The sequence below is a fragment of the Mesoplodon bidens genome (genome assembly GCF_964165515.1).
Source record: "Mesoplodon bidens genome assembly, contig: HAP1_SCAFFOLD_339, whole genome shotgun sequence".
Lineage (NCBI taxonomy): Eukaryota > Metazoa > Chordata > Mammalia > Artiodactyla > Ziphiidae > Mesoplodon > Mesoplodon bidens.
Window position 1 is genome coordinate 265,257 of NW_027671724.1, and position 144,179 is coordinate 409,435.

General features: G+C 41.4%; 1 protein-coding gene and 1 pseudogene across 2 annotated transcripts; both read left to right on the forward strand.

Moving 5' to 3' along the window:
• Positions 1 to 40,998: 40,998 nt before the first annotated feature.
• Positions 40,999 to 92,307, forward strand: LOC308611111 (protein WWC3-like; the record flags this gene model as incomplete). The annotated part of the gene is given in 23 exon segments (XM_081260023.1): positions 40,999 to 41,094; positions 42,463 to 42,640; positions 42,874 to 43,012; positions 46,975 to 47,064; positions 47,860 to 47,974; positions 47,977 to 48,258; positions 48,260 to 48,407; positions 53,175 to 53,295; positions 54,164 to 54,238; positions 54,942 to 55,028; positions 56,091 to 56,283; positions 56,817 to 56,984; positions 57,381 to 57,532; positions 67,916 to 68,084; positions 68,214 to 68,314; positions 68,523 to 68,595; positions 68,737 to 68,991; positions 85,024 to 85,188; positions 87,258 to 87,350; positions 89,130 to 89,357; positions 91,108 to 91,232; positions 91,234 to 91,235; positions 92,243 to 92,307. Coding segments are annotated over 23 exon segments (3,120 nt in total).
• LOC308611112 (pre-mRNA-splicing factor SPF27-like) lies at positions 90,091 to 91,063 on the forward strand (annotated as a pseudogene). Its single transcript has one exon. The product of its transcript is annotated as a pre-mRNA-splicing factor SPF27-like (transcript).
• Positions 92,308 to 144,179: the final 51,872 nt, after the last annotated feature.

Consider the following 144,179-nt stretch of genomic DNA (forward strand, 5'->3'; position numbering starts at 1 on the left):
GATTCAGAGCACCGCCTAAACGAGCTTCAGAGACGGGCGCGAGATGCAGCTGTCGGTGAGGACAGAGACGGGCATGAGACGCTAGGGCTGCTGCTGCCGCCGCCAAGAGGCCTGTGTGCGAGCACAGGTCACTATCCACACCCCGCTTCCGGGAGCCTGTGCAGCCCGCCACTGGCAGGGTCCCGTGATCCAGGGACAACTTCCCCGGGAGAATGCATGGCGCGCCTCAGGCTGCTGCAACGTCACGCCGGCCTCTGCCGCCGCAGGCTCGGCCCGCATCCGTACCCCTCCCTCCCCGCACTGGCCTGAGGGAGCCAGAGCCCCCGAATCAGCTGCTCCTTTAACCCCGTCCTGTCTGAGCGAAGAACAGACGCCAGAGGGCGACCTACGTGCAGATGCAGGGCCAAAGCCGAACCCCAGGAGCTGTGCAAACAAAGAAGAGGAAGGGAAATCTCTCCCCGCAGCCTCAGGAGCAGAGGATTAAATCTCCAGTCAACTTGACGTACCTGCATCTGTGGAATAACTGAATAGACAATGAATCATCCCAAATTGAGGCGGTGGACTTGGAGAGCAACCGTAGACTTGGGGTGTGCCGTATGCGACTACTAGTTTATGATTTTTATGTGTGTCCTAGTACAGTTTTAGCCCTTGGTATCATTCGTGGATTTGTTTATTGGTTTGGTTGCTCTCTTCTTTTCTTCCGTGTATTACTCTTTTATTATTTTTAATTTTTTAATTTTAGTATTATTTTTATTTTTTTATTTTAATAACTCTATTATATTTTATTTATATTTTCTTTCTTCTTCTTTTTGTCCCTTTTCTTTCGAGCCGTGTGGCTGGCCGGGTCTTGGTGCCCCAGCCGGGTGTCAGGCCTGAGCCTCTGAGTTGGGAGGGACGAGTTCAAGACATTGGACCTCCAGCGACCACCCGGCCCCAAGTAATATCCATCAGCGAGAGCTCTCCCAGAGATCTCTGACTCCATGCTAAGACCCAGCTCCACTCAACGAGCAGCAAGCTCCAGTGCTGGACGCCCCATGCCAAACAACTAGCAAGATAGGACCACAACCCCACCCATTAGCAGAGAGGCTGCCTACCATCATAAGTTCACAGACACCTCAAAACACACCACCAGTTGCGGCCCTGCCCACCAGAAAGACAAGATCCAGCCGCGTCCACCAGAACACAGGCCCCAGTCCCCTCCACCGCAAAGCCTACACAACCCACTGAACCAACTTTACCCACTGGGGGCAGACACCAAAAACAACGGGAACTATAAACCTGCAGCCTGAGAAAAGGAGACCCCAGATACAGTCAGTTAAGCAAAATGAGAAGACAGAGACATACACAGCAGATGAAGGAGCAAAGTAAAACCCCACCAGACCAAACAAATGAAGAGGGAATAGGCAGTCTACCTGACAAAGAATTATGAGTAATGACAGTAAAGATGATCCAAGATCTTGGAAATAGAATGGAGAAAATAAAAGAAACCTTTAACAAGGACCTAGTAGAACTAATGTGCAAGCAAATAATGATGAACAACACAATAAATGAAATTGAAAATTCTCTAGAAGGAATCAATAGCAGAATAACTGAAGCAGAAGAACGGAGAAGTGACCTGGAAGATAAAATAGTGGAAATAACTGCCACAGAGCAGAATAAAGAAAAATGAATGAAAAGAATTGAAGACAGTCTCAGAGACCTCTGGGACAACATTAAACGCACCAACATTCGAATTATATGGGTCCCAAAACAAGAAGAGTAAAAGAAAGGGACTGAGAAAATATTTGAAGAGATTATAGTTGAAAACTCCCCTAATACGGGAAAGGAAATAGTCAAGTCCAGGGAGCACAGAGAGTCCCAAACAGGATAAATCCAAGGAGAAAAACGCCAAGACACATATTAATCAAACTATCAAAAAATAAATACAAAGAAAAAATATTAAAAGTAGCAAGAGAAAAGCAGCAAATAACATACAAGGGAATCCCTGTAAGGTTAACAGCTGATCTTTCAGCAGAAACTCTGCAAGGCAGAAGGGAGTGGCGGGACATACTTAAAGTGATGAAAGGGAAAAAAACTACAATCGAGATTACTCTACCCAGCGAGGATCTCGTTCAGATTCGATGAAATTAAAACCTTTACAGACAAGCAAAAGCTAAGAGAATTCAGCACCACCAAACCAGCTTTACAGCAAATGATAAAGGAACTTCTCTAGGCAGGAAACACAAGAGAAGGAAAATACCTACAATTACAAACCCAAAACAATTAAGAAATTGGTAATAGGAACACATATATCGATAACTACCTTAAATGTAAATGGATTAAATGCTCTAATCAAAAGACACAGACTGGCTGAATGGATACGAAAATAAGACCCGTATATATGCTGTCTTTACAAGAGACCCGCTTCAGACCTAGGGACACAGACAGACTGAAAGTGAGGGGATGGAAACAGATATTCCATGAAAATGGAAAGCACAAGAAAGCTGGAGTAGGAACTCTCATGTCACACAAAATAGACTTTAAAATAAACACTATTTTTTTCAGTAAATTTTACATGTACCTTTATTATATTAATATATACACTACCAAATGTAAAATAAAGACGATTACCAGAGACAAAGAAGAACACTACCTAGTGATCAAGGGATCAGTCCAAGTGGAAGATATAACAGTTGTAAATATTTACGCACCCAACATAGGAGCACCTCAAAACCTAAGGCAAACGTTAACAGCCATAAAATGGGAAATTGACAGTAACAGAGGACAGGCATCTGTGTTCCTCCCAATCCCCCTAGTCTGTTCTAATGGCAGGTAACTAAGATCACTGGGGACAAGACCATCTGATTTAGAACATTTAGGAGGCTCCTTTTGTCTCTATTAGGGACCTTTACCAGCATGCACCTCTGAAAAAGGAATTTTTTTAGGCAGAAAACACTCATTGGAAATACAGTTCACCCAGTTGGCCTACTATATGCTATAGTATTTTCTTACAGGGAAACAGGCAAAGAGTACCTAAAATCACCTGAAATGCTCAACAAGCAATAAAATAAGACTTCCACTATCTTTCTGATTGAAACTTTGTATTTTCATAAAATTGTACAGCCCAGGAGACCTGTGAGGACAAATACAAACTATGAATAACGGGCTTAATTCTCCTCCATTAAATAATGAGAGAGGTTTCCACCTCTGCCCTTTGCTCAGAGCAATTATTTTAGAAAACTTGTCGTTAAGTACTCTCTCCTCTTTTTGAGATGTGTATAAATCTTTATGATAGGACTTTTCTCAGCTTTGTGACCCAGAAGTGTCCTTCTGAAGGACCTGGGGACTATCTCTTTGAAACAAAACCAGGAAGGGAGAGGGAGTCCAACTCCCAGCCTCTGTGGGAGGTGAGGAACTGAGCTTCTGTGGGCTCCTGGGCCCAACTTGCAAACCTACCTCTCATCACACAGACAGGAGCGGTTCGTCTTTCCTCTGAACGAAGCTGATTAGCTACCACAGACGGTCCCCACAATTCACAGGTGAACTTAGGATGGCTGTGTATATGTGTAGTACATGCTGCTGCCAGGTCTTGCTGAGGCCTAGTCAGTGCTCATCTTGAGAACATTCACAGAAGGGGTTCTAGCTGCCTGACCACATAAAAGGGTGAGATTTTCTTCTGTCTTTGCCTCTCTTGGAGAATTCCCTGGGGTGTGTACCACATTCTGATTTAACGCTTATCTGATGATAAAACTGCTTTCTTTCTCTTCTTCCTTTGTGGAGAGGTTTGCTGGGGGTTGGGAGGAGATGTGCGTTTTAAGTATATTTCCCAAATGAACCTCAAATCCTTTGTGGAATAGGTGAAATACAGAAACATAAGCTACTATATACATGAGCACTGACTATATCTACGTACACTCAGATATTCTTTGTAAGAGTCAAAATCATATTTATTGCTAATTTCATTTTTATCTACTGCAATGAAAACTACGTTACATTTTTATAGCGTATGCTATTCATTAAATTTCCACTGGCTATGTCATCTATTCTCTATGCTACAAAAAAATTCTATGGTAATTTATTGACAAATAAAAGTGTGGAGCAAATGTATTATGGATTTGACACTAATGGAACTATTATTTCCTTTTCATCACACAAATGCATCCCAGGAACTCCACCATCTGAATTCTAGGGTTTCCAGGAGCTTATCCTGGTTAATTACGTTCACAAATTGTGCCTCCATCTGTGCCTTTAATATAGATTTGGAAAAAAATAGCTCTATTATAAATCTTCAGGGGCTTCCCTGGTGGCGCAGTGGTTGGGAGTCCGCCTGCCGATGCACAGGACGCGGGTTCGTGCCCCAGTCTGGCAGGATCCCACGTGCCACGGAGCGGCTGGGCCCATGAGCCATGGCCGTTGTGCCTGCGCATCCGGGGCCTGTGTTCCGCAACAGGAGAGGCCACAACAGTGAGAAGTCCGTGTACCGCAAAAACAAAAACAAACAAACAAAATCTTCAAAACATGGCTTCTTATTTTCTTTGTGTAAAATGCTACGAGCAAAGGAGAAATACCTTCAAAATGATGGAGTTAATTCATCCATTTGTTCCCTTATTTTAAAATATGTATAAAGGTTACTAGGCATTAGGAATAACAAGAGGAAATGTCTCCTGTCCTCAGAGTGAGCACAGTTCCCTGGGGGCTAAGGCAACCTCTAAAGTGTCAACGAAAATTGATGTGATCTATGGGAAGTAGAGGAAGAAACCAGCCTGGTTCAGTGAGGGAAGCCTGTGCAATTTCAGATGGAATAATTGTGAAGTGACCCTAATAGTATGAAGTGGTTTTACTTGAATAAAACAGAGGGACGACCCTCTCTATTAAAATTCTATTTTTACAATACCAACAGAAAGGTAAACTAGGTTACTTCTAGTACTGCTCTGAAGGACAGTCTTATTCTGAGGGTTCCATATTGACTTACGCTTCACCCCTGTTTTCAAGGCTCTCTGGGGAGGGGGCGGTGCTCACCGTGCCCGGGGGATGCCCCCAGATCCGGGACCACCCGGCTTCTCCATCTTCCTTGGGAAAGCCTGGCCTTCACCTCAGAACCCCACATTGTTCAGAGACTTTGTGCTCATTAACTTCTTAATCTGGTCCATCCTAATAATGCAAAGCAGTTTTACTTGTTGTTCTGCAAGTCCAGTTAAGAATTTAATCATTTCTAATCAGATCACTTAAATAGTAGTGGGACCAACCATGGTGCAGCACTTACGAATTGCTTGGTCTCTCTCTGTAGGAATATTATTTAGTCAGAATTGGACATCTCCTTTCTCTCAGCCAGCCCTCCTCTTAGATGACAATGGTTTTAAAATTCCAATTTTATGAGGTAGTTTACCACTCTGCACTGGCATTGTAAGAGTCATTTTCTAAATTAAGTGTGTGAGGTCTTTTCCATGCCTCTCAACTCGGAGACTCAGAGTTAGAGCTTATGGGTAGATGTAAGATTGCATACTGGATATTTCGGAGAGACAGTCCTCCAAGATTTCTATTAAAGTGCACCTGTTTCTTCTGAAAACTGGAATTGCCCTCCTCTACTTCTGACAAGTACTACACCCTATTAATTTTATATATATAAACATTTTTTTTCCTCCTATACTGAGTGTTAGCTGGAAGGTAGGAAACTTGCTCCTGATTTAGGAAAAGGAGACATTCTCGTCCTATTCAATGCTCTATAATAACATTTCCTAAGATTTCCATCTCTGTATCTATCTGCCTTTCTAACTACCTACCTATTTATTTTTTTCCTTTTCCTCCTTCTTCTCCTCTTCCTCCTTCTTGTCTCTTTCTCTGTCTCTGTCTCTCTCTCCCTCACACACACACACAGACTCCTCATGTATATCTGGGGAAGATGCTGATGAGATTGCTATTCTTTACAATCCCAAAGTCTGTAGAGATGTCAATCTTTAAAACACAGTGTGTGATCTCTCCTTTGAGAACCTGTTAACCTTCTGGGAAAACAGGATACTTGATGCTTAGCAGTGATGAGCTGTCCCAGGAGCTACTAAAACCTAACTACTGTGTTTTTTCTTGAGAAATTTAATCATCAACACAATTGCTGATTCAAAGTTGAAGTTTGCCTTCATTTTATGTTACAAGAAGTTTCAAAGCCAATAAATTGAAGTCGCAGGTGCTCCACTCTGAGTTATTAAACATAAAAACTCTTTTATGTCCCCGAAGAGTCTGCTGAATTCATTGTACTAAGTACTTGCTTGCATTCCTGGAAATGAAGGGCAAAATTGTATGAATTGGTGGGTGTGGATTTATGTGTCCAAGTCCATTTATCTGGTAGAAAACTGATCCTGTCTTTATTTAAAAATCTTAATATCTTGTTCATCATGTATTCTGCATCACTTCTGAGTTTTTAAAATAGTGCATTAAATATTATTCACCACCTAGGGCTTCCCTGGTGGCGCAGTGGTTGAGAGTCCGCCTGCCAATGCAGGGGACACGGGTTCGTGCCCCGGTCCGGGAAGATCCCACATGCCGCGGAGCGGCTTGGCCCGTGAGCCATGGCCGCTGAGCCCGCGCGTCTGGAGCCTGTGCTCCGCAACGGGAGAGGCCACAGCAGTGAGAGGCCCGCCTACCGCAAAAAAAAAAAAAAAAAAAAAATATTATTCACCTCGATTACTGAATTTTTTTGGTGCACCCCTACATTTTGTATCCAATGTAACAGCCTCACTTGCCACCCTGTCCCAGTCCGGCAAGACAACCTGACATTAGTTTAAGTTCTGAAGTGATTGAGGACTTCACTCTTGCTTTTCTTTTGCTTTGTTTTTTTACATAGTAAGTAGTGTTAAGGGTAAGAACAAGATAAATCGCCACTAACAGAGAAATATCAACAGAGACATAAAATGTGTCCTTCCTTTTTTGTGCAAAATATCCAAACCCTGGATGGGTATATTCTGGGCCATCTCAGTTTTTTGGTGTACATTTAAGTTTAACCACGTTAAAAATACTGATAAAAAGTAGCAAGTTGTGGGACTTCCCTGGTGCCGCAGTGGTTAAGAATCCACCTGCCAATGCAGGGGACACAGGTTTGATGCCTGGTCTGGGAAGATCTCACATGCCACGGAGCAAGTAAGCCCGTGTGCCACAACAATTGAGCCTGCACTCTAGAGCCCGCAAGCCACAACTACTGAGCCCATTCACCTAGAGCCCGTGCTCTGCAACAAGAGAAGCCACCACAATGAGAAGCTTGCACACTGCAGTGAAGAGTAGCCCCTGCTCGCTGCAACTAGAGAAAGCCCACATGCAGCAACGAAGACCCAACACAGACAAAAATAAATAAATAAAAATAAAAGTAGCAAGTTGTGATAAAATACAAATGAAGTGAGTCAATGCATTAAGGGCATATTCCAGCTTTAACGTACACTATCCACATGATCCCAACGCCTTTAAACCTCAGCCATGCCGTCCCCTTGTGGGGACAATACATATCAATTTTGTGAAGAAGCTTTTCATTCACGATAAAATAAAAGCAAGCGTAATGAGATAGAAAGTGTGGACTAGGTTATATTTAAGAAGAGAATATGAGTACGTTACAATCTGTGATGTACAAAGTTCTATAGGTATTAGTCATTAGTTTTTCAGTTTTCACACCAGAGGTAAAACCTGGAGGCGGCGGCTGTGCCCCTGTCAGGAGTGTGGGGTGTGGACTCTACTCTCTGAATTGCTCCAAGCCCACTCGGCCTGGTCACCCAAGGATCCCCGCATGAGACCAACTGCTTGCTTTTTGTTTCTTGTCTCCATGGCTCAGTGCTTTACTGCCAGAGAGACATGTGATTCCTCCTTTTCTTTTTCTGCTTCACGGAGACAATTGCCAGTGACAGAAGCCCAGGAAAACTTAGCACAAAGTAGAAAACCGAGTCTAAAACTCCCAGAGGGGAACTTTCTAAAAGGCCATTAAGTTTCCTAAATGATGACATAAGTGTGAAGAATCTCATGGGTTGGTGCTTTCCGTTTTCTGACATGTAATAATAGCAATAATCATCACAGCCAGTGAACTACAACGACAAATGACACTCCTATAGTCTCTCTTAGTTCTAAGCTCATTCACATGTATCGTTTCATCTTTGTCCTCACAAAGAATTTGTCAGATTTCCATCTCAACGTCCTCATGCGAGTAAGGATAATGTCAAAAAACTTACAGAGAGACTGTGACTTACTCGAGATCACCAGAAAGAAATCTGAATTTAAGTTTCCTGTATCTTAGTCCTTTTCTAGTCCAACCACGCTCGCTGTTTTACTTAAAAATACGTTCATTTAAGTAACTGCTTCAGTAAAATGAAATGTTACAATGCTAGGAACCTTTGTAGGCCAGGTTAGACAGTGCTCTAAACACTTAACCTACGTTATGGTTTGGTCTGACCATCACAAATTCCATACACAGCGGGCATCGTTCCGGAGGTGTAACTTACACACACCTTACATTAGCGTCAGGGGTACACGGTAATAATGACTCGACGTCTGTATACACTGTGAAGTCACCACCAGAATAAGCCTAGTTAAAGTCTGTCACGACATACAGGTGCACTTTTCTTCCTGCGGTGAGATCGTTTTTCATTCGGTGTTAATGAGAAGTAACTGACGTCCACCACTGCGTAAGTCTACGGTGTGTGCAGCACCATGGTTTGATTTAATGGTGAGAACCTCTCCGCAGAGTTCAAATACTACGCAGCATAGTACTGCTACCCGTGGTCACTGTGCGGGACATCACATCCCAGGGCTTATTTCTGTCACAGCTAGAAGTTTGCACCTTCTGACCCCTTTTCCCCTATTTCCTCCACGCCCCGCCCCCGCCTCTGGCGACCACCCCTCCGTTTTCTGCATCTAGGAGCTGGTTTTCTGTCTGTCTGTGGCCTGGATCCCACGGAGAAGAGAGGCCGTGTGCTGTTTGACTTCGTCTGGCTACTTTCACTCACCCTACGGCCCTCCAGGTCCATCCGCCGTCACAGATGGCGGCACGCCTCCTTCTTCACGGCCGAGTGGCACCCATCGTGCGCGCATGAGCGCCCCTCCTCTGTATCCGCTCCGCTCACGGCCACGCAGGGGTCCCCGCCGCGGCTACTGCGAAGCGTGCTGCGGTGAACGCGCAGCTGCAGACACCTGGCTGAGTCGGTGCTGACCCTGAGGGTTTGCCCAGCCCCATCAGTGGCCCCAGGGGCGTGGTCTCGTGGGCACCAGACTCCGGCTGACCCTCAGGCGGCAGCTCTTCACGGAGGCAAATGTAGGCAGTCCTGTGGGACCTCAAGCCTCAGCCCCTTCGGCCACCAGGGCCCGGCCGTGTCCCCCGGCGGCAGTTAAAACTGGGGCCACAGCCCCTGACGTAAATCCGGGGTCACTGCCGTAAACCCGGGAGTCAGCGACGTAAATCCGGGTTCACCGACGTAAATCCGCGTTCAGCGATGTAAATCCGCGGTCAGCCACATAAATCCGGGGCCTCAGACGTAAAACCGGGGTCAGTGGCGTAAATCCGGGGGTCACTGACATAAAACTGAGGTCACTGACGTAAAGCCGGGCCCTCAGAGGTAAAGCCGGGGCCTCAGCCGTAAAGCCGGCGCCACAGACGTAAAACTGGGGTCACTGACGTAAAACCGGGGCCTCAGACGTAAAGCCACGGGCTCGGACGTGAAACCGGGGTACAGACGCCTGTCGAGCCCAGGCCGAGTCCCTGGCGCGCTGGGCGGCGCGGGCGGCGCGGGCGGCGCAAGTGGCGCAAGTGGCCCAGCTCTGACCCCGAGAACACCAGGCCGCCCTGTGCGCCTCAGGCCACAGCCCTGCCCCTCCGGCGGCTCCGGGTCCCCATCGCTGCGCAGCAGCCAGGCCAGGCGGTGAGTCCCCAGGCCTCTGGCCCTGGCGGTTCTCACAGCCAGGGGTTGTGGGGCTGAACGCGGGAGGAGGTCTTAGAAGTCGGGGTGGCGCGTGTGGGGTTCAAACCCTGCTCTTCAGGGAGCAGCCCAGGGTTACGGCGAGCCCGCGTCCCAGAGTAGGCATCGCTCAGCTGGGTTTTGGGGGTTTTCAGAGGAAGTGGTTCCAAGTGTAGCTGTAGATCCCGTATTTCCGGGTCGCAGGGGAGCGAGTTCAGCATCCTCCTTGGTCCCCATCCTGAACGTGAACCCCGTGGTTCTCATTTACCCGACTTTACAGATCAGGAAACCGAAGCCCAGAGAAATTCCGATTTTTGCTCGTAGTCACTCACGGTGAACAGGGACTCGTGGACTCAAGAGTCAGGCAGCCCAGGAACCCCATGCCATCCTGCCTCCCAGGAAGCTGCGCACTCACTGACTGCTCCGATGCAGTGCGACTGTTTTCCTGCTCATGCACCGGTCTGCACAGGGGCCCGCGCAAAAGCCACAGACTGGGTCGGTGGCTTCCACGCTAGAGGCGTGTTTCCTCGTAGTTCTGGGAGCTGGAAAGCTACAGTGGAGAGGGGTTGGCCAGTGTGGCTCGTGGTGAGGGGCCCCTTCCTGGCTTGTGGGTGGGTGGCTGCCTGCTCACTGCTCACGCGGCCTTTTCCAGGCGCAGAGGAACGGAGAGAGAGGTGTCTCTCCTCCCCCTCTTACCGTCTTAGGGCCCCACCCTTATGAGTTCATTTAATCATAATCGCCTCCTAAGAGCCCTGTCTTCAGACACTGTTGGCTTGAGTGTTAGGGCTGCAACGTAAGAGTTTTGGGGGGACACAGTTCCGTCCAGGGCATATTAGCAAGCACATAAATAAGTGATTACTAGATATTTGGAAGCCTTTGCAATTCTGTGCTTTATGTTTCTGAGGGGCTGCCCTGTCTTCCTTTCTGTATTCCAGATTAATTTCTCATTGCTTCTGTAACAAACTACCACAAATTCGGTGGCTTAAAACAACGTAAATTTATTATCCTGCAGTTTTAGGGATCAGAGGTCTGGAGTCAAGGTGTTGGCAGGACTTTGTTCCCTCGGGAAGCTTCAGAGAGACTGCGCTTCCTTGCCTTTTCCGGCTTCTGGGGCCGCCCTGCATTCCTTATCTCGTGGCCCTTGCCCCACGCAGTGTCTTCCCCACACTGCGTCTCTCTTGACAGTCCTCTTCTGTAGTCGGATCTCCCTTTGCCCTGAAGGACAGTTGCCATTCTGCTGGGTCTGCCTGGCTAATCCAGGGCTCTGCCATCTCAATATCCTTAACTTAATCACATCTTCACTTTTACCACATAACATAATGTATTCACTGGTTCCAGGGATTTGGATGTCCGTGTCTTTGGGGGACCATTACTTCGCCTGCCGCATGGTGAGTACTACATTTAAGCAAACTGCTTTCTAATATCATTATGCTATACTAATAAATAAATTACTAACTTAATATTCTAAAGTCAGAGTCACATACGCTTCAGCTTACTAAAGTGGCAAGTGGTAGGCACACCTTGGAAGACACACTTACAAAGAGATATTTTAGTTTCTCATGTAATTAGACTATTTTCCTTGGAAATTAAATCAGGACTTGCCAGTTGTTGAAATGGGCTATCACCAGAATCATTTAATTTCTCAATAATTTAAAATTATGTGGCGAACTAACATGTGCTTAAAGATCCTGAGTCTGAGTAAACAATTTGTTAAGATCCCTTTTTTAAAATTTTTATTTATTCATTTTTATTTTTTAAATATTTATTTATTTATTTATTTATTTATTTATTTTTGTGGTATGCGGGCCTCTCACTGCTGTGGCCTCTCCCGTTGTGGAGCACAGGCTCCAGACGTGCAGGCTCAGCGGACATGGCTCACGGGCCCAGCCGCTCCGCGGCATGTGGGATCTTCCCGGACCGGGGCACGAACCCGTGTCCCCTGCATCGGCAGGCGGACTCTCAACCACTGCGCCACCAGGGAGGCCCAAGATCCCTTTTAAAATTCTTCTCATGCTTTCCTGAGGATACAGATAGATGGTCAGTTATTTTCTGCAGCATTTCCTCTGATATGGGATATATTTGGGAAGCATCTCTTAGGGTTAATGTTGAAAGTGTTGCTATTTATTCTAAGTATTCTGCAGCTATTTCTAACAAAACACTTTCCTTTGAATTCTGTGTCAGTTTTATCTTCTTCAGTGTACTTGAAAATTGCCAGGTAAGTCCAGCAACTTCATCAGCCTTCATCCTCCTCCTTAAGAGTAACAAAAGGAAGGATTCTTACTTAATCTGGGGAGTACCCTTCGGGGAATTTCCTTGACTAAGATATTATATAAGTGGATGAAAGATATTACATGAAGATTGGCCATTGCCCAACTGGAGAAAATAAGAGTTCATTGTAAGACTGCCTTAAGGCCTTCACAAGAAAACTACTAGGTACCTATAACCATGGAGTGTGAGTCATGTCAGAGAATCTCATAGCTGAGATTGGTTTGTTTGTTTGTTTTCCTTGAAATCTGCACTCCCTGCCTGCAGAGTGAAGTCTGTACTTGTCGGTGAGGCATCCAGGGTCGTTCTCAGTAGGTTTTCAAAATATATTGGATTTAGGGACCGAATCACTTGCCTCCTCCGCATCCCCCCAGAACCCCTCACCCCTGCTCCAGGGTCTTCTCGGTGCCTTCCTGATGTTTAGCACTTAGCCCCTCTCTTGGTATTTAGGAAAACTCTAGGTTAGTTCTTAACCCCAAATGTTTAAAGCAAGCCTTCTCTGTCTAGCTCACCCCCAAATATCCTACAGATGGTTTTGTTTTGCTTTTTGTCCCAAGTCTGTGGTCCTTGGACACGTGTTCTTGGTGACCAGTTATCTGGTCTTTCATGTTTCAAGCTCCACTAATATCTCATTTCCAGAAAGCGGTATTCATAACTAGGTGTCATAAATGATTAACTCCAACAGATAGTCATGGCTATCTGATACATACATAATTTTTTTTTAACATCCTGCATCTCATTCTGATGAAGTACAGTAAATAATTCAGGTCACATGGTCGAACGTTGAGTGTGAGCTCAGTTAGATGAATGAAGCTTGAAGATAAATACAATTCCATTAACATAATTTTATCATAATTATTTATCTAAAGGTCTCTTTGAAACGAAACAAAAAGCTCTTGGGTTGGTGTCAGCAGGAAGTGCATATAGAATCGCAAAGTCAGTTCTGGGCCCCTCATCTCTTAACCACGTGCAGCCCATCGACAGCAGTAGGAATGTAGAGATAGCCACGTTTCTTTCTCGATCCTACTCTGAAGTCAGCAGGGTGGGACGCATGGCTGAAATTTTGAGGATGCTTTAAATGTTGAGTAATCTCCATACATCTCATGTCTTCTTGGTCTTTGTCATTTATTCTCAGAATGACAAAATTTGTTCTCATTTGCAACAAAATACATAATTCTGGTAAATTGTGATGTACAGTTGATGCTCGTTAAGCACCATAGGATTGATTGTAGGGTTACAAATCAGTTTTGGCTTAGGCAAATTCCTATACAGGGATTTGGCAGGTAGTGAGCATCAGCTGTGATTGGTGAATCTTTATGACCACGTTTTCTATTTGCTCTTGCGTGTACTTGTATGCTTATTTATATGAGGGTTTATCATTGACTATCAGGGAATAATAACCGTGCTGAAAAACATGGATGTGGAACGTGGAAGGCATCCACATGACACTAGAAGTCATTCAGACCAACTATTAGAAAGGGTGAGTGGGCTCTCAGCAGAATGGTGAGAAATAAAATGAAAAATTGCACTTTCTGCAAAGTATAACTACCAGTCATTTATCAGACACTACGAGTGTGATGTGACAGTGTCACGAGTAACCTGGGTTAAAGAGACGATGAGCGACTTGGGTAGCTAGTGCATCTCAGATAAGCAAACTTCGGAGATTAAACAACAACCATGTTTTGGTTATAGCTCATGATTTCGCGGGTTAGGCATTTGGAGAGAACTCAGCTGGGCCCTTGTGCTCCACTTGGCACTGAGGGAGGTCTCTCAGTGGTGTCCAGATGGCAGATGGGGTCTGGAGGGTCCAGGGGGCTTCCACTCACAAGTCGGTTGCCCTCGTAAACGGATGGAAGTCTGGGTTCAGCTGGTAATGCCCACCCGAGAAGATTCCAAGAGGCCCCAAGGATTCCAAGATTCCAGATGCTGTCAGATTTCTGTGATGCAGACTTGGAGACCCAGAATGTCCCTTCAGTTGGTCAGGCAGCTCAGAGCAGAGAACAATGTAGCACTCTCTGTCTCAGTTGCAGAAACGGCAAAAAGTGCACCCCGTGAAGTTATCCTTTCTACCCTTCAAAGTACCTGTAGTGAACATGTTGTACTTCTGTTGACTTCTACACCCCAAACCAGTTAGTGGGCAATACATTTATTTTAATGTATTTAAAAAATATCTTCTTAAATCAGGCTTGTTTGCTCATTAATATTTATTTTCTTAATCTAATCACCTAAGGTGAAAATAGAAACTATAAAAAGAAAGGAAATGTAGCTTGGGATGTGCAAATATAGTATCATTTCCTTAGAAAAGTCCAGAAAGAACAAATAAAAGTTAGCCTCAGTATTAATTAGAGAAGAAAGAATTTTAATTCACGCATGTCAATTGTTTATCACCATTGTAATTGGTAAAGTTAGTTGAATTTCAACATTTTATTTATTGATATAAACATGAAAGTCAGAAGATAGAAACATTTGGAACAGGGTTTTTTCATTTTTCATTTTTTTAACTCCTACTAGTGACTGAGGCTATTAAGGGCTTAAAAAAAAAACTAAGCTTATAAATGGAATGGATTATTCTGTGTACTAACTTTTAAAAAATATTTGGTGTCATACAATTTTTATAAACTACATTTATAGTACTAACAAGTCAATATCTGGAGTCTTTAGTAATTAGATCCCATATATTCTGTTGAATTCAAAGTTGTCAGTGTAAGAAAGTTATGTGTTGTAGTGACAGTGAATTAACTGTGGGGATTCTCAGATCTCTTAGGAGGTTTTCAGGCATGGAGACACAAATAATATATTAAGTAAATGAAAAAACAAGAGATTAAGTTAAATGACAGAGAACTAAGCCAGTAAAATCAAGTTTCTCTGCAGAAGAGTGTGCTCAGCAGCCAGCCAGGAGAATCTGTGAATAGGAAACACATGCACAAGCTTTTCCGTCACCATCGAGCCCCCTCCACTTGGTAGATGTCAGTTATATGGGGTCCTTCAGTTTTAAACTGAGGAATAAGCAGTAATAAAACATTAATGAAAACCAGTTTGATAAAACAATAGAGAATAATTATTTGGTTTCTATCATGACAACTTCTCTTACCACAGCAGCGTTTCATGTTTTTTGTCTTTATAAAGTTTTGCATGTGTGTAAAAGTAACCCATGCTTATTATAAAATGTAAATGTTGCAAACATCTGTAACACAGCAAGTGGAAGCACCATGTGACACTACAAACAGAGGAGTCCATCGTCGGTAGTTTCTACCAGGCTCACCTTCAGTTCCTTTTGTCACGACAGTCATCCCCAGAGTCAGCCAGGGGTCCAGGGTAGAGAAAGGAGGGAGAGCTGCCCTGGAGGAAGGGGACCTGAGTTCCACTTGACTCTCTGTCCTATACCTACTGTAAGTATGTGGTGATTTCCTATAAAATGTACTTAGCAGGACCTGAGTGATGATTCTCGAGTCCTGATCAAGGTCCTTTACCCTCTGAAGAGTCAAAGAGGCCCAGTGAATGGTCTCACCGCCCAATACTTTCTCCAGATAGCAGAGAGGGACCTCTGAGGACCACTTCAGCTGCCAGCAGACACGATGAAGAAGACTTTTAACAGACTGACTGAGACACCACCATTGTCCAGTGGTAGCAGCAAGATTTCTGTGTAGAGGGGTTAGGGTTGGTATTCTAGCTGGAGCGTCTGGGCCAAGGGATGTGAATCAAGCCGCTTCTTCTCAGCAGATCCATTGTATTTCATGTAACTGATGTGTTCATTGCACATAACTTTTAAGGAGTTGATGGAATTACAGGAGGAAGGACCCCATACCCACCCAAACCCGTCTACAGCTGTAGAATCTAAAGACCGAAAGTAGAGATATATATTTTAAATTTGAGATGAGGCATAATTAGTGTATACACAGGATATTCAGTACAGATTGAACATTGTTTTGGTGTGAGTAATGCTATCCACATGGGGCTCTGGGAAGTTTTGAGCACAGGGGTGTTTGAAGTGAACGAGACCGTGCTACCAGAGCAGAGAAACCCATTACATTTCTCACTGTGTCCTTTCTACTGTGTAAATCACCTTTCTTTTCTTTCTTAGAAAAAAAAAGGCAAGGTTGTTAAATTTTATTTTCATCATCAAAGACACGTTAGTTACATTGGCCTAGAGTAAGTGACATCTCATAGGTAGGGAGAAGTTATTAGTTCAACCACTATGCTTAAAATGTAAAGTCCTGTGTTTCTATAGGAAAAAGAATTAAGTCAGGCTCCAGAATTGGGACTTAATTTCTCACCGATCAGTAGGAAACCGCATAGGTGGGATCATACTTCACCTCGTGAACACTTAGAATGAAACATCATTTCAGAGCTGGGCCTTTTTTTTTTTTTTTCCATATACTGTCAAGGGCATAGGTGTGTAAAAACTTGGGGAGTATTGGTAGCTGCATGCATTCTGATAAGGTGGGATTGCGTGGAGTGGGAAAGAGAAAGGCTGAGAAGAAGGTAAGCAGGAGTAAATCACAGAGGGTTTCATAGGTTTCAAGAGTTTCTATTAGAGTCTGTGGACAGCGATTCAGAAATTGTGCTGTGTTTAGGAATTAGCTTGTTAATTAAATGGTGCCTCCAGGGTTTCCCTTTAAAGAGTCTAATGAAGTTGATCTGGGGTAAGACCCAGAAATGGCTTCGTACTTTTTGAAAGATATATGTTAGTGGAAAGGAGCTAAAATTTGTATAATCCTGGTCACATAATTTTACATGTTATGGAGCAGAGGGCTAATCCAGTGAAAATATAGATGAAGGCACAATTATGTAAGATTTGCCTGTGATAACATCTGTCAGGAAACAGTGTTCCATGGGTGTCTTGCATCTCTGCACTTCTTGTGAGCAGAAACACCAAGTGCCTTTTTTCTGCTCTATTTTTAAGGAAATTTCTGTAGAGAACGTCCTTGGAAAATAGATGTGGTGTCTCCTTCCAGAGTAGAAGGCAGGTTTTCCTGCTGTGGAGTGCAGTAAAGAGAAGGTGTCCCTTGAGAGGTTGAGCAGGTCTGCTTTGCAGGTTGGGGTTTCCTAACTGTAATACGTGCCCACTGTGCATGCTGCACGTGCCTGAGCCGCCTCAGCCCCCAAGGACACGCCATGCATGCTACTGCACCAGCTAACTGTAGCTTGCAACTACGATAAAATCTTTGAAACGTCACAGTACTTGACAGTGCCTGCGTGTGCTGCTGGGTTTTCATCCTACTTGTAGTTAGTTGAGCTTCTTTGATCTTTACGTTAATTTTTAAATTAATTTGAGAAGACTTGGGGCATTACTATGAAATATTTTTCTGCTCCTTCCTGCCCTCTTCTTCTGAAACTCCTATTTCACTTGTATTGGAGGGCTTGGCACTGAGGCTCTGGTTGTGTTTCTTTTTCCATCAATATTCGTTTTCCTTTTTTTAAATTTTGACTGGATAACTTCTGTTATCTACTTTCAAGTTCACTGTTAATTTCTTACACCATCTAAACATCTGGCTTTAAGCCCATCCAGTAATTTTTTCATTTCCGTTGTTGTACTTTCAACACTAGAATTTCCCTTTGGCTCGCTCTTCTGCTTTCCATTTCTCCCTTGATATTTCTTATTTGTAGAATCACTGTTAGTTTATCATCCTTTAATGTTTGTAACATATTTATAATTGCTGTTTTGACATCTCTTTACACTAAATCCAACACCTAGTCCCACATAGTCAGCTCCTATTGACTGCTTTGTTTTTATTTTTATTTTTTCCAATGTAGCTCACACTTTCCTGATGCTGTATCTTGTAAATTTTGGTTGAAAACTGACATTCAAGATGAAGTACAGCAAGGAGTCTAGATTTTCTCCCGTAAGGGCTGTTGAATTATTTTTTAGTAACTTCCCTGAACTTCAGCTACAGAATTAGTGTCTCTCCTGATGTGCAGCTCTTGCCATGTCTGTTGATTTTATTTATTTGTCCATCTATTTACTTACTGAGTTTTGCTGACATCCTTAGAGGTGGTTTCTATCTCTGCGTAGTTCAGTGATCAGTGCCAGTGGTTGGGACAGGAGTTGTGATCAGGCAGCTTTATTTTATAAGGCTTCTAACTTCTGCCAACTGACTTGTCTGTGGGTTGAGAAATATATTCAGATGCGTGGCCAATGCTCAAGTCTCTCTTGGCTTTCATTTATCACAGTGTCTTGGATCTCCCTCAGGCTTGCATAGGACAGTAGTCAGGAAGAGGTGTGGACAGCATATCTCAGTCCTTCTATGGTTTTCCTCCTTCTAGGGTCTTCCTATTAAATCTCTGACTGGATGGCCACTCACCCTGAATACATAACAGCCTGCCAACTTGAGCTAAGAAATCTATGTGATTCTCCCCATCTGCTCTGGACTACATCTGCCACTTTTAGCCAACAAAGCCATGGTTTATGAGTGACCTTTGTCCCGACTCATTGAGCCACTTCTGGCCCTAAAGCTAGTCCAGTGGCTAGTCCATCCTTCTTTGTTGAATCATTGTTAGTTAGTATATCGTCCTTTAATATTCTGATGGACTAGCTAGGAATTCTTGTCCATCCAGACTAACCAGAGAATGCTGTGATGGTTGAGCAGGAAAGCTACAGACTCACGGACAAACTAGCCCAAAATTGTAACCGTTTTTTTTTTGTTTGTTTGTTTTTTTAAAGAATGAATGCCTCCCAATTTGTTGTCATCTGCATTTGTTGAATGTTAAGGAAATTGAAATAGTTGTTTTTGACATTTTGTCTAGGATTCTACCTGTTTTCTTCTACAAAGGGGAACCAACTAAATTTATTATAACACCCCAACCAGCAGTGGGCTCATTTAAGAATTGATCTTATAAAATACCAAGTTAAAGATGTTCAACTGTCATTTTGTAAAAGACTGAGTGAAATTTAGGCAGGGTACATAATTTTAAGAAATTCCTTATGTTACCTAACAGTGTAAAGCTGGATCACATGAGAAGTATTTAAAATTTTTTTTTAAACTGACAAAGTATTTCTCAAATTGGCTGCATCATTTTACATTCCCACCAGCAGCATACGAGGTTTCCCACATTCTCACCACCCCTTGGTGTTTTCAAACCTGTTTAGTCATTGCAGTGGGTATGAAAATTTCCTCTAAGAAAAACAGGGTAATTGTAGAAACCATCTTATCTGTGTCACCTCTCTCAAGAATCAGAGTCCTGATAGAGATGTTTTCCACTGTATGAAACTGATTTTCGTGTATTTTTATGGGTTTTCCAGCTGTTTACAGCAGGAGGGTAAATTTCATTCCAGTTACTCCACGAGGGCTGATAGCAGAGACTCATAGCTAGAATTTGAACTAAGATTCCCTGGTTCTTTTTGTAGCTTTTCGTTTCATTTGTAGGTAATAATGCTTAGGAAGCAATAAGCATGACAGTTACCTTTTGCACTGTGTCACAGATGGTTTGTCTAATTGATTGTTTCTACATCATTAGATACAGGCTAACCATGTCTTGTGTTTACTGTGTCTGTTAATGTTATATGGGGTTTGGTTTGTTTGTTTGTATCTCTGTGTGGTCCATTTCTTTGCTCCCTTATTTGAATTTATTTCGCTGTCTTGAGTGTTAGGAGGTCTCCAAACACAGCCTCCACACAGTTCTGCCCCTCTCCTTGTACAAAGACCACTCCTCCCACCAGGAGAGCTTGTGTTCCTTCCCCTGGCAATGTGGCTGAGTTTTAAACCACAGTGACTGGGGGTGGATTCTTACGCAGCAATATATAACCCCAAATTTCAGGAATATTTATATTTTGTTTTCATGTGGACCTTTATATGTTTATGATGTTCTTATTCTCATTTTTCCTTTGTTAGTTTTCTACTCATTTATTTATTAACTTTAATTTTTTGACTCCCACCTATTATAATCCCCCCCACCCCAAAGACACTCTGTTTCCTGTTTTTCTCTTGACGATTCTTTTCATTTACAGTTGTGTTATTTCTAAATTGTAAGGACACTTAAGATTATTATACTTTATTCCTATCCTCATTGCACTTTTCTTTAGTTATATTTTTAATTTAAATATGTTTAGTCCTTGACTATTTCCTTGACTGGGCCGGTTGGCACCTCCTCATCCCATTTCTTGCTGTGTGTAGGACAAGTCAGCATTCAGCCTCTGACAAAAATTCACAGGTATCCTTGACACCACTGATTCAGTAACACATAATATCTTCCATTTTTTTTTTTTTTGCAGAATAACTCGTGATGAATCATGCAGTGAGTAATCACAGGTGTTCCAACACCTTACGTTTTCAAAGACATTTTATACATTTTTGTAAGACTTTTTATGTTCTACATAAATTTTCACCGCCATCCTTTGTAATACACAGATTCAACTTTGCATTGTACTGAATCAGTGTTTCCTCAACTTCTTTGAAAATATTGTCGACTGTAGTTATAAAATAGACTCTTCATAGACGCTACTTTTTCAGTCATTTCAACCTTGGCATTGACTCCTGGAATAAACAAGAAGGTGGTATTGGTAACATCCATTGACTCATAAGGGGCCAAGAAAGGTCACTTGAAATTATTTGTCTTGGTATTTATTGACTAATGTTAATACTTCCAATGTCATTAACTCATCAAACAACTGTTCTCACCAAAAGACTAATAGTCTTTAAAAAGGCCACTTTACACACATTTCTTCAACTGCTGCAGTCAAACGTAATTATTGATAATTCAACATGGGGACCCTGCTTTCCCTGCTTGACTGGCAAACGAATCACTCAGACAATTACTTTATTTCAGCCTTAATTTATTATTATTTTTGTATTTGTGAAGGAAGTCCTGATGTTAGACTGCTTTATACACTTAATAATTTTTCTGAATGCTGCTTTTCTGTGAGGTGGAAAGAGTGGGTTTAATGTATAATCTGGTAATGTTGGTGTATATTGTATTATTTTAGCCCAAGTATAGTGTCATTACATAATAAACACAATGTTTATCATCTATCTTATTAAGAAAATAGTGCATACTCCATAATGCCTGAAAAATTATGAGAATCAGAGTTTACTTTTTTCTTCTTTTCTTCCTTTGACCTAATGGGACCTTTAGTTTCCCCACTATCTGATGATCTTGTTTGTCACTTTTCAGAGCCCCTTCAGCATAAGAAAGTGATCTAACAATCATTCAGCCTCTTTGATTATGGTGTGTAGCTCTTTTATGTGCGACTTTCTTAATTCACTTGATTCGTCTGGGACTGGTAGATATTGTGTCTCCTTCTGTTATTTTGACCACCCTCAAAACTTTGTGTTTTCTCTAGTTTTTGCTTCAAGGAAGTTGTGTCTTTCATTTGTGGCACAGGCAGCATTAACCTTTTGTATGTGCCTTGCATACTTTAGATTTTTAAATGTCTCTCTTTGGTCTGCATCTGCCTTGGCTTGTATCGAAATCATATTCCTTGCATTGGTTTTTGTTTGCCTTTGTCTATCTTTTCACCTATATCCTTTTTTAAATCACTTTGCTTAAGTGCAGGGAACATTGAGTGGAATTTTGTTGATAACACAAATGAAAAGCCTTTTTTCTTCTATAAACTTACATTTATTGTTGTGGCAGATATTTAAAATCTGAGTTTTCTTGCTTTAGATGTCTGTGACTCTGTGTGTGTGTGTGTGTGTGTGTGTGTGTGTGTGTGTGTGTGTAAAGCTGTTGTGGTGCGTCCATCTCCGTGTTAGTGGTGCCAAGGAGAGTCTAGTATTAGGTTCGTACCTGACAAATACTTGATGAGTAGAGGAATGGATGTTTAGGAGCACGCATTTTAGTCTCAGGTGAACCCAAGCCTCGCCACTTCCTAGCTATGCAATCTTGAGAAAGTCATGGAATCTCTGTTTTTTTAAAATTCATCTGATAAATTGAGACATTACCACCTGCCGTACAGTGTTGTTGAAAAAGTTGCATGCAGTCCTGCTTATAAAATCACGGTGCTGGCACATTTGAAGTGATTGAGAGACGAGATACACAAGTTTCCTCACATCCTGCTGTGTCAGGTCCGAAAACCAATGTCGGTGGGATCCAACTCATGTTTTGCTTTAAGTGAAATTCCTTGAAGTACCTAAGCCTTTTAATTTCTTCAAGAAAACCATGACCAAATTCAACTGTGGATTGTTAGACTAAAAGCGCTTTATCAATCCAATGCCTGAGAGAATGCAGTTGTTTCAAAACAGCGACAGGACGGCCTTGTTAAAGCATTCCAAAAATAGTGTTCCAGAGGTGGAAGAAGTTGGACACAAAACAGATCCTTGTCCTAGTTGCTGAATTCACCGGTGGTGAGAGGTCGACTTCCGGGAGTTAGATATTTAATTAGGCCACTGATTCATACCGTGATAATAAGAAAAGTGAATCGTCTTAGTTTCATACTGAGAATAATGGTTTTATCTTATCCAACTACATTAAACGTCGTACAGCTAGCGTGTCAATTACAAAGATTGTGTTTATCAGAGAATGAGAGATCCTTCTGGGTATTTTTTAAACTTAATTAATTGGTGTATTTGTTTATTTATTTTTGGCTGCGTTGGATCTTCGTTGCCGCGCGGGCTTTACTCTAGTTGGGGTGAACGGGGACAACTTTTTGTTGTGTTTCGCGGGCTTCTCATTGCGGTGGCTTCTTTTGTTGGAGAGCGCGGGCGGGCTTCAGTAGTTGTGGATTGTGGGCTCTAGAGCGCAGGCTCAGTAGTTGTGGCGCACAGGCTCAGTTGCTCCGCGGCATGTGGGATCTTCCCAGACCAGGGCTCGAACCTGTGTCCCCTGCATTGGCAGGCGGATTCTTAACCACTGCGCCACCAGGGAAGTCCCTATCCGGGTATTTTTTATCATATAAAAATGGAACTTTTGGGGCTTCCCTGGTGGCGCAGTGGTTGAGAGTCCGCCTGCCGATGCAGGGCACACGGGTTCATGCCCCGGTCCGGGAGGATCCCACATGCCGCGGAGCAGCTGGGCCTGTGAGCCATGGCCGCTGAGCCTGCGCTTCCGGAGCCTGTGCTCCGCAACGGGAGAGGCCACAACAGTGAGAGGCCCGCGTACTGCAAAAAAAATTAATAAATAAAGTAACTTTTTTTTTTTTCACCTGCTTATTGTCTGTTCTCTGAATAGAATGTAAGATCTGTGAGGCCACAGCCCGTGTCTGTTTTGTTTACTTAAACAGTGCATGGTACACAGTAAATTCAAAGTTTATTTTTAAAACATGTGAATGAATGAAGTCTTTCACCTGAAAAGTGAATGGAATATTTGATCTTTGATAGAGATATCCCTGAGGCGTGCAGAGGAGAGAAAATGTATTAATTCCTTCTTTCTCAGGTAGGCTAAATTATTTCTGTGAATACAAAGCTGCTACCTTCTTGAGTTATCCACTGCGGTGTGTAGTTTAGAGGAGAGACCCATCTGAAGAGAGTTTTTCAATTATCACCTAACTGGGGAATTTCTTTCACAGCAGGATTAAACTAGATGGGAGAGGTGACATAATAAAGAATGACTGAGAGTCAGAGGACATTGTCCAGAAGTGCCTAGGTGATGGGAAGAATGAGCTAGACCCCAGGGAGACAAGCGTTCCAGGCAGGGGGAGGAGCACAGGTAAATGTGTGATGTGAAAACAGGGTAAAAACTAGCTTACTTATCTGGGAGTGTAGTGAGTAAAAGAGGAGAGGATTTAAAGATAAGGTCAGATTTTATTTACCTATTTTTATTGTTTTCACTTTTAATCCAGGCCAGGAAAGTTGCTTTTTATCTTAAGCCTTTGGTGTATTTTAAACAGAGTAGTGACACTTTCACCTTTAAATGCTTTTTAGAAGATCACTCTGGCTCCTTGTGTGGAGAAAGCATTTTAAAGAGGATGTAAAAAGAGGATTTAGGCGACTGTTACACTCCAGGGTTATAAGGATTTGGAGCAGTGTGGAGTTCAAGAAAGTAGATGCATCTGGATGCATTTTGTACGTTGAATGGACGGGAATCAGTGGATTGAAAGTGAGGAAACAAAAATCAGAGCTAATGGTAGAAAGAATTTGGCGCCTCAGCAATTGAATTGCTAATGGTGACATTTATAGATCTGGAGAAGAAAGGAAATGGTATAGGACTGAGGATGGGTTGGAATTAAGAGTTTGTTTTGAGATCCTGATGTTGAGATTCCCATTAGACAAGTGCGAGATGTCGCGTCTGAACTTAAGGGATTTGTTAACCATATACGTGGTATTTAACAGTATTAAACTGTGCAGTTCCACTGCAGACATTTGTAAGGTAGAAGGGAAAAGGACCCCAAAGAGGTCCCTAGGAGTTCTATAACATTTAATTATTGAGCCACCAGGCAGGGGCTCTTAAAGGAGACGGAGAAGGAAAAAGGAAAGCCAACCAAAAAAAAAAAAAAAAGATTCGAAAAGCAGAGAGTGTTTACCCCTGTGGAATGCTGCTCAGCCATCGGTCCTGACATGTCACGCCTGCAAGAATAAAGCAGTAATCGTTGGATTTGAGGACTAGCAGGGGTGCTGCCTGGGAGCTTGAGAGGTTTAGTGTAGCTGGCATAGTGAGAAGTAAAGCCAGAATTGTGTGAGAGAATATGGACTTAGGAAAACAGAGACCGAAGATAGCCCATTCAGTATGTTTTGATTTGACAGAGAACCAAAGATGTGTCATCTCGGGAAGAAGATGTGGTGGTGGTTAGGGCGTGGTTGGACAGGGGGGCTGGTAATTGTGCTGCAGCACCTCAGCCTTCCACCAAAATGGAACCAAGCTCATCCAGAAAGACTCTTGGATGTACCTAGAAGTCATGTTTGATAAGGGCACCCTTGACCAGTCAAGTTGACATGCAAACTGATCAGATCACAGATGTGCTCCTCCATCCATTTTCAATGCCTGCCTTTCCCTTACAAAGCCTAACTTGTATATAAAGCCATTCTTGAATCCACCTTATCTGACACTCAGACTTCCCCAACCACAAAGCTTCCCACTGGCCATTCAGAACTTGAAATCTGCAGAGACAGGAGATACAGAACCTCTTAAACCAAGCGGGTCCACCTTTGAGATCCCTGCTGTCAAATTCTTCCTAATAGATCGTCCCTCAGTAACTCACACTTGTTCTGGTTCTGACTGAATGGTTAGGAATACTTGAAATCCCTACTCGATATATCTATCCTTCAAATATTTGAAAACTGCTATCTTACTTTTTGGAGTTAACTTTTCTTCAGTTTTGTATATTACATTTTAACAATACAAATTCTTGCAAGACTCAGTTCAGCTCTACTGTTCTCTAAGTGTATGGGCTTTGCTGTTGCTGATCTCAGAATGTGTGATGTTCCCTACAGAATTCGGACAACAGGAAGGGACCAACTGGTACACATATAGTGGTCCATGCCCCCCACTATAATTTCTACACAAAAGTGAAGCCCTAGAAATAGAGGAAATACAGCTCCTAAAGATACTTGTAAGCAATAGACATACTGATTTCTAGAAAGATTTCACATTGCTTTCAGGGTTTAGAAGGCCAATATAAAGTTTTTTTAACTCTGTAGATAATATGCTGTGGGAATTAAAAAGAAATCCTGAAAAATTTTATGCTTTGAGGAGTCTTACATGATGTAAATGAAATCAGTTCCCGACCAGGCTGGGTTCCACTGCCAGTCATGTTTGCATCCTGCATTGTCCCCAGAGTGTAGCCCAATCTTTGAACTGGGAGACCCTGAGCCTTTGGATCTGAGACCTGTGTATAGTGACAGCATGTGTGGTGGCTCTTGGAGGCTCTGTTGACAAGTAGTCAGTTCAGTAGGTATACTTTTGTACATAATGTAAGAGAATCGGTTGTTAAAAATATACGTATTTCTGTGTCAAACGACATCTTGAGAATAATAAAAATATGTTAGGCAGGCAAAGAAACATAAGGAGCAGGCTTGTTCTGTATCTATCATACACGTATGGCCCAGGAGGACATATGACCAGGGACTGGAACTGCTCTAGATGTTACGCTGTAGGATGTATTTTTCTTGGCATGGGAGTGAAAGCTGTGCTAGGTAATACTTAACTCTGACGCATCTTTACAGTAATTGGAAGATTACTAAGAAGATGTCCACGGGTGCAAACTTCAGACAAGCGTGTAGGTGAAGCCAGTGACTAACGTTTATAAGTGCACATGTGGCTGAGAACGCTAGTGGTCTGCATTGGGAGGATTGTAGATCTGTAAGAGCTTTGACAGCACAAAACAGTTTCTTCTGGAAATAAACAGTGGGAAAAGTCCCATAGTTTATGCTTTTAAAGGATATAGTAAATGCAAGGGAAATGAGAAGGAACATTAGAAAAATATTTATGTTCCATTTATATCCAATCTACCAATCATTATTGAGTATAATTTTTGTAGTCAAATGTTGTATGTATGTATTTTAGAAACACATAGAAGGTTCATTTTGCTGCCTATGGAGTCCTCTTAATAAATTGCATGTAGAACTTTGGCAGGAATGTTGTACTAAATTGTTCAAGTGGGCAATTCAGTGAAAAGGAATGTGGCCTAATTAACATATTGAGGTATCTTCAATCTTACTAAAATTTACAGAATCGATAACTTAAACAACAATAAAATGTCACCTCTGGAGTATTCATTTTCTTAAATATGGAAAGGTAATATCCTTACTGGGAAGTTGCAGTAAGATGATCTCTCTTCTACAGTCTTAGTGGAAGTATAAATTGATACTACATTTTAGAAAGCATTTTGGTAATGTCTAGTAAAATTGTAAATATTATGTGCTTTATAACTTGGCATTTCTGTTTTTAGCAATTTTTACTCTAGAAATATTTCCTGAAGTCTAAAAAACATGTACAAGAAGTTATATTTGAGATCCTTTGCACTGTTTATATTAGCGACATGTTAGGAATAACTCATCAAATATAATAAATTACTGCATATTTTTATAAGAAACTATGGTTTATAAGAAACTACGGTATACCGTGCTTAAAAAGAATGATGGGACAGTTGTATTTCTTAACATGGAATATTGTGCAAGCAGAATAGCCAAAAGAAGGCGACATTTTGCCATACATGAGACAAAAATTTTAGAATAGCTAAAATAAAACGTCAATTTTTATACAAGGCATAATTTACTTTTTATAAAAATTTTATATACACTTGTATATTCAGAAGGAAAAATCAAAGAAATATTCAGAATGTTAGGCAGTAGTAATTTATTAGGTACTGCACCAATTTGGGAGACTTCCACTCTTTTAATACATGACTGGATTTTTTAATGCTTGAATTTGGATGGTTTTTATACACTCTAATCAGGAGAAATGTAACAATGTTAGAAAACAATAGGAATTAATGGAAGAATAAATTAGTATATTTTTATTTCTATCCAAGTTACTTCTGGGACGGTGTTCACAGCCCTCTGGCTGGTCTGGTGATTGTCCTCCTTCTAGCCTCATCTCTCACTTTTCCGTCCATGAATCTTGGTATTTAGTCAGGCTGCTCTGACCTACTCTGTGTTTAAAAAATCGGATTTGCACAAGCTCCAATTCTTATTTCCGTAGGTGCCAGGCTTTCCTTAACACGTGGTATTGACTGAAGGACCAAGGGTGACATAACACTCATCGACATTCGTCCCCTGGAATACATTAGCACAGTCACATCATTGACGTAAATTCCTAGGACTCTTAACAGACTAAACAACAGCAATTACAACAACCAGATGGATTTCACAGGCCAGTGTGTGCTCGGATCCACATCTGCTTTGCTGACAAGTCAAAATACTGTTGAGTTTCTATGCTTCCACAAACTGGGAAACTAAAGAGTTTCTTTTTTTCTTACTTTTCATACCACCATTCTTGGTTCACACTTGGTATTCCATGTAACGGATTTATCTTAGAGGTTCCAAATCGAAAAGTCAGTGGAGGGAGGAGAGATACAGAAAGAAGCTACTATTTCTCATTTCGTAATTTAATAAAATATGAGAACAGAACTTCAGTGTTTACTTTGACTCTTTACAAAGCTTTGGGAATAACCACTGTCTACTTCTGCTCTTGGCAAGTAGCCCTACAGTGTCCCTGGGCTACCCTACGGCTGCCACAAACAACACTGCTTGCACAGATCATATCCACCTTACATCTGGCCCTTCTTTTTGTTCGTGAAAGCTTGTATTTCTGATGTGCTATGCCAGATACACTCTCTTTCTCTACAGATTATTATTGTTATTATTATCATTATTATTATTGCCAAGTTTCGGCCATGTCACTTTGCCATCTAGATTTTGTTTTGTGAAGAGAAATGTGAGAAATCAAACACTCCAACCAACAGGGACACTTAATTTTCAAGTGCATCTGGAAAATTCACCGAGGTAGGTCATATTTTGGGCCACACAATAAATTTCAATAAATTTAAAGGATTCAAGTCATTCAAATTATGTTTTCTGGTTACAGCAGAAATAAATCAGGTATCCAGTAATTTGTAAAGTATGCCAGAATGTGAAGTTAGACAATAAACTCCTCAACAGTACCTGGGTCAAAAGAAATCACAAGACAAATTAGAATATGTTTTGAATTTAACAGAAATGAGCAACAATGTATGAAAATTTGTGGGCTGCAATAAAAGCAGAACAGAAGGAAGTGTACAGCTTTAATTTTGCTTTTTTTTAATGAGAAAAGAAGGTCTCACATTAATGAGCTAAGTTTCCTCCAGGAGAAACTAGGGAAGGAATAACCGATGAAATCAAAACGTGGCAGAAGAAAGTAAGTGAAAAAGATATTATAGGAAATCAGTGAAAATGAAAACAGAAAACCACCAGAGGAAGTCAGTATGCCAAAATCTGGTTTCCTGGAAAGATCAATAAAAATGATAAACTTCTCATCAGAATGGTCAAGAATAAAAGAGAGAAGACATGAATTACCAGTAGCAAGCAAGAAAGGTACTATAGCACTAATGATTCTACAGATGCTAGGAGGACACAATGAAAATGTTATGCCAGTGAATTAGATAACATAGGTAAGGTAAAAATAATCCTGAAAAATTGCCCAGTCAGTCAAGGGAAAAAGAGATGACCTGACTGACTGTGCCTACTGGAGACATAGATTTCGAAGTTTAAAAAAATTTCCACAAAAATGATACCAGGCACAGAGAGTTACACTATTGTATTCTATCTAACATTTAGGAATGGAAAAATAATAATGCCACCAATCCTAACAAATTCTTCCAAAACTTAGAAAGGGCCGGGGGTGGGGGGACACTTCTAAACTCAGTTTAAGACCTTCGCCTAATCTGTATTGAAATGTGAAAAGAGACATTTCAAGAAACGAAATTATCTTTATAAACATAGATATGGATTTGAAATATGGATCAAAGGGCAATAGTGGTTGAATAGTAGCTTTCCATAGGTCCCTAGTTCTGAATTAGTTTAGAAGTTTCTCCCCTCTTTCCACTAACGCTTAACAGCAACCACAGCATGAGTGTAGAAACAGATAGTGTGCTGGATGTAATTTGGGGTTAGCCATTCGCACATCAACGTAAAAGAAATGTGTGTGTGTATGTGTCCTTAAAGCATACGCTGGCCTCTCTCTGCCCTTCAGTAACTCCATCCTCTGGAAGGTGGAGTGAGTTAGCTGATGGATGCTTTTGGTAAGAATCACTGAGCAGGTGCAGCTTGGCTTCATCCTTCCTCCCTCGGGAACCATTCTGTCCACAGAAAGCTCGTGCTCTCATCTGCAACCCCAGGCTGCACATTGTAGGGAAGTCCACAGCTTTTGGAGGAAGCTCTCCCTGGTCCAGCACACTGGAAGTAGCGCTAAGCCTGCCAACTTGGAATTCAGTATTAGCACGGACGTCTTTCTAACAGAAGTAACTAAGCCACAATGAATGATGATGTTGATTTGTGCACTTCTGTATCTGCGTGTTTTATTTTACAGCTTGTTCTGTAACAGGTTCATGAAGAACAGTCCAACTCCTAGGGACCCCTCAGAGACCTTGGCAGATGCTGAGAGCAGGAGTGATATGGGACTAAGGAAGTTTATGGAAGCGTCAGGTAGATGGAGTGTTTACGAGTGATGTTTCCTCAAGAATAAGGAAGATGAGCAATGCTGGCAAGCATGAGATAAAGAGGATCTAGATACCAGAATCTTGAAGGGGACGTGCTAAGAAGATTCTACTACAAAATGTGTGTGTGCGGGGGGTTGGGGGGGAGGCAGGCAGGCGGTTTGAAAAGCACGACCTTGGAGTTGAAGTTTGAGAAGAATAGGAGACTCAGAATCAGATGTTAATAAACACAAGAGATCAACATCTCTGAATAAGGTTCTCTCTCAGAAAATAGTAAAATAATGCCAGTAGGTGAGTGAAGTTTTATGTCAGTTCTAAAATGGAATTATCTCCTTGGGAGCTTGGCGTTAACCTTTCAAATTAGAATACACGGTTATTGTTCACAGCATTGCTTCCATTCTGTACTTACTTTTCACAGTTTTGGGACTTCTGTTTTGGTAGCTGTGGAAATGAATTTAAACAATTTGTCTTTCATTTTGCTTTTATCCTATTTTGAAAACTGGCTGTGTGTTTATGGCTTAGACTTTCAATCTGTCATTTCTCAAATAAAATTTGTACAGTGACACTGATGCCAGGTATCAAATCCAGCCATCTCTAAAATGCCACTGTTCAAACCAGCTGTCTAAACACAGGAGCCATAAGACTTTATTGCTCTGGGGGATTAAAAAATATCCTAGAGTGTTGGTGGGGCTTTTGAGGTCTTGCCATGAATTTGTTGTGATAGCCAAAACAAAGGGGGAATATTTCTGAAGAGTGGCACTTTAAAAAGTCTTTTCCTTGCTCTGCTGCATTTTGGATAGGCAATGAAAATGTTTCCTGGGATGCCTTTTTCCAGATCTTACTGGAAAACCTTTCAGTGTTTTGTTGTGGAATATGATATCCGCTGTAGGCTTTTCGTATATGACCTTTGTTATGTTGAGGTAATTACTGTCTATTCCTACTTTCTTGAGAGTTTTTATCATGAAATGGAATTGAATTCTCCCAAATGCTTTTTCTGCATCTACTGAGATAAGCATATGACTTTCACCTTCCATTCTGTCCATGTGGTTTGTCATATTAATTGGTTTTCATATGTTTATGCATATGATTTTCATATGCATCTCGGGTAAAATGCACTGTATCATGGTGTAGGATCCTTTTACTGTGTTGCTGAATTCAGTTTGCTAGTGTTGTGTTGAGAACTTGTGCACCTATGTTCATCAAGGATATTGCCTGTAGTTTTCTTTTCTCGTGGTGTCTGACTTTGGTATCAGGGTAAGGCTGGCCTCATAAAATGAGTTTGGAAGTGTTCCCTTCTTCAATTTTTTGGAATAGTTGTGGAGTTAATTCTTCTTTAAATATGTGATGGAATTCATATATATACATATATACATGAAAAATGTCACAGTGTGTTATCTGATTTCTGCGGGAACTTTGGATATTCTAATCAACTTTCTAGGACCTCTTTAAAAATAGCTTGCCGGGGGCTCCCCTGGTGGCGCAGTGGTTGGGAGTCCGCCTGCCGATGCAGGGGACACGGGTTCGTGCCCCGGTCCGGGAGGATCCCACATGCCGCGGAGCGGCTGGGCCCGTGAGCCATGGCTGCTGAGCCTGGGCGTCCGGAGCCTGTGCTCCGCAACGGGAGAGGCCACAGCAGTGAGAGGCCCGCGTACCACAAAAAAAAAAAAAAAAAAAAAAAAAATAGCTTGCCAAATGTAAGATCAAGCTTCTGGCATCATCCAGACTTGGTCTTGAGCAAATTATTAATAACTGAAGATAGAAATGTGTGGGATTAAAAGTAAAACTTTCTGTAAACAGAGTATCCGAAGGGCATCTGCAATTATTTGAAAGCAGCTTAACATTCCACAGCGAGGGCTGAGCTGTGCTGACCATGGGCAGGAGGTCTGAGCAGTAACAGAGGGCAGCATGAATAAGATACCAGCCACCTGCCGGCTGTATAGTGAAAACACATGAAGGCCGCTGTGGGGATTTAGCAGAAGTCACTCAGCGCTGAAAGAGTTCCAGGCTTCAGCGTGTGCTTCACATTAAACTGTGTGCCAGAGGAGACTCTCAATCCCTAAGATCAGCCAAGTAAGAATAAAGTGAAATTGTCAATAGGATGCTGAATACCTGAACACATTTACTACATTTCAGGTATGTAAGAGAATCCAAAGGAATATATTGTATAAATCCTCAGAGAAATGACAGTAGAGAACAATGTAAGCAATAGCATGTTAAACTAGATTTTAATTTGAGGCTGAATGTCAAGAAAAACTTGTATGATTACCAAATTGAGCCTGATTTGCATAGTTCCTTAAAATTATATATATATGTATATATATGTATATATATATATGTATATAGAGAGAGAGAGAGAGAGGGAGGGAGGGAGAGGGGGCAGAGAGAGTATGTAATCAACTTAGCTGAGTTAAATTTATATATATATAAATTTTATTCAGCTAGAACTTGATTAAATTTTTTAAAGTTGTAGCAGGCTTTGGGAAAATGCTAAAGTTTGAAGTTCAGCATGTTGTTGCATATATAAAACTGAAACAGACATTAAAAGCCCTGATATAGATGTGTATCCCTGTGTTAGCTTCTTAATGTGAGACTCACCTGCATTATGAAACAGGGATTATAATCATTTTTCTCTTTTTCAAAACTGTCCTGAGAAGCAGACATGGTAATATATATTCAAATCCTTGGAAAAGTTGTGTGCAGTTGTAGAGGATCACTGAAATGACCCATGATCTTATGTTAAATTATAGTTCTGAAATTTGCCATTTTTGGCCACCCTTTTTTTAAATCAAAGTGCTTGGCCCTTCAGCAGTACCATAAGCTTTGTGAGGGAGAGCCCCGCCCCTATGAAGCCACAGTGATGGGGAAGGTGACCCGAGGCCTCGTCGTCACTGATCAGTTCAGGACCCCTCTCTCCAGGGGATAAAACAGTGGCTTCTTCTGGGACTCACCCCGCTGAAGCTGTCAGACATGCAATGTCGTTGGGCTAAGAAGCTGGGCTTGAAGCTGCCGCCGACCCTCTTCCCTCATGTGAGTAAAACGCGTGTTAAGTTTTAGCCTAACGGGTGCGGCCAGAGCTGACAGCTCGGCACAGGCCTCTGAGTCTGGTGTCTAACTCTACAAATGAACTGCAGAAAACGGCCAACACTTTCTTGTCTTTTGAGTTGAAAAACAGGATCTTGACACTTTCAGGTGAGACAGTGTGGTCTTGAATCATGTTTTTAATCCTCAAGTGTCCTGTCTTGAGTGTCAGAAGGCCCAGACCTGGAAATTTGACATGAACAAGGAAAGGGGAAAAGCTGAAATGAAGGCCTACGCTGTCCTCAAATTAAATAGACGGGAGGAGGGGATCCCCAGAAGGTTCAAGGCACCGAGGCCTCGTGGTCGTCTGGGAGATGTCAGAAGGAGCCCAAAAGCAGGAGAGACTCCTCCAGGGGATGTTCTGGGAAACTCCACACTTAGAAGAGGTGAGGCAAGGGTAGAGAAGGATCCTGTAGCTCCATGGAAAGGCTTGGGAAAGAATCCACAAAGGCACCCAAGCCTGCTGAGGTCCAGAAGATGTGTCAGGTAGCGCTAACAGCACTGCCCACAGATTCTCAAGAGGAAGGTGGGAGGGTGAGGAGAGGGGTGACGTGCCCCGAGGATGCTCCCAGACTTGGTGAAGGTGCCCGGTGAATTTTCACTGACTAAAAGTCAAGGCTTGACAGCAACCATAGGAATGATGTCATGGGGGGTATAAAACTGATATGCTGAAAAATGTGGCAAGTGTTTTACCTTGTTGACTACGTGGCATCTGCTATAAGGCAGAAACAAATGCTGTAGAAAAAAGTGTGTATAGTTATAGAAAGATGAGGTTATATTTTGCATTATATGTGGTTTATAAAATTATATATGCTGGGATCCAGAAAGTATGGTGGTCTGGTATTGCCTTATTTTTTTTAACTATTAAAGTTATGTTTTCACTGTGTTTTCTTTAAACTTTTAGGCACCAAATTTGAGGCACTTCTAAATTTAAAGAAGAGAACCAAAATAAATACACTGTCTTCACCAAGTGTCCAGATATCGTAGTGCCAAGGTTTCATTTTTGTTCATTTCTAACGCATTTATTTTGACATTCTTTTGAAGAATCCGTGGAGAAACTGATAATTGATCATGTTAGTTTCCAAATGCCCTTGTTCTCAGTACATTAAATGTATCTGAAAGAATGGTTTGCTTAGCGTCCCCCTCAAAGAACCGCCCCCCCCCAAAAAAAATGTGTTTGCATTTTTATGTCTGCCCCATGGTGAGGAGAGGGAGGATGAGGGAGTACTGTCTGCTGACCATGTAATTCAGTGAATAATAAACTATTAGGGACACAGACTAGTTGAATCAAAATTAAGATGTAAAAAGTGAATTAAATGATGGGAGAGAGCAGGAGAGTGGGAAAGTCAGATGGAGCAGGACACAGAGGCACTCAAACCAGCATGTGGCACTTCCTGTGTGACCGGGTCGGTCAGCACAGAGAAGCCGCGTCAGCCTGGACCCTGGAAAGCTGGGATTCCAGTTTGTTCTTGAAAAGACTTGCTAGTTCAGATTTCCCTGTGCATCCTTCCCACGTACATTTGAGGCTTTTTCTCTTGTTCCTCTGTGTCCTTGTGGGAGCTCAGCGTACGCGTGGCTGTGTTCGTCCTAGTAGCGTCTGTGTGCCCTCCTTTCCTAGGGGGTCTGGAGGGCCCTTCCCGGGCAGCCCTAAGACTCATGGATGCTTCTCTTGCAACAGTGCTTGTCGGGAGCACTGAGTTCACCAAAGGGGGTGACATTTCTCAGGGTGATATAACCCTTCCTCTGTGCTTTGACCCCACATTCTGTTCTCTTCTCCTGTAATGTAAGCTTCTCCTGTGATTCCACCAGAGTTAATGTGCATGCTACTCTGAATGCTCCCCCTCCTCCAACAAGGAGACCTGAGCTGCTGCTGGGGGCAACTCGAGGACGGGCTGTACCTCGACTGGATGCGTGTCCAGCAGTGTCCAAGATTAGTCTTTTATGTACAAGCACAGAAGAGAATGAGTCAGAGACAGAGAGACAGGCAGAAAGAGGGACCAGGAGACAAAGAGAGATGGAGAGAGAGAGACCAGAGATGCAGAGAGATGCAGAGAGACAGAGACAGAGCCTGCACAGTAAGCCTTCTTAACACCCCGGATGCCCCCTTTCCCCACACACTGGAAAATCCTCTTCCCTTTAGGTTTCATGTAGAGTTTAATTCCCAAAGGGGAAACAAACATTACCAATACCATCTGGTGTATATATTAGTAAAGGTGTTAAGATGCTCTTTTTTACCTTGTTAAGAAAACATAATTGTATACTTGTGGTTTTGTTCTGCGGTTCCCAAGTGGGACTGGGAACCCTGGAGAGAAGTTAAGCGTGTGACAACGTGAGACTTGTCAAGAGTCTTTCTCATGAACACCTGGAGGAGGCCCAAGGGAAAGAGCTTGAGGGGTGCACCTACTTCCCTTGTGTCTTCAGCTCTCAGTGATTCTAAACCAGACGAGCAAGCCACCTATGACTGCTAAAAAATTGTCCAACTCTTCCCCTCCTTCACGGCAGCCCCCCTGCCCCCATGCTCTAGGAAGGTGGAGGGATCCACATACCAGCTCTTTGGAGAGCTTGTTCCTGTGTGGAGTCCGTGCATTTGAACTTCTTGAAATCTCAGCTCTCCGATGGGCTCCAGTACAACTAAGGCTTCTGTAGATCATTCAGCATTTTCTGTTTGTTTGTATGGGAGTGATGTTCTTCTGAAACATTTCACCTCGTGAATCCAAGGGCAACTCTGGGTTGGTTTTGAATTGGCAGCACATTTTGAATTTTGTCAACCTCCCTCTGTCCAACCCTTGGTGGCCCCTGACCTCAGTGTTTCAGGCCACGACCCACGAGTCTGAGGGAAGACGCCCTTGGCACCTCAGCGCACCAGCCACCGTTTCCAATTTCAACGTCCTCAGAACTAGGGAAACCTCCACTGCAGGTTTGCTTTGCTGGGGCTCGATCCTGTCCTTGATGTTGGCCACATAGAACTTCAGTACCTTCCCTGTTATCATCAAGCAGATTTTCTTAAACATAGTTTGTCCATTTTTTCTACTTTATTCACTGGAGGATTTTGTCTAAGTTAGCCCACCGTGACTGGCAACAAATCATTTTCTTTATTTTCTCATATAAACGTTGCCGTTTTATGGGGTCCTGTTACATATACAGATGAATTTAGGAATCAGTTGCCAAGTGTGGTATTGAGACTTCCTGCCAAAAAATGTGTCTTTTTTAGCAGTGGATGGGGAAATAAGCAAATTTTCCAGTTGCTTTTTCTTTTCTTGTCAGAGGTCATCATTTGCAAAATTTAAGATACATTCAAAAGAAGAGATAAATAAAAGTTTAAAAAAAGTAAAAAAGTAAAAGTAAAAAAAATGTAAAAGCTGATAAGGAAAAAAAGTAAAAATAAAAAAATGTTTTTTAAGTGTCTTCTTTTCTAAATTTCTTTCACGGATTCAGGCATAAGGGCATTGTACCGTCAGTGTTGTTCGTTGATACCCTAAGTAAACTCAGCTGCTGGAGATCACAGTGAGGTGCCCCCTTTCTTCACCTTTCCAGACTTGCTGTAATGAGAGTGGATGTCAAATCGATTCATACATTTACAATTAATATTTATATGCAGTACATTTTAGTATTGGGCTAAATGACATGTAAAGCTTCTGCATAGTCGTAGTGGTATTGAACATTTGATCACCACCAAATGGAAACTTTGGATTGTTTATCAAATCAGTCACTAAAGTGAGAGTAAAGATTCGAGGTAAAGGAACAGGCCTGGCATGGCAGAAACAACCTATAAATAGCACTTAGATGCGCACACTAAATTTAGAGAACAGTTATCTTACATACTTGTGTTCAGTACTTATAATGGTATAACCTGCAACTGACAGAAAATGAATTTCTGCTGCAAAGGAAGAAATAAACTCTCCTTGTGGCTAACAAATTGTATGTTAACTGTGAAACAAATATTGAGTTTACATTTTATTCTATAAGTCCCACAGTCTTAAGATCCTTATGTTTTAATTACATTTAATATTTCAAAGGTACTTAAAAACTTTATGGTGACAGTTTACATACTTCTCAGGTGGCAAAAAAAGGGAAAACTTTGAAGATGTTTTATTGTCATATTCAAATGGGAAAACTTTAAGAAAAAAGTGTCTGGGTTTTAAAGTCAACAGCAAAAAAATTGAGGGAGAGAACAATTGTTCTTCATTTTTCTCTACTATGCAAAATGTATTTTTAACTCCAAGCAGGCTTTTATTTTAAAAGAGATTCCTTTGAAGTGCATCTGCTGAACAGACATTATGAACCTCAAAGCTGTCTTCATTTGTGCTGCATACAAGTGACAGGGAGTATGCGGTGCTACACACTATCCAGGGCTTCATGGTGACCAGACCGACGTGAGGCTGTCGGAAGTTCATTTGGAGAAGCGCGGCTTGCAGGCAGGGGCTGTAGGGAACCCAGAGTGCTGAAGGAGATGGCTGGGTGAGTTTCAGTTTCACCCTGAAATCCACCCCCCCCGCCCAGAGATCTTCCCCTTCACCAGGGCGGAAGGCCCCTAAACCCATGGAAAGCCCACCAAAAATACAGTACTGGAACCAAAAACTGCAGGAGACTTGCCTGCTAAATTATTAATTCTCCTGCAGGGCATAAGAGGTCGGAGGACAACCCTAATCCCAAACACAATTCTCTTCGCCTGGGGGATGCCAGGCTGAAAAACAAAGCACAGCCTTCCTTTACCACCCTGATAGCTGTCTCACAGGAACCACCCCCTCTCATAGGTAGGCTCTTGTGTGTCTCTGTTTCTGTATTTCTCTCCTCTGTTTTTCCATCGTTGCAGGTCATAGATGGATGTTCCTCCTTGTCTTCTGGTCTGAGATTGAGTTATTGCAAAAATCCTGTCCCCAGGAGCCGTGGGAAACAGTAGAGCCCAGGTGCAAATCTCCTGTCACTATTTGAATATTGTGCAAAGAACAGTCCAAAATGCCCATAAAAATGTGGCAGCTACCATAGGGCTCAGCTTTCAGGGTCCCAGATAGAGAATGTAAGATGCTTCCAGCAAAAGGTATTTCCAAAGCTATTTTAGGAGAAAAGTAAAACCCAAACTTTGGAGTGTATTAAGTGCTCTCTGAAAAGCACACCACCACTTGGAGTACAGCAGTGAGTGTTCCTCTGTGGGACCATCCTGTGCTCATTAAAAAACAATGCATATTCATCACTGTGCTTAGCCCAGCTGGGCTACACGTAGTCCCTCCCCACTCCTCACCTCTTTTTTTTTTCCTAGTATACGTTTTATTTTTTAAAAATCTTTATTTACTTATTTATTTTGGCTGTGTTGGTTCTTAGGGCCCTTCATTGCAGTGCGTGGGCTTCTCTCTAGTTGTGGCGCGGGGGCTTAGTTACCCTGCGGCATGTGGGATCTTAGTTCCCTGACCTGGGATTGAACTGGTGTCCCCTGAATTGCAAAGCGGATTCTTAAGTCCTGGACCACCAGGGAAGTTCCCCCACTCCTCACCTCTTTAGGGGCAAACACCCTGGGATGCTTTCCGTGTCAGACCTCCCGTCTCTTTTACGATTGTATCTTATTCTTCATTGAATCTCCAGCCCCAAGGACATAGCTGGCCCACAGCTAATCAGCATTCAATTTTTTCCAATAGAGGAAAGCCACCTAGGAGACAGTGGATTTGGAAATGCTTTGAAAATGTGAAGTTACTTTATCTCTGTTCACTTCATCAAATGTTTAATGAGTGACTAACACGTGTTAGACTGTCAGCAGATATCTGAACATAGTTACAAAGATAGAGAAATGCTTTCTACATAGTGTGTCTATAACAAAACTGGGGCTACATTAAAAAACTCATAAAGGACATATCCCAGTATTATAGGATAACAGAATCTTAAATTTGAAATAGAGCTCAGAGGACACTGAATTCAAATTCCACCTCATACAGTTTCTCCCTTCTACAGCGTTTTGACATATTACTGTTGAAATTCTGGTTAAATACTGTACGTGAAATATTCTGTATTTCTGAAATAGCCCCGTAATTGGTCTAAGGCTTTGAATGTTTTAAAGAGGAACTCACCTGAGGGCTGGAAAGTTACACAAGTGACAAACAGATTGTTCTCTACCGGCTTCAGATCCAGAAGTCACAGTGTCCACGTTTACTTAAAAGACGAAGTGACGTTCGAGGGGATGGTGTCAATTCTTCTCTCCTTCAGGCACTGAGCTGAAACGGAGTGTTTTTGAAAGATATCCCCGATTTTCTTTAGGTCTTTAAGGTCAGTTCCTCCCAGAACTGAAGTGACCACGTGTCAGAGGAGAGTTGCTGTTGGAAGTCTTTGTTTCCACACAAGCCTGTCAACCTTGCCATCTGGTTTCTAGAGTGTACAGATATCTCCTTGCCGTTAGGAGTGCTTATTTGCCAGGCTTTCAACAGAGAATGCAGCTTTGAACCATATGCTCTTACTGAAAACTTAGATGAAAAAAATATGATTGAGGTTTAAAAGTGAGCCTAGCCAGTTGTGTTTGTCCAAGTCAAGAGTGAGGCTGTGCAGATCACGGAGAGGGATGGGGACTTTCTGTCACAATGTACCCTCTTCAGCGTCTCGGTCACCCTGAGCCCGGGTCCCTCCTCTTGGAGTGCTGATCAGGTTCAGAATACCCCCAAATGCTCGACGTTCTCTAGAGTAACAGCCAGGAGTCAGGTGGCCACACTCCCTTTGAGGATTGGAGTGTGTTATTTTGGTGTGTGCTTCTAGAAATTACATCTTTTCCTTCTCACCTCGGAAGTCGCTGGATCCCTGCAGTAGTAAGCCCACGTGTGGTGGCTCTGGCTCCTTTCTTGTCTCGCGGATGCGAGTGGGGCTCCACGTCTCTAACTGACGGAGGTCACCGTGCAAAGCCCAGCCTCTGGGAAGGAGCCCACATCCATGTTCCAGGATAACAGCCTCAGAAGCTCTCCCTTCAACCCCTGGAGAACATTCAGCCTCCTCCCAGTTCCCTGCTTGTTTCACGCCTGGTGTGGGGAGGCGATCTGGCTTCTGGTCAGAATCAGCTTTATTGACCTGGATCCGGCTGAGTGGAAAAGCTGCAGAGGTGACAAAAGATCAGGCGAATCGAGCACAACTTGACCCGACCTCTTACAAATGTTGGGGCAGAGATTCTGCTCAAAGAGGGATACCTATCACCGATTTGGTTTTCTCCCTCTGTCCTCTGCAGAGTCATCCTGCTGATAACAGATCTAGTTCAAACCTAGGATAACACAATGCAGCTGCATTGCCTTAAACAGAAATAGAGTGTATTGTTGTGATTTCTTCCAGAACGGTGGCATTAACCCTGAGTGTCATTTGGCCATGCTCTCAGCTTTGGGGTTGCTGTACTCTGAGTAAAGCACTGGCAGCTGGGTGCTCTATTCGGGGTGGTAGTGGCCAGGGGAAATCCACCCCAAAACGCTCTGCAGCCACTCCAGCCTAAGGAGCGAGTTCTGAGGACAACTTAGGAACTCTCCTTGTCTATCCGAAACCCCTGTGTCACTCACATGCTTTTCATGTCAGTTACTCCTAATGCTCCATAGTTTGTTAACAAGATACTCTTTCCCTGTGCGTGAGGAGGAGAGAGGTGGTGGTGGGGAGGCTCAGAGAGGAGGACGGATGGAGGGGAAGGAAAGAAAGTGGAAGGAGAATAAAAGAGAAGAAGGGAATCCCGCCTTTCCTAGCTTCCCCCGGACCACACAGCACCTTCCTACTGTTACAGAGAAAGAATATTCATGACGCACCTTAAAGATAATGAGGCAGGCTTCATTTAGAACCCGAGCGATTGGTGTAGGGACCAGGGTGATGGGATTTTACAAAGGATATGACTCAACTCTGGATGCCGTGTGGGCCAGTGGGGGTCACAGCCAAGGGGCAGGGACGGGGCATGGGTGGGACATTCCTGAGAGGGAACGTCAGGGCTTGGAGGGGTTCTGGCTGAACCCACCTACCAGTGGCGGGTGGGGATGAGAAACTGGATCAGATGTTGAGGCTGGAGGGTTCTTGTAGGGTGACTTACCAGGGTGCTTGCTGAAGTCGGCTTTTACAAGGAGGTGCACAGGTGGGCTTGAGAGGAGTGTCAGGACCCGGATTAAAGTTTGGTCAGGCAAAGAACCTTTGTCACTCCCCAGCCTTCAACTCACGAAGGACTGAAAATTCCTCTAACTTCCTTCCCCACTTGGAAGCCCTCTGGTACTGAAATTTATCTGACACCCTGTTTGCCAATGACCTTACATGTCAGAGTCCTCACATCAATACTATTTTCCTCCCCTTAAGTGTTGGTGTTCACCCCAGTTTTGTCTTTGGGCCCTTTCTTTCCTTGCTGTACACACTCTTCACGGGCGAGCTCAGCCACCTGTTGGGTTTCAGCCTCCATCTGTAATCTAGTTTTTCCTAAATCTGCTCCGTCTGCAGGATGTCCCTCCCCTGAGCTCTGGACTTCTGTGTTTAACTGAGTATGCGACAGTTTCCCCTAGACATCAGTTCAGACATAACTCAAATGGACATTTTCTGAAATTGAACTTATTTTCTGATAGCAGTCCTTCCTTTGGAATTTCACAGATAGTTCAGGAATCTTGGCCTGTCACTGGAGATCCTTCCATCCTTTTCTTTGCTACCCATTTTCTATAGGGTTACAGAACTTATATTAATTCCAAGTGTCTCTTCCTTTCTTATGGCTTTTATTTGGAAATAGAATAAATAGGTAAATAACATAAAATATCAATAAGAAAAATAAGTAAAAGAAATAAATGGAGAAATCATACCTGGGGAAATACCTTTTAACAATTTTATATTTGAACTATTACTTATGTTATCCACAACTGTTAAGAAAAATTAATGAGTTGAAGAAAACTCTTATCAAATAGAATATATATAAGTGGAAAAAATCCCAATAATGTTTGCATTCAGTGCTGTCAATCACTTGACAATAAACTAATTTTGAATGGAGTACTTTTATTATTTTCTTTTTTTTTTCTTTGTACTGGAGTATATTTGATTTACAATGGTGTGTTAATTTTTTCTGTACAGCATAGTGACCCGGTTATACATATACATATGTATTCTTCTGTATATTCTTTTCCATTCTGGTTTATCCCAGGACGTTGAATAGTGTTCCCTGTGCTATACCGTGGGACTCTGTTGTTTATCCACGAATGTGGTACTTTTATAGAAGACAAGCTCTCCAGCGTGTTTTTGTTGGTTTTGCTTGTTTTTCAGCAGGCCTCTCTCTGCAGCTGCCCGGATCCCATCGTGAACGGCCACATCAGCGGCGATGGCTTCAGTTACAGGGACACCGTGGTTTATCAGTGCCACCCTGGTTTCCGGCTCGTGGGGACTTCCATCCGGATATGCTTGCAAGACCCCAAGTGGTCCAGACACACCCCAGTCTGTGTCCGTAAGTACAGCCTGTGAACTAAGTCAGCGGGTGCTTCCCTTCGTGGTGTTTTCTTTTGTCATTAGGTAATAACACAGACCCGTTTAAGCTCAGAGAAAGGATGGAGAGCTGTCAGAAGAGAGAGAACATGGGCGCTCCTCCCCTTCCGTCTCTGGTCTTCCTCCCATTCCATGTCCTTCCGACGCCTCCTGCAGGCTCCCTCCACATTTAATTTGCTCACCAACTCATCTCAGATGGGTCCCAGGATGAGGGATGTCAGGCACGCATTCCCCCAACGTTATCCCAGGACGACAAGGTGGAAACAGCATCCGACCAGAGGAGGATAGAGGTGCTGGGTCTGAGTCTGCAGGTTGGCTGTGCAGGGGCCCCACGGTAGCCAGCCCCCCAATCTTCTGTGTTGTTTTGTGTTTTTGTCATTGCTTCATCAAGAGCACAGAGAGTTTGTACGCAATCCTTCCTTTAGTAAAGAGGTGAAATTGTATGTAACCATTGTCCTCAAACTTTATAACTTGAGAGACGAATGCTGACTCCTATTTTCTCTCTCTCTTTTTTTTTAAACATCTTTATTGGAGTATAATTGCTTTACAATGGTGTGTTAGTTTCTGCTTTATAACAAAGTGAATCAGCTATGCATATACATATATCCCCATATCCCCTCCCTCTTGTGTCTCCCTCCCTCCCACCCTTCCTATCCCACCCCTCTAGGTGGTCACAAAGCACCAAGCTGATCTCCCTGGGCTACGTGGCTGCTTCCCACTAGCTATTGGTTTTACATTTGGTAGCCTGTGTCCATGCCACTCTCTCCCTTTGTCCCAGCTTACCCTTCGCCCTCCCCGTGTCCTCAAGTCCATTCTCTAGTAGGTCTGCGTCTTTATTCCCATCCTGCCTGCAGGTTCTTTGTGACCTTTTTTCGTTTTGTTTTTTAGATTCCATATATATGTGTTAGTATACGGTATTTGTTTTTCTCTTTCTGACTTACTTCACTCTGTGTGACAGACTCTGGGTCCATCCACCTCACTATAGATAACTCAGTTTCGTTTCATTTTATGGCTGAGTACTATTCCATTGTATATATGTGCCACATCTTCTTTATCCATTCATCTGTTGATGGACACTTAGGTTGCTTCCACGTCCTGGCTATTGTAAAAAGAGCTGCAGTGAACATTGTGGTACATGACTCTTTTGAATTATGGTTTTCTCAGGGTATATGCCCAGTAGTGGGATTGCGGGGTCATATGGTAGTTCTGTTTTTAGTTTTTTAAGGAACCTCCACACCGTTCTGCACAGTGGCTGTATCAATTTACATTCCCACCAACAGTGCAAGAGGGTTGCCTTTTTTCCACACCCTCTCCAGCATTTAGTTTTTGTAGATTTTTTGATGATGGCCATTATGACTGGTGTGAGATGATATCTCATTGTAGTTTTGATTTGCATTTCTCTACTGATTAATGATGTTAAGCATCCTTTCATGTGTTTGTTGGCAATCTGTATATCTTTTTTGGAGAAATGTCTGTTTAGGTCTTCTGCCCATTTTTGGATTGAGTTTTTTGTTTTTTTGATATTGAGCTGCCTGAGCTGCTTGTACATTTTGGACATTAATCCTTTGTCAGTTGCTTCATTTGCAAATATTGTCTCCCAGAGAAATGGAAATAAAAAGAAAAATAAACAAGTGGGACCTAATGAAACTTAAAAGCTTTTGCACAGCAAAGGAAACCATAAACAAGACGAAAAGACAACCCTAAGAATGGAAGAAAATATTTGCAAATGAAGCAACTGACAAAGGATTAATCTCCAGAATTTGTAAGCAGCCCATGCAGCTTAATATCATAGTAGTCTCTTATGATTTTTTGTATTTCTGTGGTTATTAGTTATGTCTGCTAACTCTTTTATTAGTTTAATTATTTGTGATATTTCTGATTTTAATTATTTTAAGTGTTTTTTTTCTTGGTGAGCCTGGCTAAAGGTTTGTCAGTTTTGTTTATCTTTTCAAAGAACTTGCTTTCAGTTTCATTGATAATTTCTACTGTCTTTTTAGCTTCTATTTCATTTATTTCTGCTCTCATCTTCATTATTTCCTCCTTGGGCTAACTTTAGGTTTCATTTGTTCTTCTTTTTCTAATTCCTTGCGGTTCAAATTTAGGTTGTGTATTTGAAGTTTTTCTTATATCTTGTAGTAGGAATTATCACTAAAAACATTGCTCTTAGAACTGCTGTGTAGCATTCCAGAAGTTTGATGTGTGTATTTGATGTGTACACGTATAGGAGTGTAATTTTCTTTTCCTTGTCGTGTCCTTGTCAGGTTTTGGTAACAGGGTAATGCTGGCATGATAAGTTAGGAAGCATCCCTCATCTTCAACTTTTTCAGCAAGTTTGAGAAAGACAGGTATTAAATCTTCTTTGACTGTTCGGTAAAACTGACCAGCGAAGCCTGCTGGTCCTGAACTTTTTTTGGTGGGAAGTGTTGGATTACTGATTCAGTGACCTTACTAGTTATTGGTATGTTCAGTTTTCTATTTCTTCATAATTCAGTCCTGCCTTGTATGTTTCTAGGATGCATCCATTTCTTTTGTGTTGTTCAATTTGCTGGCATATAATTGTTTATAGCAGCCTCTCATAATGCTTTGTTTTTCCATGGTGTCAGTTATAACGTCTCCACTTTTATTTCTGATTTTATTTATTTAAGCCCTATCCTTTTCTTGATGAGTCTAGCTGAACTTTTGTCAATTTGTCTATCTTTTAAAAGAAAAAAAGCCTCTTAATTTCATTCATCTCTTCTTCATCTATTGTCTCTCGAGTCTTTGTTACATTTATTTCCATCCCGATCTTTGTTATTTCTTTCCTAATAGTACCTTTGGGCTTCACTTGTTCTTCTTTTTCTGTTTTCTTCCTGTGTAAACTTAGTTTGTTTCTTGAGGTAGGCATTTTATCACCAAGAACCTACCTCTTAAAACTGCTTTTGCTGCATTCCATAAATCTGTTATGTTGTATTCTCATTTTCTGGAGGTTGTTTTTCTTTAAATTTCTCTTTTGATTTCTTCATTGACCCATGGACAGTTCACTACATGTTGATTGATCTCACACATCTGTGAACTTTCCAGTTTTGTTTCATAATTGATCTTTACTTTTACACGTGTTGCCGAATACACTTGAATCTTCCTTTACTTATTAAGTCTTGTTTTGTAGCCTAAAAAATAATTTCTTCTCCATAATGTTCCATGTGCTCTTCAGAAAAATGTATGATTCTGCTGATTTTTTGTTTGATGGAATATTCTGTATATATCTGATAAATCTATGTGATCTCACATGTTCTTTAAGGCCTACGTTTTCTTACTGATTTTCTGTCTGGATGATCTGTATGGTTGATGTAAGTGGAGTATTAGAATCTGCTACTATTATTGTATTAATGTCTATTTCTCCCATTTGGACTGTTAATATTTGCTTATATACTTAGATAGTTCTGTGCTGGGTGCATAAATGTTTACATATGTTATATCCTCTTACTGGATTGACCCCTTTATCATTATGTAATCTCCTTCTTTGTCTCTTAGTACAGTCTTTGTTCATAAACTCTATTTTGCCTGATATATATATATATATATATATATATATATATACATACATATATATATACATACATATATATATATATACACACAATCATTTTGATTTGTAAATGGGTCTTTTGTTATAAAGGCAAGATTAATCAGTCCCCACTGTTCAACAATTATTTATTATATGTGCAGGGCTCTACTCTCGGCAGTAGGCTTACTACAGTAGGAGAAAAATATTCTAGAAAATTATGAAGTAGAAGAAGGCAGAAGGAAGAAGAAATATATACTTCCAACCCATATCAACCCATGACAGTTGATATTTTGTTTTATTTGATTTTTATCTTTTATTCTCTAGATACTAGAATTGCATTTATTTTTTGCCTGGAAGAGGGCCTAGGATGAGGGAATCAGATTTATTCCAAGGAAATCCAGTAGATTTCTATGAGCTCTGCCTTTGAACCCATCTGTGGGATTCCCATCCACCTGTCTATTTACCTACCTGTCCACCCACTCATCCTCCCATCCGTCCATCTTATCTCTTTATCCACACATTTGTTCCATCACACATGCAACTTCTAGTGTGGATCACTCGCACTGTTCAGGATTCTAGAGGTACAGTGTGAAATAAAACAAAAACAGTTACCTTGGAACTTGTGACATAGGTGTGCTTTTAGAACTGATAGTCATTGATCTGTTTTGGCGGAATATATAGCTGAATTTCTTGTTAGGAAAATATACTTGGCATCTTTGAAATCCACCAGTGGACTGTTTTTGTACCTACAGGATTCTACTTCAGGAAAAAAGAAACTGTCTCCTGATGCAGCTGGAAGAAGCCATCTGCCTAATGTCCTATCTCCAGTCCGAGTTACAAAGGTAGGTAACATGATTATCATGTTATAACATAGTGGCCGTGAACTTCACGATTCATTTAGCCTGGCTTTCTCTCCCAGAACTTAGAACCTGCAGTGGTTGTAAGTACAGGACAGGAAAGTGAAGACAGGATATTTTTAAGATGAGCTGCTTATATGTGACCCAAGGAATATGAGGAGAACCAAGTGTGACTTCAGAATAATGAATCTTAAGTCAGATTTATCGAAGGATTTTGTAACTCACAGCATCAGGAGTGTATATGTCCATCTACATAGATGCACACGTACACTTTTAATTATTTCTCTTTAAGATACTCATTTTAATTAGGCATGAATATCTTTAAAATCCGAGTTGGATGCTCAGTAAGAGCTCCAGTTCTCAAGCACTTACCGTATCGCGAAGTGTAGTGTTAAGGGCTTTCTGTGTATTATTTTCTCAGTTCTCCCCCTCACAGCGCCTTGAGGCAGGAACCGCTCTCATCCCAGCGCCGGGTGAGAAGGTGGGAGGCTCGGAAAGGGCAAAGCCCTTGACCAAATCAGCTGCATACAGCTAGTCTTGAGTGTGAGCTGGAACTTGAGCTCGAGCAAGAGCCCTTGACGTTAACTACTGCTCTCGACTGACATTCAAAGAAACAAAGGAAATATTTACGAAGGGGCGGGGGTGGGGGTGGGTGTCTTAAAACGCTCAGAGGTGTTGAAGAGGCGCCGGGGTGAACGGGCCCGAGGCAGAGGTTTGCTCCTCGTGGAGCTCGGCTCGCGGTGGGGACGGGCGGGCTCCAGGCTGCTCTTGTCGTTTCAGCCTGTCCGCCAGCACCCTGACCGTCTCCTCGGGGAGCAGCCGCGGCTCCCTGGCCTCCAGCCGGGGCTCCCTGAGCTCCGTCAGCTTCACCGACATCTACGGCCTCCCGCAGTACGCGAGAAGCCCGACGCCGAGGGCGGCCCGCTCCTGCGCTTCGACCTCGTCCCCTTCGACTCCCTGGGCCGGGACGTCCCCTTGGCGGACGCCCCGGGCCCCGCAGACCTCCACAAACAGAGGCGCTCCCTGGACACGCCACAGTCCCTGGCGTCCCTGTCCTCGCGCTCCTCGCTGTCCTCGCTGTACCCACCCAGCTCGCCCTTGGACACGCCCTTCCTCCCGGCCTCGCGAGACTCGCCCCTGGCCCAGCTCGGGGACGCCTTCGAGGTGGCGGGCCTGGGCCCCCCTGGACAGGCTGCGTGCTCAGGCCTCCGCCGTGGGGGACGAGGACCCGCCGGGCGCGGCGTCCCTGCCGCCGCACGGGTGCCCCAGGAACGGGGAAGGACCTCGCGAGCGAGGACCCCAAGCCGCTACCGCTCCCATGGCTGCAAGTACGTACTGATGGGTCCGGTGGGTGCCCCGGGGCCGGGGAGGAAAGGTCTCGAGCTCAGCTGGCTCTGCTGTGGCCTAGTGAGCCCTCAGCTTAGGACCCTCCAGGGCAAGAGGAGGCCCGCACGCACGCACGCACGCTCGCCCGCCCGCCCGCTCCCTTGCTCGTTCCGCGTGCTTTTGCCCTGGGTCCTTGAAATGTCATGGAAAGTAGTCTTTCCCAGCCATTTGGCTTGTTTTCAGAATATACTTAATTGTCGAAAATGAGACAGTTCCTCCGCATTCGGAGGCTGCTAAAGAAGTACTTGGGCCTTAACGAACTCTCCAGGGCGTGTGCCCACATGCAACGTTCTGTGTGTTCCCGCCTCAGACCAGCACTGGCACTGCTGTCTGGCTGTGGCCCGGCAGAAATCTCTACTAACGTTGGCCCTGTGACTTCATCTCTTCATCCTTTGTTCCTGGAATTTTCAAAGACTTAATTCTGTCAAACAGGAAATGACAGTATTTTGGATGATTTCAGAAGTTGTCGCAGTAAGCATTAGTCATTTCTACCAAATTACTTTCTCTGGTGCTCTTCAAATCCTTGCCTACTCAACTCTAACTGCATATCCTTGGGCACACCCTTAGACCTGGTTGACTCTCGGCTTCATTGCTCTTCAACAAATACACCATTTTGTTACCCATGGGTTATAGACACAGTCCTAGTTTCTCTCAGCATTTACATATCTATTGACCAGCTATGTTCTGAATCAGTCCCTTGGCTAATTGGCACCTCCGTTGTTTTCCTATCTTTTTTGTTTGCAAATGCTGCTCATACATTATTTCAACATCCCAATATAAATTATTTCCATAGTTCATATGCATATGTAAGCTGTATTTACTTTGTTCTTTTTTATACACATATTCTCTTGTTCATCTTCACTTATTGTCTAACTTTACTCTTTCCTTTTCCCTTTGCAAACTTTCCTTAAAACGTTTCCATTTTCACTTATTGTCTAGCCTTTACTCTTCTTTTCCCTGTGCAAACTTTTCTTTTCCCTATGCAAACAGTCCGAAATATAGAAGTATCAGTCCAGTTATACACAAAGTCAGCAAAAGATTTAAGGACCCCTTTCGGTCCACGGGAGAGACTGGGTGGGAAGGAGAAGAGCTGACTTAATTTCTTTATTTTTCATCCACCACTTGGTGGTGGATGTTATAGCGCTTCAAGCTTCTTAGACTGGGAGGTCTTTGCTGTCGGTACGGTCAGATACTGCCACCTGGTGGTGCGTTCACATATGAGTAGAATTGGGCCCTTACAAACTAGAGGTACTTGACTCAGTGAATGGGTCCTGATAGGTGCTTGCGCAGGGCTGGGTGAGCAGCTTCAGGCATGGACGCAGGGTGACTCCTTGCCTCCCTTGATGCTTGTGGGAATGCCTGAGCTTAGAGTCATCGCAGCTTCATAAAATTGGCAAGGATCGCAGTACTCATTACAATAACCCCACCCCTCATTTATGACGCCCGAGGTCATGTAGTTCCCTCCACTCTCCAGTCTAAGAACAGTACAGTCTAAGTTTGACTCAAGCAAGCTTTAGTGAGAAAAATTTTAGTAACATAAAATTCAGAGTTGCCCATTGTGTTTTAAATCAGTCTGAGGGGACAGAGGTGGGGCAGGGGAGTGGGGAAATAAACTGTCATCGTTAACTGTTTTTACATGTTTACTACAGTTTTATGGTCCCCACACTTTAAAAGTCAAATGTGGCACGATTCTGAAATCTGTTTCTGTTTTCATTTCGCACTGGTGTTTGCTAATATAAGTCCATAAATATTTTGACTTTGTTCATCTGTTTATTGATGTTTTTATTACATTCATACCCTGTTTAACATTGTTGGCTTAAATTCTACAGTTTTTTCACTTTGTGCTTTTTTTTTTTTTTTAAATCTCTTTTCTCATGTGGCTCGACAGAAACGTTCACTGTAAGTGACCTTGGACTTCCGCTTCGCCTTGCTGGTCAGGCTGTGCCACATGCTTGTGCAGTGAATCAATGTATTTAGGATGGTCGGGGTGTGGTCAGGAAGGGCATAGCTCATGGCTGTGCTTTAATGTAGCTCAACAGTTGCTCTTATTATTGTTGTCGTTTGAATGGTATTCATCCTGGCTCTGAAAGTTGTGTAAGAACTTTTCTAAGAGCTTGACGTATTTTTTCCTTCTTGCGTTTTTTCCCCAGACTTTAGCGCTTTCATTATTTTAATAGGCCAGCTGGCAGCTTTGCCCACGATGTGATTTTCCTTATACTTTCCTCCCTTTTGTCAGGCAGCGTTGCTGTCCTTAGGTCTCAGTGTCTGTTTGTCTGTGTTTCATGATGGAAAGATCAGAGGTTTATAAAATGAATGTGTGGAAGCTTGTTTATTCCTTACCTCACTGGCGTTGCTCCCCACTTTCCGTCTCGTTGCCTAGAAGCCCAAGTGCAGACGGTTGCGGTGTGTACTGTGGGGTGTGCCTTGTGCTTTCTTCCTCAGCCAGGGCAAACGCTGAACGTACCTCCTTCTGTCAACTCCTGCATCCAGTTGCTCCGTGAATGTGCTAAGCCCAGGATCACTGAGGATTGATTCCCCCATTTCCTTTCTCTCTTCATCCACTTTCACTGCAATGAGAGAGAAATTTTGTCAGTTACACCATTGGGTTGCCTGGAAGTTAACTGGATCATTGTGCAGTGTTACTTCCTTAAAGGCACGTAAGGCCGAGTGTCAGGGCTGGGAATGGAAGTAGTGAGCCGATGTGTTTGCTGGCGTTCCATGCAGCAAACTGAGCGGTTCTATCTGCAGTTTAGAGCTGGAGGCTCTGGGTCCTTCCGTGGGGCCGGGGTGACGAGCAGAGCTGGACCTGGGAGTCGTCATCTACGATCTGAGAGTCGGTGCCTCCGGCCACCCTAGGAAGAAGCCAGCTTCTGCCGCTGACTGAGCCGGAGCCAGTGGCCCCAACGCTGGGCGCTGCAGACCTTTGAAAGGTCGGCTTTTGTCTGCAGTTAACATTGTGAGACCAAAGGCCACAGCCCTGTCTCTTTTTGTTGTTGTTGTTGTTGTTGTTACGCGGGCCTCTCACTGTTGTGGCCTCTCCCCTTGCGGAGCACAGGCTCCGGACGCACAGGCTCAGCGGCCATGGCTCACGGGCCCAGCCGCTCCGCGGCATGTGGGATCTTCCCAGACTGGGGCACGAACTTGTGTCCCCTGCATCGGCAGGCGGACTCTCAACCACTGCGCCACCAGGGAAGCCCGCCCTGTCTGTTTTGTACCCCGATGAATATATCTGGGTTTAATTGTTGCTGTGAATAATAATTTGGCTGAAAAGAGAGATGGTTGGGGACTTCCCTGGTGGCGCAGTGGTTAAGGATCCGCCTTCCAATGCAGGGGACACGGGTTCGAGTCCTGGTCCAGGAAGATGCCACGTGCCACGGAGCAACTAAGCCCGTGTGCCACAACTACTGAGCCTGCACTCTAGAGCCCGCGAGCCACAACTACTGAGCCCAGAGCTGCAACTACTGAAGCCTGCACGCTCTAGGGCCTGTGTGCCACAACTACTGAGCCCATGCGCTGTAACTGTTGAAGCCCGCATGCCTAGAGCCCATGCTCCGCAACAAGAGAAGCCACCGCCCTGAGAAGCCCGTGCACTGGAATGAAGAGTAACCCCCGCTCGCCACAACTAGAGAAGGCCCAGTGCAGCAACGAAGACCCAACGCAGGCAAAAGAAAAAAAAAAAAAGAAAAGAGATGGTTATTGGTGTCAGGGGTGCACAGATGTCTAGATTTTTAGTTTCTAGAGCTTAGATGGCCAGAGAACAGAGAGAGACAAGAGGGACCTGCATTATTAACAAGAGGCATCATGATGCTTGAGTGAGGCTCACTTCGGGGCTTTACGGTTTAAGCCTGTGTTCTGACCGTGTGTGCCTCTCTCAGAAGTGTTGAGGTTCCTGTGTCCGTCATCACATTTTGCAGTGGGAGACGGCATGCCTGTTTCTGTTGCTTTTGTTAAAAGAAACTTGTTGCTGTGAGGGAAGGAATAGAAAGAGTTGATGAAATGGTAAAAGGGAAAGTGTCAGTGGTTGTCTTTGGCTCTTGGTTAAAACCGATATGAGACAAAAATTAGCTGCCCAGTGAAGGTCCTTTCTAATCCCAGGAGACAGTTCTGGAAGCCAGTCTGGCCCCAGGGCTGCTGAGGAGGACGCTGGGGTTAGAGCGGCAGAGGGGTCACGGAGACGTTGGCAAAGGCCGAGTCTGGGTGCATCTGTGTCCTCTGACTTGAAAGTCCCTCCATTTTGTTGGAGGTTATTTGATGATTTTTAAAAACTCTGTTTTCTGATTATAAAGCAGTGTAGCCTGTGTTCCTTGTATAAAGTATGGAGAATACCAAGCAGCGTCAAGGAGGAAACACCCCCCTCCTGCTTCTCGGAGAGCGCGCTGCCATCCGCGTGCAGGCGAAATCTCTCTCCAGGTCTTCCCGTGTGACACTCTCTCAAAGGGCCACGCCAAGGGCCTTCCCGCCACCTTCTGACCTGTGCGCTCATTAAGGAGGTGAAGGGAGATTGATGATCATTTAAAGGGCTTTTAAAGAAGTAGCCAGAAGCCTGTTTGTTCCATTTTCCAATATAAGAAAAGACTGGAGCAGAGTGCATGTAAACACACATCTGCACACGTGCTGGCCTGTCTCTGCCACTTCGTGCCTTTGTCTCTGCTCTGCCCTGGGCTCCCGCACTGTTGCCTCCTGAGCCCGGCCGTGTCTCTCGTCTGCAGCAACGACCCCCCGAGAAGACAGCGCCCAGAGGCTGGAGCGGAGAGTGCGCTGCGTGTCCACCTGCCTGTCCGATTACTTGCTGGCCAGCGACAGCGGCGTGTTTGAACCTCCCACCGAAAGGTTAGAAGCTGACCTTCTGGCCTCCCTGGGCTGACTTCCCAGAAGGCACCCCTGCTGAGACCTGTCTGGCTTGACACCCTGTGTGTCTCCGGGGTGCAGCTCTTCTGGCTTCTCTCCATGTGGGAGGGGCCCTGAGCATCCCCACGGACCCCCTCTGGTCCCAGGTGGCGTCTGGGGACTGGCCTGGCTTCGGGCATCTAGGATGACTGCTTTCTCTCCGGCCCCGGGGGTTGGAAGGCGTGAGCCCAGTAGAGCCGGAAAAGGAGAACCAGTGTGCGAGGGAGACCTGCTTTTCTAGAAAGGACGTTCACTAGAAATGGATGTTCCCCCCGTCCCCTTTCCTGAGCTGGAGGAGTCACTTTGCAAGGACAAAACCCCTTGTGGGCTTTATTTTGTTTGAGACCTTTGATGTCATGTTTTCAGCTCAGATACCTGTATATGTTTCATTTATTGCCAACTTTTTTTTTTTTTTTTGGCTGCGCCGCTCAGCTTGCGGGATCTTAGTTCCCTGACCGGGGATCGCACCCGCGCCCCCTGCAGTGGAAGCACGGAGTTTTAACCACTGGACCACCAGGGAAGTCCCCCCTGCAAAGCTTTTAAGAGTGTATGTTTTTGAACTTTGTCGTGAATATCACGTGGTTTTGAGAGGTATTTTCTCAAAAAGGCCACTTTGTCAGCAGGTACCCTGGGAGGTGACGTCATGGATCCTGGGGACCTGCCGTGCCCTGTCACTTAAAGCATTTATTTATGTCGCAACTTAATAAAGCCCTTCTCAGTAAGAAGCACCCCTAGTGTGAGAGAGCTTCTGCCGAGCCCGAGGTAACCAGGCCCCCTCGGAGTAACACGGTGCCTTTCCGACTGTGTTCAGGAGTGAGGATGCTGACGAGCCTGTGCGTGGAGACGCTTGTGGTAACGAGGGGCCCCAGATCGATGTTGGATTTTTGTGAGTACAGAAGACTCCTTCCCTGTTGCTCATAAAGACGATGGGTAGATTGGGGCCCGCCTGGCGACTCACACCTCCACACACAGGCCAGGAGGGATGGAGGGACCCGCGTGATCTGGGTGCTGCTCCCTGGCCTGGGTACCCCCAGGCCCATCTCAGCGGTCTCAGGTGAAGGGACAGCGGTGGCGGGAAGGAGAGATGGGCAAGAGCGGCTCCACTGCTGTCCTCCAACACTGAGTCACGGCTGGGGACGCTCACCCCGTGGGCACAGTCAGGCCCTCAGGAAAGTTCCCGCCGGAGGTGGGGTAGCCAGGTGCTGTGCAACACTAAGCGTTTTGGTTTCTAGCTACAGTGTCTAGAAAGGCAGTAACCAGCAGTGTTCAGATGAACAAGGCAGGATGTTCACATCCCAGCAGCTTTCTTTTGCTCACTCTTGTCATCCTAGCGTTTCTCGGCACTCGTGACATTCGGGCTGGGTCATTCTGGGTTGGGGGCTGTCCTGAGCCCCATGGAGTGTTGAGCAGCAGCCTTGGCCTCCACCCACTACATGCAGTAGCCCCCCTCCACTCAGTGTGACAGTAAGGAAAGCCTCTAGACTTTGCACAGGTCCCCTGGGGTGGGGTGAGGACCGCTGCAGTAGTTCAAGCAGGATTTCTACACCGTGGGGCATTTGCAGTCTGTGAATGTGCCTTTTAGTTTCTAGGCACGACAGTGCCAGCGAGTGTCTCCTCGCGAACGTGCTCCAACTGAAGAACTTTGCCGGGCTGGTGGTGAAGGAAGACTGCAAAATGTAAGGTCCCGTGCCGGTGGGGGCCGTGTCCTCCCCCCGGGCCGTCCTCCACACGGCACCACTGGCTGACCTGCTGCACGTGGCAGTTTGGGGAGGGAAAAGACTGTCGTGGAACCTGAATTTAGAATAAAACGCCAGGGAATGTCTGTCTGAAATCTAAAGGATTGTAAGTTTTAAGAAGAGGCTGGTTTATTATTTGAGGCAGGTGGAGTTATTGGAGCCAGGCTGGTTATGTGCCGTGGCCATGCTGACAAAATGCTGGGTGCCCATCATCGGCAGCGTTGGGGCTGAAAACGTCCATCCTGGTCACAAGGCTGGTGGCGACACAGCCACACTCAGCTCTTGCGATCTGATGAGTTGCCTGAAGAGGCCTCAGGCTGGGCTCAGGCATCCTTGTCCGAGCAGGGAGAAGGAAATCTGTATTGTCCCCAGTGGGGAGATGGGTGCCCGATGGGGATGTGAGGTCCCACTCACCCTGGCGGGTGAACCCACCTGTGATGGGTGTTCAGGCCCGACGGTGCCCTCCCTTTCCGTGAGTCGTCTTTGTAAACTGGTCTCCCGAAGGCCTTGGAAGCAGCCTGGTTTTCAGCGTCTGAGGGTTCGCCCTGATGCTGTACTTCACTCCACCGATGCTGGAGCTTCTCCTGGGTGCTGGCTTCCACGCTGGGGGTGGATAGGGCTGGGAGCCCAGCACGGCGGGTGCCTGGGTGGGCAAGCGCTCTGAGAGGCAAGGCGGGCAGAGCTTGGAGAGGGAGCCAAGGGGCTGTGCAGAGATCAGTGCAGATGTTTTGCCACAAAGATGGTGAAAGCAGAAAGTCTGTTTGACTCCCCCTGAAGTTATAATTGCTGATTTTTATGTTTTCTTTTTGCTAATTTTTTTCTTTTCTTTTCCTTTTTTTTTTTTTCTCTCCAAAGGTAGGTCCGTTCTTTGGACTTTGTTTTGGTTGAGAAAAGGACTTTTTCCAAAGGACTTTGCAGTTTTACCTATTCACATCCAAAGGGTAACATACAGGGGTGTTCGTGTATGTGGTCCATGCTTTTTTCTCCCTGTCTCGATTCCAGACACGTCTGCATCTGTTTGCCTTCGCTTGACCCCGACACACCAAACACATTCTGCTCTAAGGCTCTGGAATTGAAAGCCCCCTTGGCGTTTAATGAAGTTTTCAGAATCCCTGTGCATTCAAACATGGTGATGTTGAAGTCCCTTCAGTTATACATGTGCTCAGTGAATCCTCAGTTGCAGGGAGAACTGTTGGTATGGTACCCTCCTCCTCTCTTTCCTACCTTCCACCCCTCTCTCCCCCTCTCTTTTGTCAGTCTCTGCCTCAGTCTTTCTGTCCTCCTGTCTTCTCCCTCAATCCTGCTTTTCTTCCTGTCTCTCTTCCTCAGTTTCTGTCTGTTTTTCTGTTTGGTTACAGTTTGTTTCAGAGTAACATACAGATTAAAATCAGCAAGGGAGGAAACATATAGGCCAGAGTCTGGGTGAGATCCAATCCTGAAGTGTCCATTTCCTTCACTGTGAGTTACCTTTTGTTCTCTGTCCTTCTTCCCTTCCTAGCAGTTTCTATTAAAGTTGAATAAGCAACATGAGAGCCATCCTCCCTAGGATCCTCCAACACCACTTTAACACTACTTTCATTTTACCTTAGTCCTGTTAGTAAGAATGAAATACTTTCCTTTCTTTCTGCTTAAGATTAAAGGGTAACCTTGATGCCCATTGGTTGTTAAGGTGCAGTCATTCAGGGCCTGTTATGCCTTTTTTTTTTTTTTTTTTTAAACACCGCACAGGGCATTGGTCAGATTAACTTGGCTGATTACGATGGTTCGAGCGAGATGCAGCTGTGCTGGTACTCGGTGCAGGTGTTCACCGGCCCCGAGCCCCCCCCCCGGCGGGACGACGAGTGGCTGGGACCCAGCGACTCCTGGGACCCTGTGCCCGCCACCTCTCGGGAGTCAGTAGGTGGCCTGGCTTTAAGAGGGGCTTTTCCTGGGGCCATTGTTTCTAAGAAACGCGTGTAGACTTAGTCTTAAATAGAACACAGTGGCGACGAAGAAACAGGGTTTCAAGGGAAGTAATAAAAATGGACTATAGTGATGGATGTGGCCATTCATGGTAATATTCTTTAATGCAACATGTTCATGATGATGAGTGATGCGTTGGTTGCTTAAAATTTGAGTCCTCAGAGCCACATGGAAAGGCCAAGTTACTGTCTTGCTGCCAGCCCCGGGGGTGAGCTGCTTCCCGCTGGAGAGCAGCCGGGGACGGCCACCAGCCCGGCAGCAGGGATGCTCCCCATGGGCCGTGCAGGCGCCCGCTTTCCGCTTCTTAGCAGCGTCCCTTTGGTCCTGTAGGACGCGGTGACGGTGCTGTTGGCGAGAACCACGACCCAGCTGCAGGCGGTGGAGAGAGAGCTGGCCGAGGAGCGGGTGAAGCTGGAGTACACGGAGGAGGAGGTCGTGGAGATGGAGCGCAGGGCGGAGCAGGCCGAGGCTGTGTCCGAGAGGTGAGCGTGGCCAGCAGCCCCTCGGGCGAGAGGCCGCCGGGGTGTTTGTCAGACGCCACGCTGCGTGGAATGTGTGCGGCGGCTCTTCGGTACCTTTGCCCAGAAGTCGGGATCCTCACGGGGGATCGTATGCCAGTCTGCACGAGGGCAGTACACTGACCCCAGCTCTACGCGTAGGCTTTTCACCTTTCCTTCTGTTCCCCGAATTTCTCTTAAAGGGGGGGACTGTTGAGGGACTCCCTCGGCCCAGATTGAATACAATAGGGCCCTTTAAGTTTTGTTTTTTTCTTTATTAACTGCTTTATTGGGATATAATCTCCCTACCATACAGTTCACCCATTAAGTGGACAACTAAACGGGGTGGATTTTTACTCCTTCATGTGCCATCTTCAGGGCCGCGTGTGGCTCAGGGTATTTTGTGGTCCCTAACGTTTTGGACGCTTGTCAGTTTTCTCCGTTTCTGACATTAAGAGCAGTGAAGCATCCATTTGGCCCTTCTGTTCACCAGACCCTAGTTGTGCCCATCACCGTATCTCCAGTGAGGAGATCTTTGTTCCGAAACTATTTAGCACATAACAAATGCGGACATGCAGTCCCTCCCTTGGCATTTTCTAAAGTGGATTAAAGTGCATTACATCAGGAATAATTACTTTGGATTAGGCTGCCAATAATTGTGATTGTTCTACTTTATAACACTTTTATTTACAGTCATTGACCCAAATCAGAGTAAGCAGCCATGGGATACACTTTTGGTATTTCCCCCTCCCCCAACGTTTAAATTATGCCCTAATCACTTTTTTTTATTTTTTATTTTTTTATAAATTTATTTACTCGTTGTGGTGTGCGGGCTTCTCATTGCGGTGGCTTCTCTTGTTGCGGAGCACAGGCTCCAGATGCGCAGGCTCAGTAGTTGTGGCTCACGGGCCTAGTTGCTCTGCGGCATGTGGGACCTTCCCGGACCAGGGCTCGAACCCGTATCCCCTGCATCGGCAGGCAGATTCTCAACCACTGCGCCACCAGGGAAGCCCTGCCCTAATCACTTTTGTTAATACTTCACATTTCCATTCTTTGTGTGTATACATGTGGGATGTGCACCCAGCTTCTTTTTCCTTCTGAATCATTTGAAAACTAATCCAAGATCATGACACATTCCTCCTAAACAATTCAGTAGAAATCTAAGAGCAAGCACATTTTCTTACTTAACAGTAGAGTTATACTCAGAAAATATAACAATGACATGGAGTATAAAGTCCACGTACAAAATTCCTCCATTGTTCCGTTGTGCTTTGTTGACTGAAAAAAAAAAAAAAACACACTCTAAAAGCTGAGAATTCTGTTTTATTTGGCAGACTTTCTGAGGACTATAGCCTGGGAGACACCCTCTCAGGTACCTCTGAGAGACTGCTCCAAAGAGGTAAGGGAGGAGCCAGGATATATAGGGGTTTTGCAACAAAAACCATGTAGTTGGAACATTGAGAGATTATAGTTAATCAAAGGAAACCAGGCACCTCAAGTTAAGGAATTTATAACACCACTTTTCTCATCATAGAGACTTCAGAATTCAGTAGGCTAATAGCATGGTTGCTATCATTTAAGGTCTTTTGACTGAATTCTGTTAAGCCTTCGATGTGGGAAACTATATCTTCCAGACCTACTGAAGGCACAAAAATAGCTGCTAAGTAATCATACCCTTGAGATACAGATCTCTTGGCCCATTGGGCTCATACTGATGGCAAATTTGCTGGACTTATGTCTAAATTTTTACGTAAGTGGCCTTGAGCCCAAGGGAATCCTAAAGTACACCTTCCTAGCCATCCTGGTGGAAGCCAGGGCCGTATATTGGACCCACAAAGCCATTGAGTTCCATTACGTGCGATGCACTGTATTCTCGTCGCCTGACCCAGTCTGTTCCATACCTATCACTATCTTTAAGGGAAATGATATATTGCCATTTTTCATAATGTACTAGTGTCGTCAGGCTGATGATTTTTAGTGTGATTTAACTGTTCCCAACGTAAGGAGGTCTTTAAACTTAGATGACCATTTTCAGCCGTAAAAATCCATCCCGTAGCTGAGGGAGGGTCCCTCCTAATAATTAAAAAGTTACACCTTTTGATTGAAATTCAGTTCATTGTTCTGACTGAGCTTGACTGACCTCAATGGAAAACTCATATTTATGGCTAGTGTCAGAATAAGTATGCTTGATGGGCCAAGTGAGGGGGTCCCATCTAGTAATATCAGGAGTGGCCTGACAGAACTATAATTTCTTTCTTCTAAAATAAATTTCCTGAGGGCCATCCAATTAGACCCTTGGAGTGGAGAAACCCAGCAAGATAACCCAGAAGTACTGGATGCAGGTGATTGACCATAGTCCCAACATTTGGAGTGATTTCTCAAATTTGCACAGAATTGTGCCCATTATAGGAAAACATTTGGTTTGTGTGCAGAAGGCCAAGAAACCAAGAAGAAAATGTTGTAAATAACCGTATGGGTCAGGTCCAGCCTGTTGGGATAGCTGTCTATTTCTGATGTCACCTTCTCATCCTGGTGTTGGTGTTTCTTTCCTATTGGAGCATCACTTTAAGGTGAGTTTGAGGTCATCAGCCCTGTCTATAGACCAGTCTGGTGCAGGAGCCCTTTTTAGGTGGGAAACATGAATCCTAGAGTCAGTTCCCTTCAGTTTTGCTGCACATGAGTTAGTTAAAAGCACCTGATAAGGGACCTTGCATCTAGGGTGGAGGTAGTCTTTTAAATACTGCCTTTTCCAATGTACGTAATCTCCTGGTTGTAAGTCATGGGGCATCTGATCTTCGCTTGAGGATAGATTACTATGATATGCTTCAGAAACAAGCTTAGAATATCCTTTGAAAAATGCAGTTAAACCTATGCCATGATGTAATATGTCTCCTTTTAATAATATAAGTTAATATAGTCCATCATTCAATCTCATTGTTCTCCCTGTGATCATCTCAAAGAGAGAGAAGTGATGTTTGCCAAGAGGGGTGGATATGAGGTTGAGAACCAATGGAAGGGCCTTAGGCCAGGTGAGGAATAAGCATCCATAATTTTAGCCAGTTGTTTTTTAATTGTTCCATTTGTTCTTTCTACTAACCAGAAGACTAGGGATTATAAACACAATTAAGTGCTGCGTAGTTGGAAAAATCTTGCAAATTTTCTTAATAATTTGTCCAGTAAAATGAGTTCCTTTATCACTATGTATTTCTGAGGGGATTGTTCAAAGAGGTATCACCCTTTCTAAAATTGATTTCTCTACTTACTGCACTGTGGCCTTTCTGCACGGGAATGCCTTAACCCAATGTGAAAACATTCAAATTATAACAAGAATGTATTGATAACCTTCTGAGCGAGACATTTGTATAAAATCAACATACCAAATTTCAAAAAGACCTGCAGGTAATGGGAAATTTCTTTGAGAACTGTGTAAATGCTTCCCTGGGTTATATTTTGGACAGTTGCACATCTTGAGTAAACCTTCTGGGCTATTGTAAAATAGGCTTCGAAAAATATTGTTTACCTCGTAATACCACCTTATCTGGGTTCCAGTGAGTTAACTCATAAATATATTGTGAAATAGGATATTGAGCTCCAAACAGAAAGATAGGCTTTCCCTTTGGACCTGTCCACAGCTCTTTGTTAGTTGACTCTTCCTCCATTCTGTGTTTAGGTGTCTTTTTCCTTTTTCTGAAAGCTTTAACCATTTTCAGAAAACACCATTCCCTGAAACTTCAGCAGTATATCAGGAAGGTTACTGGGTGGCTGAAAGGGAAAGACAGTGGTTGGTTGGTTGGTGTCGTTTTTCAGAGCTGCTGTCTTGGGAGCATGATCGACTAGAGAGCTTCCTTTTGCTTCTGCAGTGTCAGCCTTTGAATGGCCCCATGCCTTAGTAACAGCAAGTGCACATGGCAACAGAAATGCCTCTAGTAATTCTGCTACTTGTTTCCCAGTTTTGGTAGGCTGTCCTGAGGATGTTAAAAATCCCACCTCTTTTTTTCCAAAAGCATACCAAAATCATGTGCCACCCCAAAAGTATAGTGGCTGTCTGTGTAAATGTTAGCAGATTTTCCTTTTGCCAAATGACAGGCAGGCTCTTGTTCGTGCTGTTAGTTCAGCCTGTTGGGCAGAAAAGACATTAGAAAGGGCCCATTTTCAAGGATACACAGTGGAGAAATGACAGCGTTACTAGCCTGGTCCATTCCATGAGGTCCTCTTAAATATGAACCATGAGTGCATAGTATAAAGTCAGGATTATCCTTTGGGCTTTCTTGACGGTCAATCCTAGAAGATAAAAAACTGTCAGTTAAAACAATGCAATCATACTTTTCATTATTGCCATTTGATACTTAAGATAAAATACTGTCAGTTAAAACAATGCAATCATACTTTTCATTACTGCTCTTTGATTCTTCTGGGAGCAAGGTCACTGGACTAAGTTCATTACACCTGTGGAGAATTATGTTTGGTGAGAGGAATACAGTCTCATGATTACAATCTCAAGTTAAATGGCTCGCTGAATAAGGTTGTGTGTGAAGAGAGTTTAGTAGAGTTTTCATGGAGTGGGGAACAAAGACGGTGAGAGGGTGACTCATGACTGTCTCCTATGTTGTCTGACAAACAACAGCTATTGCTGTGACAGCTCGGAGGCAAGGGGAAGGCCCTTAGCTACTGGATCTAGCTGCTGGCAGTAATATCCTATTGGTCATTAGTGACTGCCTTACAGTTGAGTTAATATTCCTAGTGTGTCACCCTTGTTTTTATGCACAAAGAGAAAAAAGGGAAAATCATAGTCTGGATGCCCCAAGGCTGGGGCCTTTGCCAGGAAGCCCTTTAGAGAAACTAAAGGCTTCGCAATGGTCTGTTCCCCAACCAAGAGGTTCAGGTTCGTATTGTGTAGGCAAATTATTTATGGTCGAGACACTAAAGAAAAATTTGGAATCCAGCTCCGTTGGTAGCCTGCAAGGCCTAGAAGTCCCCTTACTTGCCTTCTTGTTTTAGGAGCAGGGAAAGCCAAATTGCTTCTAGAGCAATTGAAACCCCTTCTTTAGATACCAAACATCCTAAGTATTTTCCATTAGCCTCACAAAATTGTAATTACTCTTTGGGTGCTTTATGTCCCTTTGAGGCTAAGTTCTGAAAGAAGTACAGGGTGTCTTGCTGATTATCTATCAAGGGTTTGAACACAACAGCAAATAATCCACATATTGTATGAAAATTGACTTATGAGGAAAAGCTGGATCATGTTAAGTCCACTTTTTAAAAACATTATTATTATTTTTAACATCTTTTTTGGAGTATAATTGCTTTACATTGGTGTGTTAGTTTCTGCTGTATAACAAAGTGAGTCAGCTGTACATATACATATATCCCCATATCTCCTCCCTCTTACGTCTCCCTCCCACCCTCCCTATCCCACCCCTCTAGGTGGTCACAAAGCACTGAGCTGATCTCCCTGTGCTATGCGACTGCTTCCCATAGCTATCTGTTTTACATTTGGTAGTGTATGTATGTCCATACCACTCTCTCACTTCGTCCCAGCTTACCCTTCGCCCTCCCTGTGTCCTCAAGTCCATTCTCTACATCTGCATCTTTATTCCTGTCCTGCCCCTAGATTCTTCAGAACGAGTTTTTTTTTAATTCCATATATATATGTTAGCATATGGTATTTGTTTTTCTCTTTCTGACTTACTTCACTCTGCATGACAGATTCTAGGTTCATCCACCTCACTACAAATGACTCAAGTTTCGTATATTTTTATGGCTGAGTAATATTCCATTGTATATATGTGCCGCATCTTCTTTATACATTCATCTGTTGATGGACACTTAGGTTGCTTCCATGTCCTGGCTATTGTAAATAGAGCTGCAGTGAACATTATGGTACATGACTCTTTTTGAATTATGGTTTTCTCGGGGTATATGCCCAGTAGCGGGATGGCTGGGTTGTATGCTAGTTCTATTTTTAGTTTTTTAATGAATCTCCATACTGTTCTCCATATTGGGTGTATCAATTTACATTCCCACCAACAGTGCAAGAGAGTTCCCTTTTCTCCACACCCTCTCCAGCATTTATTGTTTGTAGACTTTTTGATGATGGCCATTCTGACCAGTGTGAGGTGATACCTCATTGTAGTTTTGATTTGCATTTCTCTAATGACTAGTGACATTGAGCATCCTTTCATGTGTTTGTTGGCAATCCATATATCTTCTTTGGAGAAATGTCTGTTTAGGTCTTCTACCCATTTTTTGGATTGGGCTGTTTGTTTTTTTGATATGGAGCTGCTTGTAAATTTTGGAGATTAATCCTTTGTCAGTTGCTTCATTTGCAAATATTTTCTCCCATTCTGAGGGTTGTCTTTTGGTCTTGTTTATGGTTTCCTTTGCTGTGCAAAAGCTTTTAAGTTTCATTAGGTCCCATTTGTTTGTTGTTTTTATTTCCATTTCTCTAGGAGGTGGGTCAAAAAGGATCTTGCTGTGATTTATGTTATAGAGAGTTCTGCCTATGTTTTCCTCTAAGAGTTTGTCAGTGTCTGGTCTTACATTTAGGTCTTTAATCCATTTTGAGTTTATTTTTGTGTATGGTGTTAGGGAGTGTTCTAATTTCATTCTTTTACATGTAGCTGTCCAGTTTTCCCAACACCACTTAGTGAAGAGGCTGTCTTTTCTCCATTGTATATTCTTGCCTCTTTTAACAAAAATAAGGTGACTATATGTGTGTGGGTTTATCTTTGGGCTATCTTGTTCCATTGATCTGTATTTGTGTTTTTGTGCCAGAACCATACTGTCTTGATTACTGTAGCTTTGTAGTATAGTCTGAAGTCAGGGAGCCTGATGATTCCTCCAGCTCCGTTTTTCTTTCTCAAGATTGCTTTGGCTATTCGGTGTCTTTGGTTGTTCCATACAAACTGTGCAATTTTTTATGCTTGTTCTGTGAAAAATGCCCTTGGTAGTTTGACAGGGATTGCATTGAATCTGTAGCTTGCTTTAGGTAGTAGAGTCATTTTCGCAGTGTTGGTTCTTTCAATCCAAGAACATGGTATATCTCTCCATCTGTTTGTATCATCTTTAATTTCTTTCATCAGTGTCTTACAGTTTTCTGCATACACGTCTTTCATCTCCTTAGGTAGGTTTATTCCAAGGTATTTTATTCTTTCTGTTGCAGTGGTACATGGGAGTGTTTCCTTAAATTCTGTTTCAGATTTTGCATCATTAGTGTATAAGACTGCAAGAGATTTCTGTGCATTAATTGTGTATTGTACTACTTTACCATATTCACTGATTAGCTCCAGTAGTTTTCTTGTAACATCTGTAGGATTCTCTATGTATAGTATCATGTCATCTGCAAACAGTGACAGCTTAATGTCTTCTTTTCCTATTTGGATTCCATTTATTTATTTTTCTTCTCTGATTGCTGTGGCTAAAACTTCCAAAGTATGATGAATAATAATCGTGAGAGTGGACAACCTTGTCTTGTTCCTGATCTTACAGGAAATGGTTTCATTTTTTCACCATTGAGAACGATGTTGGCTGTGGGTTTGTCATATATGGTCTTTATTATGTTGAGGTAAGTTCCTCTATGCCTACTTCTGGAGTGTTTTTATCATAAATCGGTGTTTAATTTTGTGAAAAGCTTTTTCTGTATCTGTTGAGATGATCATATGGCTTTTCTCCTTCAATTTGTTAATATGGCTTATCACATTGATTGATTTGCGTATGTTGGGATAAACCCCAGTTGATCATGGTGTATGCTCCCTTTAATGGGCTGTTGGATGATCTTTGCTAGTATTTTTTTTTTTTTTCTTGCAATATTCATTCATTTACATTTTAGCCAGCAACAATTACGCAAACACTAACAATTTATATCAGGGGTCATACAGCATATAATACTTAAAAAGTTAGATAAATCTTACATTTAATAATTTCACAATTAAAATGGCTTTTTTATTCCCCCAAGTAGTAAACCATACACCAAAAGAAAAAAAAAAAGACCTTATCTTCAATTGTGAAGGTGATAAATATTTTTGAAAAGATTTACCACAAGAATCTGTTTTGTCCGCATCAAAAACAATGTACCTGAACTTTAAACAAAATTCACATTTTATTTAGGTTGAAATAAACTATACAAAATTGATTTTCTTCACCAAAAATAAGAGCAATATTTTCTATATTATTCCTAGATAAACCACAAAACACTTATTTTTGTAGGTTTTCTAGGTTTTGCTTGTAAATCAAGATGAGGCAGTAGATAGAGTCATGGAAAAAGACAGAAGAAAACAGACAAATCAGTTGTCAGTATCCATGGTCTCTGATCCTGTCTTGACCATGAAACAGAAGTGTTCAACATATACCTGTCAAAAAGCTTATGAAGATGTAGGCTCAATAAAGGAATGTAAACAGCAACAATCAGATGTGGAACAACAATGGCAGGCTCTTCCATTCAAACTTTAACTTGTTCCTTCAACTTCATTTGATAAAGGCAAAATCTACACTGAAATCCTTGTTTGGTGAGCTCACACGTTTCTCTTACAGTCTGATCATTTTAACGGTCCCTTACAGATTTTTAACAGCATACTTAAATTCCTACTATTCAAAGGTCAGTCATGAGCTTCATTGTAATGTTTTATATAATGTATTCCTTCCTCCCATACCTCCTCAAAATTTATTTCTTCCAAGAACTGATAACTAAGTACCTGACAATTGGATCCACAGTGACAAATGTTATATCTAAAATGACTTAATACAATTTCAAAGTGCCATTAGCAGAGATCACACAGAGTGTAACATGGTACTTTCAATGCTATCTTCTGGAAGAACAGTTAGGTCTCCAAAGCATGGGACTTCAAACGGGCCATTTAAACAGGCAGATTATCAATGACTAATGTACTCAATGGGAGGCCTACAGGTCAAGATATTCAGTGATTAAGTGGCCTACGTACACCTTACAACTTTTCTGTAAGATATTTTCAAATTTCCTACAGATTTTTTCAAATATCAAATATAAGAGAAAGCCTATTTTAAAAGTCTCTTAGGTATTTTCAATGGTTTCTGAATTATCTGTAGGAAGCTCTGACTTACTTGTATAGAGTTTGATATATGTATCCACCATTAAATCCAAATCGTGTTTTATATCAAAATTTATGTTAAGCAAAGCCAAGTTACTTGACCTTTGGTCTGTCAAAGTGTTCCTCAGGTATGCTTTGAGACGCTTTCGTCCATTTTCATAGCGTTCATTCTCAACCTTCATCACAGGAAGAATACACAGGACCTTCAGCAATGCATAAACATTAGGAAAAAACTTGATGTCTGGCAGATGAAGGGCTTCATAAATAGTGGATGGAAGTTCTATATCTTTCCCTCTGTGTTTCCACTTGATTCTCCAACAATGCAGCTCAGCAGAGAGTGTGTCAGGATTAGGTAAATCACTTCTGTACATGTCAGCATGATGCTCCTCTGATGTATTGAATTTAAGCTGTCCCATGACAGAGGGTACCAGAGATAAGCATTTAAGAGCTTTGAGGTGTTGTTCTGAGAATATATCTTTCAGTTCCTGAATAATGTGTTCCACTGTTGGAACACTTAGAGTTTCTTTATAGTAACTCTCAGAGGTTAGCTGAGATTCCAGGTTACTGTGCTGAGCTCTGCGAAATTTCCCTGGGAGTTTCATCTGAATATCAAGTTTGGCTGCCAAATTTGTGGCTTCCTCAAACCAAAATTCATGATAAACTTCGATATTTTCCATCACTTCATTTAGTGAATGCAGCACTGCAGTCAAGCTACTGGCTGCAAAGAAGACATCAGAAGTTTGCCCCTGAAGATTTTTCCCAAAGGCTCTTGTAAAAGATAGAACATTTTTAAGAACAACAATGGTAACGATGAAATCAAAATCTGTTACTGCACTACAGAGTACAAATGCTCGGCCAGCTATACAGTTATTCCATCTAACATTTGTGTCACTATTTATACCATCTAAACATAAAACAAGTGCTTGTAGGAGGTCCACTAAGATTTCAAAAGCATCATGCCTGCCTGTCCACTGAGAATGGCAAATTTCCTTCAGTTCTTTGCCCCTTTCTTCATTGTTCTGAAATAGGACAGAAATTACATTGTCAAGTTCTAAAAGCAGTTGTGGTGATCGATGGAAAAAAGAACAAACTTCCTCAATTGTTCCTAACGTGACAGATACCCCCATAACAGGCACTGATTTTGCCAACCACATATTTAAGGCACAGGAAGAGCAGAGTGTGTAGATAGCTTGGGGATATTTCTCTAAAAGTCTAGAAGCAACAACTTTCATTTTGGAAGAAAATCCACTGGACACAATGTAAGCCTGGCCACGACAGTACTCCATGTTTAATCCCCACTTCTCAGTTATCGTAGTGTGAAATTTCACAGCCAAAATTTCTGCATCAGCTTCATAAGGCAGGAAGCCCACAAATTCCTCTCTCAGGTTGTGAGCTTCGTCAACAAACCTCACCAACACAGGCAGGTGCTCTTCCCCTGCTATGTCCACCACATCGTCAGTGACGATGGAAAAGAAGTGAGAGTCTCTCACTTCCCTGAGGGTTTCTTCCCGAATGCAGCTCTCACAGATCTCTAGCATCTGTTTCTGCTGTGTTTTTGAACAGAACAATGTGTTAACTGCTGTTGTCTCAAAGCGCTTTCTCAGAACCTCTTCACCAGAATTGATCCGGCACTCCAGCAGTGCTTGAAAGTTATCAGGAGTAAAGAGACCTTCTGGGATTTCATCAGCTTCATGTCCATCCAGAGGTATGTTCTGTTTTCCCATAAGAATCAAAATTTCAAATAAAGATTTTAAGTATTCTTTGTTTTCCTTCTCTTCAAGGGTTAAAGGTAAAATGTCTTCATCCTGCTCTTCACCCCCTTCTTCTGCACTGGGGTTCTGAGCATTGCTGTTGTTTATTTCCTTATGTTTTGGGTCCTGTTCAGAAGTTTCATCAATTTTTTTCTGTTTCAGTGTCCTGATTTCATCTTCACTCAATTCTTTTATTCGTTTTCTGTGTCTACTGTGTGGATTATTCAAATGGCTGGTAAGATCAAATATTGTTGGTATTGCATTATCTCGAAGAACTGTCCTATAAGGGCTAGTTCTACAGATCATAGAAGTCTCAAAGTGTTTGGCACACAATCGATAATGTTTATTTAGTTGATCAGGTGTTTTATCTTCTAAGTCTGCTCTCCTACAATTCTCCACCCACTTCTGGCATCTGGCTGGATCCCGCGGGAACCTGAAAAAGGCCAGGTCCGACTGCGTGCTCTTCCGCGTGCAGTTGGGGGCCGCGCAGAAGTTCGGCATCGTCGTCTGCCCGCCGGCCGGCCCAGCCCTCCCCTCCCCGCCTCCTCAGGGCAGCCCGCCCGCCCGTCGGGGCCGGGGAGGGGAGCCAGGCCGGCCGGCCGGCTCGTTTGGGCCGGCGCGCCCTTTGCTAGTATTTTGTGGAGGATTTTTTCATATGTTCATCAGTGATATTGGCCTGTAGTTTTCTTTCTTTGTGACATCTTTGTCTGGTTTTGGTATCAGGATGATGGTAACCTGGTAGAATGAGTTTGGGAGTGTTTGTCCCTCTGCTGTATTTTGGAAGAGTTTGAGAAGGATAGGTGTTAGTTCTTCTCTAAATGGTAGAACTCGCCTGTTAAGCCATCTGGTCCTGTGAAGCCACCTGAAGCCATCTGTTCTGTGCTTTTGTTTGTTGGAAGATTTTTTTTTTTTTTTTTTTCCGGTATGTGGGCCTCTCATTGTTGTGGTCTCTCCCGTTGCGGAGCACAGGCTCCGGACGCGCAGGCTCAGCAGCCATGGCTCACGGGCCCAGCCGCTCCGCGGCACGTGGGATCCTCCCGGACCGGGGCACGAACCCGTGTCCCCTGCATCGGCAGGCGGACTCTCAACCACTGCGCCACCAGGGAAGCCCTGTTGGAAGATTTTTAATCACACTTTCAATTTCAGTGCTTGTGAGTGGTCTGTTTATATTTTCTGTTTCTTCCTGGTTCAGTCTCAGAAGGTTGTGCTTTTCTAAGAATTTGTCCATTTCTTCCTGTTTGTCCATTTTATTGGCATATAGTTGCTTATAGTGATTTCTCATGATCCTTTGAATTTCTGCAGTGTCAGTTGTTACTTCTCCTTTTTCATTTCTAATTCTATTGATTGGAGTCTTCTGCCTTTTATTCTTGATGAGTCTGGCTAATGGTTTATCAATTTTGTGCATCTTCTCAAAGAACCAGCTTTTAGTTTTTTTGATCTTTGCTATTGTTTCTCATTCATTTCTTTTTCATTTATTTCTGATCTGATCTTTATGATTTCCTCCCTCCTGCTAACTTTGGGGTTTTTTTGTTCTTCTCTCTCTAATTGCTTTAGGTGTAAGCTTAGGTTGTTTATTTGGGGTGTTTCTTATTTCTTGACGTAGGATTGAATTGTTATAAACTTCCCTCTTAGAACTGCTTTTGCTGCATCCCATAGGTTTTGGATCATCGTGTTTTCATTGTTATTTGTTTCTAGGTATTTTTTAATTTCCTCTTTGATTTCTTCAGTGATCTCTGTCTATTAAGTAGTGTATTGTTTAGCCTCCATGTGTTTCTATTTTCTACATATTTTTTCCTGTAATTGATATCTAGTCTTGTAGCATTGTGGTCAGAAAATATTCTTAATATGATTTCAGTTTTCTTAAATTTACCAAGGCTTGATTTGTGACCCAAGATATGATCTATCCAGGAGAATGTTCCATGAGCACTAGAGAAGAAAGTGTATTTTGTTGTTTTTGGATGGAATGTCCTATAAATATCAATTAAGTCCATCTCTGAATTCTTATTCAGGTAGACTGCCTCTTTCCTTTTCATTTGTTTGGTCTGGTGGGTTTTTTACTTTGCTCCTTCATCTGCTGTGTGTTTCTCTGTCTCTGTCTTCATTTTGCTTAACTCACTGTGTTTGGGGTCTCCTTTTCTCAGGCTGCAGGTTCATAGTTCCTGTTGTCTTTTGTATCTGCCCACACTGGGTACGGTTGGTTCAGTGGGCTGTGTAGGCTTCCTGGTATAGGGGACTGGTACCTGTGTTCTGGTGGATGAGGCTGGATCTTGTCTTTCTGGTGGGCAGGTCCACGTCTGCTGGTGTGTTTTGGGTTGTGTGTGAACTTAGTATGATTGTAGGCAGCCTCTCTGCTAATGGGTGGGGTTGTGTTCCTGTCTTGCTAGTTGTTTGGCATGGGGTGTCCAGCACTGTAGCTTGTTGGCCACTGAGTGGAGCTGGGTCTTAGCATTGAGATGGAGATCTCTGGGAGAGCTTTCACCGTTTGATATTACATGGAGCCGGGAGGTCTCTGGTGGACCAGTGTACTAAACTCAGCTCTCCCACCTCAGAGGCACAGGCCTTACACGTGGCCAGAGCACCAAGGCCCTGTCAGCCACACAGCTCAGGAGAAAAAAAAGAAAGAAAGAAAAGAGAGAGAGAGGGAGGGAGGGAGGGAGGGAAAGTTATTAAAATTAAAAAAATATTAAAAATTGAAAAAATTATAAAGTAATTAAAAAGAGAAAAATAAAAAAAGAAAGAAAGAAAAGCATAACCAAACCAAAAAAACACATCCACCAATGATAGCAAGTGCTAAAACTGATACTAAAAGACAGACAGAACCCTAGGACAAATGATAAAAGTAAAGCTATACAGAGAAAATCACACCAAGAAGCATACACGTACACACTCACAAAAAGAGAAAAAGGAAAAAAATATATATCTATATATAAAAAAAGGAAGAGAGCAACCAAATAAATAAATCTACCAATTATAATAAACTCTAAGTACTAAACTAAGATGAACATAAAACCAGAAAGAAATTAGGTGCAGAAAGCACACCCCAAGTCTACAGTTGCTCTCCAAGTCCACCGCCTCAATTTGGGATGATTCATTGTCTATTCAGTTATTCCACAGATGCAGGTACATCAAGTTGACTGGAGATTTAATCCTCTGCTCCTGAGGCTGCGGGAGAGATTTCCCTTTCTCTTCTTTGTTTGCACAGCTCCTGGGGTTCGGCTTTGGCCCTGCATCTGCACGTAGGTCGCCCTCTGGTGTCTGTTCTTTGCTCAGACAGGACGGGGTTAAAGGAGCAGCTGATTCGGGGGCTCTGGCTCCCTCAGGCCAGTGCGGGGAGGGAGGGGTACGGATGCGGGCTGATCCTACGGCGGCAGAGGCCGGCGTGACGTTGCAGCAGCCTGAGGCGCGCCATGCATTCTCCCGGGGAAGTTGTCCCTGGATCACGGGACCCTGCCAGTGGCGGGCTGCACAGGCTCCCGGAAGGGGGGGTGTGGATAGTGACCTGTGCTCGTACACAGGCTTCTTGGTGGCGGCCGCAGCAGCCTTAGCGTCTCATGCCCGTCCCTGGGGTCTGCGCTATTAGCCGAGCCTCGTGCCCGTCTCTGGAGCTCGTTTAGCCGGTGCTCTGAATCCCCTCTCCTCGCACACCCCAAAACAATGGTCACTTGCCTCTTATGCAGGTCCAGACTTTTTCCCAGATTCCCTCCCGGCTAGCTGTGGCACACTAGCCCCCTGCAGGCTGTGTTCACGCAGCCAACCCCTGCCCTCTCCCTGGGACCTGCCCTCCGAAGCCAGAGCCTCAGCTCCCAGCCCTCACTGGCCCCCGTGGGTGAGCAGACAAGCCTCTCGGGCTGGTGAGTGCTGCTCGGCACCGATCCTCTGTGCGGGAATCTCTCTGCTTTGCCCTCTGCACCCCTATTACTGCACTCTCCTTCATGGCTCCGAAGCTTCACCCCACTGCCCACCTGCATCTCCGCCAGTGAAGGGGCTTCCTAGGGTGTGGATGGAATCTTTTCCTCCTTCACAGCTCTCTCACCGAGTTTCAGGTCCCACCCCTATCCTTTTGTCGCTGTTTTTTCTTTTTTCTTTTTCCCTACCCAGGTATGTGGGGTGTTTCTTGCCGTTTGGGAAGTCTGAGGTCTTCTGCCAGCGTTCAGTAGGTGTTCTGTAGGAGCTGTTCCACAGGTAGATGTATTTTTGATGTATCTCTGGGGAGGAAGTTGATCTCCACGTCTTACTCCTCCGCCGTCTTGAAGGTCTTCCCTGTAAGTACACTTTTAATATCTGGGGAAAGTAAGTGGGGCTTTCAGTGTAGCCCTGTGGCATCATAGTCCATGTATATTATAGTTCATTCCAAGCAAAGGCAAAAAGATACTGGGCGTCAGGATGTACAGGGATACTAAAGAATGCACTGCAGAAATCTTTCACAGTAAAGAAGTCACTCTTTTAGGGATATAGGACAGTAAGGTATGGGTATTTGGCACTGCAGAATAGCAAGGAAGATAGTAGCACTGATAGATCTCAGATCTTGTACAAAACTCCAACTCTTGCCATTAGATTTTTAACTGGCAGAATGGGAGTGTCACAATGACTAGTGTAAGGCACAATAAGCCCTTTCTTAATCAAGCTGATATCAAAAGTTCTGTTTCTTCTGTGGCTTCCCGCCTTGATAGGTATTGACTAATATTGGACAGGGGTTTATTTTGGTCTGTGGTAATTTTAATGGCTGCTGCAGAATATATTTTCCCTATGTCAATAGGATCAAGTGACCCCAATTCTTCAGGTACTAAGCCTGGCAGTTTTTCTTGTTCAGCATCACTCTCAGTCACAAACTTTATATGATGAAGAAATCTGAGCAATCTTTTAGGGCTAAAACCATTTCTCCCTTAACAGTAAAAGAAATACGAGCATCATAAGTTTCTAATAAATCTATACCGATCAGGTGCATAGGGGTATTTTCTACTAGGAAAAAGGAGTGCCTTCGTTTAAGTTCTCCTAATTATAATTCTAAAGGTAATGATTTAAGGGTCTTAATATTTGCATTAGAAACGCCTACCGTCTGTACCGAGGTATTAGAGAGAGAGAGCCTTTAATTTTGATAGGGTTCAAAATGTAAAAGGTAGCCCCTGTATCTATTACTGCTTTAATTATTTTCTCCTCATATAATAATTTCTATTTCTTCCAGGGTGTTCGAGAGGAGAAGGGGAAAGACTCCCCGTGTTCCCTCAGATCAGGCTTCCTCTTGTTTAACTTGAAATTACAGTCTATATCTGGTTTCCCTTCTAGGTCCCTCTTTTCTTTTCTTGCAGTTTCCCCAGTAATGACCCGGTTGTTTTCAGTAAAAGCAAATTTCAGAATTTACCAGTCGCGGATTGAATAGGGTTGGGTTAACTTCAGACTGACATTGATTATTTAATTGTTGCAACTGAATGTTCATAATTTTTATAGAGGCACCTTTTTCTTTTTAATACTTTTGAAAAGTTGGTCAGCCAACATGACAAGGGCATTTGTATGTGATACAGACAAATCATGTCTAAATGATTAACATGCCTAAATCATGTCGTTTAGAGTAGCCGATTCCTCATCCAGACCTTCTAAAAAGATGGAGTTAAGCAAAGAATCATCTTGGTGGTTAAAGAATGATTCAGGTGTCATGCTGGAATATTGTTTAAAAGTTTCCTTGAACCTCTCATAGTAATCCAGGATTGATTCATCTCGTGTTTGTTTACATTGCTGAATCTTTGACCAGTCAGCAGTTTTTGGAAAAAGCTCTGTGATAATTCTGAGTAATTTATGAGCTAACTCCTTGCATTCACCTTGAGCCTGTGGGCTGTATAAATCAAAATTTGTTAAGGGGTCTCTCCATCCTGCTTTCTCTACTTATTCCTTTGTTTGACTTTTAGAAACTAATAGCTGTATTAATTGATATAAATCTGAAAACGTGGGCTCATAGGTTTGGACGATTAGCTCAAATTCCTTAGCAAATCCCAATGGATCTTGACTAGATTCGAGAAAGTCCTTAGCTAAAACTAAGTTCTGCTCGGGTCCAGGATGTGTACGTAAGCGCAGAGTACAGTTCACCTCTTCCTGTAATAGGTTTCTCCTTCAAGGGAGCTATGAATACTTCTGATCTTATGTCTTCCTTTCCTGGGGAAGGGGAAGCAGCAGGAGAATGGGCTGGTGGAAGAGAGAGAGAGTGCGTCTGGGTTAGGCAGTTCGGATAAAGGAGGATATAAAGAAGGAACAGAGTGAGAGACAAGGTCAACGCTAGTGGCTTTTAAAAATTCTAGTATCATTTTGAGCAACCTTTTGTTGATTTTTTGCGAAGACGTTACTTTATCATTTCCCCTTTTAGAAGCTTCTAAATAGCAATTGAAACAAGCATTCCATTTCTGTTTGATCTTTTTCTACCTGCATATGCACGCCCCCCCCAGTTTTCAAAGGTCAAAACAGACCCAATTTGGCCATTTAAGGTTGAGATCTTTTAGTGTAATTTCCCTAATTCTGTTGGTCCTTGCAAGTGTGAGCTCCAAACATATTGTACATGAATCTGGCTAGGGTGTTAGTGTGGAGGCTGGCTTTCTGACACTCCATGTTTCTCTGTTTGAGGGTGTCTGTTTCCCATTTTAAAGTTGAATTTATTGGGGATAAAATTTTCTAGTGAAATTGTGGGGTGGGCCAGTGTGCTGCTTGTGAGTCTAACTCCTCCGGGATTTTGCCCGAAAGTCGTTTTAGCTCCTTTTACATGTCTTGGGTTTTCCCTCTGGTAGTGTAAAGCCACCACAATGCTCAGAACTTATTCATGTTCCCAGCAGAGCAAGCTTTCATTGAAATGAGTGGGTTTCTGTATAGGGATGGTTGCACAGTACAAGGACTTGCCTCCACCACTCCTGCAAGTTAATTATAGAAAACCGGACATCTCAAATGAATGAATTTAGCACTTTTGTACATATGGGAAGATACAAGAGTCTGGGCTCGCTGAAAGCACTCCTTTGATGTGCACCTTAGCTATCTAGGGTCAGAATCATGTTCTTTCCCATCCTGAGTCCCCTCTGGGTGCACCACTGGGGGCGGCTGTAGTGGCTGAGGTCTTGATGGTGGGCTTCCTGTTTTTATCTTGAGCTCTCTCTCAGGGCTCAGCATTGGGGGCAGCTGTAGTGGCTGATGGCTGTTGTTCACTGATATGGCAGGTGGCATCCTTAGTCCACAGCTTCATAAGTATTTTTGAAAAGTTAGGTATTTCCTTTGAAGTCCTCTTTGTTTACTATTTAGTTGCATTTTGGTTTGTTTCTTTTGTTGTTTATTTGGGATCCAGTTAACAATCAAGTGTTCCATTTACTTAACATGATATAATTTCTTTTCTGATTTGTTTGAGAATACATTATAGATATCATACCCTTTTCTAGTAAAATTCTTCAGTGTATTTTCCTAAAAACAATGATTCTGCCTCATTACCATATGAGTAATCAAAACCAGAAAATTAACTAATTAGTACTATTATCAAATCTATAGACATATTTAAATTTAACCAATTGAAACACAAATATGGTTTAAAGAAAAAGAAAAAAATGTTTATCAAGGTTCCAGTAAAGGTTTATGCTTTGCTTTTATCTCTCAAGTCCCTTTATCCTCATTATTCTGGAGCGTTTTTGTCTTTTATGACCTTAACATGTTTGCCAAATTCAGGCCCATTATTTTGTAGGATGTCCCTCCATGTGGCTTTGTCTGATTCTTCCTCATTAGATTCAGGTTTGTGTTTTTGGCAGAAATATCTAGAAGTGACATTGAGTTATATGTATACTATCAGGAGACACACGTTGTGAATTTGCTATACTGCTAAAGAAGTCAGCTTTATTCATGTTGTTAAAATGATGTCTGTCAACGTTTCTCCACAATAAAATTAATAGTTTTCCCTTGTAGTTAATAAGTGTCTTGGGGGGAGATCGTCCCCCTTAATTTTTAAAAGTAAATTTTTTGTTACAAGTTTGGAATCACAGCTTTGTTTTCCTCTCCTTTGTATCATAATCCAACACTGTCATTTATTTTGATGCTAGTTTTATGGTTTTAAAAGAAAACATGAAGTTGTGAATTTTAGTCTTTGCTAAAAATCCTGAAGCAGTCCTAGGATACCATGTCCCTAGAGAGAAAACAGTTTATAGATCTAAAAATCAAAATATCGGTCAGTTTTAGTCCTATTTGATTTATGTGAATGGATCCTTAGTAAAAGTGTCTGATTTTAAGGTTTTTTTACATTACTTTATTGTAAACTCCAAGATTTAATCATGCCATTCTGTGTTCACAGCCAATTCTTTAGCCTCGGTCTGAGGTCCTCAACCTGATAATCATATGCCAAAGTACATGTATTTTTTTCTTGGGGAGAGGATCCATAGGCTTCAGTATATCTTTAATGGATCATTATGCATAAGTTGCCTTTATGTTCCACCCACATTAGTTTATTTTTCATTTCAGCCTCAGATTGATTCCCTTAAACATCTTTTCCTTAGGTCATCACTTTGCTTAGGATGCTGTATCTTTTTTCTGACTCATCAGTGCAAACCTAGGTATTTTATCCTAACTTTCAGACCTGCTATTAGCTAAATAGATCTAATAGCCTTTTTATGGCTTCCCCTAACCCCCTAGTCTTTTTGGTGCCACTTTAAACTTTTCTCCTGAATTTATACATTTGCTTTTTGCCCACTCTATGCCATTTCAGACTGCACTCTTTTTCCTTTTATGTCACACATTACTCAGATTTTCTTCATGATGATTTTCCCATAGTAATTCATCCTGAATTCCATGAGTATTTACATATCACAGTCAATACTACGCTGTTGCATATTGTTTTCATGTTTCTTCGGAATTCTTTAGGTATTTAATGTGTGTAACTGATCTGCTCAATGGATCATACATTTATTGATAGCAGGGACAATATATAGATTTCTTTAATTTTTATAGATACCAGTACCTACTCTCCATATTTATTCTTTCCTCAAGTATTTATTGAACACCTGTTATGTACCACTGATTGCACATGCAACAGCACAGAAAAGAAACAGCCCTGCTTTCAAGAGCATGCATGCAATAGACCAAAAAAATCAGTAAAGTATAATACGGATTCTTTTGAGCTTTTAAAGCTTTATTAAGTTTTTTATTGTGGCAAATATATAACATAAAATTTACCTATTTAACCCTTTCAGGTGTATAACTTAGTGGCATTAAATAAGTGCGTTCATAATGTTGTACAATCATTGCCATTACATTTCCAGAACTTTTCTTTTTTTTTTTTTTTCGGTATGCGGGCCTCTCACTGTTGTGGCCTCTCCCGTTGAGGAGCACAGGCTCCGGACGCGCAGGCTCAGCGGCCATGGCTCACGGGCCTAGCCGCTCTGCGGCATGTGGGATCTTCCCGGACCGGGGCACGAACCCGTGTCCCCTGCATCGGCAGGCGGACTCTCAACCACTGCGCCACCAGGGAAGCCCCAGAACTTTTCCATCATCTCAAACTGAAACTCTGTACCCATTGAATAGTAACTCCCAGTTCTTCCCAAACCAGGTCTTAGTAAACACTGTTGCACTTTCCGTTTCTATGAGATTGCCTAGTTTGGCTACCTCATATAAATGCAGTCATACAATATTTATCCTTTTGTGTCTGAATTATTTCACTTAGCATATGTCTTCAGCGTTCATCCATGCTGGTAGCATCAGAATTTCCTTTCTTTTTAAGGCTGAACAATATTCCTCTGTACATATGTAGCACATTTTGTTTATACATTCATCTGTCGATATACACTTGAGTGGCATCCATCTTTTGGCTATCATGAATAATGTTGCTAGAAAATTGTTATACAAATACCTGTTTCAGTCCCTGCTTTCATTTATTTTGGGTATATACGTAGAGATAGAAATGGTTCATCATATGGTAATTCAACAGTAAATTTTTAAAGAATCCATCATATTTTCTTCTGCAGTAGCTGCACAATTTTGCATTCCTGTGAGCAGTGCACTTGAAGTTCCATTTTCTCCCAGTCTTTGCCAAAACTTGTTGTTTTCTGTTTCTTTCACAATAATTATCCTAATGGATGTAAAGTAGTATTCATTGTGGATTCATAGTGTGATCATATTTTCATGTAGCTTAATGGCTATTTGTATATCTTCTTTAAGTTCTTTGCCAGTTTTAAAATCAGATTTGTTTGTTTTTGACTTGTAGGAGTTCTTCAGATACTTTGGATATTAATTCTTTACTGGATACATGGTTTGGGTATACTTTCTCCCATTCAGTGGGCTGTCTTTGAGGTCTGTTGATTGTTCCCTTTTTACTTCTGTGGCCTGTGCTTTTGGTGTCATATCTAGAACATCATTGCCACGTTGTGGCAAGTTTTCCTCCTATGTACTAAGAGAGAAATTAATGGCTATAAGCTCTTACCTTAAAAAGGAAGAAATATCTCAAATCAACAAACCAAAACCTTACAACTTAAAAAACTAGAAAAGAGGAGCAAATAAATGAGAACTAGCAGAAGGAAGGAAATAATGATTAAACCAGACCTAAATAAACTAGAAATCAACCCTGCTGACAACCCTCCTGACCTAGGACTTGAGCTTCCATAATTGTGAAAAAATACTTTTCTGTTGTTTAATCTCCCTAGTCTGTGGTATTTTTTAAATAGATCTTTATTGGAGTATAATTGCTTTACATTGTTGTGTTAGCTTCTGCTGTATAACAAAGTGAATCAGCTATATGTATCCATATATACCCATATCCCCTCCCTCTTGCGTCTCCCTCCCACCCTCCCTATCCCACCCCTCTAGGTGGTCACAAAGCACCGAGCTGATCTCCCTGTGCTATGCGGCTGCTTCCCACTAGCTATCCGTTTTACATTTGGTAGTGTATATAAGTCCATGCCTCTCTCTCACTTTGTTCCAGCTTACCCTTTCCCCTCCCCGTGTCCTCAAGTCCATTCTCTACGTCTGTGTCTTTATTCCTGTCCTGCCCCTAGGTTCTTCAGATCCTTTTTTTTTTTAGATTCCATATATATGTGTTAGCATACGGTATTTGTTTTCCTCTTTCTGACTTACTTTACTTTGTATGACAGACTCTAGGTCCATCCACCTCACTACAAGTAACTCAGTTTCATTTCTTTTTATGGCTGAGTAATATTCCACTGTATATATGTGCCATACCTGTCTTTATCCTTTCATCTGTCAATGGACACTTAGGTTGTTTCCGTGTCCTGGCTATTGTAAACAGAGCTTCAGTGAACATTGTGGTACATGACGCTTTTTGAATTACGGTTTTCTCACAGTATATGCCCAGTAGTGGGATTGTTGGGTCGTATGTTGTTCTATTTTTAGTTTTTTAAGGAACTTACATATTGTTCTCCATAGTGGTTGTATCAATTTACATTCCCGCCAACAGAGAACCTCAGACCCCAGGGAATATTCATCAGAGTGAGGTCTCATGGAGTTCCTCATCTCAGCACCAAGACAGCTCTACCCAATAGCCTACAAACTCCAGTGTTGGAAGCCTCAGGCCAAACAACCAGTAAGACAGGAACACAATCCCACTCATTAAAAAAAAAGATGGCAAAAAAATATGTCACAGATGAAGGAGCAGGGTAAGAACCTACAAGACCAAATAAATGAAGAGGAAATAGGCAATCTACCCAAAAATGTAACAGCAGACACTGTGGTACTTTTTAAGTGCAGCTGTGGCAAAGTAACACACGAAGAAAAAATGATTTGACCACCATCATGGCCAAAACACTCAAGTACTTAAGTAGAAATAAAATCCCTCATCATATTAAAGTCCATGTATTGAAAATCCATAGCAAACCTCATATCAATGTTTACTTCACATATTATAGAGCTCTTATGTTTGGTTCAAATGTATTTATAATTGTTAAATTTTTCTGAGGAATTGACATTTTTATCAATAGACTTTGCATCAATATGTCAATATTAAATTTACATATATATCAATCTTTGTATTTTGTGATGGTTTTTGGCTTGTATAGTCTCCCTTCTCTCTTCTGGTTACTATTTCCACAGAATATTTTTTCTTTTACTTTCAAGCTATCTGTGTCTTTAGATCAAAAATGGGTCTCCTGAACAATATGTTGTTGGTTTTTGTGTTATCCATTCTGTCAGTGCATGTCTTTGGGGAGTTTAGTCTCTTTACATTTAAAGTAATTTCTTACAAGGATGCTTTCTGTTGCTGTTTTGTTACTTGTTTTCTCTGTATCTTACAGGTATTTTTGCCCATCATTTCCCCTTTCTTTTACATTTAGTTGATTTTTTGGTTGTTTGACATGTTTTGTACCCCTTCTCATTTCCCTTTATGTATATCTAATAGGTTTTTTTTGTGTGTGTATGGTTATCATGGGGATTACATATAAGATCCTAAAGTTTTAACAACCTAATTTGAATTGCTACCAACTTCACTTCAGTCGTGTACCAGAGCCACTGATAATAATCCTCAGAGTGAGAAATCAACAAGATGGCAGACGAGGAAACTCTAGGCTCTCTTCCCCCATGGAAACATCAAGTATATAATATACAGATCAAAGTAGTTTATAAGAACTTTAGAAATGAGTTAAGAACCAAGTACATGTCTAATCAAGAAAAGCTGCATTCAAAACAGAAGGAAATTTCATGCCATTTTGCTCACCTTTATCCCAGACCCTTTCCAATGTAGCACAGCGTGTTTGGGAAGAAAATGCCAATTCTCGTTTCTTCTCTCAGGCAAAGGTAATGAGTGGAACCTGCTTACAGTGTTCTGGCTTATCTGGGGACTACCCTAAGGGCTGGTTCTTGTCTTGCCAGACTCACACCACTAATGGTATAGTTTGGATATCAGCTTTGAGGCCACATATATCAGGGCTGGTGCCACAGTATGTTAGAGCTGCAGGGGGTCTGCAGTCCTGCTGTCAGCCAGGAATAAGAGGTTATAGGCAGATGAATATAACAGAAAATATGGTCCAGAAAAGAACCAGGGTGAGACTTTAGTTATATTAAGATGTTTAAAGGCAGCTGTATATACTGGTAACAGGAATCAAAGCAAGCACAGTCCTAGGAAAGAAACGTCCTCAGACAACTTTTCTTTTTTTTTTTTTTTTTTTTTTTTTTTTTGCGGTATGCGGGCCTCTCACTGTTGTGGCCTCTCCCGTTGTGGAGCACAGGCTCCGGACGCGCAGGCCCAGCGGCCATGGCTCACGGGCCCAGCCGCTCCGCGGCATATGGGATCCTCCCAGACCGGGGCACGAACCCGTATCCCCTGCATCGGCAGGCGGACTCTCAACCACTGCGCCACCAGGGAGGCCCCAGACAACTTTTCTAATTGCCTATATCCTCCACGCTTCTGCTTATCATCTTACTGTGGTTTCCTTAAATGTGTCCAGGAATTTCTCTCTTGCTGCTTTCAGTTTTACATCATTATCTTTGTTCAGTTTGATAATAATGTGTCTTGTTGTGGGTCACCCTGAGTTTATCCTACTTGTAGTTGTTAAGCTTTTTGTATTTATATGTCTATTTTGTCAAATGTGGAAAGTCTTCCTATATCTTCAAACAAATCTTTCTACTACTCTATCTTTTCTCCTTATAAGGATCCCACAGTGGTCCACTGACACAGTGTCCTATAGATCCTATGGGCTGTGTTCACTTTCCTTCAATCTTTTTTCTTTGTTTGTTGGATTCCTTATTTTCAATTGTCCTGTCTTCCAGTTTGCCTCTTGTTTTTACATCTAGTTAAATATGTCATTTTACCTCTTCAGTGAATTTCTTCACTTATTTTTTTCACCTCCAGCTTTGCTTTTTTAAAAAGTAATTTATGGGCTTCCCTGGTGGCGCAGTGGTTGAGAGTCCGCCTGCCGATGCAGGGGAAACGGGTTCGTGCCCCGGTCTGGGAAGATCCCACATGCCGCGGAGCGGCTGGGCCCATGATCCATGGCCACTGGGCCTGTGCGTCCGGAGCCTGTGCTCCGCAACGGGAGAGGCCACAACAGTGAGAGGCCCACATACCGGAAAAAAAAAAAGTAATTTATATCTTTTACTCATTATCATCATTATTACTATATTCTTATATTGTTTCCTGATTTCCTTATTTTTTTGTCCATGTTTTTTTTCCTTTTGCTCTTTGGACATATCTAATACAATTATTTGACATTGTAGATTTGTTGTCTGTGCTTGCTTTGCGATGATTTCTGTTGATTTATTTGCTTCCTTTGAATGGGCCATCTTTCCATGTTTCTTTCTATGCCTTGTGATTTTTTTTTGTTGTTGTTGTTGAAAATTGTGCATTTGAAAAAACAGGCACTTTTCCCAGATTTTGCAGACTGTGAGCCTCGACATCACCTTGAAGCGAAAGCTTATGACCTCCCCAGTTTTTTCCTTCAGTGTGTGTTGAGTCTTTCCTTCAGCGTGTGTTGACTGACCCTGCTTTCTGCTTTCTCAATTCCCCTATAAAAATAGCTCAATTTTTGAATGCTCAGTTTCCCAGATTGTGTGTACCCAGCTTATTCTAGGGCTTTTTGTGGTCTATTGTATGTTTATACCAGTAGGTCAGTCCAGCAGCAGCTTTCAGGAGTACCGCCTGCTGCTTCTGCTCCTTTTCTATGACTAAGGTGGGCCATGCTGCTTCTCCTGCACCTGAGATTCAAGTGAGGCAAAACTAGTCCAATCCTTTAGCTCCCTAACATGTTAAAATGTTACAAGTAAGGTCTACCCTACTTTTTCTAGTTTAAGGGAGGGAATTGGGAACTAGGCTGCTGTCTCCTCTAAGCTAAAAGACCATGGTCAAGGGCTATTAAAAAAAAATGCTGTAAAATTTCCTACCACCTGAATATTTTTTCATTTTGAATATTTTATCATTTTTCTTCATTCATTTGCTTACTAAAGACTGCGATTGTTTGCAGAGCTCCTGTCAGTCTATTTCAGCAGTGTATTGTTTTGTTTTGTTTTGAGGTATAGTTGAGTGTTTTTTGATGTTTCCATGAAGAAACAAGGACTTAGAGCTTCCTAGTTCACCATTTTTGCAAAATCACCCTGTTTAAGAAAGCATTTTAACAGAGAGGCTAACGAACAAATAATATCATAAGGGTGTAGATTTTTAGGAATGGTGGTCATTTTAAGGCATCTCTGAGAAGGTGAATTTTGAGTAGAGACCTTAAGGAAGGAAGAGCAGGAGCTGGGGAAGAGCATGAGGCACTGTGGCACTGAGGCACTGAGGAGGAAGGCCTAATATGGTGAGAGAATAGCAAGGAGCATGGTCTGGGGCGATGAGCAGAAGCAGTTGTCACAGCTGAGAGCAGAGTTAGTGAAGGGGCCAAATTATGTAGGGTCCACTCAGGACTCTTGTTTTTTTCTGAAAGGGGTAGGAAATTGAGGAGTAGTTTTGAGCACAGGGGTGACGTGATTGTATTTCAGTTTTACTGGGATCTCCATTATTGCACTAGAAATAGATTCAAGAGAAGGGTAGGCATGGAATCAGGCAGGGCAATGAGAAGTGTATAGCACTAACGTGCTGAGTAGGAGATTATGGTGACTTGGATGAAGGGTTGGTGACAAGGGGTCAAAAAATGCCTAATTTTTTCTCTCTTCATTTTATTGAGATATAATTGACATAAACACGGTGTAGGTTTAAAGTATATATCATAATGGTTGGACTTACATATACATGTTAGAATGATACCAGAGTAAGTTTAGTGACCATCCATCATCTCACATAGATACAAAATTACAGAAATAGAAAAAAAATTTTTTCTGTAATGAGAACTCTTAGAAGTTACCCTCTTGACAACTTTCATATATAACATACAGCAGTGTTCATTATATTTATCATGCTGTACAAACATGCTTAGTAGTTGTTTATCTTATAACTGGAAGTTTGTACCTTTTGACTGCCTTCATTGAATTCCGCCTCCCCCAGTCCCTACCTCTGGTAACCACAGATCTTGTCTGTTTTCAGTGAGCTTGTTGGTTTTTGAAATATAACTGACCTACAACACTTTGTTAGTTCCTGTTATACAACATACTTCTATACATGTCAGAATGATCTCCACAGTAAGTCGAGTTAACATCTGTCACGACACAAAGACAGTGCACAGGTATTGGCTCTGTTCCCCACCCTGTATATGCATACCTATGATTCATTTGTTTTGTGATTGTAAGTTTGTACCTCTTAATCTCCCTCACCTATTTCTTCCCTCCCATCACCTGTCTCCCCTCTGACAATCCCCTGTTTGTTCTCTGGACTTATGACTCTGCTGCTTGTTTTGTTATGTTTGTTCAGTTATTTTGTTTTTTTAGATTCCACATATAAGTGAATTCGTACAGCATTTGTCTTTCTCTGTGTGACTTATATCACTAAGCCTAATATGCTCTAGGTTCATGCGTGTGCAAAATACTTGTAATTCTGAAAATTGAGCCAATGCAGTTTCTCTTGGTCTAGATAATGGAGTGTGAGAGAAAGACAGGAGTCCAGGATGACACTGAGATTTTTTTTGCATGAACAGATGAAAAACTTTTGGTAGAGTACAGAAATTCACGTTTAGACTCATTAAATGTGAAATGCCAGTTAGACCTCCAGTGGAAATGGCAAGGTTGTTTGGTGACTACACTAATTTAATGCTTGTGTTCTAGAAAGAGTCGTGGTAAACAATAAATTACTCTCTAGGTTGATAAGGAAACCAACACAGAAGATCTCTTCCCAGAAGAGGTGGCGAGTCTGCCGAAGGAGAGGCCCGGCCGCAGGGCCCGCGGCTCGCCCTTCACGCGGAGCAGCACCATTGTCCGTTCCCAGACTTTCTCGCCCGGAGCACGAAGCCAGTACGTTTGCAGCGTAGGTCGGGAGTCCTTTGCCACCTACCTGGAAGGATTCTTCATCGGTCGCGGGCGGGGCTGGGCAGCAGAGGGTTGGAGCTCCCGGCTGACCCTCACCTGCACGCAGGGTTGAGAACTCTGAGACAAGTGGAGGGGGAGACCCCACCTGCTGTGGTCCGTGGAGACAGGACAGCAGGTTGGAGGTCGGCCGGCCGTGGCCGTGTGACAGTAACAGCACGGACTAGCAGAGACGAGGCGCTGTTGAGGATTAGTGCTCACGGCGCAGCACACTGGGGCGCCATTTGGCTCGAGGAGAGCTTCGACCCTCCCGCTCCTCTGACGGGGCTCGTTGGGGAAAGCATCTTCCCTTGAAGGGACTACCATGGAGCCGCTGCATTAGGGCGGAGCCAGAGTTTGATCATATGAGAGAGGCAGACCGTCAGGCCCACGTGGGAGATACTGAGGGGTCGCCAGGCCCACCCTCAGGCTCAGAAACTGGCTAGGACTCACGGAACTCAGAAAAGCCGTCGTATCCACGGTGATGGTGCGCCGCAGGGAAGGGGTGCAGGCCGACGCGCAGGGGGAAGAGGCATCGGGCAGCCCTCCGGAGAGACCGGGCGGAGCTTCCAGCCCTTCTCCCGCAGCGGAGTTGTGCGGCAGCTCTCACCTCTCGGCGCAGTGGTAGCGTGCCCGGAGCACAGCCGACCAGGGACGCTCACCCGAGGCTTGGTGCCCAGGGCTTTTGTGGGGGTTGTCACGGGGCACAGCTGGTGGCCGGCATGGCCGACCTTCGTCTGCAGCCCCTCCAGGGTCAAGCTGGTGGCCCAGGGCCCCCCTCACATTGTCAGCAGAGACTGTGTGGCCAGGCCAAGGTCCCCAGGTAAACAGAGACACTTAGAACGTTCTAGGGACTTACAGGTCACTGCCCAGGAGCTGAGCAGGGAGCCCACCTTCCTTGGGGAGGGAATCCTTTACTCACAGGCGGGAGCAACAGGGGCTGGGCCCCGGGTGGCCACGTTTGTGAGGCCTGCAGCTCCTCTCCCCGCGCAGTGAGGTGTCCCGGTCGTGCTGCCCCGGGCAGCCCAGGGTCAGGCGGGGCACTCCTGCCCCATCAGGCTGCAGCTCTGCGGGGCCTGATGCTTCATCACGCGGCTGGAGGTGCCTGATCGAGGGCCGTCCTTCCTTATCCTAGACTCCTGCCGAACCCCTGCGGAGCAGCCTCCAGCCTGCTTGCTGAGGAGGATGGGGTGGTGAAGGAGGAAGCCCTTCACCTCCCCAGAGACAGGCCTCCAGCCCCTGCCCTGTGCTTTGCGCCCTGCACAAAGGCACGCACTGACCGGCGATGCGTCTAGAGGCCTCTTTTTATATATGTTTGTGGTGACTGGGAGGCACGTAAGTGCAGAGCTGTGACATTTCCTGATATCTGGGGTTCATTGCTACGGCAAGTAAGGCCGTGAAGGCCAAGACTTTGCTTTCACACAGATATACGTTGATCCTGAAATGAAAACCTGCCACCAAATGAAATACGTAATGTCTTGGCTCCCATGAAGTCGGCATTATTTATTTTTCTTTTTAAAGACAGGCCTTTTCCCTTGATGGGCAGGGTGGGTGTTAGTGGTGTGCGCTTGTCCTCCTGCCAGGAACGAGGCTCTTATCTGGAACGCCACTCTTCCAAGCTCTTGCGAAAGCTAGAAACACAGCAAATGAGAATGATTGATAAAAAGTAAAAAGCGCTGAGGAAAGTGCGGGTTTTCATGATCGTCACACCATATCAAGAGGCAGTTGGCATTGACAGGACTGAAATTGTGTTGCTCGATTAGCCTGGAAAACCTCAGCTGGTTCAGTTGATGGACCTGAAGCAGGGGTGGGGCTGGGGATTGGTCTGCTTATTTGGTTTGTCTTTGTTTGGCCTGAAACTCTTTTTTAGGGTTTTCTTGTAAGCGAAACCCAAAGTCTTGGTAAAAGCTTTAAGCGGCGTATCTGTTTGAGTACTTGCGCGAGAAACAAAATAATCCAGTTCAGAGTACACAGAGAATGAATGTTGAATTCTTGAGGAAGTGTTTCTGAACCTCAGTCTTTTTGGTGTAGCTTTATCGTAGTGACAGCGACAGTTCAACGCTGTCCCGGAAGTCTCCCTTTGTCCGAAACACTTTGGAAAGACGAACCCTTCGCTATAAGCAGGTATGTGACACGTAGACTAATATGCCATCCCTACATACCCTGGGAGTTACTTCTACAAACCGGAAGAGGTAATATTTTAGGTAAGATTAATTGAAAGGTAATATGTTTATTTCCTTGTTTACTTAGATATAATTTTTAAGTGTATATGTCAATATGTTACCAATATTTGTTAATTTCCTAAGATAATGTCATAATCTACGATAATACATGACCTTTACGTTTTAAAATATAAATAAGCAGCCATTCTGTATAAGAGATTCTTCTTTCTTTTTTGACAAGGGAGTATAGACAGTTTAGAAAATTTGAGTCTTTCAACGTGGCGCATTCTCCTACATAGGACTGTTCTACAGTTTTCCTTTATATACACCGAATTTTTTCTCCACATCATGCCAGTTTACACAGTTTTGCTACTTTTAATTTGTAAGGTGGTGGTTCCCTGACTTTCCTGGGCAATAATTCTTTGAAAGAAAAAGAAATTCCTAGATCTCGCTGTGGTGGTTGTATTTAGAGTAGCCGCTGACTGAGAATGATAAGAAAATACATAACTCAGCAACAAAAATATTTCTCAGCAGCCATGCTGTTGGCATTTTGGCCTAGGTCTGACTTTGTTGGGGGCTGTCCTGTGCAGTGTGGGCCGTTGAGCTGCATCCCTGGCCTTGACCCACTAGTTGCCAGTATCAGCCCCTCCCCCAGTTGTGACAACCAGAAATGTCCCCTGAGGGCCCAAGTCACCCCTGGTTGGGAACCAGTGAGCTCTGCTATGAATGGTTCAGCAGAGCTTTTAAGTGAGTTTGTGTTTATTAAGTCACTTACATTTGCATTTAACTTCTGTATATGTGCAAAATAGTGTTATGGGTGTGTAAGACGCATACAGTTATTCAGTCCCCCCCGACAACGCTGATAGGCTCGTGGATTTGTGATTTTGTTGCACTAACTGCCTTCTCCGGCGTCGTTTGCCATGGCGTGGGAAGTACCGCTCTCAGCTCCACGTACAAAATTCTATTCTCGTCTTAGAACTTTCTTGAAAACAGGAGACTTGCTTACTTCAGGCTTATATGGGGAGGAATGGTTTTTTGTTGTTGTTGTTGTGTTTTGGCCTCGCTGCGCGGCTTGCAGTCTTAGTTCTCCGACCAGGGATTGAACTTGCACCCCAGCATTGGAAGCGGGGAGTCCTAACCTTTGGACTACCAGGGAATTCCCTGGGGAGGAACGTTTTTGACAGCTTGTGTGTGTTTAACCAGAAAGCCCTCAACGTGGTTTATAACGTGCTTTTTTCCCGTTACGCAGTAGGTCATTAAGGTTTTGCCGTGTCGGTATATTTTTCATCTTTTTACAATAGCTGCGTGTTCTGCTGGCCTTATAATGTATTTGATCACTTTTCTCTTGTTAGGTATTTAGGATTTTTTCTGTCATAAACCTTTTGCTGTGCCTTTCAGATGCAAGTCAAATGAAATTTCAGACCCAAAGAAAACACAGCATTTTGTGGCTCTTGCTTATATTGTCAAGTAGCACTTGGGAAAGATGATGCCCTCCTGCCCCGTGTGAGAGGGTCTGTTTCTCTGCGCTTTAGCCAAAGCCTAGGTCGTCATTACAGCGGACAGTTTGCTGTCACTGGCTCGTTACCGGAGTGGAGATTTGAACCCGTGTCGCCCACATCCGTGTTGTGTTGGCGTCGGGCCACGCTGCGGGTGTCTCCCTCCAGTGGGGTCGGTCACTCGGGGAAGAAGCTGCAGGTAGGGCGCGGGCGGGGTGGGCGCGCTCACGGCCGCGGTCTCGCAGCCCTGCAGGTCCTCCCTGGCTGCGCTGGCGGCGCGCACGTCCCTGGACCTGGAGCTGGACCTGCAGGCGACGCGGACGCGGCAGCGGCAACTGAACGAGGAGCTGTGCGCCCTGCGTGAGCTGCGCCAGCGCCTGGAGGACGCCCAGCTCCGCGGCCACGCCGAGCCCCTGGCCTGGCTGCTGCGCAACGAGCGCTTCCGGAGCCTGCTGCGGGAGGCCGAGAGGCAGGTGAGGCCCCGGCCCGCCAACGGGGGGAGGGGGCAGGCGGGCGAGCCTTTCTCACCTCCCGGTGCCCGGATCTGGCAGGGGCTTCTATCGCTCTTCACTACAAATAGAACTACCATATGACCCAGCAATCCCACTACTGGTCATATACCCTGAGAAAACCATAATTCAAAAACAGTCATGTACCAGAATGTTCATTGCAGCTCTATTTACGGTAACCAGGAGATAGGAACAACCTAAGTGTCCATCATCGGATGAATGGATAAAGAAGACGTGGCACATATATACAATGGAATATTACTCAGCCATAAAAAGAAACGAAATTGAGTTATTTGTAGTGAGGTGGATGGACCTAGAGTATGTCATACAGAGTGAAGTAAGTCAGAAAGAGAAAAGCAATTCTCGTATGCTAACACATATATATGTGTCATGAAGAACCTAGGGATAAGATGGGAATGGACTAGAGAATGGACTTGAGGATATGGGGAGGGGGAAGGGTAAGCTGTGACAAAGAGAGTGGCATGGACATATGTACACTACCAAACGTAAAATAGATAGCTAGTGGGAAGCAGCCGCATAGCACAGGGAGATCAGCTCAGTGCTTTGTGACCACCTGGATGGGTGGGATAGGGAGGGTGGGAGGGAGGGAGACACAAGAGGGAAGGGATATGGGAACATATGTATATGTATAACTGATTCACTTTGTTCTAAAGCAGAAACTAACACACCAAGTGAACCTGAGCCCGCGCAGACTGGGAAAACTCCGGCGAACCTAAGAATGGCGGGTACGGGTTTGGTGGCCGGAGAGGTGGTGGTGGATGCGCTGCCGTATTTTGACCAAGGTTATGAAGCGTCTGGTGTGCGGGAAGCGGCTGCGGCATTGGTGGAGGAGGAAACACGCAGATACCGACCTACCAAGAACTACCTGAGCTACCTGACAGCCCCGGATTATTCCACTTTTGAAACCGACATAATGAGAAATGAATTTGAAAGATTGGCTGCTCGACAACCAATTGAATTGCTCAGTATGAAACGATATGAACTTCCAGCCCCTTCCTCGGGTCAGAAAAATGACATTGCTGCGTGGCAAGAATGCGTAAACAACTCTATGGCCCAGTTAGAGCATCAAGTCGTTCGAATTGAGAATCTGGAACTAATGTCACAGCATGGATGCAATGTCTGGAAAGGGTATAATGAAAATCTAGTTCATATGATTGAACATGCACAGAAAGAGCTCCAGAAGTTAAGGAAACATATTCAATACTTAAACTTGAAAGCAGCGAAAGAACATGCAACTCACAGCTGGGTCTAAATTAAGAGAAATGGAGTCAACTTGGGTATCCCTGGTCAGTAAGAATTATGAGATTGAAAGGACTATTGTACAATTAGAAAATGAACTCTTTCAAATGAAGTAGCAACATGGAGAGGCAAACAAAACATACGGCAAGACTTCTGAAAAAGACTAATCTGGTGGGTAGAAAGGAAGGCATGTTGGGCTTTCACAGAAGATCAAACATCTGAACTGTGAAGAACAACAGCATCTTACGGAAATCATCAGTGGTTAAATGTTTAGAAAGCATAGAATGTGGACTGTTATATTCTGTTTGTACATTTCAGCAAAATAAAAAAATTCAACATAAAAAAAAACCTAACACACCATTGTAAAGCAAATATACTCCAATAAAGATGTAAAAAATACCCCCCCCAAAACTGGAAGAAAACCCGTCTTGTTCACCCCGCATTGCTGTTCCAGAGGAGACAGACCAAACTTGACTTCCATCAAGAACAGGCAGCTGAGAAGATGCTGAAGAAGGCCTCCAAAGGGGTGTGCCAGCTGCGCAGGCAGAACCTCAAAGAGCCCATCCAGGTGCAGGCGTTCAGGTGGGGAGAAGCCCAGGCCTCACTCTCCAGCTTGCTTTTTACTGTCATACCTTTGTCATTCTAAAGAGTAAAGTATTGAGAAAGACCCACAAGGAAGTCGAGAACAAAGCTGGAATCCCCACTGCTGTTAGCATTGTGCGATTTTTCTCCTGATTTATTTTCTGTGTAGCTTTAATTAAGGCCAATTATGATCATTTTTGTTTAATTTTGCATTCAGCTTATTAAGAATTAAAATACCACATGTTACTACCTAACCTGTTATTTTTTTCATGACTAATTTCATCTAATAAACATAATTCACTTACTGGCTCTTGTAACATCTTTTATGTTTATGATCATAAATAACAGCAATTTACATACGTACAGTATGTGTTATCTTTGCTTTTTAAAATTTAGATTGAAGCATACTCTATATATAGGAAAATGTTCTTTTCTATGAATATAGTTTAGTGAGTTCTCATAAACTGAACATTACAGAAATCAAAACATTATCAGCATTTCCAGATTACCCTGCAAATTTCCTTAAACACTGTGTTGAATTCTAATGACATAAATTAGTTTTGCATGGTTTTGTTCTTTTATACAGCCGCAGTTAACACAGTTCTATCCATACTACTTTGTGCCTGCCTTTTAGCTTTGTTTTTCTCTGTACCTGTAACTTTTATGACCTTATCATAAAATAACACGATATTATAACCACTTCCTTCAGTTTGGATTTAGAATTCATATATTGATATATTTTTAAAATGTATTCATTTGTTGATAGAACAAGAATTAACCCTTACTATGTAGCAGGCACTCTTCCAGCCACTGGAGATAAAACCCTGCCCTCCTAGGAGTATCATAACTTCTATTAAAATTTTGAAAATTTGTGTACAAACATATGGGAATTCAAATTCTGGTTGTTCTGTGAACAAGGAAAGCCATCACTGATATGAGAGCTTCCTGCCAGCTTTCAGTGTCTGCATATCACCTTCTAACATAATTTTTTCCATGCCCACCCATAGAGAAGATAACATTTTTCACGAGACCAAGGACCAACATACCTCCGCTGCTGGTTGATGATATTTGATGAAGTATTTATCTGCCTATTTTATTTCCACGAAGTTCTAAAATTGTCTAGCTAAAATTGTCTTTCAAATATTTGTGCAAAGTTATTAATATACACATTTTGTTTTCAAAAGTCTATACATATGTATTTTTTGATAGTGACAGGAACAAGGCTTGGCTTTTCCTTGTTGTTAAATTAACATCTCAAGCAGGTTATTTTATAAAAGAGTAGCTATTGTGTTAAGATTCGACAGTTTCCGTGCTGTTTTCTTTCTTTTTTTTTTTTTAAGAAGATGTTGGGGGTAGGAGTTTATTAATTAATTTATTTATTTCTGCTGCGTTGGGTCCTCGCTTCTGCGTGAGGCTTTTCTCTAGTTGCGGCAAGCGGGGGCCACTCCTCATCGCGGTGCACGGGCCTCTCACTATCGCAGCCCCTCCTGCTGCGGAGCACAGGCTCCAGACGTGAAGGCTCAGTAGTTGTGGCTCACGGACCCAGCCGCTCCGCGGCATGTGGGATCCTCCCAGATCAGGGCTCGAACCCGCGTCCCCCGCACTAGCAGGCAGACTCCCAACCACTGCGCCACCAGGAAAGCCCCGTGCTGTTTTCTTTGACTTGAAGGGTGGAAGACAGAAACTCAGGCAAATTCACTCTATTGCCATTTATTTATAGTTCTTTTTTTCCTCCTTGAAGGAAAATACTGACTTTAAGGTGTATTTTAAGACTGAAATTTAGTTCTTCAGTATTTGCCATGTGGTAGAATGGATCTTTGGGGCCGGTTTTGTGTCTGACATCGGAAATGCAAACACTATGTGCTGAACTCGTCACTCGTCCCGTTTCTCCTGTGTGCATTTATCACGTATATTGTACACTTTCGCACCTTTTATGTTCTGTTAAGATGCCACCTTAGGGGCTCAGTCCTAAGTCAGTGCGGGGTGCGCGTTGTGGAGCTCGGTCTCCCACGCGGGCTGGGCACCCATAGCCCCTGGTTTCCGTGCACCTTTCCGTGCCCACCCCGGGTCTGAGGCTGGTCACGGAGCCCCTGGCAGCCACACAGCCCACCCTCACCTGGCCTGGGCAGCCCCGCCTGCCTTTCCAGTCCGCCCCGTCTGATCCTGACCGACAAGGAGGGCGGTGGTGGAGCTTCTGCTCTGCTGCTCTGCACTGCAGGAAAGTGAAAAGAGAAGAAAGAAGGTGTGTTTTCACTGAGTCACTGGATCCGCTGATGGATAGAGCAGTCACGACGTGGACGCGATAACCTTTGAAGGCGCTTTCTTGAGGAAGCCAGCTTCCATGGGAACTACAACTGCCTGGCGAGTCACTCACAGGAGAGCATGTGCTTTCGATCAGAAGGCCCCCACCCCATACTGGAGTCTTCCCAACATTTCTTAAGAAGTCGTAGAACTAGCTCATGAGGAAAAATATGTTTATTCAATAAAAGGATACAACTATTCTTTTGAATTTCCAAGTGATATAAATATTTTGCCTAATATATACTTATTATATTTAAAATGCAGTCTTCTTCGTGAAGCTTTGGATGAGTAAACAAGATCAATCAAAATGTGAAAGAAAGAAAATACAACTCTTCCTGTGGCTTCCTTCTCCCTCTTTTCCGTTGAAAATATCTGTTAATCATGGTCTCCTCATTAGTCTGAAGCCTCTTCCCTAGTATAACCTGCCTTTCTTTTAAATTGAGTTAAAAATTATTTTGTGAAAGCCTTTCATTGACACTCCACATAATATGGACAATAGAGTTTGTAAGTAGTACTAAGACTGAAAACTTCATGCTATTCACAGTTGTCATCTGTTGCTATGCGTTTGTGCTTCTAATCTTTTTTTTTTTCCCTCATCAATTTCTTAGTGTGTATACTGGCAGTGGAAGCAGAGACTCACAAAACATTCCTTATTAGAATTAGCAGCCAAGCAGACAGCATGGATAAGCAAGTGAGGACAGTTAGGCCCTCTCTAACTTCCCTGAGCTATTTGAAACTTTAAAATCAAACAAAGGACTGTTTACCACTGGACTCTAGAGCATGCAAATGGCAAGTTATTTATGTCTGAGGTACAGTCTCCATTCATGTGGGGAGACTTGCAGAATGCATTTTCTCTGTGCTGCTTTTTAGCAGCTGTGCCAGCATAGAAATGCCCCAAACAAGTGGTTTTGAATAACACTGCTTAACATACCTCTCTCCACCCTCTACCCCCAGCTCAAGCAGATTTCCATTTGGAAGTGTTTCCCTGCTAGAGAGCTGGGTTTTTTTTGTTGTTTTAAATCCCATCTTAGCCAAATGCAGCTTCTATGGCAGTGCACTGGCCTCTTACATTTGCCACTTCTCTGTTTTACTTCTCCATGCTCTGCCCTGCATGTGATTGCTTTTATAAGATCATAGTAAGGACGTAAAATCAAGACAAATGAAGAAAAGTTCTGTGCTGCCTGTGGAGGACCCCTTTTTGAGTGTTCATTGTTCATGCTGGAAAAGACAAATGGTCTGTGTTAGAGGCTCTGGTGGAGCAGATGGTGGGCTTGATTTTGCAACTTCTGATCAATTAAGACTGTCAAGAGCATATCCCACATGAACGAAAACTTAAGTCCTGTTGCTTTATGTTTATCTTTGTTTATCCTTAAGTGTTGTGTCCCCATGATGAAGTGATATAAAATACTATATCTTCCTCAATTAAAATTTAGAACTCAGTCATTCGTATGTTTTTTCATGTATTCATTACTTTATTAATAAAACATATTTACTGAACACCTGCTACTTACCTGGCACTATTGTAGGCCCTAGAATAAATTCCTGACATCATGGGAGCATCAGAAACTGTATGACATAATATGTCTACATGTTTCATTTGTCATTAAGAAAACTGCCCTATTTTATTGGCAGTCCTACTCGGGGTAGTCAGAGGTAGATTGCAAATGCTGATATCCCTTTTCAAGAAACTGTTAAAATGCTGCCACTAAGCTTCTTTTAAAATAGAACTACAAGTAAAAGAATTTTTTCTTCCTATGATCACTGAATTGTCAAACTTTGGTTGAAAACTGCTTAAATAAATATTCTTCCGTTGTGGGAATAAGTAATAATCAATATTCCTCTCTTTGCTTATGTCACCATTTCCTCCGATTTGTATTGTTTGAAAGTATTTCTTAAAATTAGAGTTCTTAAAACAGAGTGGAAATATGTTTTAAAATTCCTTTTAAGTTTTGGAGAACTATAAATGTATAAAAATAGTAAAATAAACCCCTATGGTCCTCTGACCAAATTTCAGCATGGATCAGTCATGGGCAAATTTGTTTCTTTTACACTTTCATTCACTTCTCATATTTTGAAGGAAATCCCACACAAAATATCATTTTGTCTGTAAATATTTCAGCTCCCATCCTATAGTAATCTAGGGTTTTCCAAAAGTCTCCTCATTAAAATAAACTCATGGTTGAAAGAAGCTTGTTAGGAATAAAAAAAAGACATTGATTTCACCTTTTCACTGATTTCTGTGTTAGGAAGAACCTTGGATGAAGACCAAAATACACATTTCTTATTTTAAATCAAAATTTCATAGTGTTCTATTGACCTTACTTTATCTTATTTTATTATTTTTAAATTTTTATATATCCTGAATCTTTCATCCCCGTGAGATTTCCTTTGTCTCACTGTTGGGCTGCAGGCCAGAGGCCTGCAAGCCCTAGGCCTGCAAACCCTGCACTTGCCCAGATTTAAGACCAAAGAAAGATCCTGGGGTCAGCAACATAGACGTCAGTGGTTTAATGGCTGGGGGTGGGGTGGGGGTGCTTACACATCTAAGCAAGATCCTGGAGCAACACCCCATCATGTGCAGCTCACAGCAGGCAGGACTCCTGGGGTAGGGGGGAAGGTTACCAGTTATAGGTGTAATTGACGCCAGGTTGGCTCATTAGTTACCAGGGAAACTAGTAGAGGGGCACACCCCTCACTGCCCCTTTGTTAAGCTATCCTGGTAAAGGTGTTCTGATCTAAAGCTACAACAATCACTAGCTGGGGCAGGGGCAGGTAAGTAGGAGAAAGTCAATCATGTGAGTAAGGTGTAGGTGAAGCAGGCACTGGTCCAGCAGGGGATGTACAGAGAGCAAGCAGACAGCCATCTGGGGGGTCTGATCATGCAGATGGGATAATAATTAGGTGATTGTTTCAGTTGACTTTGCTTTTACATTTTATATTGGTTTTCTTTGCTGTGTGAGATAGTACGCGAAGTGAGGAAGTTAACTGTGGGTACAAAGGGAATCCTGCACTTGGTAACTCATATGCTTGTACCATTCAATACCCAGGTTGTCTCATCAAGGTGAACGACACAGTACTGATTGATTTAGGGACTGGCAAGATACCAGCTTTATCAAGCTGAGGGTGCATACATGGGGACTCATTACTGCTATTTTCTCAACTTTTGCAAATCTTTGAAAATAATTTTTGAAGTTGAATTGTATTTCCTATTTCCAATTAAAGTAAATGTTATTTATTAAATTAAATTTCCAATTAAAATTTAACTTTACAGATTTTCCCCCCAACTTAACTTTGTTTTACATATATCTGTATCTCTTTCTCTTATGATGAAACTCCTGGTGTTAATTAAGTTACTTAGTTTTATAAACAATACACATAAAATAACATCAAAATTGCAAAGCCAGTATTCCTAGGGACAAGAAATCCACTGAGTGGAGACAAAGGTGTTTTTGTAGTTCTTTTTGACCCAGGAATTATATTCCTGGTATTACTAACGTGGTATTGGTAGATTACTAGCAGTGGCAGTGTTAGATTGTCGTCCTCAATACCACACCCTGATATCTGATACCACTTGCAAGTTTGTGGGTGGGTGGGGTCCCCAAACCACACCCGGATTTAATAACACTTTAGAACAACTTGCAATACCCACTGAAGGCTGTTACACTCACGGTTACAATTTATCATAGGGAAAGGATACCGATTAAAGTCAGCCAAGGGAAGAGGTGCAGTAGGGCAGGGTCTAGGAAAGCTACACACACAAACCCTCCAATTGTCTTCTCCCAGTGAAGTCATGGATATTGCTAAGTATTCCTGGCTGTGATGTGTGACAACGGACATGAAGTATGGTCAACCAGACAGACCCACCCAAGCCTTAATGTCCAGAGTTTTTATTGGGAGTCAGCCATGTGGCTGACCACCCCTGTGGCTGACCCTAGCCTCTAGTCCCTTGAGTGGTAGAGCTAATACCCAGTGGCTCCAAGTCCCTACCATATATCACATTGTTAGACTGTCAAGTGTAGCCGGAAGCCCCCAGGTAAACAGAAACACTGTTATCAGGCTGGATGTTCTAAGAGCTAAGAGGTCACCTCTTGGGGATGAGGAAGGCAAAGACTAGATGTCTCTTTACTACTCACCATTTTCTCTATGCTTGGTTAACAGCGTTGGGTAGATTTGTTTGTTGGGTAGGTTTGTTTGCTTCTGTTTGCAGTATGAGGTTGTGTTCCTCTGTTTTTTTTTCCTGTTCATCCACATCCTTTGAATATGTAAGACCAATTTGATTGGATCAGAAGTGAAGAAAACAGTATGGAAAAGTATAATCAAAAAAGTTTCAGGACTTCCCTGGTGGCACAGCGGTTAAGGATATGCCTGACAATGCAGGGGACACAGGTTCGATCCCTGGGCTGGGAAGATGCCACATGCCCTGGAGTAACTAAGCACATGCGCCACAACTACTGAAGCCTGTGTGCTCTAGGGCCCATGTGTTATAACTACTGAGCTGGTGTGCTGCAACTACTGAAGCCTGCGGGCCTAGAGCCCATGCTCCACAACAAGAGAAGCCACTGCAATGAGAAGCCCGCACACCACAGCGAAGAGTAGCCCCCACTCACCACAACTAGAGAAAGTCTGTGCACAGCAACAAAGATCCAATTAAATTTATTATTAATATAATAAATTAAATTTATTTAATTTTAATAATAAAATAAAAATTTAAAATAGTTTTCATCTAAGGAAGTGGGTTCTTGATCCTGATCTGCCATTCTTTCATCCATACTGTATTTCCAGTAATTTATTTCATGATAGTAGAAGCAAGTTCAAAACTCATGCTTGACCCACTAGAAGGTTGGCATGGTGGAGACAGTCTTGGTACTTAATTAACTATAGTGTCCAGGAATTTTGGGTGTGATATTCTGGATATGTCCTTTTATATTTGTCAGTTTTGCAGTATTACTTAAAGCTTGTTAGAACACACAAGTTAAAAATACAGTATCTTCCTGGTAGTTCACCTCTTATAGCATCCTTTTGTTTAGTATTCATGCAGCATATCAGTTTCTTTCCAGATATTTGATATCTGCAGATCATAGGTAAACCTGATAAACCTGATCTGTATTTTATTTTTTGATGCTGGCTTTTTGTGTGGCCCATTTAAGGCTGGAGATATATATTTATATGTATACATACATACATACACATATATATATATATATATATATATCACTTTTTGTGGTGCTTTCTGCTTGTCCAGCCTCTTCTGTGTACAGCTATTTCCCCCACCCCCTTTCCCTTTCATAGCTTTCCTGGATTGATTATTTTGTAATGTTCCAACATTTAATTTATGTTTCCTCAATGATTTTAAATGTTAGCCATTTCTGATACTGCTATTTTAAAGGTAACTGTAGAAATTATAGCGTGCATACCGAAACCACCAAAGTTCAAAATTGTTTATCCTGTTCTGGGAAAATAGGTATTGAGAATACCACACCCCTCTCCTCTTTAACTTCTTGGAGCTTGAATGGTTTCTGGCCATGTTCTGGAAAATTAGGTTTTCCTTCCTCTCTCCTCTCTTTTCTGGGACTTGGATTTAACCTGTGTTAGGTCTTTTCACATTAGTCAGGTTCATCCATACTTCTGTTTTTCACCTTTTTGTCTTTCCATGGTGAGTTTGGAGCAACTTTTTCTCATCACCCACCATTTTTCTAATTTGCTCTTCAACTGAATGTAAATACATTCTGTAAACCCATTCTATTTGGTTTTTAATTTCAGTTACTGCATTTTTCATTCCTAAAAGTTCTTCTTGATTGTTTTACAAATCTGCTTGGTCACTTTGCCAGATTGTCTTTTATCCTTGCAGATACTTTCAGAGCAGATCCAGATTCTGAAGTCTGTTTGAGCCTGACTTCTGCGGGTGCTGGTTCTTTATCATACTGTCTTATTTCCATCTGTGCTGGACAGTGTATGCAAAATATAATTAGTAAGAATATTAAGAGGCCTAGGACAATAGCTTCCTTCTTAGATAATGTGCATTTTGATCTCTCTGGTCTCTGGGGTGTCTGTCAGCCTGAGATCCCCTTGGTCAAGGCTTGAGACTCCCTGTGCTGACCAGGCAGTGTGAAATTCATTTGTTTTTAAGTTCTTAGGAAGATGGGATTGTTTTCAGCTCAGCTGTTTGTGAGGCTACGGCCCTTTGGGGCCCAGCTAATTGTGGGCAGGGTCTCCTATAGACTGAAATTTACCCTGAGACTTAACGTTGGGCTTTGATTTCTATTCCTGTTTCCTAAGGAGGTCATGAAAAAAGAAAGCTGATAGGGATTCTCTGGTGGCGCAGTGGTTGAGAGTCCGCCTGCCGAGGCGGGGGACGTGGGTTTGTGCCCCGGTCCGGGAGGGTCCCTCATGCCACGGAGCAGCTAGGCCCGTAGGCCATGGCTGCTGGGCCTGTGCGTCCGGAGCCTGTGCTCCGCAGTGGGAGGGGCCACAGCAGTGAGAGGTCCACGTGCCACAAAAAAAAAGAAGAAAAAAAAGAAAGCTGAGAGCCTTTATGAAAGAAGGAAAAATTAATTACCTTGCTCTGAGTTCTTTTTGCTCCTAGTTTTAAGTCTGGAATTTCCTTTCTGTCTTCTCACCCCTTAGGTCCTTTTAGGAGGATTTGTAAGTAATTTTTTTTTCTTTTTGTCCACACCCCTTCGCGGGATCTTAGTTTTTCCACCAGGGATTGAACCTGTGCCTATAGGCCCAGAAAGTGTGAAAGTGTCAGTTCCTAAACACTAGACCGCCAGGGACCTCACTCATAAGAAATATTTTCATACACTATTTAAAGTTGTTTTCTTTTTTTCTTATCTTTTTTTGACATCTTTATTGGAGTATAATTGCTTTACAAAGTGTGTTAGTTTCTGCTTCATAACAAAGTGAATCAGTTATACATATACATATGTTCCCATATCTCTTCCCTCTTGTGTCTGCCTCCCTCCAACCCTCCCTATCCCAACTCTCCCGGCAGTCACAAAGCACCAAGCTGATCTCCCTGTGCTATGCCGCTGCTTCCCACTAGCTATCTATTTTACTTTTGGTAGTGTATATATGTCCATGCCACTCTCTCGCTTTGTCACAGCTTACCCTTCCCCCTCCCCATATCCTCAAGTCCATTCTCAAGTAGGTCTGTGTCTTTATTCCAGTTTTACACCTAGGTTCTTCATGACATTATTTTTTCTTAAATTCCATATATACGTGTTAGCATACGATATTTGTCTTTCTCTTTCTGACTTACGTCACTCTGTATGGCAACTCTAGGTCTATCCTCCTCATTAAAAATAGCTCAATTTCGTTTCTTTTTATGGCGGAGTAATATTCCATTGTATATATATGCCACATCTTCTTTATCAATTAATCTGATGATGGACACTTAGGTTGTTTCCATCTCTGGGCTATTGTAAATAGAGCTGCAATGAATATTTTGGCACATGACTCTTTTTGAATTATGGTTTTCTCAGGGTATATGCCCAGTAGTGAGATTGCTGGGTCATATGGTAGTTCTACTTGTAGATCTTTTAAAAAGAAACTCCATACTGTTCTCCATAGGGGCTGTACCAATTCACATTCCAACCAGCAGTGCAAGAGTGTTCCCTTTTCTCTACCACCTCTCCAGCATTTATTGTTTCTAGATTTTTAATGATGGCCATTCTGACTGGTATGTGATAATATCTCATTGTAGTTTTGAGTTGCATTTCTCAAATGATTAATGATGTTGAGCATTCTTTCATGTGTTTGTTGGCAGTCTGTATATCTTCTTTGGAGAAATGTCTATTTAGGTCTTCTGCCCATTTTTTGGATGGGGTTGTTTGTTTTTTTGTTATTGAGCTGCATGAGCTGCTTACAAAGTTTGAAGATTAATCCTTTGTCAGTTGCTTCATTTGCAAATAATTTCTAACATTCTGAGGGTTGTCTTTTGGTGTGGTTTATGGTTTCCTTTCCTGTGCAAAAGCTTTGAAGTTTCATTAGGTGCCATTTTAAAATTTTTGTTTTATTTCCATTTCTCTAGGAGGTGGGTCAAAAAGGATCCTTCTGTGATTTATGTCATACAGGGTTCTGCCTATGTTTTCCTCTAAGAATTTGATAGTTTCTGGCCTTATATTTAGGTCTTTAATCCATTTTGAGCTTATTTTTGTGTATAAGCTTGGTTTTAGGGAGTGATCCAATCTCATACTCTTACATGTCCCTGTCCAGTTTTCAAAGCACCATTTATTGAAGAGGCTGTCCTTTCTCCACTGTACACTCCTGCTTCCTTTATCAGAGATAAGTTGACCATATGTGCATGAGTTTATCTCTGGGCTTTCTATCCTGTTCCATTGGTCTATCTTTCTGTTTTTATGCCAGTATCATACTGTCTTGATTATCGTAGCTTTGTAGTATAGTCTGAAGTCAGGGAGCCTGATTCCTCCAGCTCTGTTTTTCTTTCTCAAGATTGCTTTGGCTGTTCGGCGTCTTTTGTGTTTCCATGCAAATTGTGAAATTTTTTGTTCTAGTTCTGTGACAAATGCCAGTGATAGTTTGATACGGATTACATTGAATCTTTAGATTGCTTTGAGTAGTAGAGTCGTTTTCACAATGTTGATTCTTCCAATCCAAGGACATGGTATATCACTCCATCAATTTGTGTCATCTTTCATTTCTTTCATCAGTGTCTTATAATTTTCTGCATACACATCTTTTTTCTCCTTAGGTAGGTTTATTCCTAGATATTTTATTCTTTATGTTGCAATGGTAAATGGGAATGTTTTCTTGATTTCAGTTTCAGACTTTTCATCATTAGTGTATATGTATGTGAGAGATTTCTGTGCATTAATTTTGTTTCCTGCTACCTTACCAAATTCATTGATTAGCTCTAGTAGTTTTCTGGTAGCATCTTTAGAATTTCTATGTATAGTATCAGGTCATCTGCAAACAGTGACATCTTTACTTCTTCTTTTCTGATTTGGATTCCTTTTATTTCCTTTTCTTCTCTGATTGCTGTGGCTAAAACTTCCAAAACTATGTTGAATAAGAGTGGTGAGAGTGAGCAACCTTGTCTTGTCCCTGATCTTATTGGAAATGGTTTCAGTTTTTCACCATTAAGGATGATGTTGGCCGTGAGTTTGTCATATATGGCCTTTATTATGTTGAAGAAATTTCCCTCTATGCTTACTTTTTGCAGGGTTTTTATCATAAATGGGTGTTGAATTTTGTCGAAAGAGTTCTCTGCATCTCTTGAGATGATCATATGGTTTTTCTCCTTCAATTTGTTAATATGGTGTATCACGTTGATTTATTTGCGTATATTGAAGAATCCTTGCATTCCTGGAATAAACCCCACTTGATCATGGTGTATGATCCTTTTAATGTGCTGTTGGATTCTGTTTGCTAATATTTTGTTGAAGATTTTTGCATCTATGTTCATCAGTGATATTGGCCTGTAGTTTTCTTTCTTTTTGACATCCTTTTCTGGTTTTTGTATCAAGGTGATGGTGGCCTCGTAGAATGAGTTTAGGAGTGTTCCTCCCTATGCTATACTTTGGAAGTGTTTGAGAAGGATAAGTGTTAGTTCTTCTCTAAATGTTTGATAGAATTCGCCTGTGAAACCATCTGGTCCTGAGCTTTTGTCTGTTGGAAACTTTTTAATCACAGTTTCAATTTCAGTGCTTGTGATTGGTTGGTTCGTATTTTCTGTTTCTTCCTGATTCAGCCTTGACAAGTTGTGCATTACTAAGAATTTGTCCATTTCTTCCAGGTTGTCCATTCTTTGGCGTAGATTTGCTTGTAGTAATCTCTCATTATCTTTTGTATTTCTGCAGTGTCAGTTTTTACTTCTCCTTTTTCAATTTTAATTCTATTGATTTGAGTTTTCTCCCTTTTTTTCTTGATGAGTCTGGCTAATGGTTTATTAATTTTGTTTACCTTCTCAAAGAAACAGTTTTTAGTTCTATTGATCTTTGCTATCATTTACTTCATTTCTTTTTCATTTCTTTCTCATCTGACCTTTATGATTTCTTTCCTTCTGCTAACTTTGGGGTTTTTTTGTTCTTCTTTCTCTAATTGCTTTAAGTGCAAGGTTAGATTGTTTATTTGAGATGTTTCCTGTTTCTTAAGGTAGGATTGTATTGCTTTCTTCTTTCTTTCTTTCTTTCCTTTCTTTCTTTTTCTTTTTCTCCCTTTTATTCTGAGCTGTGTGGGTGAAAAGATCTTGGTGCTGCAACCAGGACTAAGTGCTGTTCCTCTGAGGTGGGAGAACCAACTTCAGGACACTGGTCCACAAGAGAACTCCCAGCTCCACATAATATCAAAGAGCGAAGATCTCCCAGAGATCTATATCTCAACATCAGCACCCAGCTTCAGCCAACGACCAGCAAGCTACAGTGCCAAACACACTATGCCAAACAACTAGCAAGGGAGGAACACAACCTCAACCATTAGCAGAGAGGCTGAATAAAATCATAATAAGTCCACAGACACCCCAAAAAAAAACACCAGATTTGGACCAGCCCACCAGAAAGACAAGATTCAGCCTCATCCACCAGAACACAGGCACTAGTCCCCTCATCCAGGAAGCCGACACAACCCACTGAAACAACTTTACCAATGGGGACAGACACCAAAAACAATGGAAACTACGAACCTGCAGCCTGCAAAAAAGAGACCCCAAACACAGTAAGATAAATAAAATCAGAAGGCAGAAAAACACACAGCAGATGAAGAAGCAAGATAAAAACCCACCAGACCTAACAGATGAAGAGGAAATAGTCAGTGTACCTGAAAAATAATTCTGAATAATGATAGTAAACATGATACAAAATATTGGGAATAGAATAAATACAAGAAACATTTAACAAGGACCTAGAAGAACAGAATGTGAAATAAGCAATGATGAACAACACACTAAATGAAATTAAAAATACTCTAGAGGCATCAATAGCAGAAAAACTGAGGCAGAAAAATGATAAGTGACCTGGAAGATAAAATAGTGGAAGTAACTATTGCAGAGCAGAATAAAGAAAAAAGAATGAAAAAAACTGAGGAGAGTCTCAGATACCTGTGGGACAACATTAAATGCACCAAGTTTGAATTATAGGGGTTCCAAAAGAAGAAGAGAAAAAGAACAGGACTGAGAAAGTATTTGAAGATATTATAGTTAAAAACTTCCCTAATATGGGAAATGAAATAGTTAACAAGTCCAGGAAGCACAGAGAGTCCCATACAGGATAAATCCAAGGAGAAATATGCCAAGACACATATTAATGAAACTGTCAAAAGTTAAATACAAAGAAAACATATTAAAAGTAGCAAGGGAAAAAACAACTAATAACACACAAGGGAATACCCATAAGAGTAACAGATGAACTATCAGCAGAAACTCTGCAAGCCAGAAGGGACTGGCAGGACATATTTAAAGTGATGAAGGAGAAAAACCTAAAACCAAGATTACTCTACCCAGAAAGGATCTCATTCAGATTTGATGGAGAAATTAAAACGTTTACAGACAAGAAAAAGCTGAGAGAGTTTAGCACCACCAAACCAGCTTTACAACAAATGCTAAAGGATCTTCTCAAGGCAAGAAACACAAGAGAAGGAAAACACCTATAATAACAAACCCAAAACAATTAAGAAAATGGGGCTAGGAACATACATATTGATAATTACCTTAAATGTAAATGGATTATATGCTCACACCAAAAGACACAGGCTGGCTGAATGGATACACAAAGAAGACTCATATATATGCTGTCTACAAGAGACCCACTTCAGACCTAGGGACACATATGGACTGAAAGTAAGGGGATGGAAAAATATATTCCATGCAAATGGAAACCAAAAGAAGGCTGGAGTAGCAATTCTCATATCAGAAAAAAATAGATGTTAAAATAAAGACTATTAGAAGAGACCAAGAAGGACACCACATAATGATCAAGGGACAGATCCATGAAGAAGATATAACAATTGTAAATATTTATGCACCCAACATAGGAGCATCTCAATATATAAGGCAAATACTAACAGCCATAAAAGGGGAAATCAACAGTAACACATTCATACTACTGGACTTTAACACACCACTTTCTCCAATGGAGAGATCATCCAAAATAAAAGTAAATAAGGAAACACAATCTTTAAATGATACATTAAACAAGATGGACTCAATTGATATTTATAGGACATTCCATCCAAAAACAGCAGAATACACATTTTTCTCAAGTGCTCATGGAACATTCTCCAAGATAGATCTTATCTTGTGTCACAAAGCAAGCCTTGGTAAACTTAAGAAAATTGAAATTTTATCAAGTATCTTTTTTGAACACAATGTTATGAGACTAGATACCAATTACAGGAAAAGATTTGTAAAAAAATACAAACACATGGAGGTGAAACAATACACTACTTAATAACCAAGTGATCACTGAAACAATGAAAGGGGAAATCAAAAAATACCTAGAAACAAATGACAATAGAGACACGATGACCAAAAACCCATGGGATGCAGCAAAGCAGTTGTAAGAGGGAAGTTTATAGCAATACAATCCTACTTTAAGAAACAGGAAACATCTCGAATAAACAACCTAAACTTGCACCTAAAGCAATTAGAGAAAGAAGGACAAAAAAACCCCAAAGTTAGCAGAAGAAAAGAAATCATAAAGATCAGATCAGAAATATATGAAAAAGAAATGAAGGAAACGATAGCAAAGATCAATAAAACTAACAGCTTGTTCTTTGAGAAGATAATCAAAATTGACAAACCATTAGCCAGACTCATCAAGAAAAAAAGGGAGAAGACTCAAATCAATAGAATTAGAAATGAAGAAGGAGAAGTAACAACTGACACTGCAGAAATACAAAAGACCATGAGAGATTACTACAAGGAACTCTATGCCAATAAAATAGACAACCTGGAAGAAATGGACAAATTCTTAGAAATGTACAACTGTGAAGTCTGAATCAGGAAGAATTAGAAAATATGAACAGACCAATCAAAAGCTCTGATATTGAAACTGTGATAAAAATCTCCCAAAAAACAAAAGCCCAGGAATAGATGGCTTAACAGGTGAATTCTATCAAACATTTATAGAAGAGCTAACACCTATCCTTCTCAAACTTTTCCAAAATATAGTGTAGGGCAGAACACTCTCAAACTCATTGTATGAGAACAACATCACCTTGATACCAAAACCAGACAAGGATGTCACAAAGAAAGAAAACTAGAGTCCAATATCACTGATGAACATAGATGCAAAAATTCTCAACAAAATACTAGCAAACAGAATCCAACAGCCCATTAAAAGGATCATACACCATGATCAAGTGGGGTTTATTCCAGTAATGCAAGGATTCTTCAATATACACAAATCAAACAATGTGATACAGCATATTTAAAAATTGAAGTAGAAAAACCGTATGGTCATCTCAACTAATGCAGAGAAAGATTTCGACAAAATTCAACACCCATTTATGATAAAAACCCTGAAGAAAGTAGGTATAGAGGGAACTTTCCTCAACATAATAAAGACCATATATGACAAACCCACAGCTAATATCATCCTCAATGGTGAAAAACTGAAACCATTTCCACTAAGATCAGGAACAAGATAAGGTTGCCTACTCTCACCACTCTTATTCAACATAGTTTTTGAAGTTTTAGCCACAGCAATCAGAGAAGAAAAGGAAAGAAAAGGAATCCAAATCGGAAAAGAAGAAATAAAGCTGTCACTCTTTGCAGATACCATGATACTATATATAGCCAATCCTAAAGATACTACCAGAAAACTACTAAAGCTAATCAATGAATTTGGTAAAATAGCAGGATACAAAATTAATGCAGAGAAATCTCTGGCAGTCCTATACATTAATGATTAAAAATCTGAAAGTGAAATCAAGAAAACACTCCCATTTACCACTGCAAAAAAAAAGAATAAAATATCTATGAATAAACGTACCTAAAGAGAATATAGACCTTTATGCAGAAAATTATAAGACACTGATGAAAGAAAATAAAGATGATACAAAAAGATGGATAAGTATACTGTGTTCTTGAATTGGAAGAATCAACATTGTGAAAGTGACTCTACTACCCAAAACAATCTAAAGATTCAATGCAATCCCTATCAAATTACCACTGGCATTTTTCACAGAACTAGAAGAAAAAATTTCACAATTTACATGGAAAGCAAAAGACCCCGAATAGCCAAAGCAATCTTGAGAGTGAAAAATGGAGCTGGAGGAATCAGGTTCCCTGACTTCAGACTATACTACAAATCTACATTTGTCAAGACAGTATGGTACTGGCACAAAAACAGCAATATAGATCAATGGAAGAGGATAGAAAGCCCAGAGAAAAACCTATGCACATATGGTCACCTGATCTTTGATAAAGGAGGCAGAAGTGTACAGTGGAGAAAGGACAACCTCTTCAAAAAGTGGTTTTCGGAAAACTAGACAGGGACATGTAAAAGTATGACATAAGATCCCTCCCTAAAACCATACACAAAAATAAGCTCAAAATGGATTAAAGACCTAAATATAAGGCCAGAAACTATCAAATTCTTAGGGGAAAACATAGGCAGAACACTGTATGACATAAATCACAGAACGATCCTTTTTGACCCACCTCCTAGAGAAATGGAAATAAAACAAAAATTTTTAAATGGCACCTAATGAAACTTCAAAGCTTTTGCACAGGAAAGGAAACCATAAACCACACCAAAAGACAACCCTCAGAATGTTAGAAAATATTTGCAAAGGAAGCAATTGACAAAGGATTAATCTGCAAAATTTACAAGCAGCTCAATAACCAAAAAACAAAAAACTCAATCCAAAAATGGGCAGAAGACCTAAATAGACATTTTTCCAAAGAAGATATACAGACTGCCAACAAACACATGAAAGAATGCTCAACATCATTAATTAGTAGAGAAATGCAAATCAAAACTATAATGAGATATCATCTCACACCAGTCAGAATGGACATCATCAAAAAATCTAGAAACAATAAATGCTGCAGAGGGTGTGGAGAAAAGGGAACACTCTTTCACTGCTGGTGGGATGTGAATTGGTACAGCCACTATGGAGAACAGTATGGAGGTTCCTTAAAAAACTACAAGTAGAACTACCATATGACCCAGCAATCCCACTACTGGGCATAAACCCTGAGAAAATCATAATTCAAAAAGAGTCATGTACGAAAATGTTCCTTTTAGCTGTATTTAGAATAGCCAGGAGATGGAAACAAACTAAGTGTCCATCATCGGATGAATGGATAAAGAAGATGTGCCACACATAAACAATGGAATATTACTCAGCCAAAAAAAAAGAAATGAAACTGAGCTATTTGTAGTGATGTGGATGGACCTAGAGTCTGTCATACAGAGTGAAGTATGTCAGAAAGAGAAAGACAAATATCGTATGCTAACACATATATATGGAATTTAAGAAAATAATGTCATGAAGAACCTAGGGTTAGACAGGAATAAAGACACAGACCTAGTAGAGAATGGACTTGAGGATATGGGGAGGGGGAATGGTAAACTATGACAAAGTGAGAGAGTGGCATGGACATATATACACTGCCAAACGTAAAATAGATAGCTAGTGGGAAACAGCCTCATAGCACAGGGAGATCAGCTCGGTGCTTTGTGACCACATAGATGTGTGGGATAGGGAGGGCGCAATGGAGGGAGACAGAAGAGGGAAGAGATATGGGAAGGTATGTATATGTATAACTGATTCACCTTGTTATAAAGCAGAAACTAACACACCATTGTAAAGCAATTATACTCCAATAAAGATGTAAAAAAATAAGTAAATATGTAAAAAAAATAATGTTGTACACTTTAAACTTATACAGTGCAGTATGTCAATTACATCTCAAAAGAAATGGGAGAAAAATATATGAAACATTTAAGAGAATTTTGTGACCACAGGCATAAGATTGATTTATCTCTATTAGATTTACAAGAGTTATGTAAGTGCTTATAAAATTTCACTGCCAAGATGTCACATATATTACATTTGCAATTGTAGTTTAAGATATCTAAGAAAATTTAATTAATGGAGTATGCAAGTGATGTTAAATATTTAAGAAATATGTAGTCTTTTATGCTTATGAATTAATTAAATCATAGAGAATAAGTGAAAGTGATTGTCCATATTTTTATGTGAAGTTTATTAGATGTATAAATAGACTAATAAGATTTATAAATTGAGCTTTGTAGAGGATTAAGAAAGTTTACAATTTTAATGTCTTTGCATATTAAAAAAAGAAATTAGTCATGTCAAAAGAAAAAGAAAAAAACAGTTTATGTGGAGGGGCTTCCCTGGTGGCTCAGTGGTTGAGAGTCTGCCTGCCGATGAAAGGACACTGGTTCGTGTCCCTGTCTGGAAAGATCCCACATGCCGCGGAGCGGCTGGGCCCGCGAGCCATGGCCACTGAGCCTGCGCATCTGGAGCCTGTGCTCTGCAATGGGAGAGGCCACAACAGTGAGAGGCCCGCGTACCGCAAAAAAAAAAAAAAAAAAAAATTATGTGGAATAATCTTTTGTCCAACAACATAGAGGTATCATTATAAAACAGGATTTCTGTGAAACAATCTTAGTGTTGAGTAAAAAGTTTCTTCTTTGTTTGGAAAACACTCCATTATCAGTAAGAATTTCTCTTTGTGCATGTCTGAAAGAATTATTATAATAACATTGTAACTATTTGACTACTCTGGCTTTGGTAAGTGTTTAATATGTACACAAAAAGTTAGTAATAACTTTTATATTTATTATATTTTAGGAGGCAGTTTTTCAAACCTAGAAAGAGTGTCATTATTAGGAGCATGTCTTTGTATAATATGGTTTTTAATTCAGAATTTTCTGTATTTACAGTAAATAATAAAATTTCACATCATTAAACATTTTGTGAAGATAAAACAGATACTCTCATGAGATACAGGTTCATGAATTATGACAATTACTTCATTCAAAAATTTTTTGCACAATTGTAAAGATTTTTTTATTCACTTTTCAGGGAACTTTCTTAATTTTTGGCAGTTTTCCACATACAGCTTTTGTGGGGGACTAGTGATTACTTAAGGCTGCAAACAATGGTAGGTACATGTGTAGAAAACAGGGAGTTAATGGGAGGAACAGAAAGCAGAAATTCTTTAAAGGTAAAAATGTCTCATCAACATTGTGGCTGAGAATTTTGGGGAGCTAGAATGAGTGGATCATGTAGGAAAGAAGAAGGCTTTATGGATTTCAGGGGAAGATGGCCTAATTCAGTTTTTTCGTGGCTCCAAATTACAAACTTTACCTTGAGTCATAATGATAGGAGAAAATGAACAGTTTTATCTTGAAAACATGACTGTAATATGTTGTATCTACTTAACTATATAAAGAGTAAAATTTCTCTTTCTGTCTTTGCAATCTCTAGCAGATAGCATGCGATGCATATCACATTCCATCTAGTCAAGTACTCACTCCATGTTAAAACTGTTTTCTTTTCCTTCTCTCTTTATGAGAAGGTTTTCTAGATTGGATGGAGATGTTGTTTTTAATCATATTTCTTCAATATGTGTAAATTTTAACCTTCAGACAGCATGTGGATGGGAAGGGGAAACCACAGGGGAGATGGTAAGTTAGCAAGCTGAAAATAGGAGACCAGAATGGTGGTGCTTAAGGGAGATAAGTAAAGCCCCTCATTTCAGTAAAAGTTCTAGGAAGTTTCCGGTTGAGAGTAAAATCACATTTACCATGTTCCAAAAACATGGAGCAGCAAATAAACAAGGTGTGTCTTCCTGTAAACATGCAAGAGCCACACCTTTACTTTTCTTGAGTCAGCTACTTCTACCTCTCCCATTCTCTCTCTGCCTAAACCCAGATATTTCACAGTAGTTGAGTCTGGCATAAATCTGGTGACTTAAGGGATTGCTTTTTGGAAGCTTGAGACCTCAATTCTGATTTCAAGAGAAGTAAGAAGGTTAGTGAGTAGTGGAGTTGGAGAAAGGTGAAGTGTTAATTTATTACAAATTTCAGAGTTAAATATCAAGCTAAGTCTCAATCAAAGCAGTAAATGAACCATATTCTGAATTACTCAAATGTACTAAGTCATGGGCTATATCAGAGTAAACAAGTACTATTACCATGTACATCTGAAGTCCATTGCTCTGTGACTTGACTTCTCTTCAGTGATTCACCGTAAATTTTTGACTATTGATAACCCACTCCTAACCTCCAAGGTTCTTCTGTATGTAGATGTTTTCATGAGTGTTTTCCAAAAATAAACTTTAGAGGCTAGCTTGTGTGTTCTGAGGATAATGGAGAGGGTGGAGTAGACAGAAAGGTATAATCTACATTAACATTACTTTGATTTATGGATGGCTGAGGAGAGAAAGTGTTTCATTTCTTTTTTTTCTTCCATAAATTTATTTATTTATGGCTGCATTGGGTCTTTGTTGCTGCACGTGGGCTTTTTTCTTTTTTCAAGTTGTGATGAGCAGCGGCTACTCTTCATTGTGGTGTGTGGGCTTCTCATTGTGCTGTCTTCTCTTGTTGGAGAGCACGGGCTCTAGGCACCTGGGCTTCAGTAACTGTGGCACACAAACTCAGTAGTTGTTTCACATGGGCTTATTGTGGCATGTGGGATCTTCCAGGACCAGGTCTCGAACCCAGGTCCCCTGCATTGGCAGGCAGATTATTAACCACTGTGCCACCAGAGAAGTCCCTTCATTTCTTCTCATACTGATTTCTCTCTTCTCTGAAACTCAGAAAGACTTTTGTATAATGATTTACTTGCAGCTTACATTGTGCTCTCCATCTACTTTAATAGTGTCTATCTCTCCCTCTCTCCACCCACTCTTCTCTGTTCTCTTCTCTCTTCCCATACTGTTTTTTTTTCTTTTCTGTTTTTCTTATTCACTTAGTCACTAGGTATTTAATAGACATTTAAAAAGTTACTTTAAATAAGATTCTTCTTTTGCTAACATGTATCCTTAGCTTGCATTATTTGGAAAGAACGTTTTTATGATATCTTTGGGTGAGTAATTACATCATCTGCAAATGACTACTATGTTTCCATATTTATACTACTTTGTAGGTGGATGTGGATGTTTCATTTGTCTTCTCTCTTCTCTACTTGTAGCTATAGTGTACTTTCAGTTTCATCCCTTTAGGAGATACATTATTTTCTCTCTTTTGTGATAGTCTAATTGATTAGTTCAGATGTTACCTTTCTGATCTATTAGTTGCAAAGATACATTCCATTTGTATTTCTTGTAGGTCAGGCTGGCTAGCAAGCAATTATCTCCATCCTTTTTTTAATCTGGGCATATCTATCTAATCAGTCCAAGAGGAAAATATTGTTGCTCACAATTATTGTTTCTCCTCAGAATTTCTCACCCACTAGTTTTAGCAGACTTTGATGATCCTGCTCTGGATCTATATTTCATCAAAATTGCTAAAAGCTAATATGTTAATTCTGATACTCATCTATTAGTTGAAAATTTTATATTTTAGAAAAAGAACTTTCTTTCATTTACTATTTGATCAACCTGCTTATTTTTATAAATTGTTGAGAGACTTCTTATCGATGGAAGGAACTAGGCAATGCTTAGTTTCCTTCATTTTGCAATCTGTATTTTCTAAATGTTTCAAAGTAAAAGTTTACAACTCTTTTGTAATGAAAACATCAATCAATAAATTTTAAAGGGACAAGGTTCACCTTTCTTTTTTTCTTCGTCAGCAGACATCTCAAAACTAAGATGTTTCTCCTTTTTTCTTTCTTTTTTTTTTAGATTCCATATATACGTGTTAGCATATGGTATTTGTTTTTCTCTTTCTGACTTACTTCACTCTGTATGACAGACTCTAGGTCCATCCACCTCACTACAAATAACTCAATTTCCTTTCTTTTTATGGCTGAGTAATATTCCATTATATATATGTGCCACATCTTCTTTATCCATTCATCTGCTGATGGACACTTAGGTTGCTTCCATGTCCTGGCTATTGTAAATAGAGCTGCAATGAACATTTTGGTGCATGACTCTCTTTGAATTATGGTTTTCTTAGGGTATATGCTCAGTAGTGGGAGAGAGGGAGATGCAAGAGGGAAGAGATATTGGAACATAAGTATACATTTAACTGATTCACTCTGTTATAAAGCAGAAACTAACACACCATTGTAAAGCAATAATACTCCAATAAAGATGTTAAAAAATAAAATAAAATATTATCTCTTAAAAAAAAACTAAGATGTTCACACCTACTTTTTATTTTTCTCCCCACATGCTGCTTCCAAGAACATTCTGTCAAGCTTCACCAATGAGATACCCGGTGTCAGTTAAGACAATTCCTTCTCCCTCATCCCACTGCCAGATACTATTAATCAGTCAGTCCCATCCATTCTGTTTGATAAAGAGATGACGAGATGGTGATGATGGTGATGGTGATGTCACTATGTCCCCAAAACTTCTACATGCCGTTGGTGTATTGTTTATTTACACCACTTTCTCAGCTTTTTCAGGTAGGTTCTCGTATCATAGTAGTTTTATAGGTGTGGACACCATAGCTTCGTGAGGTTAAGTAACCCAAAGAAGTGACAAAGCCATTCTAATCGAGAAGATTACACTTCTTACCAGAGCTGATTTGGGAGCATCAGTTGATCTCTTTTATTAGTAATTGACATCCTTTACTCTCAGTTTTTTTTGCTCTGGAATCTACTTTGATATTAATATAACCACCCAGCTCTTTAATGACTAGGACTAGGAGGACATGCTTTGCCTTCCATGCCTTTATTATTAACCCATGTTTCTTTCTTTCTTTTTTTTTTTACTTAATCTTTACTAATTATCCATGTTTTTATATGTATTGTATGTTTCTTGCAGGCAGTATATATTTTGATTTCTTTTAAAAAATCCAATCCAACAACTCTGCCTTTTTATTAGGGCATTTAGACCATTTACAGTTAATGTGCTCATTCATATACTTTTCTGTTTTCTCCTTTTGTTATTTTCCCCATTTCCCTCATGATCTCTCTTCTTTTAAAATGAAGCAAGTATGTTTTATTCCATTTATTCTCTTTTGCTGTTTTATTAGCTGTAACTCTGTGTTTAATTATGCTAGCTCTTGCTTTGAGGTTTGTAGTATACATCTTTAACTTATCACAAGTTCCCTTAAGGAGATATTTTATCTTTTCATATACTATATTAAAAAAACTTAAAATTGTATATTTAGTTTTCCACTCAGTCTGTACTATTGTCTTGCATTTTACTTTTTCTATGTTATGTATACACAATACATTTTTACTACATTTGCTTCAATAGTCAATTCTGTGAGATTTAGACAAAAGGAAAAATATCTCACAAGTTTATCCTTGCAATTACCATTTTCAGTGTTTTTTTTGTGAAGATTCACCATATATTTGTACCACATGTAATATCCATTTTATAAACTAATTTGTAGGTAGACTGAAAATACCAGATATTTGTTAAAATTTTTAATATTTTAGCTTGTAAATTTCTTATGATGACAATTATTCAGTAATTTTTTAAATGAAAATAAATAGCCAGAGTCACTGTTATATAAAATTGAATTTTCATGTCCTTATTAAACTATATAATCACTTATAACAGCTATAGCACACTTTGATTGAAGCTTACACAAAATAGATACCTTGAAGTCTAAAAATTTACAGTTTTTATATACATTTTTATAGAAAATTGTAATGCTAGGTTTCCTACATAACTGTCACCTCCTGAACTAGAATCTAATTATCTCGATGATTATTCTTGTTATAAGAACTTTTGAAATTCTAAATTCTGAGGGAGAATGTGTCAGTGAAATGTATACTACTGTTGTCTCATGCATTAGTATCTATGAACAGAGAAAAATAGGGTAAAAATATCTGTTGTGTTTTTCCTTATTTACCAAATCTTGCTTAGTATTCAAAATCAACACTTGAAAAAAATTCTTGATCCATTGTACCAGATAACTGTCAATATACCTGGTAAGCAAATACATTTAGTTTATTTGCTACTATTTTCTGTTACTTACAAAATTAGTCAATATCAATAAAACTTATAACAGGCTCAAGTTATTTGAGATACTTTATATATTACAATAGTGTTTAGATAAAGTTGGAGTTGCTTTAAATATTCTTTTATTGATAGTTTTCTCAAATTTAGTCGCATTTTCATAAAGGTAGCTTTCTAGAAAGGAAAGAAGTAAGGTTGTTTAACAGAGTTCCTCCCACCACTCCAGATTAAGCCAATGATATAGTAGATACATACATGCTAACCAATCTCTTACTCTTAAAACATTTTCATAGCAGTTATTAGCCTTGACGTATAAAACTTTATTTAATATTTTAATTTTATTAAATTCACTCCTTTCACATATTTTATTGTTTTGTTTTATTTATAACTATTTTATGAATTATTTCTTTCCATTTTATTTTAGGGGGTATAACTATGATCCATGTATGAAGTAACTATTCTATTTCTAGTGTGCAGTTTATTTTCTAATCTGTATGTATGAATGACATTTCCTGATCATTTAGTTATTTCCTGGATATTATCTAATTAAATTTTTGGTTCTAAAATAGGCATAGTAAGCGATTTAATGAAATAATCTTCTCTCAATATTATGTGCTGAAAGGTGACATCAGCAAGCTGGTAGGGTAGGAATATATGGGTTCTTGTTTCCCCACTGAGACAGTGAGTTAACAACAATGTACGAAAAATAATAACTTTATGAAAGCTCTGGAGACCACTTGAGAAGCTATAGTACCTAAACGAGTGTAAAATCAAGAAGAAATTCCAGCTAAAGAGGTAGAAAATTAGTCCTCTTTTGCATGGACTAATCCACCTAGGTGGTGCATAGCATGGTGCAACTGGGAGAAAACTACTCATACTAAGGCTTTTCCATCAGAAAGGAAACAACAAAGTAGACCTTGTATCCAACATTCTGATGGAGTGTTAAGCAGGGATTGATTTCTGTCTCACCTGACTGGGAACATTGGGAGGTCAACTGACCACGTGGGAAACATAGTTGTGAAGACAAATGAAAATAGAGACAAGCACCACCCCCTTTTAAAACCACAGTTCCACAGGCAGACATCAGAAGAGGATCAAGAAATCAGAAAAGACATCCTAGAACCTCTGGTGACATTGGTGAAAGTTTTCATTTGCACAAAGTCAGGAGAAGGGGTTGAGTTTTCAAATGCCCAAAGTCAACAAAAGATTACACTGAACACAAAGAAACAGGGTAATGTGGTCCAGTCACTGTAACAAAATGAAACTCTGGAAACTAAATCTAAAGAAACTCAGACCCCAAATTATCTCACACAAAAAATTTTAAAACAACTGCCTTAAAATACTCAGTGAGCTAGTAGAATACACAGGTAGATAACAAAATGAAATCAGGAAAATGGTGCTCAAATGAAATGAGAATATCAACAAAGTGATGAAAAAGAACCAAACAAATTCTGGAGCTAAAAAATTCACTAGAGGGATCGACAGCAGATTTGATCAGGTAAATGAATCACTGAACTTGAGATAGATCATTTAAAGTAATTAAATCAGAGGTGCAAAACAAAAAATAATGAAGAAAACTAAAAAGGGCTGATGCGACCTTATCAAGTGGACAAAAATATATGCACTATTTGAATCCCATAAGGAAAGAGAGAAAGGAAATTACAGCTTATTTGGAGAAATGATAGCTGAAAATATCCCAAATCTGAAGAAAGAAATGGAGACACAAATCTAGGAGGCTTAATGCACCATAAGTAGGCTATATCCAAAGAGATTCCTACCAAACACAGTGTAATCAAAGTGTTGGAAGTTAAAGAGATAATCTTAAAAGCAGAAAGAAAAAAATTGATCTATCACTTACAAAGGAGATTCCATAAAATTATCAGTGAATTTCTTAGCAGAAACTTTGCCATGCTGAGTGGGTAGGATGGTCTATTCAATGTACTGAAAGAAAAATCTGTAAACAGAGAATATTATTTAGGGCAAAACTGCCCTTAAAAAATGAAGTAGAAATTAAGACTTTCACCACATAAACAAAATCTGATGGTGTCATTACATTAGAGCTCCTCTACAAAATATATCAAAGAGAGTCCTTCAAGGTGAAATAAAAGGATAGTATATAGCAACTCAGTATAAATATCAATATAAGGTTCTTCAGTAAAAGTGAACACATGGACAAATATTGTAAGCTGAATTGTAATTTTGCTGCATAGAATGATAAAATGATAGAAATATTTTTAAAATGATAAATATGTTGATTGTTATATAAAGATGTAATATATGACATCAATAACACAAAGATGTTAGTGGTAGAAATGAAAAGGATTAGAGTTTTTGTCTGTGATTGAAATTGCTATCAGTTTAAAATAAATGTTATCCATTTAAAATTGTTATCAGTATAACTTCAAGATTTTTTTTGTAATTGTGATTAACACAAAGAAAATATTTACAGAATACACACAAAAGTGAATAAGCTAATCAAATCATTCACTATAAAAAATCAGTGGAACACAAAGGAAGGCAGTAAGAGGAAAAGGGGGGATAAAAAAGCTACAAAACAATTAGGAAACAACAAAATGGCAATTGTAGTTCTTCTCTTTCAGTAATTATTTGAAATGGAAATAGATTAAACTCCACAATCAAAAGACTCTTAGAAGTAAACAACAAAAAATCAAATTACCCAATTAAAGGATGGGCAAAAAACTTGTATAGATAGCCATTCAAAGATGATATAAAATGTCAGCAAGCTTAAGGAAAGATGCTCAACACCTGATAATCAGAGAACTGCATGTGAAAACTGCAGTGAAATAGTACCTAACAACCACTAGGACGGCTCCTATAAAACAAAACAAAACAAAGCAAAACAGTAAATTGAGGATGTGGAGAAATTGGAGCCCTTGTACACTGTTCTTGGGCTTACAAAATGATGCAATTTCTATGGAAGAGGGCATGGAGATTCCTCAAAAATCTTTAAAATATGACTACTTTAGATCAACATTATATTCTTAATGAACTGGATGTGCTTTTTAAATTTCTGATATGTTTATCTTGGTAATTAATGAAATCTACAGTATTCAAGACATATTTTTAATACAAAGAACGGAGTAAAAGAGTGATTCCTAAATGTCTTTCAGGTTATGATACTATTCTGGGAAGGGGTAATTTCTAACCTATTGATCTTTCTAATCTAGTAGTTCATATTTGACCGGGTAATGCAATTAAAAATTTTTAATGTAATGAGAGTAAAGTGGTTCACATGGCAGCTGTCATACTTCCATGGCTAATTAGAACAAACTACATAACAAAGGAATTACTAAAGAAAGAGAATTCCACTTGTAGTTAGAGTTAAGAAAAAAGTTGTCAAAACTGAGTGAACTCAGAGAAGACATTGAAAAGATGGCGGAAGAGTAAGACGTGGAGATCACCTTCATCCACACAAATATCAGAAATACATTTACACGTGGAACAGCTCTTACAGAACACCTACTGAACTCTTACAAAGAACTCAGACCTCCCAAAAGGCAAGAAGCTCCCCCATGTACCTGGGTAGGGCAAAAGAAAAAAGAATAAACAGAGACAAAAGAATAGGGACGGGACCTGCACCAGTGGGAGGGAGCCATGAAGGAGGAAAGGTTTCCACACACTAGAAGCCCCTTCGCGGGTGGAGACTGTGGGTGGCGGAGGGGGGAAGCTTCGGAGCCGTGGAGGAGAGCGCAGCCACAGGGGTGCGGAGGGCAAAGTGTAGAGATTCCCGCAGAGAGGATTGGTGCCAACCAGCACTCACCAGCCCGAGAGGCTTGTCTGCTCACCCGCGGGGTGGGCGGGGCTGGGAGCTGAGGCTCGGGTAACTGGTTTCAGTCGGAGCGCAGGGAGAGGACTGGGGTTGGCGGCGTGAACACAGCCTGAAGTGGTTAGTGCACCACGGCTGTCCGGGAGGGAGTCCGGGAAAAAGTCTGGAACTGCCTAAGGGGCAAGAGACTTTTCCTTCCCTCTTTGTTTCCTGGTGCACAAGGAGAGGGGATTAAGAGCGCTGCTTAAAGGAGCTCGACCCCAGAGACGGGCATGAGACGCTAAGGCTGCTGTTGCCGCCGCCAAGAGGCCTGTGTGCAAGCACAGGTCACACCCCACACCTCCCTTCCCGGAAGGCTGTGCAGCCCGCCACTGCCAGGGTCCCGTGATCCAGGGACAACTTCCCCAGGAGAACTCATTGCGCGCCTCAGGCTGCTGCAACGTCACGCCGGCCTCTGCCGCCGCAGGCTCGGCCCGCACTCCGTACCCCTCCCTCCCCCCGGCCTGAGTGAGGCAGAGCCCCCGAGTCAGCGGCTCCTTTAACCCCGTCCTGTCTGAGCAAAGAACAGACGCCCTCCCGTGACCTACAAGCAGAGGCGGGGCCAAATCCAAAACTAAAACACAGGAGCTGTGCGGACAAAGAAGAGAAAGGGGGGCTTCCCTGGTGGTGCAGTGGTTGAGAATCTGCCTGCTAACGCAGGGGACACGGGTTTGAGCCCTGTTCTGGGAAGATCCCACATGCCACGCGTAGCAACTAAGCCCATGAGTCACAACTACTGAGCCTGCACGTCTGGAGCCTATGCTCCACAATAAGAGAGGCAGTGATAGTGAGAGGCCCGTGCACCATGATGAAGAGTGGCCCCCACTTGCCACAACTAGATAAAGCCCTCACACAGAAATGAAAACCCAACACAGCTAAAAATAAATAAATGAAAGTACCCTTAATTAAAAAAAAGAAAAAAATGTATTTCACACAAGGGTCAAAAATTAAAACAAAAAACAAAAACAAAAAAAGTGAAAGGGAAATCTCTCCCAGCAGCCTCAGGAGCAGCGGACTAAATCTCCACAGTCAACCTGATGTACCCTGCATCGGTGGAATACCTGAATAGACAATGATTCATACCACATTGAGGAGGTGGACTTTGAGAGGAAGATATATTATTTTTTCCCCTTTTCCTCTTTTTGTGAGTGTGTATGTGTATGCTTCTGGGTGAGATTTTGTCTGTATAGCTTTGCTTTCACCATTTGCCCTATGGTTCTGTCCATCCATTTTTTTTTTTTTTACTTAAAATTTTTTTTCCTTAATAATTATTTTTTTATTTTTTATTTTAATAACTTTATTTTATTTTATCTTACTTTATTTTTTCTTTCTTTCTTTCTTTCTTTCTTTCTTTCTTTCTTTCTTTCTTTCTTTCTTTCTTTCTTTCTCTCTACTTTTTCTCCTTTTTATTCTGAGCCATGTGGATGAAAGGCTCTTGGTTCTCCAGCCAGGAATCAGTGCTGTGTCTCTGAAGTGGTAGAGCCAACTGCAGGACACTGGTCCACAAGTGACCTCTGAGCTCCCCGTGATACCTAATTGCAAAAATCTCCCAGAGATCTCCATCTCAACACCAAGAGCTAGCTTCACTCAGCGACCAGAAAACTACAGTGTTGGACACCCTATGCCAAACAACTAGCAAGACAGGAACAGAACTCCACCCCTTAGCAGAGAGGCTACCTAAAATCATAACAAGGCCACAGACAGCCCAACACACACCACAAGACATGGAACTGCCCACCAGAAAGACAAGATGCAGCCTCATTCACCAGAACACAGGCACTAGTCACCTACAACAGGAAGCCTACACAACCCACTGAATGAACTATAGCCACTGGGGACAGACAACAAAAACATCGGGAACTAAGAACCTGCAGCCTGAAAAAAGGAGACCCCAAACACAGTAACATAAGCAAAATTAGAAGACAGAAAAACACACAGCAGATGAAGGAGTGAGGTAAAAACCCACCAGACTTAACAGATGAAGAGGAAATAGGCAGTCTACCTGAAAAAGAATTCAGAATAATGATAGTAAAGATGATCAAAAATCTGTGAAATAGAATAGAGAAAATGCAAGAAACATTTAACAAGGACCTAGAAGAACTAAAGATGAAACAAGCAATGATGAACAACACAATAAATGGAATTAAACATACTCTAGATGGGATCAATACCAGAATAACTGAGGCAGAAGAACGGATACGTGACCTGGAAGATAAAATAATGGAAGTAACTACTGAAAAGCAGAATAAAGAAAAAAGAATGAAAAGAACTGAGGACAGTCTCAGAGACCTCTGGGACAACATTAAATGCACCAACATTCGAATTGCAGGCGTCCCAGAAGAAGAAGAGAAAAAGAAAGGGGCTGAGAAAATATTTGAAGAGATTATAGTTGAAAACTTCCCTAATATGGGAAAGCAAATAGTTAATGGGGTCCAGTAAACACCGAGTTTCCCATACAGGATAAATCGAAGGAGAAACAAGCCAAGACACATATTAATCAAGCTATAAAAAATTAAATACAAAGAAAACATATTAAAAGAAGCAAGGGGAATAAAAAGCAAATAACACACAAGGGAATCACTATAAGGTTAACAGCTGATTTTTCAGCAGACACTCTACAAGCCAGAAGGGAGTGACAGGACATATTTAAAGTGATGAAGGAGAAAAACCTACAACCAAGATTTCTCTACCTAGCAAGGATCTCATTCAGATTTGATGGAGAAATTAAAAACTTTACAGACAAGCAAAAGCTGAGAGAGTTTAGCACCACCAAACCAGCTTTACAACAAATGCTAAAGGAAATTCTCTAGGCAAGAAACACAAGAGGAGGAAAAGACCAACAATAACAAACCCAAAACAATTAAGAAAATGGGAATAGGAACATACATATTGATAATTACCTTAAATGTAAATGGATTATATGCTCCCACCAAAGGACACAGACTGGCTGAATGGATACAAAAACAAGACCCATATATATGCTGTCTACAAGAGAGCCACTTCAGACCTAGGGGCACATACAGACTGTAAATGAGGGGATGGAAAAAGATATTCCATGCAAATGGAGACCAAAAGAAAGCTGGAGTAGCAATTCTCATATCAGACAAAATAGACCTTAAAATAAAGACTATTACAAGAGACAAAGTAGGACACTACATAATGATCAAGGGATTGACCCAAGAAGAAGATATAACAATTGTAAATATTTATGCACCCAACATAGGAGAACCTCAATACCTAAGGTGAATACTAACAACCATAAGAGGGGAAATTGACAGTAACACAATTATAGTAGGGGACTTTAACACCCCACTTTCACCAATGGACAGATCATCCAAAATGAACTTAAATATGGAAACACAAGCTTTATATGATACATTAAACAAGATGGACTTAATTGATAATTATAAGACATTCCATCCAAAAACACAGAATACACATTTTTCTCAAGTGCTCACGGAACATTCTCCAGGATAGATCATATCTTTTTTCACAAATCAAGCCTTGGTAAATTTTAAAAAATTGAAATTTTATCAAGTATCTTTTCCGACCACAACACTATGAGACTAGATATCATTTACAGGACAAATTTGTAAAAAATATAAACACAGGAATGGCAAACAATACATTACTTAATAATGGAGTGATCACTGAAGAAATTAAAGGAAAATAAAAAAATACCTAGAAAGAAGTGACAATGGAGAGACAGAGACCCAAAACCTATGGGATGCAGCAAAAGCTGTTCTAAGAGGGAATTTTATAGCAATACAATTCTACCTTAAGAAATAGGAAACATCTCAAATAAACAACCTAACCTTTCACCTAAAGCAATTTGAGAAAGAAGAACAAATAAATGCCAAAATTAGCAGAAGGAAAGAAATCATAAAGATCAGATAACATATAAATGAAAAACACATGAAGGAAATGATAGCAAAGATCAATAAAAACTGAAAACTGGTTCTTTGAGAAGATAAACAAAACTGATAAACCATTAAGCAGACTCATTAAGAAATAAAGGGAGAACTCTCAAATCAATAGAATTAGAAATGAAAAAGGAAAAGTAACAACTGACACTGCAGAAATAGAAAGGAGTATGAGCGATTACTACAAGCAACTATATGCCAAAAAAAATGGACATGCTTTAAGAAATGGACAAATTCTTAGAAAAGCACAACATTCTTAGACTGAACCAGGAAGAAATAGAAAATATAAACAGACCAATCACAAGCACTGAAATTGACATTTTGTTTCAAAATCTTCCAACAAAAAAACTCAGGACCAGATGGATTCACAAGTAAATTCTATCAGATATTTAGAGAAGAGCAGACACCTATCCCTCTCAACATCTTGCAAAATATAGCAGAGGGACGAACACTCACAAACTCATTCTCCAAGGCCACCATCACCCTGATGCCAAAACCAGATAAAGATGTCACAAAAAAAGGAATCTACAGATGAATTTCACTGATGAACATAGATGCAAAAATCCTCAACAAGATAATAGCAAACAGAATCCAAAGTACATTAAAAGCGTCATACACCATGATCAAGTGGGGTTTATCCCAGGAATGCAAGGATTATTCAATATAGGTAAATCAATCAATATGATACACCATATTAACAAACTGAAGGAGAAAAACCACATGATCATCTGAACAGATGCAGAGAAAGCTTTCGACAAAATTCAACACCCACTTACGATAACAACCCTCCAGAAAGTAGGCATAGAGGGAACTTTCCTCAACATAATAAAGGCCATATATGACAAACCCACAAGCAACATCATCCTCAATGGTGAAAAACTGAAACCATTTCCACTAAGATCAGGAACAAGACAATGTTGCCCACTCTCACAACTATTATTCAACATAGTTTTGGATGTTTTAGCCACAGCAATCAGAGAAGAAAGAGAAATAAAAGGAATCCAAATCGGAAAAGGAGAAGTAAAGCTGTCACTGTTTGTAAATGACATGATACTATACATAGGGAATCATAAAGATGCTACCCGAAGACTACTAGAGCTAATCAATGAATTTGGTAAAGTAGCAGGATACAAAATTAATACACAGAAATCTCTGGCATTCCTATACACTAATGATGAAGAATCTGAAAGTGAAATTAAGAAAACACTCCCATTTACCACTGCAATAAAAAGAATACAATACCCAGGAATAAACCTACCTAAGGAGACAAAAGACCTGTATGCAGAAAATTATAAAACACTGATGAAAGAAATTAAAGATAATACAAAGAGATGGAGTGATATACCATGTTCTTGGATTGGAAGAATCAACATTGTGAAAATAACTCTACTACCCAAGGCAATGTACAGATCAAATGCTATCCCTATCCAACTACCACTGGCATTTTTCACAGAATTAGAATAAAAAATTTCAAAACTTGTATGGAAACACAAAGTCCCCGAATAGTCAAAACAATCTTGAGAAAGAAAAACGGAGCTGGAGGAATCAGGTCCCTGAACTTCAGACTATACTACAAAGCTACAGCAATGAAGACAGTACGGTACTGGCACAAAAACAGAAATATAGATCAATGGTACAGGATAGAAAGCCCAGACACAAACCCATACACATATGGTCACCTTGTCTTTGATAAAGGAGGCAAGAATATACAATGGAGAAAAACCAGCTTCTTCAATAAGTGGTGCTGGGAAAACTGGACAGCTACAGGTTAAAGAATGAAATTAGAACACTTCCTAACACCATAAACTAAAATGGGTTAAAGACCTAAATGTAAGGCCAGACACTATCAAACTCTTAGAGGAAAACATAGGCAGAACCCCCTATGACATAAATCACTGCAAGATCCTTTTTGACCCACCCCCTAGAGAAATGGTAATAAAACCAAAAATGAATAAATGGGACATAATGAACTTAAAAGGTTTTTCACAACAAGGAACCATAAAGAAGACCAAAAGACAACCCTCAGAATCGGAGAAAATATTTGCAAATGAAGCAAATGACAAAGGATTAATCTCCAAAGTTTACAAGCAGATCATGCATCTCAGTATAAAAACAAACAAACAAAAACAAATCCAAAAGTGGGCAGAAATCCTATACAGACATTTCTCCAGAGAATATGTACAGATTTCTAACAAACACATGAAAAAATGCTCTATGTCATTAATCTTTAGAGAAATGTATATCAAAACTACAATGCAATATCATCCCACATGGGTCAGAATGGTCATCATTAAAAATCTATAAAAATAAATTCTGGAGAGGGTGTGAAGAAAAGGGAAACCTCATAAACTGTTGGTGAGAATGTAAATTGATACAGCCACTATGGAGAACAGTGTGGACGTTCCTTAAAAAACTAAAAATAGAACTATCATACGAGCCAGCAATCCCCCTATTGGGCATGTACAATAAAAAAACCACAACTCAAAAAAGGTCATGTACCACAATGTTCATTGCAGCTCTATTTACAATAACCAGGACATGGCAACATCCTAAATGTTTATCATCGGATAAATGGGTAAAGAATATGTGGCACATATATACAATGGAATATTATTCACCCATAAAAAGAAACAAAACTAAGTTATTTTTCGTGAGGTGGATGGACCTAGAGTCTGTCATACAGAGTGAAGTAAGTCAGAAAGAGAAAAACAAATACCATTTTCTAACACATATATATGGAATTTGAAAAAAAATGGTCATGAAGAATGTAGGGGCAAGACGGGAATAAACACAGAGACCTACTAGAGAATACGGGGAAGGGTAAGGGTAAGCTGGGACTAAGTGAGAGAGTGGTAATGTATATGTGGAGACATATACACTACCAAATGTAAAATAGATAGCTAGTGGAAAGCAGTTCCATAGCACAGGGAGGTCATCTCCGTGGCTTTTGACCAGCTGGAAGGGTGGGATAGGGAGGCTGGGAGGGAGGGAGAAGCAAGAGGTAAGAGATATGGGGATATATGTATATGAATAACTGATTCACTTTGTTATAAAGCAGAAACTAACACACCATTTAAAGCAATTATAATCCAAAAAAATCTAAAAAAATATTGTTAATTATTCATACTCAACATCTAAAAACAGTAACCATAGGGATGTCAGCAATATGGCAATAGAAGACATTTGTCCTTTTTCTCCCCCCTTTTAATCCACATACTAGACATTCATTCATTATTTATATATCTTCATGTCTGTTATTTCTCCTTAAAACGTATTCGAAGTAATTCAAGGGGAATCTCTTTCACCAGTACACACAGTAAGAAACAGACACACCTTCATAAAGGAGGTAGAACAAGTATACCCAGAAAAAGAAGCTTAGATTCCACTGGTTACTGTGGAAAAAAAGTTGGGGGAGTGCTGATTTAAACAGGCACACACCCATGAGGAGGATCTTGTAGAATTCCAGTGTTCCCAAAGGGAGATACCAAGACACCATTTTAGAAAAGATGAAAATAATATATACAAGATTGTCTGCAGAAGAGAACATTTTTTCCAGCAACACCCTTTCACCAAGAAACACTGAAGAAGGTCGGTTTACTTGGCACAGGTAATATCTCCCCAGGGGAAAATTAAAGTGGTGAGTATACTGTCGGTATGCCAGCCAGGCAAGGTACAGCTGGAGAAGTCACATTTTTCTCCAGCATCCCTTGGTGGTAGTCTATGACGGGTGGGAGGGAGAACATTGGGAAAGAGGCTGATAAGAGTTTCAAAAAGTATCAAAAGAGTTGTTTTCAGCAAAAAGTTCACCCACAAGCCACTGAGAGTATTAACCCTGTTAATCTCTACTGGATCTGCAGGCATTCCTAAAGAACCTAGTGCTAAATGCATACATCTCTTCACTCTGCAATTGTTTCCTTATGCATACTCTTGGGTACATTTTAGATAGTGAGATAGGTAGACAGGGAGCATGCTCAGAAAAGAGGCCATACATGGTATGTGAACTAGAAAAAACAACAACAACTACAAACTTGAACTATAGCACCAATTTTTTGAATACAAGAAAAAAAGGGGGGGGAAGGTTTTCCAATAGCCAGTCAAAACCAGAGAAAACATAGAAGCTAAAACAATTAAGCTACAAGACAGAGCAAGAAGAAGAAAGCAGGTTCACATTTTAAAACAGAATAAAAACTCAGATGCTAGCAACTAAACACCTCATCTAAACTAAACACCTCATCTGATGAAAATAATACACAGCATTAAGGAGTTGGCAGCTACTTCAAATGGGAAAACACCAAGGCATAACTGAAAGAAATATTTAAAAATATAAAAAAGTAAGGACTTATTACATTACAAAAAGAAAACTAAATTCTAGAATTTAGTTTAGATAAACATTCAAAATACTGGTTATGGACAAGCACATCAAGTAGTTAGAGAGCTCAGAAAAGCAATTTGTGAAATCAGGAAGAGAGTATATGACAAAAGAGTTATTATCCAAAGAGACCAAAATAATAAAGGAACCAAATAAAAATTCTGGAGCTCAAGAATTTAAAAAATGGGATAAATGTTGCAATAAAAAGCAGATGTAGCTGGACAGATGAGATGTAAGAAAGAATAAATAACTTGGAAATAGACACTTTGAAATAACATTGGAAAAAACAAAAAACAGATTTAAATGGAATGAAGATAGCTACATGGGTCATGAGAATCCATTAAAATATATGAAAACATTTGGGATTCCAGAAGGAGAAATGATGCAGAACGAGGCAGAGGATTTGTTTAAAGAAATTAGAGCTAAGAATATTCTGAACATAGGAAATAATTAAATATAAAAAGAACTAATTGATCGCCTTATGATTTCAGTACCAAAAATATCAAAAATCAAATATAAAGATAATCAAAGGTAGTTAGGAAAAAATATAGAACCTACAAAGCAATTCCCTTTAGCCTATCAAGCTGATGAAAGAAAAAAAATGAAGAAAAAAATTTCTAGCCAGGAATATTTTACCTGGCAGAGTTATCCCTCAGATATGTAGAGGAAAAAAAAAAGCTGAGTGATTTCACTACCACTAAACCTCACTTGCAAGAATTTCTGAAAGAAGTTCTTCAATCTGAAAGGAAAATCAGAAATCTGTGACATGAAGACATATGAAAATCCACAACTTTGTTGGGGGGTTCATAGCTGGTGTAATAATTAAAAATATTCAGGTTTACTGAATGAAGAGGCACAAGCCACCTACATGGGTTTAGCTGGTATTTCTCTCAGCATCCACACTCCCAATTTGGGAAAATAAAAATACTGTGGTTTTTTTTGACCAAAGGTCCAGCTTTAATAGTCCAAAATCACTGTATTTACTGCCCACAGATGTCAGAAATGGGGGTAAAATAACTCAGGGAAAAATAGTTCTCCATATCAGATGACAAGCCAGTAGGGTATAGAGCAGTGTAGCAATCACATATTACTTATAAGGTAGATGGTTCAGAAGTTACGAAGTTGGGGGAGGGAAGTGTGTTTCTCAACCTTAAGTGGTTGTTTTAAAAGCTGTCCTGAGGAAAACAAAGTGATAACTTGTGGTGGTAATACTAAAATCATGTCTCTATCTAAATGTCCAGACTCCAGGTGTGAGCAGGATTGTCATACTATAAAATGCTTAGGCAGCAAATCATAAAAGCTGTTTTTGCATTAAAGTGGACCCTGTGATGACTAGGCATTAGTCTTTGGGAGAAATTATAGGCACTGTCTGAATGCTGCCAAACGTGAACTTGAGTCAACTCACCAGTGTAGAGTAAAACCAATCTACTGACACTGGGTTGTGGTAAAGGAAAGTACAGCATTTGTTTCAGGGGACCAAGCAAGGAGAACAGGCAACTCATTTGCAAAAGGCCGAAACACCCCGATGGCTTTCAGGGAAAAAAATAAATTAAAGGCAGTGTGAGGGAAGGGGCTACAGTGTGTTATCACGTTGTGCACAATTCTCAGATTGGTTGGAATAGAGGTGAAATTTCAAGTACAACCATCCTTCTGGTTTCAATTTGTCTGAGGTGTACATGATTGTGGTCAGCAGTTTTCATCTGGTGGGGGTCTGTTTTCTATGAAAACAAATCAGTAATGTATGTCAGACCATTATATCTTTCAGGGAACAGGGAGTTTTATGACTCTGCTATGTGGTTGGTTTATAGTATAAATTGTTACCAGTTTCCCAGCCCAACAAGTGTTCTTGGTTTCTACATCTTTACATTTTCTAATCATTAATGTTTGAGGCAGCATTTTGAGACTCACTGGAGGCCTGGGAGAGTAAAGCAAAAGCCTTTTACTTCAAAGAACATGGACACAGGGGCTTGTATTCAGTTTCAGTTCCCCCCTTTCCTATGATACTCCTCAATCATGAGGAGAACACGTACAGGAAAAGAAAGGGAAAAAATTTCGGATAGAGAGGTTAATCATAAACTTGAGAGAGGAACATGGTTTTAGGGGAACTCAATTTTGTGACTATTGAAGATATTAAAAGAGACTGCATAAAGCATTTGAGAAGAGTAGAAGTGCCAGTCAACAATATCAATCAGGGCTTCCCTTGTGGTCCAGTGGTTAAGCATCCTCCTGCCAATGTTGGGGACGTGGATTCAAGCCCTGGTCTGGGAAGATCCCACATGTTGCGGAGCAACTAAACCCATGAACCACATCTACTGGGCCTGCACTCTAGAGCCCTCGAGCCACAACTGCTGAGCCTGCACACCATAACTACTGAAGCCTGCGCGCCCTAGAGCCCATGCTCCACAACAAGAAAAGCCAAGGCAATGAGAAGCCCATGCACCACAATGAAGAGTAACCCCTACTCGCTGCAACTAGAGAAAGCCCGCACGCAGCAACAATGAACAAACGCAGCCCATATATATATACACATATATATATAGGTATAAATATATAGGTGTATATATGTATATATATACATATATATATATACCTATATATGTATATATAGATATCAACTATCATCAAATGATACTTTGAAATCCTGTCTGTCACCATTCTTCCAATTTGTTGGGTTCCAGACAAGAAAATAAAATCAAAGCCCCAAATCATGGAAAAGACTAAGGAAGGTATTTTATTTAAAAACCTGAGTGAGAGTATGGAATCCTTACATCTCTTAGGCCATATTTTAAATTTTTTTCTGAATTGGTCCAGAATAATTAATATACATTCAGCAGCTAGTGCTTTGTACAACACATATAACACTTTCCTTGACCAATGAGTAATTTAAGGCTAAATAATTATCCAAAATCGTGCCTGCTAAAGAATCATGTTGTCACTGCTTTAAGTCTAGGTTTTGTGTAATAATAGCCCAATGTGTTCAGCCAGAATTGTTGACAAGTTGGTGTTTGCCTTAATAATTTCTTTTTGCATGACTAATATGGTGGTGCCTAATTAAGTCCCCATGAGGAAAAATAGCAGAATTACTCCAAATATAATGGGGATAAATACCACACACTTAGAATGAGGGGGCAGAAAGAGAGGAATTAGTGGTCCTCTTCAGCAATTTGTAAGGTAGTCCTAGGCAGTTTAAGTACGTTGGTATGAACAGACAGATTTCCTTGGTAGCTGACAAGGAGGCAAAATCATTGAAGTTTGAGTGCACATGCAGAGATCCATGAGTGTGTGACAGTCCCAGGGCAATGGACACACAATGGACACCAGCTGTTTGATTGGTGAAGCTGAAGTAACTTGGGGTTCCTACTGAATAGCTGGATCATAAAGCTCAAGACAGTGTGGATTGTGCTCTTTACAATGAAATGTAGGTCATACACATACATGAGGTGTGGGTGCCTGGGCAGATATGGAGGATTATAAAGGGCTTGTCCAAGGTGCCACATACTGTGTTGCAAAGTGTCCTGCATGGGAGCAGTTGAGCACCACCAGGAAAATCTGGGAAAGCCATGGGGATGTGTGGGTTGCCTCCTATTGGGTAAATTGGATCCAAGTCAATAAATCACCCATGTAAGCCAATAACTGAGGAAAAAGCCTTTGTTGAACCCCATAACATGCCCAACAGTTGTGGCAGCCATACAAATGAGCTCTGAGTTCTGCCCATTGCATAAAAATGTTGACAACCGGAGAGCATAAATGGGAAGACTGTGGAGACCTGAGTGCTCTCTGTGGAAAAAGTCCCCTTGGGGTGGTGTAGAGAATTTACCATGTGACAGTGGTCCTAGAGGATATATATGGCAGTGGTGTGGTGGGGGCAGCATCTGAAGCTGGGGATGGGTCCTCTCAATAGAGATGAAATTAACTTAGTCTCAATAGAACACATAATGTGGACACTTTAATGGATGTGGTGAAGGCAACTAACTAAATGTTTAAGGACCCTCTCCTCTCAGTGTTGTGAGACTGACACATACCTTGACTTTTCAAAGGTCAAAGACATAGTAGAAAGCAGCTTGGCAGTCATAGTACTACCTCATGCTTGAGCAGCAAACATTGTAGTAGGCAGGTGTAAATTTATAGTTGAAAACAAATCATCAAGTCCACAGGGGAGCCAGCAGGAGAAGCCAAATTCTGGAAGGATCAGGTAGATAGAAAAATATAGGACCCCGGAGGAAGATGGCGGAAGAGTAGGACGCGGAGATCACCTTCCTCCCCACAGATACATCAGAAATTCATCTACACGTGGAACAACTCCTACAGAACACCTACTGAACGCTGACAGAAGACCTCAGACCCCCCAAAAGGCAAGAAACTCCCCCACATACCTGGGTAGGGCAAAAGGAAAACGAATAAACAGAGACAAAAGGATAGGGACGGGACCTGCACCAGTGGGAGGGAGCTGTGAAGGAGGAAAGGTTTCCACACACTACAAGTCCCTTCGCGGGCGGAGACTGCGGGTGGCGGAGGGGGAAAGCTTCGGAGTAGCGGAGGAGAGCACAGCAAGAGGGGTGTGGAGGGAAAAGCGGAGAGATTCCGGCACAGAGGATTGGTGCCCTCAGGCACACACCAGCCCGAGAGGCTTGTCTGCTCAGCCGCCGGGGCGGGCGGAGCTGGGAGCTGAGGCTCGGGTAACTGGTTTCAGTCGGAGCGCAGGGAGAGGACTGGGGCTGGCGGCAGGAAGAGAGCCTGAAGGGGTTAGTGCACCACGGCTAGCCTGGAGGGAGTCCGGGGAAAGGGTCTGGAGCTGCCGAAGAGGCAAGAGACTTTTTCTTCCCTTTTGTTTCCTGGGCGCGAGGAGAGGGCATTAAGAGGGCTGCTTGGGGAAGCGCCGGAGACGGGCGCGAGCCGCGGCTAAAGGCGCAGACCCCGGAGACGGGCGTGGGACGCTGGGGCTGCTGCTGCTGCCGCCACAAGGCCTGTGTGCGAGCGCGGGTCACTGTCCGCCCCGCCTTCCAGGGGGCCTGTGCACCCCGCCACTGCCGGGGTCCCGGGACCCGGGAACGGCTTTCTCGGGAAAGCGCACGGAGCGCCTCAGTCTGGTGCAACGTCACGCCGGCCTCTGCCGCCGCAGGCCCGCCCCACACTGCGCGCCCCTCCCTCCCCTCTGCCTGAGTGAGCCAGGGCCCCCGAATCAGCCACTCCTTTAAACCCGTCCTATCTGAGCGAAGAACGGACGCCCTCCGGCGACCTATGCGCAGAGGCGGGGCCAGGTCCAAGGCTGAGACCCGGGAGCTGTGAGAGCAGAGGCAGGGAAATCTCTCTGTGCAGCCTCGGAGGCAGCGGATTAAAGCTCCACGGTCCATTTGATGTGCCCTGCGTCTGTGGAGTGCATGAATGGACAGCGAATCATCCCAAATTGAGGAAGTGGACTTTGAGGACAAGATTTAAGACTTTCCTCCCTTTTCCTCTTTTTACAACGAATTATCCCAAATTGAGGAGGTGGACTTGGAGAGCAAGATTTTTGATTTTTTCCCCTGCTCTCTTTTTGTGAATGTGTATGTGTATTCTTCTGTGTAAGATTCTCTCTGTATAGCTTTGCTTCCACCATATGTCCCAGGGTTCTATCTGTCCGTTTTTTTTTCAATAATTAGTTTTTAATTTTAATAATGCTACTATATTTCATACTTTATTCTATTTTACTTTACCTGCTCTTTCTTTTTTTCCTACATTTCCTTCCTCCCTCCCTCCCTCCCTCCGCCCCTCCTTTCCTTCTTTCTCTCTTTCTTTCCTTCCTGCCTCCCACCCTCCTTCCTTTCACTTTCTTTTTCTTTCCTTCCTCCATCGCTCCCTCCTGTCTTTCTTTCTTGCTTTCTTTCTTTCCTTCCTCCCTCTCTCCCTTCTTCCATTCACTCTTCCTTCTTCTTTCATTCCTCTCTCCCTCCCTCCTTTCTTTCTTTCTTTCTTTCCATCCATCCTCCCTCCCTCCCTCCCTCCCTTTCTTTCTTTCTTCCTTCCTTCCTTCCTTTCTTTCCTTCTTCCTTTCTTTCTCTCTCTCTTTCTTTCTTCTACTAATTCTTTCTTTCTACTTTTTCTCCCATTTATTCTGAGCCGGGTAGATGAAAGGCTCCTGGGGCTGCAGCCAGGAGTCAGTGCTGTGCCTCTGAAGTGGGAGAGCCAATTTCAGGACACGGGTCCACAAGAGACCTCCCAGCTCCACATAATATCAAGCAGCGAAAATCTCCCAGAGATCTCCATCTCAACACCAGCACGCAGCTTCAGTCAACGACCAGCAAGCTACAGTGCTGGTCACCCTATGCCAAGCAACTAGCAAGACAGGAACACAACCCCACCCATTAGCAGAGAGGCTGCCTAAAAACATAATAAGGCCACAGGCACCCCAAAACACACCACCAGACGTGGACCTGTCCACCAGAAAGACAAGATCGAGCCTCAACCACCAGAACACAGGCACTAGTCCCACCCACGAGGAAGCCTACACAACCTACAGAAACAACCTTAGCCACTGGGGACAGACACCAAAAACAATGGGAACTACGAATCTGCAGCCTGCAAAAAGGAGACCCCAAACACAGTAACATAAGCAAAATGAGAAGATAGAAAAACACACAGCAGGTGAAAGAGCAAGATACAAACCTACCAGACCTAACAAATGAAGAGGTAATAGGCAGTCTACCTGAAAAAGAATTCAGAATAATGATAGTAAAGCTGATCCAAGATTCTATTTCCATGATCCAAAATCTTGGAACTAGAATAGACAAAATGCAAGAAACAGTTAACAAGGACCTAGAAGAACTAAAGATGAATCAAGCATCGATTAAAAACACAATAAATGAAATGAAAAATACTCTAGATGGGATCAATAGCAGAATAACTGAGGCAGAAGAACGGATAAGTGAGGTGGAAGATAAAATAGTGGAAATAACTGATGCAGAGCAAAATAAAGAAAAAAGAATGAAAAGAACAGAGGACAGTCTCAGAGACCTCTGGGACAACATTAAACGCACCAACATTCGAATTATAGGGGTTCCAGAAGAAGAAGAGAAAAAGAAAGGGACTGAGAAAATATTTGAAGAGATTATAGTTGAAAACTTCCCTAATATGGGAAAGGAAATAGTTCATCAAGTCCAGGAGGCACAGAGAGTCCCTTACAGAATAAATCCAAGGAGAAATACGCCAAGACACATATTAATCAAACTGTCAAAAATTAAACACAAAGAAATCATATTAAAAGCAGCAAGGGAAAAACAACAAATAACACACAAGGGAATCCCCATCAGGTTAACAGCTGATCTCTCAGCAGAAACTCTACAAGCCAGAAGGGAGTGGCAGGATATATCTAAAGTGATGAAGGAGAGAAACCTGCAACCAAGATTACTCTACCAGCAAGGATCTCATTCAGATTTGATGGAGAAATTAAAACCTTTACAGACAAGCAAAAGCTGAGAGAGTTCAGCACCACCAAACCAGCTTTACAACAAATGCTAAAGGAACTTCTCTAGGCAAGAAACACAAGAGAAGGAATATACCTACAATAACGAACCCAAAGCAATTAAGGAAATGGGAATAGGAACATACATATCAATAATTACTTTAAATGTAAATGGACTAAATGCTCCCACCAAAAGACACAGATTGGCTGAATGGATACAAAAACAATACCCATATATATGCTGTCTACAAGAGACCCACTTCAGACCTAGAGACACATACAGATTGAAAGTAAGGGGATGGAAAAAGATATTCCATGCAAATGGAAATCAAAAGAAAGCTGGAGTAGCAATTCTTATATCAGTCAAAATAACTTTAAAATAAAGACTATTAGGGCCTCCCTGGTGGCGCAGTGGTTGAGAGTCCGCCTGCCGATGCAGGGGATACGGGTTCGTGCCCCGGTCTGGGAGGATCCCATATGCCGCGGAGCGGCTGGGCCTGTGAGCCGTGGCCGCTGGGCCTGAGCGTCCGGAGCCTGTGCTCCGCAACGGGAGAGGCCACAACAGTGAGAGGCCCGCATACCACAAAAAGAAAAAAAAAATAAATAAATAAAGACTATTAGAAGAGACAAAGGAGGACACTACATAATGATCAAGGGATCGATCCAAGAAGAAGATATAACAATTGTAAATATTGATGCACCCAACATAGGAGCACTTCAATACATAAGGCAAATACTAACAGCCATAAAAGGGGAAATGAACAGTAACACACTCATAGTAGGGGACTTTAACACCCCACTTTCACCAATGGACAGATCATCCAAAATGAAAATAAATAAGGAAACACAAGCTTTAAATGGGACATTAAACAAGATGCACTTAATTGATATTTATAGGACATTCCATCCAAAAACAACAGAATACACATTTTTCTCAAGTGCTCATGGAACATTCTCCAGGATAGATCATATCTTGGGTCACAGATCAAGCCTCGGTAATTTTAAGAAAATTGAAATTGTATCAAGTATCTTCTCCGACCACAATGCTATGAGACTAGACATCAATTACAGGAAAAGATGTGTAAAAAATACAAACACATGGAGGCTAAACAATACACTACTCAATAACGAAGTGATCACTGCAGAAATCAAAGAGGAAATTTAAAAAATACCTAGAAACAAATGACAATGGAGACACGATGACCCAAAATCTATGGGACGCAGCAAAAGCAGTTCTAAGGGGGAAGGTTATAGCAATACAATCCCACCTTAAGAAACAGGAAACATCTTGAGTAAACAACCTTACCCTGCACCAAAAGAAATTAGAGAAAGAAGAACAAAAAACCCCCAAAGCTAGCAGAAGGAAAGAAATCATAAAGATCAGATCAGAAATAAATGAAAAAGAAATGAAGGAAACAATACCAAAGATCAACCAAACTAAAAGCTGGTTCTTTGAGAAGATAAACAAAATTGACAAACCATTAGCCAGACTCATCAAGAAAAAAAGGGAGAAGACTCAAATCAATAGAATTAGAAATGAAAAAGGAGAAGTAACAACTGACACTGCAGAAATACAAAAGATCATGAGAGATTACTACAAGAAACTCTATTCCAATAAAATGGACAACCTGGAAGAAATGGACAAATTCTTAGAAATGCACAACCTGCCAAGACTGACTCAGGAAGAAATAGAAAATATGAATAGACCAATCACAAGCACTGAAATTGAAGCTGTGATTAAAAATCCTCCAACAAACAAAAGCCCAGGACCAGATGGCTTCACAGGCGAATTCTATCAAACATTTAGAGAAGAGCTAACACCTATCCTTCTCAAACTCTTCCAAACATTTTCAGAGGAAAGAGCACTCCCAAACTCATTCTACGAGGCCACCATCTCCTTGATACCAAAACCAGGCAAGGAAGTCACAAAGAAAGAAAACTACAGGCCAATATCACTGATGAACATAGATGCAAAAATCCTCAACAAAATACTAGCAAACAGAATCCAACAGCATATTAAAAGGATCATACACCATGATCAAGTGGGGTTTATTCCGGGAATGCAAGGATTCTTCAATATACACAAATCAATCAATGTGATACACCATATTAACAAGTTGAAGGAGAAAAACCATATAATCATCTCAATAGATGCAGAGAAAGCTTTCGACAAAATTCAACACCCATTTATGATAAAAACCCTGCAGAAAGTAGGCATAGAGGGAACTTTCCTCAACATAATAAAGGCCATATATGACAAACCCACAGCCAACATTGTCCTCAATGGTGAAAAACTGAAACCATTTCCACTAAGATCAGGAACAAGACAAGGCTGCCCACTCTTACCACTCTTATTCAACTTAGTTTTGGAAGTTTTAGCCACAGCAATCAGAGAAGAAAAGGAAATAAAAGGAATCCAAATTGGAAAAGAAGAAGTAAAGCTGTCACTGTTTGCAGATGACATGATACTATACATAGAGAATCCTAAAGATGCTACCAGAAAACTACTACAGCTAATCAATGAATTTGGTAAAGTAGCAGGATACAAAATTAATGAACAGAAATCTCTGGCATTCCTGTACACTAATGATGAAAAATCTGAAAATGAAATCAAGAAAACACTCCCATTTACCACTGCAACAAAAAGAATAAAATATCTAGGAATAAACCTACCTAAGGAGATAAAAGACCTGTATGCAGAAAATTATAAGACACTGATGAAAGAAATTAAAGATGATACAAATAGATGGAGAGATATACCATGCTCCTGGATTGGAAGAATCAATATTGTGAAAATGACTCTACTACCCAAAGCAATCTACAGATTCAATGCAATCCCTATCAAACTACCACTGGCATTTTTCACAGAACTAGAACAAAAAATTTCAAAATTTGTTTGGAAAAATAAAAGACCCCAAATAGCCAAAGCAATCTTGAGAACGAAAAACGGAGCTGGAGGAATCAGGCTCCCTGACTTCAGATTATACTACAAAGCTACAGTAATCAAGACAGTGTGGTACTGGCACAAACACAGAAAGATAGATCAATGGAACAGGATAGAAAGCCCAGAGATAAACCCATGCACATATGGTCAAGTTATCTTTGATAAAGGAGGCAGGAATGTACAGTGGAGAAAGGACAGCCTCTTCAATAAGTGGTTCTGGGAAAACTGGACAGGGACATGTAAAAGTATGAGATTAGATCATTCCCTAACACTATACACAAAAATAAGCTCACAATGGATTAAAGACCTAAATGTAAGGCCAGAAACTATCAAACTCTTTGAGGAAAACATAGGCAGAACACTCTATGACATAAATCACAGCACGATCCTTTTGGACCCACCTCCTAGAGAAAGGGAAATAAAAACAAAGATAAACAAATGGGACCTAATGAAACTTCAAAGCTTTTGCACAGCAAAGGAAACCATAAACAAGACCAAAAGACAACCCTCAGAATGGGAGAAAATATTTGCAAATGAAGCAACTGACAAAGGATTAATCTCCAAAATTTATAAACAGCTCAAGCAGCTCAATAGCAAAAAAAAAAAAACAAAACAAAACAACCTAATCCAAAAATGGGCAGAAGACTTAAATAGACATTTCTCCAAAGAAGATATACAGACTGCCAACAAACACATGAAAGAATGCTCAACATCATTAATCATTAGAGAAATGCAAATCAAAACTACAATGAGATATCATCTCACACCAGTCAGAATGGCCATCATCAAGAAATCTAGAAACAATAAATGCTGGAGAAGGTGTGGATAAAAGGGAACACTCTTGCACTGCTGGTGGGAATGTGAATTGGTACAGCCACTATGGAGAACAGTATGGAGGTTCCTTAAAAAACTAAAAATAGAACTACCCTATGACCCAGCAATCCCACTACTAGGCATATACCCTGAGAAAACCATAATTCAAAAAGAGACATGTACCAAAATGTTCATTGCAGCTCTATACACAATAGCCCAGAGCTGGAAACAACCTAAATGTCCATCATCGGATGAATGGATAAAGAAGATGTGGCACATATATACAATGGAATATTACTCAGCCATAAAAAGAAACGAAACTGAGCTATTTGTAATGAGGTGGATAGACCTAGAGTCTGTCATACAGAGTGAAGTAAGTCAGAAGGAGAAAGACAAATACCGTATGCTAACACATATATATGGAATTAAAAAAATGTCATGAAGAACCTAGGGGTAAAACGGGAATAAAGACACAGACCTACTTGAGAATGGACTTGAGGATATGGGGAGGGGGAAGGGTAAACTGTGACAAAGTGAAAGAGAGGCATGGACATATATACACTACCAAACGTAAGGTAGATAGATAGTGGGAAGCAGCCACAGAGCACAGGGCGATCAGCTCGGTGCTTTGTGACCGCCTGGAGGGTTGGGATGGCGAGGGTGGGAGGGAGGGAGACGCATGAGGGAAGTCATGTGGGAAGAGATGTATATGTATGAGTGATTCACTTTGTTATAAAGCAGAAACTAATTTTAAAAATGTTAAAAAAATATAAATGTTTCATCTTTGTTTACAAAGATAAATTTTCTCAACTTGTTGTAGCTCATAGTTAGTATAAGAGGAAAGGCTTTCTGGAAAACAGAGATTAAAAGCTAGCAGCTTTCTTAGGGTATATGCCCAGTAGTGAGATTGCTGGGTCATATGGTAGTCCTATTTGTAGTTTTTTAAAGAACTCCATTCTGTTCTCCATAGAGGCTGTATCAGTTTAAATTCCCACCCTGACAAAACCATAATTCAAAAGAGTCATGTATCAAAATATTCATTTCAGCTCTATTTACAATAGCTAGGACATGGAAGCAACCTAAATGTCCATCAACAGATGAATGGATAAAGAAGATGTGGCACATATATACAATGGAATATGACACAGCCATAAAAAGAAACAAAATTGAGATATTTGTAGCGAGGTGGATGGACTTAGGGTCTGTCATACACAGTGAAGTAAGTCAGAAAGACAAAAAAATACCATATGCTAACATATATATATGGAATCTAAGAAAAAAAAAAAAGCACATGAAGTACCTAGGAGTAAGATGGGAATAAAGACAGAAACCTACTAGAGCACTGACTAGAGGATAGGGGGAGGGGAAGAGTAAGCTGTGACAAAGTGAGAGAGTGATATGGACATATATACACTACCAAATGTAAAATAGATAGCTAGTGGGAAGAAGCCGCAGAGCACAGGGAGATCAACTAGGTGGTTTTTGACCACCTAGAGGGGTGGGATAGGGAGGGTGGGAGGGAGGGAGATGCAAGAGGGAAGAGATATGGGAACATAAGTGTATGTATAACAGATTCACTTTGTTATACAGCAGAAAGTAACATACAATTGTAAAGCAATTATACTCCAACAAAGATGTTTTAAAAAATGGGAATAGGAACATACATATTGATAATTACCTTAAATGTAAATGGATTCAATGCTCCCACCAAAAGACACAGACAGGCTGAACGGATACAAAAACAAGACATATATATATATATATATATATATATATATATATATATATATGTATGTATGTATATATGCTGTCTACAATAGACACCTTTCAGGCCTAGAGACACATACAGACTGAAAGTGAGGGGATGGAAAAAGATATTCCATGCAAATAGAAATCAAAAGAAAGCTGGAGTAGCAATTCTGATAAAATTCTTCTATTAGAAGAGACAAAGAAGGACATTACATAATGATCAAGGGATCAATCCAAGAAGAAGATGTAACAATTGTAAATATTTATGCACCCAACATAGGAGCACTTCAATACATAAGGCAAATACTAACAGCCATAAAAGAGGAAATCGACAGTAACACATTCATAGTAGGGGACTTTAACAACCCACTTTCACCAATGGACAGATCATACAAAAAGAAAATGAATAACGAAACACAAGTTTTAAATGATACATTAAACAAGATGGACTTAATTGATATTTAGAGGACATTCCATCCAAAAACAACACAATACACATTTTTCTCAAGTGCTCATGGAACATTCTCCAGGATAGATCGTATCTTGGGTCACAAATCAAGCCTTGGTAAATTTAAGAAACTTGAAATTTTATCAAGTATCTTTTTTTTTTTTTTTTTTTTTTTTTTTTTTTTTTGCTGTACGCGGGCCTCTCACTGCTGTGGCCTCTCCCGTTGCGGAGCACAGGCTCCGGACACACAGGCTCCGCGGCCATGGCTCGCGGGCCCAGCCGCTCCGCGGCATGTGGGATCTTCCGGGATAGGGGCACGAACCCGTGTCCCCTGCATCGGCAGGCGGACTCTCAACCACTGCGCCACCAGGGAAGCCCATATCAAGTATCTTTTATGACCACACGCTAAGAGACTAGATATCAATTACAGGAAAACATCTGTAAAAAATTCAAACACATGGAGGCTAAACAATACACTACTTAATAACGAAGTGATCACTGAAGAAATCAAAGAGAAAATCAAAAAATACCTAGAAACAAATGACAATGGAGACACGATGACCCAAAACCTATGGGATGCAGAAAAAGCAGTTCTAAGAGGGAAGTTTATAGCAATACAATCCTACCTTAAGAAACAGGAAACATCTCAAATAAGCAACCTGATCTTGCACCTAAAACAATTAGAGAAAGAAGAACAAAAACCCCCGAAAGTTAGCCAAAGGAAAGAAATCATAAAGATCAGATCAGAAATAAATGAAAAAGAAATGAAGGAAAGGATAACAAAGATAAAAAAATCTAAAAGCTGGTTCTTTGCAAAGATAAACAAAATTGATAAACCATAGCCAGACTCATCAAGGAAAAAAGAGAGAAGACTCAAATCAATAGAATTAGAAATGAAAAAGGAGAAGTAGCAATATAATGCAGAAATACAAAGATCATGGGAGATTACTACAAGCAACTCTAAGCCAATAAAATGGACAACCTGGAAGAAATGGACAAATTCTTAGAAATGCACAACCTGCCAAGACTGAATCAGGAAGAAATAGAAAATAAGAATAGACCAATCACAAGCACTGAAATTGGAACTCTGATTAAAAATGATCCAACAAACAAAGGCCCAGGACCAGATGGCTTCACAGGAGAATTCTATCAAACGTTTAGAGAAGAGCTAACAGCTGTACTTCTCAAACACTTCCAAAATAAAGCAGAGGGAGGAACACTCCTAAACTAATTCTACGAGGCCAACAACACCATGATACCAAAACTAGACAAGGATGTCACAAAGAAAGAAAACTATAGGCCAATATCACTGATGAACATGGATGCAAAAATCCTCAACAAAATACTAGCAAACAGAATCCATCAACACAATAAAAGGATCATACAACATGATCAAGTGGTGTTTATTCCGGGAATGCAAGGATTCTTCAATATACACAAATCAATCAATGTGATGCACCGTATGAACAAATTGAAAAATAAAAACCATATGATCATCGCAATACATGCAGAGAAAGCTTTCGACAAAATTCAACTCCTATTTATGATTTAAAAAACCCTCCAGAGAGTAGACATAGAGGGAACTTTCCTCAACATAATAAAGGCCATATAGGAGAAACCCACAGCCAACACTGTCCTCAGTGGTGAAATATGGAAAGCATTTCCACTAAGATCAGGAATAAGACAAGTTTGTCCACTCTCAGCACTCTTATTCAATGTAGTTTTCAAAGTTTTAGCCACAGCAAGCAGAGAAGTAAAGGAAAGAAAAGGAATCCAAGTCTGAAAAGAAGTAAGGCTGTCACTGTTTGTAGATGACATGATACTATACATAGAGAATCCTAAAGATGCTACCAGAAAACTACTAGTTAATCAATGAATTTGGCAAAGTAGCAGGCTGCAAAATTAATGCACAGAAATGTCTGACATTCCTGTACACTAATGATGAAAAATCTGAAAGTGAAATCAAGAAAACACTCCCATTTACCATTGCAACAAAAGAATAAAATATCTAGGAATAAACCTACCTAAGGAGACAAATGACCTGTATGCAGTAAATCATAAGACACTGAAGAAAGTAATTAAAGATGATACAAACAGATGGAGAGATATACCATGTTCTTGGATTGGACGAATCGACACTGTGAAAATGACTCTACTACCCAAAGCAATCTACAGATTCAATGCAATCACTACCAAATTACCAGTGGCATTTTTCACAGAACTAGAACAAAAAATTTCAAAATTTGTATGGAAAGAGAAAAGACCCCGAATAGCAAAAGCAATCTTGAGAATGAAAATATGAGCTGGGGAATCTGGCGACCTGACTTCAGATTATACTACAAAGCTATAGTAATCAAGATAGTATGGGGATTCCGTGGTGGCGCAGTGTTTGAGAGTCCGCCTGCTGATGATGGGGATGCGGGCTCGTGCCCCAGTCAGGGAGGATCCCACGTGCCGCAGAGCGGCTGGGCCGCTGAGCCTGAGTGTCCAGAGCCTGTTCTCCTCAATGGGAGAGGCCACAACAGTGAGAGGCCTGTGTAACCACCGCACCCCCCCCAAAAGATAGTATGGTACTGGCACAACAACAGGAATATAGATCAATGCAACAGGATAGAAAGCCCAGAGATAAAACCACACACACATGGCCAACTTACCTTTGATAAAGGAGGCAGGAATGTGTAGTGGAGAAAGGACAGCCTCTTCAATAAGTGGTGTTGGGAAAACTGGACAGGAACATGTAAAAGTATGAGATTAGATCACTCCCTAACATCATACAAAAAAATAAGCTCAAAATGGATTAAAGACCTAAATGTAAGGCCAGAAACTAGCAAACTCTTAGAGGAAAACATAAGTAGAACACTCTAGGACATAAATCACAGCAAGATCCTTTTTGACCTACCTCCTAGAGACATGGAAATAAAAACAAAAATGAACAAATAGGAGCTAATGAAACTGCAAAGCTTTTGCACAGGAATGGAAACCATAAACAATACTAAAAGACAACCCTCAGAATGGGAGAAAATATTTTCAAAGGAAGCAACTGACAAAGGATTAATCTCCAAAATTTACAAGCAGCACATGCAGCTCAATAACAAAAAAACAAACAAATCGA